Source organism: Homo sapiens, chromosome 5 (assembly GCF_000001405.40).
Source record: "Homo sapiens chromosome 5, GRCh38.p14 Primary Assembly".
Taxonomy (NCBI): domain Eukaryota; kingdom Metazoa; phylum Chordata; class Mammalia; order Primates; family Hominidae; genus Homo; species Homo sapiens.
In genome coordinates, this window is record NC_000005.10 from 32,862,600 (window position 1) to 32,998,026 (window position 135,427).

Below are 135,427 nucleotides of genomic sequence, written 5' to 3' on the forward strand. Positions count from 1 at the left end.
GGGGTAAAACATATTATCCTTACTTATTTACAATGAGAAACTGAGCTGAGAGAGGTTAAGTAGCTTAAGTTTACACAACTAGTCAGAGATGACAACTTCAGTTTCACTGCAAAGCCTATACCCCTAACCATTATGATATGTTGACTTTACAATTTACAGAGCTGTATTGTGGTCAAATGAGACAATATATGGGAAAACACTGTAAGACTGTAAAAATGTAGGACACTAAGAAGGGACCATAAAAAAAAAGTTGGCCAGGTGCAGTGGCTCATGCCTGTAATCCCAGCACTTTGGGAGGCTGAGGTGGGATGATCACCTGAGGTCAGGAGTTCAAGACCAGCCTGGCCAATGTGGTGAAACCCTGTCTCTACAAAAATACAAAATTAGCTGGGCATGACAGCGGTTGCCTGTAATTCCAGCTACCTGGGAGGCTGAGGTGGGAGAATTGCTTGAACCCGAGAGGCAGAGGTTGCAGTGAGCCGAGATCATGCCACTGCGCTCCAGCCTGGGCAACAGAGTGAGACTCCATCTCAAAAAAAAAAAAAAAAAAAGGTTGAATCTGTGAGTGAGAATAAAGGAAGTCATTGTACCATTTGAGAAAGTATTTTAACATATTTTTTTCATTGCCTTGTTAAAAATGTGACTCTTTCTAGGTTAAATAATATTTGGGCATTGGGAGCCAACTTAGCACAGTTTTATTTTGGCATTGATATGTGAGATAAGCAGAGGTTAGAATTTTCCTGAAAGATGCAATTACAGTAAGTCTTCACTTAATATCATCCATAGGTTCTTGCCAAACTGTGACTTTAAGTGAAACAACTTAGAACAAACCAATTTCATTTTTCTCTTCTACATGGAATAAAACAAGCTTATTTGAGGATCCTTTTTAGGTCATTTACTTGAAGTTGCAGTTTCCAAGAGCCTATGAATGAGGTTAAATGTGGACTTACTGTAGATGTAGAAGAGAACAGAGCCTGAGGACCAGCATTTGGAATCTGAATCCTTCCCAAAGTAGGGCAATTCTGTTTCTTATTGGTATTAAAATCTCCCTAAGAGATGTGGAGAATATTGAAATAAAAAGCAATTTTGAAAATACTGTATATGCCCCAGAGAAAAGAAATGCATTGGATGCCAATAGCTGAAGGTAGAAGAGAGTGGTAGAAGCATATTTTATTGAATGATTAAAGAGTTTGACTCATACTATAGGATAATTTATTGACGATACTGATAGAGGAATCGATCACAAAATGTGATATTAATAATCTTTCTTTGTATTTTTAAAATTTACTGATCTGGAATTTTGAAATGTAAAAGAATGGACAGATGTAAAAAACTAATTTCTTTGTGATTTCTGTTAACCATTCACTTAGACTTCCAAATGGAACAAAAATGTAAACATACTATTGAACATTTGTGAAGTTCTTACATCTCTTTACCGATCTGCATAAACTTTTCAGAAAAGAAAACTACAATTTCTGTTTTGCCCATGAGAAAATATATTAGACCAACTAAAACAAAATATTACATAGTGATTCATAAATATTGAAGAAAAATTTCTAATCTTAGGAATTACAGAAATGATAATTGGGGGGTATAATCCAGTTAATACATTTGATTAATATATAATTACTGAATAGTAATATTAATTTAGAGACATTCCCTAGGAATAATATAGAAATTTATGTTAGTGTTCTTGTGATTTCCCTACTTTTCTCTCATTCATATAAATCTAAATTTTGAATTTTAAGGATGAATAATCATAACACATATGTTTCTGGTATTCACCCATTTCATTTAGTCATTTATTCACTCATTCATTTAATCCACACCCAAGAGACTAATCCAGCACAGATAATGTGCCAGGCACTGTTCTAGATGTTGAGGATACAGTGGCAAAAAGGTAGAAGAGGACTCTGACCTCACCTAGCTCAGAGTTGATGACACTGGACAATTAAATCATAATGAGCAAAGGTTGTGATGGGACCAGTCTGTGAAACATACAAGTGTGTCATAGAGCTTATTAGAAATACTTGTGAAGAAGACTTAACTTTTGAAATCACACAGGAAGAGGGTTTATACTGTTGCTGGTCATTTATAGGGCGGCCATTTCTCCTGAAGCTAGAACTTGGAAACATCCATAATATTTATATTAGAAGGAAAATTAATCATTTCCCCTAATTCAGGTTGTCTTTTATTTTAAAGGAAGAGAGTTGAGATGGCTGCAGACTTGTGCCATGCTGGCCCAAACTTGTGACACTAACCCAAAATCGAAGAATTTAACATGCTGAAATTAAAATATCCCTGCCCAACACCAAGACTAAAATATCCCTGCCCAATATATGAATTGTTACGTGTGTTTAACACCAGGCAATTGGCATTTAAAAATGAGTTATAAAGGAATCTGGAAAATCCTGTTAAAATTTAACTATCAGTTATGTATCTTTTTTTAAAAAGCTTGTGACTTTACAATTATATTTAACTTGGAGCAAATAGACTCCTTACTTTCTCATCTTAAAAGAAGATAAATGTCTTAACTCTTTTGTGACCAAGTGCAGTGACAAAATACCACATAAATAACTACTGGCTGTCAAAAAAATCAAGTTATACCAATTGCAAAATACTGATAAATAGAAATTGGGTAATGATGAAGGGTTCATTGATTTAATCCTCCAAACTAATTTTGCATAAAATTTAGAACTTCTTTAAATTCAAAATTGGGGAAGAAAACATTAAGACATGGAAAACCATGCAAAGATAAAGATTGTTATACCCTTTCCTTTAAACATGATTATTCTTTTTTATACATGTGTTGGAAATAAATCAGTGTTGTATCTAGGCAGAAGAAAGTAAGACATTGCAGTATTTATGTTCTTCATGTTTTTATCCTCCTATAATAGTCACATTAATCCAAATTTAAAAGATGCCAATAGCTGGGCTTAAGAGACATCATCACACTGAAAAGGTGGACTCTGTTGTAACCACTTATTAAAAACAAACCAAGCCAAACTTGTGGTTTAAAAATTGAGAACAGATGATGCTTAATAAGCATGAAATGCTTTTGGTGTTGCAAACGAGAACCAGGTGTGGAGATAAGCAGCTTGGAGCTGAGCACGGCCACCTACAAGCAGGACTCATCCTCCTCCCAGGGGGTGATGGTTGGTCATCAACTATGTAGCTCATTAACTACACAGCTCGGCCACCGTGTTGTCTTCCTGGGGTGAGATGTACAACCGCAAAGGAAAATAAAACACTGAAAAGTAGAGAATGTGAAGGCTGTCTTTCAAAAAATACATATGTGTTCTGAAATCAAACTACCTAAGAGAAGACAGGGAGGAAATGTATGAATTGTTCAATGGCAAAGCAATTAATAGAACTTCTGGACAAGTGGCTGCTTCTCCCTTATCCAATACCTAACTGCTTTGTCATGACAGAAGTCAAATTATCAGCAAGGTGATTCTGACTTTTACCTTAATAAACCTCCTTGGTGAATCCTGGGGGGAAACTGGGTGACCTCAGGCAAGTAAGTTCATCTCTATGGGTCTCAGTTTTCTCATTTATAAAATGCTGGAGTGGAAACTTATTATGTAAGGTCACTCTCAGCAATAGGACTCTATGGCATTATCTCCGAAATGTGTATATGCAGGGAAACAATTAAAATATTTTTCTATTTCACTCAGATGTTCAGCTTTAGCCAGCAAAACATTCTACATTACTGGCTCTGACTTCAAAGGAGCAAGATAAACAAATATGTTGCCCAAGAAAAAAACCAGTCCTGCTCCTTTCCCCTCTATTCATATAAACTCATTAAAGAAGAGTTCTCTGAGCATGACTATTTCCCAGTTGTTCCACAATGGGTCAATATTAAATTGTCTACACCTGGTTGAGAAACAGTAGAAGGTAGACAGTCTGTGGAGACATGGACTCTGCTCTCAAGGGGCGACAATGCCATGGCCTAGTTGTTGCCAGTTTTCACCAGATGCCAGAGTCATCAGAAGGGCTTATTCAAACATAGATAACTGGGAACCACCTTTAGAGTTTCTAATTCATTGAGTCTGGGGTGGGGACCAGGGATTTGCATTTCTAACAAGTTCCCAGGTGATGCTGATGCTGCTGGTCCAGGACTCTCACTTTAAGAATCATTGCACACTGAATCTAAAGAATCCAGTAATCCAGGTGAACAAACATGACATCGTTATCTCAGCATCATCATCATCATTATTATTTTTTTGTGGCTTAGAACATAGTATTCTGTCAGGCACAATGGAATACGAACAACTTCAAATATGGAGATATCTTTTAAACTATATCCCTACTGTTTTTCTGCATTTGAATAGGACTAAAGGCATTCTGAAGAGGAGCCTATTGACAAGTGATAGTGTTGACATTAAAGATGTATCAGCTGCCACCACCAACTCTGTTCTCAGAATGGACTACACAAGTGGTGGGGCTCCTTGACTACAATCATTAAGAATTTCAAGACAGTAACAATAGAGCATCAAACCAAACATAGGGCCCTGTGTGACTATCTAGGTCACATGTCCCTTAAACTGACCTAACATGTTCTTATCCTATAATTCTAAGGACAAGAGTATAGTTCTGTAAGAACCAGCTGCTAGGAGTCAGAGAGTGGCTTTGAAGGACAGCAGAGAAGACAGGGACAAGCGCGGCTTCCACCTGGGAGTAACTGAGAACATTTGTCATCAATAGCAACAATGAAGTACCTACTGAATTCAGTCCATTGTATCATTCAAAGAGAGTTAATATGCAGCTCTTACCCTATAGGAATTCTTAATTTGTTTAAAAAATATAATATATATTTAAGGAATAATATATTTTAAGCCTCATGAGAACAAGGAAATATCAGTTTTATTTACCATTTTATTCCTAGGATCTAGCATGATGCTTAAACAAAGTTGATGTTCATTATTAAGTAAAGGAGAGAATTTATCTCTAGTGGCTATCCTCTGTCAACGGGCAGGGTATCCAGTTGAAGAATGAGAATTCTCAATACCTAGAATGAGAATGTTTACTGATCCAGGACAGAAAGCAGTGAGTTCCTGTAACATTTTCAGTACTTAACAAATATTTGCTGAATTAAGTTGGATTGAATTGCAGAAGACAACAGCACAGACCAGTGAAGAAAGAACTCATCATCAAAATAAAGAATACAGTCTGAAGCCATAAGACCTGGATTTGAATACCAGTTCTATCAACCTCCATTTGTAAAAGTTAATACCACTGGCCACTTTCCTGGAATCTCACTTTCAATCTTTTGACCTAAAGAAATGAGAAAAGTGAGAGAGTATAATGGTAGCATACCCCAATTTCCTGGACACTTAGTTAATCCTGTTGTTCTACAGAAATACAAAGAGGTGAGGAGAGTCAATTTCAGGCTTTGGTAGTTGGTGAATTCTTCCTGGTATGAGAAGGGCAAAATTAGAGATGCAGAATTTAGCTATGGAGCTGTGAGAGAGTGGAAAAAGATGGAGAATATGGCTCTCGAATTCAAATACTTATACAAGGGCCACTGAAAGTCACATTAACTATTTGGAGCTGTGGCTTGAACAGTACAAGCCCCATCTATAAGTGGTAGTCAGTTGTCACTGAGGGTCCACCATGGCCCAAATCCATACATTTACATGAAATCTCCCAATTTTTAAATGCTGGCAACTAACTTGAAATTAGAAAAACACTATGGTGTTGAGAAAAATGGTGATTGTAGGCAATATCTAGACTCTGGGCTGCCATTTAACCATCTCTGGCTTAGAAGTAGGGATAAGCTTGCAGTGGTTGGGCTAAGATGAAGCCGGGGCAGGGGTGTGGCCAGAGCAGTGAAGAAGAGTCAGAATCCTTGAGTGGCAGGCTCTGTTGGACATCAGAGATCAAAGACAATTTTTTGACACATATTCCACTCATATATTCATTCATTTATTTGACAAAGATTTAGGAGTGTTAAGCAATGTGTACATATAATGAGTGTCTTAGTTGTCTTGGGCTACCACAACAACAGAAATTTATTTCTTAGGGTGCCAGTATGGTCAGGTTCTCAGGAGGGCTCTTTTTCTGGCTTTGTGCTCACTTTACCTTTTCTTTGTGTATGCTGAGAAGAGAGATAAAGAAAGAGGAGAAAGATCTCTGGTGTCTCTTCTTATAAGGGCACTAATCTCATCTGAGGGCCTCATCCTGATGACCTCATCCAACCCTAATTATCTCCCAAAGGTCCCAATTCAAAATACCATCACATTGCACGTTAGTGTTTCAACATGGATGTAACTGGGGGCACAAACATTCAGTCCACTGCAATGGGTAAGATGTGACCCTACTCTAAGGCAATGTTTAGTCTAGATAGGAAGATTATATTATATTTTTATTTGTTTTTGAATCTTTGGTAGAACATGCTATACAAAGCTACAGATAAACCATTGAGAATCCAGGTAAATAATTTCTCTGATGTACTGGGCTAGGAGAAGAAGATATCTGAAAAATCTTTAAGGAGAAGGTGGTTTTTATGACATGTTTCAAGTCTTTAAATTTGAACACAAAGAGATGGGTGGGGATTCTAGACAAGGGGACAATATGAATAAAGACATAAATGTTGAAGGGAAATACTTAATAGGAAACACTGGGAAGTTACATTTGGCTGAACGCAGGATGGCCATTGGCCAGATCCTGGAGTGATTTTAATTTTAGGCTAAAGTGTTTGGATTTTATTGTATGGGTAGTGGGGCCATTGATTTTTGGGTGAGGAGTAATATAATAAAAACCATGTTGTGGGATGATTCATCTGAGTGTAATGCATTGGATGGTGTGGAAGAAAGGGTAAAGAGAGCCATGAAATTCTTAGAGATCCTAGTAATATTCTTGGTGAGAATAATAGATGCTTGACCGGTGTAGTGGCAGAGGTAATGGAGAAGGAAAAAATTACACCAGACATTTAGGTTTCCAGCTGGATTCACTAACAGTCTCATGAAGGGGCAAGGGGAAAAAATAAAGACGACTCTGGGGTTTTGAGACTGGGTAATTAGATGATGCTGGTGACCTAAACACAAACTAGGAATGTAAGATCATGAACAGGCCTGGAAGGGGGCCTGGGGGAGAGTAAGGGTCACATGTGGAATTCTACTGTGTGCATGCTGAGTTTGAGGTACCAGTATGACGGTTAGATTGAACAGAGAAAGAGATAATATTAGATAGGAGAGGCAGGGCCACTGATGTACATTTTGGAGTCATTTACATAGTGGCAATCTATGATATCCTGGTAGGGAATAGAGTGTCCCAAGTGAGACTGGAGGAAGAAGAGAAGATGGCTGATGACCCGATCATACTGATGGGGGAATTCAGTCATTTAGGGACCAAAAGAGGTTGAAGACCAGCAAAAGGGTGGTAGTCAGGGAGATCAGAAAGAATCACGGTGGTGCAGGGTCTCATATGCTTTTGCAAAGAAAGAGTTTCCAGAAAGAGCGCAGGTGATCAATGGTATTGAGTGTTACCAGGACGTCAAGGAGCTTGAGGACTGAGAATTGGCCACTGGGTTTGGCAATGAGAAACTCACTGGTGACTTTTGAGAATAGCATCAGAAGCAGCTGAGTTGCAACATTTTCCCTAAGCTATAAAGAGGTCCTGCTTTGACCGCCTTTCACCCTCACAGGTATGTATATGTGCATTTACATAACAAATCCAATGCACACACACACAATAAATTCAACTCAGTGCAGAAGGAGAATAGACATTCACAAATGCTTTATACAATTTTTCTTGTCATCTTAGGCACAAGGGGCACAAAATGCTCTTGTATTCAGTCTAAAAACTGAATGCTTATATTTAAAACTAGCCAATAAATAGTTAAAAAATTCTTTCAGTTCCATTCCAATTCAGAAGATCTATGCATCTCAAAGGACACAAACTACAGGGCCGAAGCTGCCCTGTAAGTAGGACCCCCTGATTGAACAATCGCTCAGTGAGGAGCCTCTTTTCTGTGAGCTATCTGGCAGCCAGACATGTTTATGAGCTTTTTAAAAAGCCCTGCAAAGGCCTAAAGGCTGAAGGCATACAGAGAAGACATGTATTTACCTTGTAATGCCAATATGGAGATCTCACTCACATCCCAGGCCTTACTTCTATGGGACAGGAAAATTGCAACTGATGATGGTTGCAAATGCCAACAATTGCTGGGATTTTCTGCACCAGGTTTTGTTTTCAAATAGTGCTGAAAGTGTTAATGTACCCAAAAGCTGCCAATTGCAGCCTCAACCTGGATGAACCCTGGGCTGGGAGAGAGGCATTGGAGAGCCTTTTATTCATTTGGTAATTATACAGCAATGGATATTTCACGCATTTTTAGAAATGGAGAGTGGAATGAGGAGAGAAATGCAGGCACTTAGTGCAGGGAAAGCTCTGGTCGCGTGGCTTGGCATCATGGGCACCACGGCAGTCTCTTTGGGGGCAGCCTGTCCAGCCCTGGCCCCGGCTGGCACAGGGTATGAGAAAAAACGAGAGGGCAACCTGGCATTTTCTTATTTGTTTATTTTAACCTCTCAGGCCTGCTGAAAACAACTGGAATCTTCTGAGTTGCTGAAAGCACATAGGCTTCTTTGATGGAGCTCTTGGCCCCTGCCACCCTAAAGCCAAAGGGGCTCATTGATTAAGTTGTCGGGTGACCATGCCCTCTGTGAATTCAGGTCAGGCCAGAGGCAATGAGGCAATGGTTAATAGCTGGCAGGTAACTGTCCCTAATGTAATCTTTACTATAATCTCCAAAGCTGAACATGAAAGAGTATTCCACTGAAATCCAGACTGCAAGTGGGGAAAGATTTTGAGTCTGGGCATTTGCCTGTGTTACTTAAAAAAGGAAATGCTGGGAAAGCAGAGATAGAAAGGTAGAAAGGCATGATTCAACACAGCTGGAGAGAATCCATGCAGATAGCCAAGACAAGGGTCAAAGGGAAATCCAGGGCCTTTTTTGTTTTTCTAATGATGAAGAGGGGCTCAGGCTGGGGGTTGGTGGACTGTGCAGACTAGTTCATACCAGATGCAGGCTACTGATCAGCTTATCTTTGGTGATGGCCCCATGGAATGAGCTGGTGGGCCAGGGACCTCCACTGGACTACCTTTTGTGCTTCTGTTTTTCTTCCAGAAGGAAAGGAGAAGGGGCTTAGAGAATAGGCTGTTAACTTGTGGGCTCAGTAGTTTAGCCTGGCTTTGACTGAGTCCAAGGCATGTGAGGGGTCTACACACTTTAGCTCCCCATGTGTTTTGTGGTTCCTGTTGACAAATTAAACCAAATGTTATAGAAGCTCATCAGGCTCCCAACAAGTTTATTCTAAATTAGATCAGGTTTATTGCTGTTGGGAAAACTCACTGGGCTTGGATTTGGCGGAAATCTGAGAGTTTCAATACCCCCAAGCATTATTGGAAGGTTAGATTTACCGATAATTAGCAATGAGACCCAGACCAAGCTATTTGCCCTTTCTCAATGATAAAGAGCTACTGTATACTGAGCACTTGCTACCTACTGAGGATTGTGCTAAGCACTCTACTGGAATTACCTATGTTTTTCTTTGCAATACTCCAATGACAAAGGTACTTGGTAATCTGCCAGTCCTCTATTTTACAGAAATGGCTAATTGTATGAACTTGAGACTCAATTTCTCTTCCATAATATAAGGGGTTGGAGTAGAATGATTTAAAAAATACCTTCCAATTCTGATATTTATCTGGGGTTTAAGTTGCAGAAGAATATCAACGATTACTTTCTGGAAATTAGAAAGAATCAATTGGGGTGGAGGGAAAAGTGACCTAAACAACTTGAAATCACTTGTAGTAATAAAATCTACCCTGCTATCAAAAGCAATTTCTTACACATCTTTAGTAATTAATGGATTTAACAGTAGACTTTGCCATTGTCTTAGTTTTGTAGGGCTACCACAACAACATATCACAGACTGGGGAGCTTAAAAAACAGAAGTTTATTTTCTCACAGTTTTAGAGGCTGGAAGTGCAAGATCAAAGTGTTGGCAGGTTTGGTTTCTCCTGAGGCCTCTCTCCTTGGATTGAAGACAGCTGCCTTCTCACAAGTCCTCATGTGGGCTTTCCTCTGTGTGCACGCATCCATGTCTTTTCATGTGTCTAGATTTCCTCTTTGATATGGTTTGGCTGTGTCCCTACCCAAAATCTCATCTTAAATAGTAATCGTAACTGTAATCTCCACATGTGGGGGCAGGGGCCTTGTGGGAGGTGATAGAAGTAGTTCCCCCATGCTGTTCTTGTAAGAGTAAGTGAGTTCTCATGAGATCTGATGGTTTTATAAGGGGCTTTTCCCCCACTTCGCTCTGTACTTCTCTCTCCTGCTGCCATGTGAAGAAGGATATGTTTGCTTCCCCTTCCAGCATGACTGTAAGTTTCCTGAGGCCTCCCCAGACATGTGGAACAGTGAGTCAATTAAACCTCTTTTCTTTATAAATTACCCAGTCTTGGATATTTCTTCATAGCAGTGTGAGAATGGACTAATACACTCTTCTTATTAGGACACCAGTCAGATTGGATTAAGGCTCACCCTAATGGCCTCATTTTAACTTAATTACCTCTTTAAAGTCCCTATGCCCAAATATGGTCATATTCTGAGGTACTTGGGGTTAGAGTCCAATGTATAAATTTGGAGGTTGGGACACAATTCAACCCATAACAGACATATCAATCAAAACTGAGTATCAGCAAGTCAGATAGTGTTTTTGTGGTTATTTTACAGGTGAGAAAATTGAAACACAGAAATGTTAAGTAATAAGCTTAAAGTTTCATAGCTAGTAAGTGGCAAGGCTGAGAATGGGACAAAGTTTCCAGACCCAAACCTAGTGGTCCTTGTATAAGACCACACTGCTTCTTGAATATCATTTAGAGAGTCTTCCTTACTCCCTGAATGGCCAAAAAATTTCTTCTCCTAAGTATGAAGTGACAAACTTCTGGCTGTTTAGTGGTCACTTGCAGCTTGGACATTAAGGAAGAAGTTGAATCACATCTGCTTTTCATGAAAAGAATTACCGTTAACACAAAATCCTGATATAACCAGATCAAGAGAATGATACAATTGCAAATTTTCCTCTGAGGTTTATGATACCCTATGTTTTTTGCAAGCATAAAAATATTGTTCCAAAATCATTAAAATTGTATGAATTTTATATGCTAAATATGGCCAAATATATAGCCCAATTCACATCTTGGTTTTTTTGGGGGCTTCTATAAAGGAGAATAACTCAAGGAAAAATTTGTGTGACAATAAGTGGTAGAAGGAGAGGAGACAAAATGCTCAGCAGGAAATATTAGATACTCCCCCCATCCCACCAATATAAGTAGCTTGCAGTATGTTTTAACATTTACAGGAGCCCCTTTGAGAATGTTTTTGCAGAAAAATATGCATACATGTACTAAATTGTGCTGAAAAATGTTGGAGGTTCACAGAGCTCCTAAAGCTCATCCATATGCTTTTGCATTAGGGGAATTTGATGATTTTTTTTTGATTTGCACATAAAATAACTCTGGGAGTAGAAAAAGTATGGTGTGGTGGAAAGATAAGAAAACTTGTTCTACCATTATATTGTATGACCCTCAATGTTTCAGTGTTCAGTTTTCTCACCCATATAAGGAGAAGGGATGACCTCTAAGCCTATACCAATTAAATCTGGCATGAATCTAGATTTCATATATATCAGAGTTGAATATTGCCATTTCTCTAGTAGATGATTGAAGGAGTGTAATAAACTGCTAAATTTTTGTTTTACCACATGTTCCTAGAAGTGAGAGAAGATAAATATTTATAATAAAATACTAAATTAAGTATATTACACTGACAGCTATTTAGGCCTGATTGCTATAAAATTCTAAGCAGACAGCTTTGAGCACCAAGTGGTAACCCTACCCCAGTCCTTCTCATACCACGTAGTTATCCCTTTGAAACAGCTTGAGATTATTACTCTGTATTTCCAATAAGAGAGAAGAGTTTTGCTAGATCCCTTTTGAGGAAAGATAGATCTAGGAACCCTGTATATTTTAGGCCAAGTTTTATCCCGACAAGACTAGGGCACCTGGGTGCAGATCTCTGACGTTGAACCTACTGAGGCCATGGAAGGATTTCTTAGATCTTCTCTTCTTGAACTACTGAATTGTCCTCTTTTCAAGTTCCCCAGAAAACAGCCTTTGAAGTCCACCAAGTACCCAGTATTCTCTACTGAGTCTCAGTTTGACTCACCAAATTGATTCCTGCTGCCTCTCCCAAGCTACAAAATATAGCCTTCTGCCCCTCAGCTATAAAGCCTGCCTACTTTTCTCAGGTGACATGTCTCTCCATCTCCCAAACCCTAGTCTGTTTGTTCTTTAGCATCCCCCAAAGAAATGCCGAAGACTACTGACTCCCATGAATACTTCTCATGTCCTAGATGCTCTGAATCATGTTATGCCAGGTTGCCAAATCACATCAGTTTACACTGCTACCACTGTGATTTGGAAGTAAACCAAATTTACTTAAGATTTAAGAAATGTAAAATTATCTAATCAAAATTTTCAAATAATTAGATAATTTTAAACCTCTGAAAATATTCATCAGCAAGTAAAAGATGTATGAATGTGTGTATATATACATACCTAGGACAAGCTCTGTTAACCAATCCATGTGTCTGTATCACTGTATTAACCTCTGCCTCTTCCCATTGCCTTGGTGAGTCATATTGTCTAAGGCCATAGCTCGTGAATGCCCAAGACTGGCAGGCTGCTTTCTAGTACGCAAGTAACTCCTCTCACTGGCTGAGCTGGTGCCTGCCAAGCAGTCTTCTTAGGTTGATTGTAAATGTTATTGAACTTACACAAGATAAATATTCTATAAATTGATGAAATAGGAGGGTGAAAAGAGAATTACACTATGCAATACTTTAAAAAAATTAAATGAAAATGAACTTGTAAGACAAATGCTATTAAGTCAGTATAGGGAAGACAACTTGGAAAAGATTGGAAAGACTATAAAAATATAGAAGAAATCTGCACTTGTATTTCCACTTTAAAGAAGTTGAAACTAGAAATTACAGATGATGTATTGGGAGGATGGTATGTGCAAGAAAACTGTAGAACTCTAGTTAGAGAATTTATATTTTATGCTTGTATTCTGGATACTACACCTTTATCAAGTAGATGCTTTGCAATGTTTTTGCATCCTGCGGATTGTCTTTTTCTTTTTAAATATTTATTTTGTTTTCTAAATTGATGCACAACGATTGTATATATTTATGGTGTATGTAGTGATGTTTCAATATATAATATGTAGTGATCAGAGCACGTAATTGGCATATCCATCATCTCAAACATTTATCATCTCTTTTTTTGAGACAGAACCTTGTGTTTCCCAGGCTGGAGTGCACTCTGCCTCCTGGTTCAAGCAATTTTCCTGCCTCAGCCTCCCAAGTAGCTGGGATTACAGGCGCCCACCACCACATCCGGCTAATTTTTTGTATTTTTAGTAGAGATGGGGTTTTGCCATGTTGGCCAGGCTGGTCTTGAACTCCTGACCTCAGGTGATCTACCTGCCTCCATCTCCCAAAGTGCTGGGATTACAGGCATGAGCCACTGCACCTGGCCCAAACATTTATCATTTCTTTGTGTTGGGAATATTCAGTATCCTCCTTCTAGCTATTTGAAACTTGATAATATATTATTGTTTACTATAGTCATCTTACAGTGTTATAGAACACCAGAACTTGTTTCTCCTATCTAGCTGTAATTTTGTAAGCTTTAACAAATCTCTTCCCTTCCCTGTACCCTTCCCATCCTCTAGAACAGGTGTCCCCAGCTCCCGGGCTGCAGACTGGTATGGGTCCATGGTCTGCTAGGAACTGGACTGCACAGCAGGAGGTGAGCGGCAGGCCAGTGAGCATTACTGCCTGAGCTCCACCTCCTGCCAGAGCAGCAGAGGCATTAGATTCTCATAGGAGCCACAGACCTCATTACCGCCTGAGCTCTGCCTCCCGTCAGAATAGCAGAGGCATTAAATTCTCATAGGAGCCACAAACCTCTCTGTGAACTGCACATGCGAGGGATCTAGGTTGCGCTCTCCTTATGATAATCGAATGTCTGATGATCTGAGGTGGAACAGTTTCATCCCGAAACCATCCCGCAACCCTTACTCCCATCCCCATCCGCGGAAAAATTGTCTTCCATGAAACTGGTCCCTGGTGCCAAAAAGGTTGAGAACTGCTGCTCTAGAACTCTCTGTTTTGCATTTTACTTCTGTGAGAACTTTCTTTTAGCTTCCACTTATGAGTGAGAACGTGGTGTTTAGCTTTCTGTTTCTGGCTTATTTTACTGAACATAATGTCCTCCAGTTACATCCAGTTGCATCCATGTCTTTTTCATGGCTGTATAGTATTCCATTGTGTGTATATACCACATTTTCTTTAACCATTCATCTGTTCCTGCACACCTAGGTTGATTCTATATCTTGGCTATTGTGAATAGTGCTGCAATAAACATAAGGGTGCAGTAGTCTCTTCAATATACTGATTTTTCTTTTCTTTGGATAAATGCCCAGCAATGGGATTAGTGGATCATATGATAATTGTATTTTTAGTTTTGTTCAGGAACCTCCATACTGTTCTCCATAGTGCTTGTACTAGTTTACACTTCTACCAACAGTGTATAAGAGCTTGCTTTTCTCTGGATCCTCACTAGGCATTTGCCATTTTTTGTCTTTTGGATAATAGTCATCCTAAGTGTGGTGAGATGATATCTCACTGTTGTTTTAATTTACATTTTCCTGATGATTAGTGATGTTGAGCATTTTTTCATATATTTGTTGGCCATAGGTATGTCTTCTTTTGAGAAATGTATGTTGAGATCATTTGCCCATTTTTAAATGGGGTTATTTTGTTTTTTTGTGGTTGTTGCTGAATGGTTGAGTGCCTTGTGTATTTTGGATATCAATTTCCTGTTGGATAAATAATTTGAAAATATTTAATTCCATTCCATAGGTTGTCTTTCACTCTGTTGGTTGTTTCCTTTGCTGTGCAGAATGTTTTTAGTTTGATATGATTCCATTTGTTTATTTTTGCTTTTATTACCTGTGCTTTTGAAGTCTTATTTATAAAATCTTTCCCCAGACAAATGTCCTGAAGAATCTCCCCTATGTTTTCTTATAGCAGTTCCATAGTTTTGGGTCTTACATTTAGATTTTTGATCTATGTTGAGTTGATTTTTGAATAGGGTGAGAGGTGAGGGTCTAGTTTCATTCTTCTGCATATAGATATCCATTTTTCCCAACATCATTTATTGAAGAAGCTGCCTTCTCCCAATTAGTGTTCTTGGCACCTTTGTCAAAAATCACTTGGCTGTAGATACCTGGATCAATTTCTGGGATCTCTATTCTGTTCCACTGGTCTACGTGTCTGTTTTTTATGCCTGTACCATGATGTTTTGGTTACTATAATTTTGTAGTGTATTTTGAAGTTTGGTAGTGTGATGGTGTCTCCAGCTTTATTCGTTTTCCTTAGGATTGCTTTGGCTATTAGGGGTCTTTTGTGGTTCCATACAAATTTCAGGATTTAAAAAAATTTCTGTGAAGAATGTCATTGACATCTATCTATCTATCTATCTATCTATCTATCTATCTATCATCTATCTCTATGTCTATGTCTGTATCTCAGACATAGATATATGTCTCATGTATTAATTGATAGATGAGATACAGACATAGACATATCAAATAGACATCCATTGATAGACAGATATTCTTTAAGAGACAGGGTCTGGCTCCAATCCTAAGCAAAAAGAACAAAGCTGGAGGCATCACGCTACCTGACTTCAAACTATGCTACAAGGCTACAGTAACCAAAACAGCATGGTACTGGTACCAAAACAGATATATAGACCAATGGAACAGAACAGAGGCCTCAGAAATAACATGACACATCTACAACCATCTGATCTTTAACAAACCTGACAAAAGCATTGGGGAAAGGATTCCCTGTTTAATAAATGGTGCTGGGAAAACTGGCTAGCAATATGCAGAAAGGTGAAACTGGATCTCTTCCTTACACCTTATACAAAAATTAACTCAAGATGGATTAAAGACTTAAGTGTAAGAACTAAAACCATAAAAACCCTAGAAGAAAACCTAGGCAATACCATTCAGGACTTAGGCTTGGGCAAAGACTTCATGACTAAAACACCAAAAGCAACGGCAACAAAAGCCAAAATTGACAAATGGGATCTAATTAAAACTAAAGAGCTTCTGCACAGCAAAAGAAACTATCATCAGAGTGAACAGGCAGCCTACAGAATGGGAGAAAATCTTTGCAATCTACCCATCTGACAAAGGGCTAATATCCATAATCTACAAATAACTTAAATAAATTTACAAGAAAAAAACAAACAATCCCATCAAAAAGTGGGCAAAGGATATGAACAGACACTTCTCAAAAGAAGACATTTATGCAGCCAACAGACATAAGAAAAAATGCTCATCATCACTGGTCACTAGAGAAATGTAAATCAAAACCACAATGAGATACCATCTCACGCCAGTTAGAATGGCAATCATTAAAAAGTCAGGAAAAAACAGATGCTGGAGAGGATAAGGAGAAATAGGAAGGCTTTTACACTGTTGGTGGGAGTGTAAATTAGTTCAACCATTGTGGAAGACAGTGTGGCGATTCCTCAAGGATCTAAAACTAGAAATACCATCTGACCCAGCAATCCCAATGCTAGGTATATACCCAAAGGATTATAAATCATGCTACTAAAAGGACACATGCACATGTATGTTTATTGCAGCACTATTCACGATAGCAAAGACTTGGAATCAACCCAAATGTCCATCAATGATAGACTGGATAAACAAAATGTGGCACATATACACCATGGAATATTATGCAGCCATAAAAAAGGATGAGTTCATGTCCTTTGCAGGGATGTGGATGAAGCTGGAAACCATCATTCTCAGCAAAATATCACAAGGACAGAAAACCAAACACCACATGTTCTCACTCATAAGTGGGAGTTGAACAATGAGAACACATGGACATAAGGAGGGGAACATCACACACTGGGGCCTGTTGAGGGGTGGCGGACTGGGGGAAGGATAGCATTAGGAGAAATACCTAATATAAATGACGAGTTGATGGGTGCAGCAAACCAATATGGCACATGTATACCTATGTAACAAACCTGCACGTTGTGCACATGTACCCTAGAACTTAAAGTATAATAATAATAATAATAATAATAATAATAATAATAAAAAGAATTTCTTAAAAAAAAAGAGACGGAGTCTGGCTCTGCTGCTTAGGCTGGACTGCAGTGGCACAATCATAGCTCACTGCAGCCTTGACTCCTGAGCTCAAGCAATCCTCCTGCTTCAGTCTCTCGAGAAGCTAGCACACCACCACACCTACCTAATTAAAAAAATTTTTTTTTAGAGATGAAGTATTGCTATGTTGCTCAGGCTGGTCTTGAATTCTTGGCTTCAAGTGATCCTCCTGCCTCAGCCTCCTGAGTAGCCAGGATTATAGGTGTTAGCTACTGCACCTGATTATTATTGGTGTCTTGATAGTGATTGCAATGAATCTATCACTTGCTTTGGGTAGCATGGTCACTTTAACAATATTGATTCTTCTGTTCCAGGGGCATGAGATGTTTTTCTATTTGTTTCTATCCTCTTCAATCTCTTTCATCAGTGTTTTGTAGTTTTCCTTATAGAGAGGTCTTTTACCTCTTTGCTTAAATTTATTCCTAGGTATTTTATTATTTTGTAGCTATTGTAAATGTGATTGCCTTCTTGATAACTTTTACAGCTACTTTGTTGTTCGTTCATGTGTAGAAACACTACTGATTTTTGTATATCAATTTTTGTATCCTGCAACTTTATTGAATTCAGTTATTGATTCTAGAGGTTTTTTTTTTTTTGGTAGAGTCATTAGGTTTTTCTGTATATAAGATCATGTTATCTGCAAACAGGGACAATTTAACTTCTTCTTTTCCAGTTTGGAAGCTCTTTATTTGTTTCTCTTGCCTAATTGCTCTGGCTCAGACTTCCCATACTATGTTGAATAAGAGTGGTGAGGGTGGGCATCCTTGTGTTGTTCTAGTTGTTAGAGGAAAAGCTTTCAGGCTTTCCCCATTCAGTGTAAGGTTAGTTGTGGATTTGTCATAGATGGCCTTTATTATGTTGAGGTATTTTCCTTCTATACCTAATGTATTGAGAGTTTTTATTCTGAAGGGATGTTGGATTTTAACAAATGCCTTTTTTCTGCGTCTATTGAGACTATTATATGATCTCGCCCTTCATTCTATTGATGTGATGCATGATGTGAATTGATTTGCATATGTTGAATCATCCTTGCATTCTTGAGATAAATCCTACTTGATTATGATGTATCATCTTTTTAATGTGTTGTTGGATTCCTTTTACTAGTATTTAGTTGAAAATTTTTGCATGTATATTCATTAGGAATACCGGACTATAGTTTCATTTTTTTGTTGTGTCCTTGTTTGGTCTTGATATCAGGGTTATCCTGGCCTCATAGAATAAGTTAGAAAGAATGCTCTCTGCTTCAGTTTTTTTTGTTTTGTTTTTTGGAATAGTTTGAGGAAAATTCTTCTCTAAAGTTTTCAGTAGAATTTGATGGTGAAGCCATGTGTTCCTGGACTTTTATTTGTTGGGAGGGCTTTTATTACTGATTCAATCTTGTTACTGGTCTGTTCAGGTTTCCTATTTCTTCTTGGCTCAATCTCGGCAGGTTGTATGTGCCCAGGAATTTATCCGTTTCCTCCAGGTTTTGGAATTTATTGGCACATAGTTACTCGTAGTAGTCTCTAATGATCCTTTGTATTTCTGTGGTATTCACTGTGGTGTCTCATTTTTCACTTCTGATTTTATTTATTTATATCTTCTTTCTCTTTTTTTAAGTCTAGCTAATGACTTGTCAATTTTGTTTCTTTTCAAAAAGCCAACCTTGTTGTTTTGTTGATCTTTTGTATTTTTGTAGTCTCAATTTTATTTCTGCTCGAATCTTTATTGTTTCTTTTATTCTAGTAATTTTGGATTTTGCTTGTTATTGCTTTTCTAGTTTCTTGGATATATCATTAGGTTGTTTATTTAAAATATTTCTAGTTTTTTGATGTAGGCACTTATTGCTATAAACTTTCCTGTTAGTACCGCTTTTGCTGTATCCCATAGGTGTCAGTATGGTATGTTCTGTTTCTATTTCCATTTGTTTCGAGGAATTTTAAAATTTTATTCTTAATTTCTTCTTTTACCCATTGGTCATTCAGGAGCATGTTGTTTAATTTCCACCTATTTGTGTAGTTTCCAATGTTCCTCTTGTTATTAATGTCTAGTTTTATTCCATTGAGGTCAGATAAAATATTTAATATAATTTCAATTAAAAAATTTTAAGACTTGTTTTGTGTCCTAGTATATGGTCAGTCCTGCAGAATGTTTTATATGCTGATGGAAAAAGTGTATTCTTCAGCTGTTGTGTGAAATGTTCTGTAAATGTCTCTTAGGCCCATTTGTTATATGATACAATTTAAATCCAAATTTTTTGGTTGATTTTCTGTCTAAATGATCTGTCCAGTGCTGAGAGTGGAGTGTTGAAGTTCCCAACTGTCTTGTACTGGGGACTATCTCTTCCTTTAGATCCAATAATACTTGCCTTATATCTCTGGGTGTTCTAGTGTTGGATGCATATATACTTAAAATTGCTATAGTCTCTTGCTGAATCAATCCCTTTATTATTATATAATTTCCTTCTTTGTCTATTTTTACAGCCTTTGTCTTAAAATCTGTCTGATATAAATACAGTTACTCCCATTTATTTTTGGTTTCCATGGAATATCTTCTTCCAATCCTTCACTTTCTGTCTATGTGTGTCTTTACAGATGAGGCGAGTTTCTTAAAGGCAGTGTAGAGTTGGGTCTTGTTTTTTAAATTCATTCAGGCAGTCTATATCTTTTTTTTCCTTTTTAAACAATTTATTCTTTTATTTTTAAAATAGAGACAAGGTCTTACTATATTGCCCAGGCTGGTCTGGAACTCTTGGGCTCAAGCAATCCTTCCACTTTGGCCTCTGAGAATGCTAGGATTACAGGCATGGGCCACCATGCCAGACCATCTGTATATCTTTTAAATGGGAAATTTAATCTGTTTACATTCAAGGTTATTGTTGATACGTAAGGACTTACTCCTATCATTTTATTGATTATTTTCTGGTTGTTTTGTGTATCCCTTGTTCCTTATTTCCCCTCTTCTTGTTTATCTTTGTAGTTGGGCAGTTTTCTGTATTTATAAGGTTTGATTCCATTCTCTTTCTCTTTTGTGTATCTGTTTAAACAGTGAGTTTTATAGTTTTGCATGTTTTCATGATGGTAGTTACTGTCTTTTCACTTCCAGACATAAGACTTCCTTGAGCATTTATTGTAAGGCTGATCTAGTGGTAATGAATTCACGTAGTTTTTGCTTGTCTGTGGAATCTTTTGTTTCTGAAGAATAGCTTTGCTGGGTGTTATATTCTTGGTTAGCAGTTTTGTTTTATTACTTTGATTATATCATGTCACTCTAGTGTATTATACCATGCTCTATTCTGCCGCAGACTTTAGCAGAGGCTTAATTCTTTTTTTTTTAATTGAGAAAGTACCACTGTATCTCTGGGGTCTTTATCTGTAAGCACTAGTGAGTTATGAATGTTAAAATGAAATTAGAGTTACAGCCTTCATTTTCTTCTGAGAAGTCCATTATTAGTCAAATGTAGATTTTCTTATATGTGACTTGGCATCTTTTTCTTGCTGTTTTTAAAATTCTTTCCTGTTTTTGACGTTTGACAACTTGACTATAATGTTCTATGGTGAGGACCTTTTGGATTGAATATATTTTGGCTTCTTTGAGCTTCTTGAATCTGGATGCCCATCTGTCCCAACACCTGGGAAGCTTTTAGCTATTATTTCATTAAATATGTTTTCCTCACCTTTTCCCTTTGCCTTGCCATCAGGAATGCCCATAATATGAATATTTGTTTGCTTATTGATGTCCCGTAAATCCTGTAGGCTTTTAAAATTATTATTTTTTATTTTTTGTCTGCCAGTGTTATTCCAAAACACCTTTATTCAAGTTTAGAAATTATTTCTTCTGCTTGGTTTAGTCTGTTGTTGAAGCTCTCAGTTATATTTTTTATTTCACTCACAGAATTTTTCTGCTCTAGGATTTCTGTTTGGTTCTTTTTTATGATATCTATCTCTTTTCTGAACTTCTCATTCAAACATAAATTGTTTTGTGATTTCATTGAATTGTCTATCTGTATTCTATTTTATTTCACTCAATTTCTTTAAGATCATTATTTTGAATGCTTTTTTCTGGCATTTCATATATTTCCTTATGATTGGGGACTATTATTGGAGAATCATTGTTTTCCTTTGGAGGTGTCATATTTCTTTACTTTTCTATGCTTGATGTGTCCCTACGTTAATTTCTACACATCTGGTGGAAAAGTTGTTTCTTCACATTTTATGGAGTAAGTTTCATAGGAAAAGACTTATTCATGTGAATGGGTCTTGGGATGTCAGTTTGGTGAAGGGTGCATTGACCTTGGTTCTAGGTGGACACAGTAGTGTAGTGTTAGTGAAGTTTCTTTATCTGTAATCCACATTAGTGACATTTGTGAGTGTCTCAGTGGCTTAGGCTGAGAGAGTTTGTGGTGGCAGTGATGTGGCTTTGCTGGGTGTGTGCTTCCCAGGTTGCTTCTCAGGTTGGGGTGCATGTGTGCACATGGTGGGTCAATGAACTTGGGGTCTGGCTCATAGGGCTGTTATTCTGGCTTGGAGTATGCTATCCTTTGATGCACAAAAATTTTTAATTTTGATAGAGTCTAATTTACTTTTTTTTCTTTGCTTATACTTTTGTTGTCCTAGGAAATCAAATCCAAGGTCATAAAGATTTATTCCTATCCTTTCTTCTAAGAAATTTATAGTTTTAGCTCTTACATTTAGATCATTGATCCATTTTGAGTTAATGTTTATGTTAGTCTGTTCAGGCTGCATGAGAAAATACCATAGACTGGGTGACAAGCACCAGAACTTTATTTCTCACATTTGTGAAATCTGGGACATCTAAAATCAAGGGGCTAGCATGGTCAGTTTCTAGCTGGGACTCTCTTCTTGGCCTTCAGACAACTGTCTTCTCACTGTGTCCTCATAGTGAAGAGAGAGCTCTTTTGTATCCCCTCCAGTAAAGGCACTAATCCTATCAAAGGCCTTATCCTCATGAGTTCATCTAACTCTAATTGTCTCCCCCAAACCTCATCTCCAAATACCATTACATTGGTGTTATAACTTCAATATTTGAATTTTGAGGAGGACAGAAACATTCGTACTATGACGATTCTTGTGTCCTATTTGAGGTAACGGTCTGACTTCACTGTTATGTCATGTGGATTTCCAGTTGCCCCAGCACCATTTATGGAAGAGACTATTCTTTCCTTATTGAATGGTCTTGGCATCCTTGTTGAAAATAAATTTGATCATAGATGTTTGGATTTATTTCTGGATTCAAGATTTTATTCCATTGATCTATATGTCCATCTTTATGCTGGTATCATACCATTTTATTTACTGTAGCTTTATAGTAAGTTTTTAAACTTGGAAGTGTGAACACTTCAAACTTTGTCTTCAAGCTAATTTTGGTGATTTGGGTTCCATTATAATTTCATATGAATTTTAGGAACAGCTTTTCCATTTCTGCAAAAAATGGCTATTGGGATTTTTATATAGATTGTGTTGAATCTGTATGTTGCTTTGAGAAGTATTGCCATTCTAACAATATGAAGTCTTCCCGTCCATGAATATTGGGGTATTTTTCCATTTATTTAAATATTCTTTAATTTCTTTTGGCAATGTTTTGTAGTTTCATTGTACAAGTCTTGCATCATCTTTGTTAAATATATTCCTAACTATTTTATTCTTTTTGCTGCTACTATAAATGGAATTGTTTTCTTTTCTTTTTTTTTTTTTTTGAGATGGAGTCTTGCTCTGTCGCCCAGGCTGGAGTGCAGTGGCATGATCTTGGCTCACTGCAAGCTCCACCTCTTGGGTTCATGCCATTCTCCTGCCTCAGCCTCCCTAGTAGCTAGGACTACAGGTGCCTGCCACCATGCCCAGCTAATTTTTTTTTTTTTTTGTATTTTTAGTAGAGATGGTGTTTCACCATGTTAGCCAGGATGGTCTTGATCTCCTGACCTCATGATCTGCCCACCTCGGCCTCCCAAAGTTCTGGGATTACAGGTGTGAGCCACCACGCCCGGCCTGCTTTCTTAATTTCTTTTTTGGATTGTTCATTGCCAGTGTACAAAAACTTGTACTTTAAAGAAGGTTTTGGATGCACAAGAAAAGATGTGTGAATGAACATTTGTTAATATATTTTAGTTAAAATAAAAGTTTAAGTAAATATAATGTTTAATGAGTATCTTCTCTAAATCTAATGAGTATCTGATTCTCAATTAGCCAATCAACTACCCTAGTTGATCACATTTGAGAAGTCTATTATATATTTTAATAATTATGAGTATCTGATTCTCTATTAACCAATCAACTACCCTAATTGATCACATTTGAGAAGTCTATATTTTAATAATTTGCAGTTTCATAATACATTTATATATTTCAAAAATATAACCAACATATTAGTTAGAAATATTATATTTGTTACTATTGATATGATTTGACAATCAAAACTTTACTGGGTTAAATAATATTTACTTAGCTAAGAACTCACAAAGATGAATGACGGGAAACAACCTTTACCTGGAATTTACTGCTTTTGGTATTCAAATAAGATATGTTTCAAGTATTAACTGTGGTCTTCTCTTCCCTCGCAGGCTTGGAAAAGCACCAGATAGGAAGGGAAGAAGCTCAGGATCTGGGTTTAGGTTCTAACTCTGAACTTACCATCTATATGATGTCAGCTAAGTAGACCATTTTGTGATTCTGAGCTTCAGTTTTTCTCATCCACTAAATGGGGAAAAAAAACTGCTTTACAGAGTTCTAAGGATTAAATGGGACATCTTCTATGAAAATGCCTGGTACAAGGGAGGCCCTCAAGAAGGTAAGGGTGATTTTGAAAGATTTACCAAATTATGGTTATTTATTATTTCACCTATTTATTCCCTTAAGTTCAACTTTGGGACCAAAAATAAGTGTGCAAAATGCCTATGCTGTACATAAAGTATGTGCTGAACAAATACTGCTTTTTACATGATTAATGAGGGGTCAGTGTTCCTATTTTTGGCCATGTAACTTAGGAAAGTTAACTGGCCTAGAATAGAGACCAGGCCTCTGTCTTGGCTCCATTATTACTGCCCTCATAAATGGAGAAGATTAATGAAGTTTGTTCTGTGAAGGAAGAGGAGACTCTCTAGGATTTTGAGATATTTTCCTGTAGGCACTTGGCTTGTGTACATCAAAAGCCCTTCATAAACTTGCTACTTGTGAATGATTCTCAGATAATTCTAGGTTGGCTTTACCTGAAACATTTAATAACTTGTATATTTCTTTGTTACCCACCATCTTTTCAATACTACCCAGTCTTAGAACATAAAACCCAAACTGAAAGGGGAGCTCTTATTTTAATGTCTTCTTCATGGGTGAATTTTTGAACAGTTCTGCTATAATATGAAATATTATTTGAGCTTTTAGGATAAGAAAATATCTTTGGAAAGATCATGTGTGATTGAGGTAAGTTGTTCCAGTAAGATGTCTAGGACACAGTTCAGAAGGTGAAAATGTATACCATATGACATGTGAGTCTTACTAAATAGAAGGAATCCAGGAGCTTCAACAGATGGTTTGGTAAAGCAGGTTTCTTGGATGGAGCCAAAACCCCCAGGTAGTAGTCCAGCCTGTTTGATCAGAGAAATTGGAAATGGCTTAAAGAATGCCGTGCCTGGATGAATTGGTATGAGCCAAGAAGGACGTTTGAAAGAAATTAAATCTTGTTTGCATTGCTTGGAATTCCCATAAAAAATATACTGCTGGCAGAAGCATCAAGCTGCCATGTAACACAGATGAAGAAGATTTTCTTTACTGATAGTGCTTTTTAAACAAATATAATGAATGAAATGAACCTTGAGGAACTTAGCAAAAATTAAATGTGTGTCATTATGAATGGCTCTGACAGGGAAAATATAAACGATAAGCAATTCTATTTTCCCTGTTGGGTGCTATGTATCATCTCAAGTATAGAACAGAGTTGGCTTCTCTATGTCTTACTTCCCCTTCTGAAATTTTTCCCAACATCTGGATGGCAGCAGTTTGTGAACAAGATATCTCTTCTTTTTTTTTCCTTTTAATTACATTTATTTTAATGCTGAATTTACTCCCGTGCCATAAGTTTTTGTTTCTTCGGTTTCTTCTGGGATATCTTTTTCTTCTGGGCAACCTCCTCTTCTGGTTTAGGAACAATCTGTTCCTTTTCAGTAAGGATCATCTCAATGTGGCAGGGAAGGCTCATGTATGGGTTAATCGGAGCTCATGGTCGGATTAACCCATACAAGATATCTCTTCTTTTCCCCAGACTTAAGTAATGAACCCCATTCCCTCCTCTGAATAAGAAAACATGGACTTTATAAATGTTCGTTTTGTGATTTACTAATAAGTGGTGACAACACTGCATCTTCTAGTGACTAAAGGTGGGAACAGAACTGGAGAATAAATTGAATTGTCCAAGAAACTGAAGGTCAGAAACAATTATGAATTAATTTATATTATGGGATCAACCAGCAGTGGCTATAAAAGAAAGATTTGGGTTGACTGCCAACAATTCAGTTTAGAACTTATTTTTCATGGAAGAACACTTTGAAAATCAGAATAGTCTAGGCTACATTCTGTTAACTAACAACTCCAAAATCTCAGCAGTTTAAGACACACATAAAAGTTTTGTTTCTTGCATCCGTTACATAGTCACTCAAGGACCCAGTCTGATGAAGGCTTTACCACCTTACTAGCTGTGTACCATTTGAAGTATGTGACCTCCATTGCTGCAATAGAAGAGAGAATTGCAGATCTTTCACAGACAAAGGCTTTGGTGTTACTTCTACTCATAATCAGTTGGCCATTAGTACTCAGATGTCCCCATCTGCCTGCATGGGAGTAGAGAAATGTAATTCTTCTGTGTGTCTGGAAGGAGAAAGGAACCCATTTTAGAGAAGCTGTACTGTAGGAAAGAAGAAAATAAGAAAGAAGTGAAGACAAGAAAATGAGCATTTATTTTAAGATAAAGGACCTTTCAATGTCTTGCAGTTACCCTTGAGATTAGACCTAAACCAGTTACCCTGGTCTATATATCTGCACAAGACATGACCACTACCCACTCATCTCATTCTTCTCTTACCCTTGCCCACTCTGCTCCAGCCTTTGAACCTTATTTTTTTTCCTCACACACATCAAGCTTGTTCTTCCCTCGGGGACCTTGTGTTGACTTTCTTCTGCCTGAAATGTTCTCCCCTCAAATATTTGCATCTTTGTTATCTAGGACTCTGCTTCCTCAGAGAAGCCTTTTTCATCACGTAGCCTAAATGAAACACCTTTGCTAGCCTTTCCTTATCTATCCAGCTATTTTATTTTCATTCTAGTATTTACCATTGTCTGTTATCTTCATATTTGTTTGTCTCTTTTTTATTGTTTGTTTTCCTTCACTAGAATATGTTCCATGAGACTAGGGAGCTTGTTTATTTTGTTCAACATTGTATCCCTAGTACACAGTAGGCATTTAATAAATGTTTGTTAACTGAACAAATTTACAAATGGTTGAGCAGAATCCTATGGAGGCTAGAACCACCAGATGGTGTTCTAGGGTCTGTAAAAATAGGCATTTTCAACATGAACCTGATAAGTCATACCTGAAACCAAGAAAGAGAAGACATGGTGCCCCTAAGACCAAGAAGAAAAAAGGAGTTACCAAGCTTGGGTATGAAACAATAATAACAAATTCAATTATCTCAGGTGGCTAAGGAAAACTTTGGATTCAATGAATGACTTACATATTCACAAGTGTCTTATCAGCATATTGCTTCTACTTGATTGTGGTAGCCAGCTACTGAGATGAGCTCTAATAATCTTAGCCTTCTGTAATTCTTGTAGGTCTGTCATCCCTTACACTGAATCAGGACTGGCGTAGTGTGACCTGTGGAATACAGTAGAAGTAAAGATGTGTGACTCCCAAAGCTTGGTCATATAAGGCATTGCAGCTTCAGCCTTGCTCTCTTGGATCACTTACCCTGGAGAAAGTCATCTCCCATGCTCTGAGGATACTCAAGCAACTCTGTGGAGTGTTCCACATGGAGAGGAAGTGCCGAAGACCCGCACCAACTGGCCAAAAAAGTGAGTGGGTGACCTTGGAAGCAGATCTTCCAGCCCTACTAAAGCCTTCGGTTAACTGCAACCTCAAGAGAGACCCTGAGCCTGGATGGCTCAACTGATCAGCTTCTGAATTCCTGATTTACAGAAGCTATGAGAAATAAAAAGTGATTACTATTGTTTTAAGCTACAAAATTTGGGGATAATTTGTTACATAGCTATACTAACTGGAACACAGAGATTTCTTCAAATTTTCAAAAATTTTTTTACTCTCAGTGATGTTCATTGTCTTGGAATGAGAATGGGAAACATAGAGGTGGGAGATAGAAATTTAATGGCTTAGCCAGCCAAATGAACCACATCAACTCTGCCCATTGGTGGGGAGACAGATATTTCAGTCATATTGTCCATCATATATCCCTACTTTTTGTGGCCTTGCAAAATAACTAATAACCGTAAAGCTGTATCATCACAATGCAATAATAATAGGTTATTTCAGTAAAAAGTATGTCAAATTAAATGTTAGAAGTATGTCAACACAAGTGGCTGATTGAATGAATTTTTTACTTTAGAACTGATTATTTGGCCAAAACGTAGAAGGTTCTTGGGATCAAATTTTAAAGCTAAAAATACTAAACTACATTTTTTAGTCTGGGGAAGGGATCCCAGATTTATAATTTTATTTGGGTTTTCCTAAGTATAGTTTAAAACAAGTTTTGCTGCCTTTAATGGAACATGAAATTATGGATCAGGTGACAGGAACACAGTATGTTCCTTTTGGATTATAAACTGGAACTTCAGATGTCTTCCTTGAAGATTTTGAAAAACTGATCTATTATATATGTACATAAATACCTGGCCTTTGGCCTTCCTATGAAGTGATCTGCAAGTTCATAAAGTATTGTTCTGTTTCCAGGCTTCAGGGTATTAAAAATGTATATGTTCATTTGTTTGAAATTATCTGAAGCTCTGGGCTTCCCCATGCTCACCCTTGACTCTTTCCTTTTTGATATGTTCTGCATATCTTGGTGTATTTATGAACGACTTTTTAGATGTAAGTTTGAAGGAGGAGATTCTTTAATCTCTGTAGTTTTCATCAACAGAGTGCCATTTTCCCGGGAATTACTATTTTTCCCTATGGCCTTGAACATGGCTTGTTATTGAGTGGTCTAGTCTCCTGACCTGTTAGGCCATAGAATTAGAAAAACCCTTGTTTCCACTTTCATATTCCTTATATATAACATCTTAATGAAACCATTGTGGTTTATTTGCACAGAAGCTCCCTTGACTTCTCTTGGGAACCTGCTCTAATACTTTGTGGCTCTTGTTCATGAGAACATTCTTTTTCCTAATATCTGCTCTAAATGTTACCTTCCTTAGCTGAAGGCTTTCTGTCCCCCATTTTTTGAAACTACAAGTGATTCCCTTTCCTCACTGAAGACTAAACTTTATACCTAATGGCTAGAATGTCAAACAAACATTAATCTTGTCTCCTGCCTCTTTTCAGATGGAGGAATGCCCAAAAGCAATTTAGCTTTAGACAGCAGATGTATTTGTGTAGTGTTCTTTAACCTCTGATTCATTTTCTCAAATCATTTTGGGTTAAGCTTCACTTCTCAAAGATTCCAACAGCCTAAGGATCTACCTTGAAATTTCATAATCATTCCATACACCTACCTTTCGTTTTAAATTATGTCTCTCCCTTACATAAGCTACCTACTGTAAAAAGGATACTTATACATTTGCAAAAGACCATTTATTTGCCACAACAATACATGTATCAGGTTTGAAATTTTCTCTTCGTAGATAGGGCCTACTCTAAGACCACTTAATACGCAAAAAATTCATACTTTCCAAAGAGCTATGTAAGGGGCAATTGTTCACATCCAGGCAAACCTCCCCACTTTCCTCCACTCCAAACACATACACATGGGCCAGTCACACGGAAATTCCACCTTTAGGAATGTAGCCCTTAGGGATAAGTAGTTCAAGATTTTAATGTAGATCTTCTGGGAGGACACTGGAAATTCTTGATACTCTTGCTTCACACTTTTATTACCAAACTAAGTGGGGTGGGGGGTGGAATTTCAATATGAAGACCTGAAATTAGAATAAGCTAGTACTTTGAGCCAGCAATTATTTATTCTTTTTAATATGAATTAGTGTGATCTCTTCTTTATTGTTAAGATAGTTCATTGAAATATTATTTTTGAGCTAGTGAGGATTTCAATGAAAAGATGATAATTGGTCTTCTTCTGGGAAGAGGGCGGTGATGACTAGCACAAGACAATTTTCAAGTGAATGGGAAGGCTGACCAGTGAAAGACACTTTAACAAGGGGTTGGGGAGTGTTAGAAGGCAGAAGAATTGTATAGAAGAGCATCTGCCCTCCATCCCAACTTAAATCTGTTGCACTCTCTTTTATTCATGCACTAGAAAAATTCTTAAAGCTATGTTGAAGTTACTGAGTTGCTTGTCTGTTACCCCCAGTCAACTCTTTGAGGATAGAAAGAAGGATGCTGTGCTGTGGGGGGGGAATATGAATGAGATAACAGGAGCATAGAGGTCTGGAGGAATAAAAATATAAATAATTTCATACTACCAGCTACAGAAAGTAAAGCCAAATGACATTAGAATGAAATACCCCAATATCTAAGAAGATTTTCAATGATGCTGAAGGTAGCGTGTCAAAATATGGAGTACACTACACGAAGTTTTAAGCTCATTGAAATGGAGTGAAAAGGGTTGAGAAACATCGCTCCAGATGCTGGGATGCAAACCTCATGGAAGTGGAAAAAAAAGGAGTTAGATGGTCCAGAGAAGACCAAGTAAGTTCAAATGGTCTGTTGAAAGAAATGATAACAATGACAATGATTATGATGATGATCAATTTTTTAAATATACTTTAAGTTCTGGGATACATGTGCTGAACGTGTAGGTTTGTTACATAGATATACACGTGACATGATGGTTTGCTGTACCCATCAACCCGTCATCTACATTAGGTATTTTTCCTAATGCTATCCCTCCACTAGCACCCCCCGACCCCTGTCAGGCCCCTGTGTGTGATGTTCCCCTCCCTGTCTCCCTGTGTTCTCATTGTTCAGCTCCCACTTATGAGTGACAACATGTGGTGTTTGGTTTTCTGTTCCTGTGTTAGTTTGCTGAGAATAATGGTTTCAGGCTAATCCATGTCCCTGCAAAGGACATGAACTCATCCTTTTTTTATGGCTGCATAGTGTTTTACGGTGTATATGTGCCACATTTTCTTTATCCAATCTATCATTGATGGGCATTTGGGTTGGTTCCAAGTCTTTGCTATTGTGAGCAGTGCCGCAGTAAACATAGGTGTGCATGTGTCTTTGTAGCAGAATAATTTATAATCCTTTGGGTATATACCAAGTAATGGAATTGCTGGGTCAAATGGTATTTCTGGTTCTACATCCTTGAGGAATCTCCACACTGTCTTTCACAATGGATGAACTACAGTGTAAAGGCGTAACAGTATAAAAGTGTAACCAATAGTGTAAAAGTGTTCCATTTCTCCACATCCTCTCCAGTATCTGTTGTTTCCTAACTTTTTAATGATTGCCATTTTAACTGCCATGAGGTGGCATCTCATTGTGGTTTTGATTTGCGTTTCTCTAATGACAAGTGATGATGATGACCTTTTTTCATATGCTTGTTGGCTGCATAAATGTTTTCTTTTGAGAAATATCTGTTCATATCCTTTGCCCACTTTTTGATGGGAGTGTTTGCTTTTTTCTTGTAAATTTGTTTAAGCTCCTTGTAGATTCTGGATATTAGCCCTTTGTCAGATGGATAGATTGCAAAATTTTTCTTCCATTCTGTAGGTTGCCTGCTGACTCTGATGATAGTTTCTTTTCTGTGCAGAAGATCTTTAGTTTAATTATATAGCATTTATCAATTTTGGCTTTTGTTGCCATTGCTTTTGGTGTTTTAGTCATGAAGGCTTTGCCCATGCCTATGTCCTGAATGGTATTGCCTAGGTTTTCTTTTAGAGTTTTTACAGTTTTGGATCTTATGTTTAAGTCTGTAATCCGTGTTGAGTTAATTTTTGTATAAGGTGTAAGGAAGGGGTCCAGTTTCAGTTTTCTGCATATGGCTAGCCAGTTTTCCCAACACCATTTATTAAATAGGGAATTCTTTCCCCATTGCTTGTTTTTGTCAGGTTTGTCAAAGATCAGATGGTTATAGATTTGTGGCATTATTTCTGAGGCCTCTGTTCTGTTCCGTTGGTCTATATATCTGTTTTGGTATCAGCACCATGCTGTTTTGATTACTGTAGCCTTGTAGTATAGTTTGAAGTCTGGTACTGTGATGTCTCCAGCTTTCATATTGTTGCTTAGGATTGTCTTGGCTATACGAGCTCTTCTTTGGTTTCATATGAAATTTAAAGTAGATTTTTCTAATTCTGTGAAGAAAGTCAATGGTAGCTTGATGGGGATAGTATTGAATCTATAAATTACTTTGGGCAGTATGGCCATTTTCACAGTATTGATACTTCCTATCTATGAACATGGAATGTTTTTCCATTTGTTTCTGTCCTCTCTTATTTCCTTGAGCAGTGGTTTGTAGTTGTCCTTGAAGAGGTCATTCACATCCCTTGTAAGTTGGATTCCTAGGTATTTTATTCTCTTTGTAGCAATTGTGAATGGGAGTTCACCCATGATTTGGCTCTCTGGTTGTCTATTATTGGTGTATAGGAATGCTTGTGATTTTTGCACATTGATTTGTATCCTGAGACTTTGCTGAAGTTGCTTTTCAGCTTAAGGAGATTTTGGGCTGAGACGATGGGGTTTTCTAAATATACAATCATGTCATCTGCAAACAGGGACAATTTGACTTCCTCTCTTCCTATCTGAGTTCCCTTTATTTCTTTCTCTTGCCTGATTGTCCTGGCGAGAACTTCCAATACTGTGTTGAATAGGAGTGGTGAGAGAGGGCATCCTTGTCTTGTGCCAGTTTTCAAAGGGAGTGCTTCCAGTTTTTGCCCATTCAGTATGATATTGGCTGTGGTTTTGTCATAAATAGCTCTTATTATGTTGAGATACATTCAATTGATACCTAGTTTATTGAAAGTTTTTAGCATGAAAGGCTGTTGAAATTTATCAAAGGCCTTTTCTGCATCTATTGAGATAATCATGTGGTTTTTGTCTTTGGTTCTGTTTATATGATGGATGATGTTTATTGATTTGCATATGTTGAACCAGCCTTGCATCCCAGGGTTGAAGCCAGCTTGATTGTGGTGGATAAGCTTTTTGATGTGCTACTGGATTTGGATTGCCAGTATTTTACTGAGGATTTTCACATTGATGTTCATCAGGGATATTGGCCTAAAATTCTCTTTTTTGTGTGTGTGTCTCTGCCAGGCTTTTGTATCAGGGTGATGCTGGCCTCATAAAAATGAGTTAGGGAGGATTCCCTCTTTTTCTATTGATTGGAATAGTTTCAGAAGGAATGGTACCAGCTCCTCTTTATTCCTCTGGTAGAATTTGGCTGTGAATCTATCTGGTCCTGGACTTTTCTTTGTTGGTAGGATATTAATTATTGCCTCAATTTCAGAACCTGTTATTAGTCTATTCAGAGATTGAACTTCTTCCTGGTTTAGTCTTGGGAGGTTGTATGTGTCCAGGAATGTATCCATTTCTTGTAGATTTCCTAGTTTATTTTACATAGAGGTATTTATAGTATTCTTTGATGGTAGTTTGTATTTCTGTTGGATCAGTGGTGATATCCCCTATATCATTTTTTATTGTGTCTATTTGATTCTTCTCTCTTTTCTTCTTTATTAGTCTTGCTAGTGGTCTATCAATTTTGTTGATCTTTTCAAGAAACCAGCTCCTGGATTCATTGATTTTTTGAAGGGATTTTCGTGTCTCTATCTCCTTCAGTTCTGCTGTGATCTTAGTTATTTCTCATCTTCTGCTAGCTTTTGAATTTGTTTGCTCTTGCTTCTCTAGTTCTTTTAATTGTGATGTTAGGGTGTCAGTTTTACAAAGGGTGCTTTCTCTTGTGGGCATTTAGTGCTATAAATTTCCCTCTACAGACTGCTTTGGCTGTATCCCAGAGATTCTGGTACATTGTAACTTTGTTCTCATTGGTTTCAAAGAACTTATTTGTTTCTGCCTTAATTTCATTATTTACCCAGTAGTCATTCAGGACCAGGTTGTTCTGTTTCCATGTAGTTGTGTGGTTTTGAGTGAGTTTCTTAATCCTGAGTTCTAATTTGATTGCACTGTGGTCTGAAAGACTGTTATGATTTCCATTTTTTTGCATTTGCTGAAGAGTGTTTTACTTCCAATTATGTGGTCAATTTTAGAATAAGTGTGATGTGGTGCTCAGAGGAATGTGTATTCTGTTGATTTGGGGTGGAGAGTTCTGTAGGTGTCTATTAGGTCCACTTGGTCCAGAGCTGAGTTCAAGTCCTGAATATCCTTGTTAATTTCCTCTCTGGGTGATCTGTCTAATATTGACAGTGAGGGGTTAAAGTCTCCTACTATTATTGTGTGGGAGTCTAAGTCTCTTTGTAGGTCTCTTAGAACTTTCTTTATGAGTCTGGGTGCTCCTGTATTGGGTGCATATATATTTAGGATAGTTAGCTCTTCCTGTTGAATTGATCCCTTTACCATTATGTAATGGCCTTCTTTGTCTCTTTTGATCTTTGTTGGTTTAAAGTCTGTTTTATCAGAGACCATGATTGCAACCCTTGATTTTTTTTAACTTTCCATTTGCTTGGTAGGTCTTCCTCCATCCCTTTATTTTGAGGATATGTGTGTCTTTGCATGTGAGATGGGTCTCCTGAATACAGCACACTGATGGGTCTTGACTCTTTATCCAATTCGCCAGTCTGTGTCTTTCAACTGGGGCATTTAGCCCATTTACATTTAAGGTTAATATTGTTATGTGTGAATTTGATCCTGTAATTATGTTGCTAGCTGGTTATTTCACCCATTAATTGATGCAGTTACTTCATAGCATCAATTGTCTTTATGATTTGGCATGTTTTTACAGTGGCTGGTACCAGTTGGTCCTATTTATGTTTAGTGCTTCCTTCAGGAGCTCTTGTAAGGCAGGCCTGGTGGTGACAAAGTCTCTCAGCATTTGCTTGTCTTTAAAGGATTTTATTTCTCCTTTACTTATGAAGCTTAGTTTGGCTGGATATGAAATTCTGGGTTGAAAATTCTTTTCTTTAATAATGTTGATTATTGGTCCCCACCCTTTTCTGGCTTGTAGGTTTTCTGCAGAGAGATCTGCAGTTAGTCTGATGGGCTTCCCTTTGTGAGTAACCAGACCTTTCTCTCTGACTGCCCTTAACATTTTTCCCTTTATTTCAATCTTGGTGAATCTGGTGATTATGTGTCTCGGGGTTACTCTTCTCAAGGAGTATCTTTGTGGTGTTTTCTGTATTTCCTGAATTTGAATGTTGGCCTGTCTTGCTAGGTTGGGGAAGTTCTCCTGGATGATATCCTGAAGAGTGTTTTTCAGCTTGGTTCCATTCTCCCCATCACTTTCAGGTACACCAATCAAATGGAGGTTTGGTCTTTTCACATAGTCCCATATTACTTGGAGGCTTTGTTCATTCCTCTCCATTCTTTTTTCTCTAATCTTGTCTTCATGCTTTATTTCATTAAGTTGATCTTCAATCTCTGATATCCTTTCTTCTGCTTGATTGATTTGGCTATTGATACTTGTGTATGCTTCATGAAGTTCTTGTGCTGTGTTTTTCAGCTCCATCAGGTCATTTATGTTCTTCTCTAAACTGGTTATTCTAGTTAGCAATTCCTGTAACCTTTTTTCAAGGTTCTTAGCTTCCTTGCATTGGGTTAGAACATCCTCCTTTAGCTCAGAGTAATTCGTTATTATTGACCTTCTGAGGCCTACTTCTGTCAATTTGTCAAACTCATCCTCCATCCAGTTTTGCTCCCTTGCTGGTGAGGAGTTTTGATGCTTTGGAGGTGAAGAGGCATTCCAGTTTTTGGAATTTTCAGCGTTTTTGCACTGGTTTTTCCTCATTTTTGTGGATTTATCTACCTTTGATCTTTGATGCTGGTGACCTTCAGATGAGGTTTTTGTGTGGATGTCCTTTTTATTGATGTTGATGCTATTCCTTTATGTTTGTTAGTTTTCCTTCTAACAGTCAGGCCCCTCCTGCTGCATTTCTGCTGGGGTTTGTTGGAGGTCCACTACAGGCCCTGTTTACCTGGGTATCACCAGTGGAGGCTGCCAAACAGCAAAGTTTGCTGCCTGTTCCTTCCTCTGGAAGCTTTGTCCCAGAGGGGCACCTGCCAGATGCCAGCTGGAGCTCTCCAGTATGAGGTGTCTCTTCCTGCCTCCTGGGAGGTGTTTCCCAGTCAGGTATCCACTTGAGGAGGCAGTCTGTCCCTTAGCAGAACTTGAACACTGTCCTGGGAGATTCGCTGCTCTCTTCAGAGCCAGCAGGCAGGAAAATTTAAGTCTGCTGAAGCTGCGCCCACATCCGCCCCTTTCCCCAGGTGCTCTGTCGCAGGGAGATGGGAGTTTTATCTATAAGCCCCTGACTGGGGCTGTTGCCTTTCTTTCAGAGATGCTGTGCCCAGAGAGGAGGAATATAGAGAGGCAGTCAGGCTACAGCGGCTTTGCTGAGCTATGGTGGGCTCTGCCCAGTTCGAACTTCCTTGCAGCTTTGTTTACACTGTGAGGGGAAAACCACCTACTCCAGCCTCAGTAACAGTGGTGCCCCTCCCACCACCAGCTCAATCATCCCAGGTTGACTTCAGACTGCTGTGCTGGCAGTGAGAATTTCAAGCCAGTGAATCTTAGCTTTCTGGGCTCTGTGGGGCTGAGATCCTTTGAGCTAGACCACTTGGCTCCCTGGCTTCAGTCCTCTTTCCAGGGGAGTGAGCGGTTTTGTCTCACTGGCATCCATGGTGCCACTGGGGTATGATGAAATACTCCTGCAGCAGGCTCGGGGTCTGCCCAAATGGCTGCCCAGTTTGGTGCTTGAAACCCAGGGCCCTGTTTGTGTAGGCACCTGAGAGAATCTCCTGGTCTGCGGGTTGCGAAGACTGTGGGAAAAGTATAGTATCTGGGCTGGAATGCACCGTTCCTCATGGCACAGTCCCTCCCGGCTTCCCTTGGCTAGAGGAGAGAGTTTCCTGACCCCTTGCACTTTCCAGGTAAGGCAATGCTGGATCCTGATTTGGTTCGCCCTCCATGGGCTGCACCCACTATCTAATCAGTCCCTGTGAGATGAGCCGGGTACCTCAGTTGGAAATGCGGAAATCACTCACCTTCTGTGTTGATCTCACTGGGAGGTGCAGACCAGAGCTGCTCCTATTTGGCCATCTTGCTAGCCACCCCAACACAAAAAATTTTGAGGAAAATTTTGACAACCCTGTATGTTGCTGAAAAATCTAATACCTGATTCTGAAACCTATGTTGCCACATGAAAACTTTAATTAAAAGAAAGACAGAAAGAAAAGGCTCAATAGCAAGAAACCTAACATTCCCCAATCATGTCTTCAACTGCCATTAAAATGGCTTGGCATTTCCTCACAGGTGTCTGTCAGAATTACTTCACTAAATATTCTAATACATGGAATAAAATTAAGGGAGGAATCACAAAAATAAGCCTTGTGTATAGTTTGACCTTTTAACTTATATTAAATAAAATTTTATGCTTTGTTTACTGTTTTGGCCAATTTCAAATGTTCATTTGAAATACTTTCTATGAACAATGGGCACACAGCCTTTGAAACAGAAGAGCTAGCATTGCATTTTCTTAGAAAAATCAGATTTCATGTACCTAATTTTTACTAATGGTATATTTTTCAGTAAAATGGCCTATTATGAGATCAAGGATGTGTTAGTGCATTTTCATATTGCTATAAAGAACTGCTTGAGAGTGGGTAATTTATAAAGGCAAAGGGTTTGATTGACTCATAGTTCAGCATGGCTAGGGTGGCCTCAGGAAACTTGCAATTGTGGCTGAAGGGGAAGGGGAAGCAAGGCACCTTCTTCACAAGGCAGCAGGAAGGAGAAATGCTGAGTGAAGCAGGAAGAGCCCCTTATAAAACCATCATATCTCATGAGAACTCACTCACTATCATGAGAAAGGCATGGCAGAAACTGCCCCCATGATTTAATTACTTTCACCTGGTCTCTCTCTTGACATATGGGGATTATGGGGATTACAATTCAAGATGAGATTTGGGTGGGGACACAAAGCCTAACCATATCATACCACCCCTGGCCCCTCCAAAATCTCATGTACCTTTCACATTTCAAAACCAAGCATGCCTTGCTAAGAGTCCCCCAAAGTCTTAATTCATTCCAGCATCAACCCAAAAGTCCAAGTGTAAAGTCTTATCTGAGACAAGGCAAGTCCCTTCTGCCTATGAGCCTGTAAAACAAAAAAAAAAACAAGTTATTTACCTCAAAGACACAATGCAGGCACAGGCATTGGGTAAATTTTTCAATTCCAAATTGGAGAAATTGGCCAAAACAAAGGGGCTACAGACCCCATGGAAGTCTGAAACCAGGTGGGGCAGTCATTAAATCTAAAAGTTCTAAAATGATCTCCTTTGACTCCATGTCTCACATCCAGGTCATGCTGATGCAAGAGGTGGGCTCCTATGGCCTTGAGCAGCTTCACCCCTGTGACTTTGCAGGGTACAGCCCCTGTCCTGGCTGCTGCTTTCATGAGCTGGCATTGTCTGTGGCTTTTCCAGATGCACAGTGCAAGCTGTCAGTGGCTCTTCCATTCTGGGGTCTGGAGGACAGTGACCCTCTTCTCACAGCTCCACTAGGCTCAGTGCGGAATCTGCATGGGGGCTCCAACCCCACATTTCCCTTCCTTTCCATGGTGCTTGGGTCTAGCACCCTCTGAAGCGATAGCCTGAGCTGTACATTGGCATGTTTTAGCCACAGCTGAAGCTGGAGTGGCAGCAGCTGGGATGCAGGGTGCCAAGTTATGAGGTTGCACAGAGCAGCTGGGGGTGGGAGGGTGGGCCTGCGCTGGGCCCAGGAAACCATTTTTCTCTCCTAGTCCTCTGGGCCTGTGATGGGAGGAGCTGCTCTGAAGGTCTCTGACATGCCCTGGAGAGATTTTCTTTATTGTCTTGGTGACTAACATTTGGCTCCTCGTTACTTAAGCAAATTACTGTAGCCAGCTTGAATTTCTCCCTAGAAAATGTTTTTTTTCTTTTCTACTACATAATCAGGCTGCAAATTTTTCTAACTTTTATGCTCTGCTTCCCCTTTAAACATAAGTTCCAATTTCAGATTATCTCTCTCAAATTTGAAGTTCCACAGATCTCTAGGACAGGGGCAAAATGCCACCAGTCTCTTTGCTAAGACATAGCAAGAGTGACCTTTGCCCCATTTCCCAGTGAGTTCCTCATTTCCACCTGAGACCATCTCGGCCTGGACTTCATTGTCCATGTCTCTATCAGCATTTTGGTCAAACCATTCAACATGTCTTTAAGAAGTTCCAAACTTTCCCACATTTTCCTGTCTTCTTCTGAGCTCTCTGGATTGTTCTGCCTTCTGCCTGTTATCCAGTTCCAAAGTTGCTTCCAAATTTTTGGGTATCTTTATAGCAGCACCTCACTCTACTGGTACCAATTTAGTGCATTAGTCCATTTTTATACTGTTATAAAGAACTGCCTGAGATTGGGTAATTTATGAAGGAAAGAGGTTTAATTGGCTCACAGTTCAGCATGGCTGGGAGGCCTCAGGAAACTTACAGTCATGGTGGAAGGCAAAGAGGAAGCAAGGCACCTTCTTCACAAGGTGGCAGGAAAAAAAAGTACTAAGAGAAGGGGCAAGAGTCCCTTATAAAACCATCAGATCTCGTGAGGACTCACTCACTATCATGAGAACAGCATGGGGGAAATTGCCCCCATGATTCAATTACCTCCACCTGGTCTCTCCCTTGACACGTGGTGATTATGGGGTTTATGGAGATTACAATTCAAGATGAAATTTGGGTGGGGACATAAAGCCTTAACCATATAAGGAGTTAGGGACTCCTTATATAAGTTAGGGACTCTTTACATATAAGAGTAAAAGGACTGCTTTTACTCACTACTAGGAATTAAATAGTATTTGGCCTATAATAAAAATGCACTCATGTTTTTGAGGATGGAAGTGTACCCCAGGTTCCTCTGAAAGCAAAGCCAGAGATTAAGCCTTGTAGTTTGGAAGTGATTCTGGGGAAGGATGGGGGAGTGAAGCAGAGAGGGGAAAAGCCAACACAAAAGTGTGCAATTGATTTGAAAACCACTGTAGGAAACTGGGACTTGATTTTGCTGGGAACTTCTGAGGAGCCTTTTGAAATGTGTCTTAGACTGTTGTCTAGAGGAGGGATAAGCAAACTATATCCTTTGTGGCAAATCTGTCTAGCAGCCTATTTTTGTAAATAGAGTTTTATTGGAACATAGCCTCAAAATTAATTTCTGTATTTTCTATATCTGTTTTTAGGCTATGATGGCAGAGTTGAATAGTTGTGAAAGAGACAGTATGGCCCACAAAGCATAAAGTATTCTCAATTTTGCCCTTTACAGAAAAAGTTTGCTGACCTCTGCTCTAAAGGATGAGAGTAGAAAGCATTTATCCATTAGCTTTCCTTCCTAGTGGTTAAGGGTTGTCTTAATGGAGTTAAATGTCCCACCCTCTGTGTTGCTCTCATGTAGTAAGCAGATTCCCACACTGTGGCATAAGAGAAGCCACAGTGCAAGAGTGAATGTTCCAAGGTTAACCACCGTCACATTAAGACAGGACAATCTTGTCAAAATTTGTGTGGAACTGGCAGTTGTAAGACGGTTGGTGTAAGATGCTGGCTGCTAGAATATAAAGTGTGTTAAAAAATGTCTGATATTTAGTGAAAATGGTATGATGATGGTTTGCTTATTCATTAGAAATATTTATTGAGCACTTATTATATGACAGGCTCTCTTCTAGATACTAGAAACATAGTGGTGAACAAAACTGGCAAAAATCTCTGCCCTCATAAAGCTTACAATCAAGTCTAGAAGACTGATGCTAAATAATGGCACACTAGATAGCAATGAGTGCAAAGAGCTTTCCAGGTAAGAACAATGGCCTGAGACAGAAGTGTGCTTGGAGTATTTAGAAATAGCGAGGTGGAGTGTGATTTGAACTCAGTGTGGGGGAGCTGGAGGAGATCATGTCAGCCATGAAGGACACAGTAAATAGTAAGGACTTAGGCTTTTACTAGGAGTGATAGGAAGCCGTTGGAAAGTTTAAATAGAGACGTCATGTGATCGGAGTTGTGTAATTTTTCTAAACAATTTTTAAAATTGAGATATAACTTATACATAGTAAAGTGCACAAATCTTACATGTATATCTCAATAAATTTTTATATATGTATCCACTCATGTAACCAACACTTGGTTCAATATATAGAATATTGAACTCGAAGGTTTCTTGCTCCTTTCAGTCCATAACCCATCTCCTTAATGAGATAATCACTCTTCTGTCTTCTACCTCTACTGATTGACTCTATTTATTAGTTTTTAAGCTTTATTTTAATGAAATCATGCAATATGTACTTTTGTATCTGTTTTTTTTGCTCAATTTTTTTGAGCTTCATTCCTGTTGTTGCATGTATAAGGCTCTCTCTGTCTCTCTTTCTCTCTCTCATAGAGTACTGTTTGTGTGAATATGCCATAATTTATTCATTCTCCTATTGATGGGAGTTTTGATTGCTTGTGTCTTTTGGGTGCTATGAATAAAGATACCATGAACGTTCTTGAATGTATTCTTCATTAACTATACGCACTAGTTTTTCTTGGGTATACCTAGGAGGAGAAATGCTGAGTCATAGGTTGGGCTTTTATTTAGTTTTAGTACTGTGAAAACATTTTACAAAATGGTTGAATAATTTACCTAACATTAGCAATTTATGTTCATTCCAGTTGCTAGATATCCTTACCAAATGTTGATATTGTGAGTCTTTTATTTCAGCCATATTGGTAGTTATTTAATGGTACCACCTTGTTGTTTTATTTTTTATTTTCCTGATAGGCAATAATGTTAAGTGCATTTTTATGTGCTTCTTGGCCATCTGTTTATGAAGTATCTGTTTACATTTTGCCCATCTGTTTACATCTGTTTACATTTTGCCCATTTTGTTTTTTTCTTTGTTGATTTATTTTTTCCCTTACTGATTTGAAATTCTTTATATATTCCATATATAAGCCTTTTTAAGCTATATATATTACAAGTATTGTTTTTAAGCTATATATATTACAAGTATTGTTTTCCAGTCTGGAGCTTGCCTATTTACTTTCCTAATGATTAATTTTGATGAACAGAAGTTCTTAATTTTCATGAAATCCAATTTATCATTTAAAAAATGGTTACTGTTTTCTGTTTTCCATTAAGAAAATCTTTGCATAACTCAGAAAAGATGTATGTTTTCTTCTAGAACTTGAGTATTTTCATTTTTATATTTAGGCCTATAATCCATCTTGAATTAATTTGAGGTATGGTTTGAGGTGAGTGATATGGATTTTTTTGATAGTTTATTTCTCTAGCAATAGTTATAAAATATACTCTTCTTCCCTGCATTAAATTACAATGGTGCTTTTGGTTTATATCAAGTGACAATGTATATGTGAGTTTATTTTGGATTCTATTGTGTTACATTGTTCTATTTAGTCTTATCTTTCACCAATATAATAGTCTCTTAATTATTTGTAGATTTAAATGAAACCTTGAAGTGGTAATAAAAGTTTTCTTTATTTTTCTTCTAAATAGTCTTAATTATTTTTGGTATTTTGCATTTCCATATATACATTAGAATAAATTAGTATTGTCCTTTCAGTGGTTATTCTAGAAACACAAAATATATCTTTGGCTTACTACAGCCTACTTATGCTTTCAACACATTCCAAACCTTGTAACAGTTTAAATCCATTTACCCACTTCACTATTTTAAAATTTCTTTTTAAGTCTTCCAATTTATAAACCTCACAAACATCATTATTAATTTGCCTTTTTTTTACACTTATAAATTATCCATAGACTTTACACTACAGTTGATTCTTTCTTGTACTTTTGTCTTTCTATCTGTGATTATTTTCCTTCAGCCTGAAGAACTTCTTATAGTACTTCTTGTAGTAAGTCCGTTGATTTAAAATTTTCTCAGCTTTTGTCTTGGAACGTGTATAATTCATTCAAACTTGAAGGATATTTTCAATGAGTGTAGAATACTAGATTGAGAGCATTTTCATCACTTAAAAGGTGTTATTCTGTTGTCTCCTGGTTTCATTGTTTCAGTTAAGGAATCAACTACAACCCTTATATTTGTTCCTCTCAAGAAGATAATGTGTTTCTTCTAAGCTTTTTTCTCTTTTAAAATAAACTTTATTGAAGTTTAAATTCTATACAATGAAATGTACTTTCCTGCTTCTTTACCTATCCAGGAATTTTTGCTTATATGCTAGACATTACAGATATTTTAATTTGATGATAATGTTCTCTTCCTCATTCAAAATTACTAATGTATCACCTTGATTCTGCGAAAGATGGGTTCCAGGTTTTGTTCTGACAGGTCAGTTTCAATGTTTTGCCTAGTACTTGATCATAATGCTATTCCTATGGCATGGTTCTTATTTCTAAGTCATGATATTTTTAAGGTCTCAACACAGTATTCACAAAATACTCTCCTCTCTGGTTGAGCCAGATATCTACCTTCTCCCAAGCATTGCATGACTTCTGAAATATTTGTTCAACTCTCAGCATCCCAGAAGCTGTTCTTTCATAGGCCTCCTGGAATCTTTTCCTGCACACATGTAGTTCAACACAGCCAAAATCCCAAGAGTTTCTACATAACCCTTTGGGGTTCCTTTGTGATTATCTTATATCTCGTGCCCTGCCCTCTACCTCCAAATCCTAGCCACTTTAGCAATCCTGAACTCTCATGCCTAGAAAACTGCCACTTTTTGAAAAGTGCTCTCAGAGAAAAGGTGGGGCTCACCTTATGCGGTTTTCTTCTTTCAAGGTTTGTACCCCTGTATTGATTTCTGTCTAATTTCTGACTGCAAACTATCATTCTATATATTTTATCCAGTTTTATGGTTGCTTACAGAAGGAGGGTAAGTCTAATGCCAGTGACTCTAACATGGCTAGAGCAAGAAGTTCTGAGACATGGGTAGTGAAGAGATTTCCTTGGTTTCTTTCTTGAAAAAAGATTGGAGGGGTGTCAAGGAAGAATCAATGAGATCAGTTAGGTGATAATTGCAGTAAGCCAGGTAAGAGATGACAGTGGTTTGTCCAGAGTGTTAGGATTAATGTGGTAGGACATGGTCAAATTCTGAATCTATTTTGAAGATAAAGATGGAAGGATTTTTCTGATGGACCTGATGAGGGGTGTGAGAGAAACAATGGGGTCCATAACGGCCTAAAAGATTTTAACCTATGCCGCTGGAAGAATGAAGTTGCTATTTATTGAGAGGTAAAGACTGCAGAAGCTGGTGCTTTGGAAGGAAATACTAGGAGCTTAATTTGGACCTATTAAATTTGAGACACCTATTAGACATCCAAGTGGATAGGCCAAATAGATAGTAAATATGGTTCAGGAGTTCAGGAGAGAAGGTGGGCGGGTGACACAAATTTGAGGCTCATCAGCATATAGATTCCATTTAAAGCCATGAGGCTAGGCACAGTCTCCAGAGAAATAAGTAGATATATAAAAACAAGAAGTTGAGGTGTTAAGCCTTGGTAAGACATTTATTAATAACTTAATTATATGTTTTATAAAGGTGAATTTAACTTAATAAAAGTCATCTTATAGGCAGCCTAATGGGGAATGGTGGTGGGGAGAATCCCTATTTACCCAGAATCCATTAATTTTTATGTAAATTTAGATACTGCATACTGACCAGTTTTCTGAACACTGAAACACCAAGTTCCCATCCTTGCGTGAGACTATAATTATAATTTAATCCTAACATTCCAAAATAATGAAAACCAACCTAGATCAATGTAACAAATTTTGAAGACATTTTGTCTAAAACTATTTTGTGTGTCATGAGGATACACACATAAAAAAAGAGTAAAAATCATTTATGGTTACTGATGACATTGGAGCTTATAAAATAGCACAAACTCAATTTTTTTTGCCTTTAAGTTTTTTTTTATTATTTTACTTTAAGTTCTAGGGTACATGTGCACAACGTGCAGGTTTGTTACATAGGTACACATGTGCCATGTTGGTTTGCTGCACCCATCAACTCATCATTCACATTAGGCATTTCTCCTAATGCTATCCCTCCCCCAGTACCCCATCTCCCAACAAGCCCCTGTGTGTGATGATCCCTGCCCTGTGTCCAAGTGTTCTCATTGTTCAATTCCCATCTATGAATGAGAACATACAGTGTTTGGTTTTCTGTCCTTGTGATAGTTTGCTGAGAATGATGTTTTCCAGCTTCATCCATGTCCCTGCCAAGTACATGAACTCATCCTTTTTTATGGCTGCATAGTATTCCATGGTGTATATGTGCCACATTTTCTTAATCCAGTCTATCACTGATGGACATTTGGGTTGGTTCCAAGTCTTGGCTATTGTGAATAGTGCCACAATAAACATATGTGTGCATGTGTCTTTATAGCAGCATGATTTATAAATCTTTTTGTATATACCCAGTAATGGGATTGCTGGGTCAAATGGTATTTCTAGTTGTAGATCTTTGAGGAATCGCCACACTGTCTTCCACAGTGGTTGAACTAATTTACACTCCCACCTACAGTGTAAAAGCCTTCCTGTTTCTCCATATCCTCTCCACCATCTGTTGTTTCCTGACTTTTTAATGATCGCCATTCTAACTGGTGTGAGATGGTATCTCATTGTGGTTTTGATTTGCATTTCTCTGATGACCAGTGATGATGAACATTTTTTCATGTTTGTTGGCTGCACAAATGTCTTCTTTTGAGAAGTGTCCGTTCATATCCTTTGCCCACTTTTTGATGGGATTGTTTGATTTTTTCTTGTAAATTTGTTTGAGTTCTTTGTAGATTCTGGATATTAGCCCTTTGTCAGATGAGTAGATTGCAAAAATGTTCTCCCATTATGTAGGTTGCAAAAATATTCTCCCATTCTGTAGGTTGCCTGTTCACTCTGATGGCAGTTTCTTTTGCCATGCAGAAGCTCTTTAGTTTAGTTAGATCCCATTTGTCGATTTTGGCTTTTGTTGCCATTGCTTTTGGTGTTTTAGTCATGAAGTCTTTGCCCATGCCTATGTTCCGAATGATATTGCCTAGATTTTCTTCTAGGGTTTTTATGGCACAAACTCAATTTTTAAAGAGATGCCCTACTAATCATATGAGTAATTGACCCTTCTTAGTGTTATACATTTTCTGTTTTGGAAGAGCACATTATGGCTCAGCTCAATTATATTTTTAAAAACAATACATAAGGTGAGAAATGCTATTTTCATAGCTTGAAAAGGCTAAGCTTTAGAATTTCCACTTATGAAATCAATCCAATTGCTTGCATATTGCAGTGTGACTTCCATTCTTGGTTCTGTTCTTCATCTTTCGAACTTGTTAAGGGATGATAATCTGAAACTGCAGCCAAAAGCCTGAGACAGCTCATAATAAAAATGGTTGATTTTTTTTGCCTCAAATATATTATCTGATTTTTCTCTAAGGATAATGGAATAGATTTCAGACCAAATGCTTCAGCTGGTCCCATGAAGTAAAACCTTTTCGTGGCCACCACAAGGCTCTGCATTACCACAGCCCAGTTTTTAGAGGTGGTCTGGTAGAGGGATCATGGGAACACAGCAGAGCCAAGAGCTTGTAGGAAAAACTTTGTGTAATATTGAAGTTTTTACTCACAACTGTAAATCACAGTGAAAAATGTGTAAAGGTCAGAACATGAGAAGAATTCAAGATATTAATCAAATACGAAGTGGTCATCTTAATGGTGAAACAGTGCAAAGAGGAATGCAGTCATCATGAGAAAGCTGTGGAAATTAGGACATTTAAAGCTATAGCCATTTTGTTATGTAAGAGAATGTCTATATTCTAAGAAATATACATTAAACTACATAGGGGATAAGGGACATGATGTATGCAACTTACTCTCAAATGACTGAAAAATAATTATATAGATATTTAGATACAGACAGACATAGAGACAGACAGTGACAGAGGAGAAAGGGAGAGAGAGAGAGAAAGGGGATAAGGAATGGAGAGAAAGAACCACAAAATTGGTAAAGTGGACAGGGACAATATGTTAACAATAGGTGACATTCTTGCAGCTTTCTTGAATGTTTGAAATTATTTCCACATTCAAAGTAGGAAAAAAGCACACACACTTGCGCGCACACACACACGTGCACACACACAGAGCAATTAATCTTGAGCGTTGCTGCCTAAGTCACATTGCTCTAGCATCATTCCTCCCCGAGGCCTAACCACCTCAAGAATGTCTTTGGTATTTGTCCAATGACCAAGCTCCTCATGATTCTTCCAGGGCATTAAAGAATGTCAGTATCAGCCTTCCTTTTTCACCCCCTGATCCTTTCTCTGAAGGCCATGACTCCTATAACTTCAGACAAATATATCACTTAATACAAACCTGGAGGACAGAGGCTGCCCCTCTGAGGCCGCAGAACTCAGCTGCCGAATGTGCCATTTGTCAAAGTTCTGCTGGGGGACTCGGCCTCTCAGCACTCGTACCCCCAAACTTTCAGGGTCCTATTGTGGACCTTCCTTGCTTAGCCAGGTATCTCTGCTAGTGGACCGGAGAGTAGAAGTGGCCCTCCGCCCCCTCTCTTGGAGGGGCAGTTCTGAATGCCATGTGATGTGTCCTCTTCCATGTTTTCCAGAAGGAGAAAATTTGTGTCAGATTTTACATTCACAGAAATTGATGTCCTGGAATCTAGAAGGTCAAGTTATAGCTGTTAATTGGCTCACAGATTTACTTTGAAAGAGGCCAAAGAATCGTAATATGTTTACGTAAACTATAATGGCATGTTCAAAAATTGAACTATTCAATGCAATAACATAAGAGAATAATTAAGGCAATGTAGAAGAGTGAGAGGAGGCTCAGAACAGGATGACACTGGGGCCTCTCAAACATTAAGGTGCATGCCATCGCCTTAGGGATCTTGCTAAAATGCAGCTTCCAACTGGTGGTGTTGGAAACTTCTGCATTCAGCTTCCAACTGGTGGTGCTGGTAGTCTGAGGTGGTGCCTGAGCTTCTACATTTATGACCAGCTCCCAGGTGATGCCAGTGATGCTGGTCCCTGGATCAGTCAACTCAATAAATGTATGGAACTTCTTCCATAAACAAGATACTGTGCTGGGCATAGAGGGTGATGGGTGTGTAGGATAAGAAGAAACATAAGACATAGATTTGTTTTTAAAAAGGTGTCATTCCAGTGAGGGACACAAGCATTTTAATATGAATATCTTCTTAAAGAGCTAATAATATGTTGCCATATTTACTCACTTCATTTATTCAGCTACCCATTTAATAAATATTTAATGAGTACCAACTTGAGTGCCCATCACTGTTCTAGATGCTGTGTATATGGTAGTGAATAAACAAGGGGACCCTACTCTTGTTTATGGATATATGTAATTTACAAGCTGATGATAAGTGTTTTGGGAAAAATATAAAGCAGATTAAGGGTACAGAGGAGAGAAAGGGTGAAGGTGGTAGTATTTGAGGTAGGATGGTGAGTGAGGGCCTCTCTAATTAGGTGGCATTTGATTAGAGGCAAGTGGATATATGGGAACATTGAACATTGTGTTCTAAGTTCTGTGTAGGATCAGGAGATCCAAGGAAGAATCCAGTCAATGGGGAAACAAACATTAAATGGGAAATTCCAACATAATTAGATAACTGTTATAACCAGGCCATCCATAACTAAGTGCCAGGTATTCATAGTGGATACTCAATATATATTTACTGGATGAGTGAATAAATGAAATAATGTTAGAAACAGTGGGGAAAAAAAAGAAAAAAGGAATCCAGAGGAAGGAAGACAGTAATTTTGAGTGGGATAGTCATTTTCCAACTGGGCTCTGCTTTCTCTGGGGGTTCTGTGAGGCCACACTCCTGGGAAGCTGTGGGGTAATGGGGAGAAGTGAAGAGGATGGATTAAGTGGGGCTGTGGGCCTTCTACTTACAGTTTAACAGAGGTTTTATCAGCTTTATCTATTGGGTGTCCAGAGAGGATTACAGAGCAAAGGAATCTGCAACTTGTAAACATTGAAAAAGCACTGAACTGGGAGTCAGGAAATGTTTTTTCAGAGCACTGAAGAGGGATAAAATTGGAAGTAGATCCCATTTGTCAATTTTGTCTTTTGTTGCCATTGCTTTTGGTGTTTTGGACATGAAGTCCTTGCCCATGCCTATGTCCTGAATGGTAATGCCTAGGTTTTCTTCTAGGGTTTTTATGGTTTTAGGTCTAACGTTTAAATCTTTAATCCATCTTGAATTGATTTTTGTATAAGGTGTAAGGAAGGGATCCAGTTTCAGCTTTCTACATATGGCTAGCCAGTTTTCCCAGCACCATTTATTAAATAGGGAATCCTTTCCCCATTTCTTGTTTTTCTCAGGTTTGTCAAAATTGACAAATGGGATCTAATTAAACTCAAGAGCTTCTGCACAGCAAAAGAAACTACCATCAGAGTGAACAGGCAACCTACAAAATGGGAGAAAATTTTCGCAACCTACTCATCTGACAAAGGGCTAATATCCAGAATCTACAATGAACTCAAACAAATTTACAAGAAAAAAACAAACAACCCCATCAAAAAGTGGGCGAAGGACATGAACAGACACTTCTCAAAAGAAGACATTTATGCAGCCAAAAAACACATGAAAAAATGCTCATCATCACTGGCCATCAGAGAAATGCAAATCAAAACCACAATGAGATACCATCTCACACCAGTTAGAATGGCAATCATTAAAAAGTCAGGAAACAACAGGTGCTGGAGAGGATGTGGAGAAATAGGAACACTTTTACATTGTTGGTGGGACTGTAAACTAGTTCAACCATTGTGGAAGTCAGTGTGGCGATTCCTCAGGGATCTAGAACTAGAAATACCATTTGACCCAGCCATCCCATTACTGGGTATATACCCAAATGACTATAAATCATGCTATTATAAAGACACATGCACACGTATGTTTATTGTGGCATTATTCACAATAGCAAAGACTTGGAACCAACTCAAATGTCCAACAATGATAGACTGGATTAAGAAAATGTGGCACATATACACCATGGAATACTATGCAGCCATAAAAAATGATGAGTTCATGTCCTTTGTAGGGACATGGATGAAATTGGAAATCATCATTCTCAGTAAACTATCACAAGAACAAAAAACCAAACACCGCATATTCTCACTCATAGGTGGGAATTGAACAATGAGATCACATGGACACAGGAAGGGGAACATCACACTCTGGGGACTGTGGTGGGGTGGGGGGAGGGGGGAGGGATAGCATTGGGAGATATACCTAGTGCTGGATGACGAGTTAGTGGGTGCAGCGCACCAGCATGGCACATGTATACATATGTAACTAACCTGCACAATGTGCACATGTACCCTAAAACTTAAAGTATAATAAAAAAAAAAAAAAAAGAAAAAAAAAAGAAAAAAAAAAATTGGAAGTAGAAATCAAGGGCCGGGGAAGAGAATAGCATTCTGATGCTGTGATACAAAGTGGGGGCCATCCACATCACGTGTTTCACCATTTTAACCAAAGCTGAACCTGAAAAAGACTATGGTTTCAGGAAGGGTGGTGATACAGGAGCTAAAAAGAAATTATTTAGGCAGTTAGTGAGGGTAAGAGAGTCTTTGGTAAGGCTTCCATTTTAACGAAAAGCAGCCCAAAATTATTTCTTTTCTGACAAAGAGCACCCTGTAAAATCAAGCTGCAGATATAGATAAGCAAGCTGGAAGCTTTCGCGGGTGAATGCCGGCAGCTGTGCCAATCGGAAAAGGCTACCTGCGGGCCAGGCATGTTCAACACGGCAGCTCCATCTCCCCTTTTCCTTGTCAACCATGTGTATGGTAAGTAACAGACAACATGGCACCAGCCACGAAGAGAATCCATTTGCATAATAAAAAGATTAGGGTGGGGTGGCCAGCTTCTTATGCGTGCTATGCAAATGGCACACCTAGTCCGACCAATCTCCCGGGCCCTATGTAAATCAGACACTGCCTCCTCAAGCACCTCTATAAAACCCCATGCATTTCACCACGAAACCAGAAGACCCACTCCGGAGCCTGCCTCTCTGCAGGGGAGAAAGCTTTTGTCTTCTTTTTTCTCTCACCTATTACACCTCTGCTCTTAAACTCACTTCTTGTGTGTCCGTGTCCTCAAATTCCTTGGCATGAGCTGACGAACCTTGGGTATTACCCCAGAAGAATGATGCCACTTCAGTGGGAATGGAAAAGGGTTAAAGATTAGGGTAGGGTGGCCAGCTTCTTTGCATGCTATGCAAATGGCACACCTGGTCCGACCAATCTCTCGGGCCCTACGTAAATCAGACACTGCCTCCTCAAGCTCATCTATAAAACCCCATGCATTTCACCACAAAACCGGAAGACCCACTCAGGAGCCTCTCTCTCTGCATGGGAGAAAACTTTTCTGTTCTTTTTTCTCTCGCCTATTATTACACTTCTGCTCTTAAACTCACTTCTTGTGTGTCTGTGTCCTCGATTTCCTTGGCACGAGCTGATGAACTTGGGTATTACCCCAGAAGAATGATGCCACTTCAGTGGGAATGGAAAAGGGTTAAATGCACTTTGCTTACTTGTCTAAAACCACACCAAACCAACAGCTCTTGACCCCAGTTTAGGGTTAGAAAAGCCAAGTGAGCTTAAGGCACTTGCTTTGCTTCCCTGCCATTGCCATGAACACGTCTATGAGGGTTGCAGAGAATGACAATTATCAAAGGCCTGTAAACATTCCTTCCATAACTTTTTATCTTAAAGGAAAATGGCTTGTTTTGGGAAATAGTGAAAAGGGCCAAAAGGGAAGTTGAATGTGGACAGTGTAAGTTTATGCATTCCAAGAAACCTGAAATGAACCCACTATTCAAGCAACACAGCTCTCTGTATTCCTTCAGCTTTATCAGGGCATTTTTAAGATTCTGTCAAATGTCTTTTTACTACAATGTCTGTAAGGGAGAAGACACAATAAAGCCCTCAACAGAGACTGTTGAGGAATCTCCAGTCACTTGTGCTTTTGTGATTTGCCTGATATCCACATAATTATCTAATTATATTTGAATATCTTTTGGCTAAATGTGGACTTTCAGAAGTCACAGCAAAATATGTTTTATCTGCCTAATTTATCATTAAATCAGAAGAGTTAGGTAGGATGAACATTACCCAACACCAAAGAGTAAACTTGTGGTTCCAGAGATTACTAAGTCATACAGCAGGAGGAAATTCAATTGTTCAGGACAGAACTGCTCTTTGAACTCTGAAGCAGGTATGTTCCTATAGTCAGAATGAATACTGTTTGGTGATCAACCCAAATCCTTTACAGACACAAACATTTTCTCCTATAAAGAGAACACAACTACACAGTACAGCTTATGTTAACTTAGCCTGATATTATCCAAGACCAATAAACATCTGGCCAAAAAAGAAGTCACTTTTGCTACCAAATTTGTACCTTCACTTTCCATGTGAGTTCTGGTCATACTGTTACAGTAGGTAGCTAGGCAGAGATGAGCAGGGCAGGAGAGGGCTCCCCCAACCCCACCAGGATTGTTAGGCAACCATCAGGTGATGGTCAGGCCATTGTTAACTGTCTCTCTAAAATAACTGGTCACAGCCAGCACCAGGGAGGAAAGGCAGTCTCCTAATAGATAGAACAAATCTGAAACTGGTGATTAGCAGCTTCCTGATAAGATCTCAGGAGCTGGGCAGGTGGGCTTAAGCATGAACATTAAAAGGCAAAATGGCGGTGTTGAACTGGTAAATGGCCTTCTAGGGACATTCGACTGGTAAGGGAAGAATGTCTCAAGTGAGCATGCGTACAAGTCTAGTAAACACACTGCACATGCTCACCAGCTAAATGCAGCAGACCACTGTGCATGTGGACAGCCCACCCCAAGGGAAGAATCAGGGGAGAAGGGATGCAAGAACCCAGAAGTATGCCCACACATAAAACCCCAAGTCAAATGTCAAATGGTGCACTTGTCTTTCAAGTCGCCCACTTGGTCCTCTTCCAAGTGTACTTTTATTCCTTTCACTCCTGCTCTAAAGCTTTTTTAATAGACTTTCACTCCTGCTCTAAAACTTGCCTGTCTCTCCATCTACCTTCTGCCCCTCAGCTGAATTCTTTCTTCTGAGTAGGCGAGAACTGAGGTTGCTGCAGACCCATATGGATTTGCTGCCAGTGACAACACTTACCTCAGATTGGGTGGTATAATCTCATATGACAGTCAGTCCTGGAACTGACATTCATTCCTAGACTAGTCTAATTCTTGTTATCTCTTATCTGCAAAAATGGCGAGTTGACAATAGAGTTTGAGATAAACATGTAAATGTTTGTATTTAAACAAGATACACAGTTAAATATACCAGCCCCATGGACACTGCTGGTCAAATTTTAGGTTTAGTATACTGCAGCAATGAGTTTTGAGATATATACTGGCTTTGAGATACTGTGGGAAAAAAGCCACGTAGAAAGTCAAAGGCAGCAGGCACTTCCAACGCATCTGGATTTTTTTTTTTCATATAAACTTTAGTCTTAGAATGAATTTTCCTGGGGAAGCGACTAGCCAGAAGCAATTTCAGGTGGAAAAACATTTGCTTACAAGGAAAGTTTCAGCAGAATCATGCTGGTTGAATGGAGAAGGATGAGATTTAAAGATTAATCCAGTTGAGTTTATTTATTTTTTTTTTACAGACGAGGAAGTTAGAGATGCAGGACAATTAAGTGCCTTACTCCAGATCACATGATCTGATAGGGACTAGGAAAGAACTAGAAACCAATATATCCTCAATACCAATTATTTTTGTATATGTCACAAGTGTCCATTTGTAATCATTTCTCTGTAGCCTTATTGAGGAATCTAAAAACAGAAGGATTAAAAATGCTACTTATCTTATTTGCAGGTCATGATGCAGATACATTTGCTTGGTGGACAAGACTAGTGATCATTCTTTCAGGACCACTTGAAAGCCCGAGATGGTTTCTTTGCAACTTAGATCCATTTATGTGTTTGAGTCTTGAGTTTTAGATACATGTAGAAAAATGCTTATTTGCAAAGGATGTGTCCAAAAGCACCTGTACTATAGTTAGAGGATTCCTTAGCTTAACCAAAGGCTTCGGAGAACTTTATCACTAACATTCTAGGTGACCTTGCCTAAGTTAGCAGACCTCTCTATGCTTTCTTTCTACCTGTAAAATCAGGCACCATGTAGATTAACAGAATGAGGATGGTCATAAAGTTTCTGAGGCTATACAAGTTGTTGAGAATGATAGAAACTGACCTATGTGTTTGTGGCAACAATGTGCATAATTTAGGACATAAATTGTTTAATGCAACCATCTTTAAGATTGCCTTAAAAAACTGGAAAGGCTCTTCCTGCTCAATCCCTGAATGTTCCACCCATAGGCTACATTCCATTAGGGTCCCATTTCCTTTCCTTCCCTTGCTTATAGCTTACTACATCTTTGTTAGGGTAATTTGTTGAAAGGAGATGGTCCTTCAGGAGCTTTGCTTCAAGGGACCCAACACTGGGTAGCCAAGTGCCCTCATCTCCTTATCCCTTAGAGTTCCTCCTATTTTAGGGAGACTAAGTGAATGCCACCCACAGGGCAAGGCAGAAAGAGCACCAGTGCCACCACCTGGATGCAGGGAGAATGAGGCAACACATAAAAGAAAAGTCTACCTGTCCAAGGGGGAGCAAGCTATCTTGCTTGATTCTTTGCCCTTCTGTTTTCATTTTCTTATCGTAATTTTTTTTGTCTTTGTATTTGTAATCACTTCTTTTAACATTTCCTACACATATGTGCTAATGATTTCTCAGTATCATCTACAACTCCCCTGCTTATGAAAGGGTCCAGAGAATGGTGAAGCACCCCACCCTAAGCCGGGAGATGAAGGAAACTAGAATTAGGTCATCCTTTGGAGAATGCATCCAACAGGCTTGATGCCTAGATGCAGGTCTACGTGTCCTCCTGAATATACAGGAAAAGCCTCTTTGTGAAGGTCTTTTTCATGCTGCCTGAGGTTCTGTTAAGTTCTATCAAATCATTAGCTACGAAATCAAGAAGACAGGGTCAGCGATTTTCTTGTTCTATGAAGAAAGACAGACAATATGGAGCATAGTAGTTGCCTGCCTCGTGACATGTGAGCCATGTAATTAATGATCCATGATACAAGGTTCTATACCATGTGATATAATTCGTAGACTAATCAGGGATTTAGGGTAATTGACTACAAATGTTCCTTAGAGTAAGAAATAGTCAGAGAGACCAAAAAATCCTTCCCAAGTGGACTTTATTTCCTTAGAGACTTTCCCCTAGACGCTTACTTCTAAAGATCCCTAGGTTATACAGATAGTTATGCAAGTCATTATAGATTACCCACCAGGAGTCAGGCACTGCTCTTGGCACCAAAAATGAGAAAAGGAACCAACTAAGTTTTCTAAATTAAGGTTAGTTTTTGTTTTAGTGGTTTAGTTACCTATTTCTGATGCAAAGTACTCATTTTTAGTGAACCATTTCAGGTCTCCCTGGATCCCAAGGGTTCCCTGGAGATAACTCAAGGGCAATGGGTTGTGGTGGAGGGATGGTGGAACAGTTTTTTTTGAAGGCCCCATGTATCAATTAGAGGAGCTTTACTTCTTTTTTTTCTATTTAGCAATTTTCTTTTTTAACTTTTAAGTTCAGCGGTACAGTGCAGGATGTGCAGTTTTGTTACCGAGGTAAACGTGTGTCATGAGGGTTTGTTGTACAGATTATTTCATCACCCAGGTATTAAGCCTAGTAACCATTAGTTATTTTGCCCAACCGTCTCCCTCCTGCCACCCTCCACTCTCTAATACACCCCAGTATTTTGCTCCTCTCTATGTGTCCGTGTGTTGTCATCGTTTAGCTCCCACTTAGAAGTGAGAACATGCAGTATTTGGTTTCCTGTTCCTGCATTAGTTTGCTAAGTAAGGGTAATGGCCTCCAGCTCCATCCATGTCCCTGCAAAAGACATGATCTTGTTCTTTTTTATGGCTTTATACTATTCCATGGTGTATATGTACCACATTTTCTTTATCCAGTCTATCACTGATGGGCATTTATGTTGATTACATGTTTTTGATATTGTGAATAATGCTGCAACGAACATATGAGTGCATGTGTCTTTATAATAGAATGATTTACATTCCTTGGGGTATATACCCAGTAATAGGACTGCTGAGTCAAATGATATTTCTGTCTTTAGATCTTTGAGGAATCACCACGCTCTTGCACAATGGCTGAACTAATTTACACTCCCACCAACAGTGTAAAAGGGTTCCTTTTTCTCCACAACCACATCAGCATCTGTTTTTTTTATTGTTTACTAATAACCATTCTGACAAGTGTGAGATGGTATCTCATTGTGGTTTTGATTTGCATTTCTCTAATGATCAGTGATGTTGAGCTTTTTTTTCATATGATTGTTGGCTGCATGTATGTCTTCTTTTGAAAAGTGTCTGTTCATGTCCTTTGCCCACTTTTTAATGGTGTAGTTTTATATTTCTTGTAAATTTAAGTTCCTTCTAGACGCTGGATATTAGACCTTTGTTAGAGGCATAGTTTGCAAAATTTTTCTCCCATTCTGTAGGTTGTCTGTTTACTCTGTTGATAGTTTCTTTTGCTGTGAAGAGCTCTTTAGTTTAATTAGATCCCATTTGTTAATTTTTAGTTTTGTTGCAATTGCTTTTGGTGTCTTCATCGTCAAATCTTTGTCCATGTCTGTGTCCTAAATGGTATTGCCTAGGTTTTCTTCTAAGGTTTTTATAGTTTTGGGTTTTACATTTAAGTCTTTAATTCATCTTGAGTTGACTTTTGTATATGGTGTAAAGAAAGGGTCCAGTTTCGATTTTCTGCATATGGCTAGCCAGTTCTTCCAGCACCATTTGTTAAATAGGGAATCCTTTCCCCATTGTGTGTCTTTGTCAGGTTTGTCAAAGATTTAAAAATTCATATGGAACCAAAAAAGAGCCCAAATAGCCAAGGCAATCCTAGGCAAAAAGAACAAAGCTGGAGGCATCATGCTAACGTACTTCAAACTACACTACAGGGTCACAGTAACCAAAACAGCATGGTACTGGTACTGGTAGAAGGACAGACACATGGAACAGAATAGAGAACCCAGGAATAAGATTGCACACCTACAACGATCACAGCTTTACTTCTGTCTGTTTTTGCATTGATATTCTGAGATATACTTGAAGAAAAATTTCTGAGAATTTTATACAATTAGGTATAGATGATTATGCTGAGCAGACTCAATCCTAAGAATGATCAAGATACCCCCAAATTATTGTGAGATCAGTCTAACAATTCAGTCTTTGGCGAACCACAGTGACCCATTCTTAGTGTCAGTCAGTGAATGAGTCCTGGATGACCTAAATATTTAAAATGGCTTATTGAGTATGTTATGGCTCAGTTTTATTTTTAAAATTCTGGGTTGGATTAAGGATTAACTTCTGTTAGGCTAAATGTTTTCAGGAGAAATTTAGTTGTCTCTTTTCTGGAGGAATAATAATAAAATCTGAAATAGAGTAATTCTAATATATCTCAAAGCATAAATACAGAAATTTAACAAGTAAGTTCTAAATAGTTTTATTCTGACTTAGACCATCTCTTCTGCATCCATCATAACACCTACTACAAGGCTGGAAAAATAGTAGGTGTTTAACATATACTATTGAATTGAGCTGAATTTTTCAGATTCTAGCATTGAAGAGCTAGATTGAAGAGCACTGAATATTTCAGATATAGTAAATACTATGTAAGCAAATAATTCCCACCTTTGTAAATCTGTTTAGAGCACTCCTCATTAAGGGAAGGAGATGGCTGAGCTTGGGGTATCCCTCCCTTCTTCCCTTGTCCTCCTCCTTTTTTCTCTTTCTTTCATCACCAAAGAACAGATGTGGTCTTTTCTGAAATTTTTGCTGGGGAGCTAATAATTTAAAAATTTTATTCTTTGTATAACCATTGTATCAGTTTTTATAAAAATAATAGAAGTAACATGTTTGCTAAAATAAATATCAAACAATTTTGAAGTATTGGTAAAAGCCATCCTTTGTATTCTTTTGAGAAAGTATCTTTCTTTATTTCCCCCCATGTTTATTAAGGAATAACTTACAAATAACAAAGTTTACCCATTTTAGGTACAGAGTTGATGAATGTTGGCAATTACATACAATCATGTAAGCTACCACAATCAAAATATAGTTTTGTTTTTTTTTTTTTGAGACAGAGTCTCACTCTGTTGCCTAGACTGGAGTGCAGTAGTGCGGTCTTGGCTCGCTGCAACTTCTGCCTCCCTGGTTCAAGCAATTCTCCTGCCTTAGCCTCCAGAGTAGTTGAGATTACAGGTGTGTGCTACCATGCCTGGTTAATTATTTTGTATTTTTTGTAGAGATGGGATTTCACCATGTTGGCCAGGCTGGTCTCAAACTCCTGACCTCAGGTGATCCGCCTGCCTTCACCTCCCAAAGTGTTGAGATTACAGGCATGAGCCAACGTACCCTGCCAAAATACAGAATATTTCTATCACCACAAAAAGTTCCCTCTGTCCCTTGAAATCATTCCCCCCAAATACCTATCCCCAGACAATCAATGTTTTGTTTTATACCATTACAGTTTTGTCTATTCTAGAGTTTCACATACATGGAGTTATATAATCAGGAGTCTCTTATATTTGTCTTATTTCACATAGATAATGTTTTGAGATTCATCTGCACTGTTGCATATATTAATAAGTCATTTTAAAATTGCAGGGTAATAAACAAATATCCAACATTTATTTATTCATTCACTAGTTGATGGACAATTGAGTATTTTTCAGTTTTTCAGCTATTATGAATAATGCTTCTGCGAACATTCACATACAGGCCTTTTTGGGGACATATGTTTTCATTTCTCCTGGAAAAAACATTTTGATGTGGGATTGGTGAACTATTTTCCAAAGTGGATGTACCACTTTGCATTTCCACCAGCAATGTATGAGAGTTGGAATTGCTCCATATCCCTGTTAACACTTGATATTGCCAGTGTTTCTAATTTTAGCCATTCTCATGGGTTTCTGCAGTATTTCATTGTGGTTTTAATTTGCATTTCCTTAGTGACTTATCATGTTAATAATCTTTATGTTTTATTGGCCACTTGTATACTTCTTTTGATGTATCTGTTCAAAACGTTTTCATATTTTTTATTGAGTTGACTTATTATTGAATTGTTGAGTTCTTTATGTAATTGGAATACACGTCCTTTGTCAGATATATGTTTTGCAAATATTTTTCCAGTTTGTGGTTTGCCTTTTCATTTTCTTAATTATTTCAAAAAGCAAAAGATCTTAATTTTGCTAAAAGTTCATTTTATAATTCTGAAATTTTAGGTCTTATGTATCATACATGCTTTACGTAGCACGCTGAATTCATGTTTAAATGGTTTAAGAAATCTTCGTCTAACCAAATATTTTCTCCTAGAAGTTTTATAGCTTTGTGGTTTGTTTTATATTTGTGCTTCATTTTGAGTTGATTTTTGTATTTGGCAAAAGGTATGAATAAAAGTTCTTTTTTTTTTCGTTGCTTATGGATGGATATCCACTTGTTCCAACATGATTTTTTGATCATTTTGACCCTGCATTGCCTTTGCACCTTTTTAAAAAATTAATTGACCGTATATGTGTGGCTGTATATCCAGGCCCTCCATCCTACGTAATTGATCTATTTTTCTATCTTGATGCCAATGCCACACTGTCTTACCATTGTAGCTTTAAAACAAGTCTTGAAGTTAGGCAGTGTAAGTCTCCCAAGCTTGTTGTTCTTTTTCAAAATAATTTTTGCTAGATTCTTTTTAAAAAATTTTTTTATTTGCATAGGTTATTGGGGAACAGGTAGTGTTTGGTTACATGATTAAGTTCTTTAGTGGTGATTTGTGAGATTTTGGTGCATCCATCACCCTTAACATCACCTTGTCAATTTCCACACAAAAGACTGCTCAGACTTTGATTGAGATTATATTTAAATATCTATAAATATTGAGGAGAAGTGAAATTTTAATTTGATTCTTCTTATCCACAAAACAGTATATCTCATCATTTCTACCAGAGGTACAAGGAGGAGCTGGTACCATTCCTTCTGAAACTATTTCAATCAATAGAAAAAGAGGGAATGCTCCCTAACTCATTTTATGAGATCAGCATCATCCTGATACCAAAGCCTGGCAGAGACACAACAAAAAAAGAGAATTTTAGACCAATATCCCTGATGAACATCAATGCAAAAATCCTCAATAAAATACTGGCAAACCGAATCCAGCAGCACCTCAAAAAGCTTATCCACCGTGATCAAGTGGGCTTCATCCCCGGGATGCAAGGCTGGTTCAACATACGCAAATCAATAAACATAATCCAGCATATAAACAGAACCAACGACAAAAACCACGTGATTATCTCAATAGATTTATTTAGGTCTTTCTAAATTTCTCTCGACATTTTTTTAAATGAGCCCAGATGAAAAGAGAAAATTTTCTTAATTTAAAATTTTAGTAGAGACAGGGTCTCACTATTTTGCCAAGGCTGTTCTCAAACTCTTAGCCTCAAGTGATCCACCTGCCTCGGCCTCCCAAAGTGCTGGGATTACAGGCATGAGCCATCATGACTTGCCTAATTTCTTTCAATGTTACTTGTAGTTTTCAGTATACAGGTCCTGCATTCCTTTAGTCAGGTTAATTCCTAAGAGTTTTGTGTTTTTAATGCTCTTGTAAATATTTTTTTAAACTTTCAATTTCTAATTTAAAGCTAGAACTTCAATTTAAATTTACAGTTTAATTTGAAATTATGTATACAAATGCAGTGTACTTTTTTTGTAGCCTGCAACTTTGTTATGAATTAGTAGACCAATTACTCTTTTTGTATATTCCAAAGGATTTTCTACATAAGATCATGCCGTGACTAAAGATTGTTTTACATCTTCCCCCCTGAGTTGTATACATTTCATTTCTTTTTCTCTCCTTATTGCATTGGCTAGATCCTCCAGTACAATGCCAACCAGAGTAGACATTCTTGCTTTGTTCCTGCTATGAGAGGGAAAGTATTCAGTTTTTACCATTATGTATATGTTAGCTATAGAATTTTTATATTTTAATAGATGCCATTTTGTTCTTTGTCTCATTTGTTATTATTTACCTTTTTTCTGCTTTCTGTTGGATTAATTGAATAGTTTTTTATTTTATTTCCTTTTCTAATATATTAATCAACCAATAAATCTAATCCCTGATGCTGCATTATGGCCAGAAAACCAATGAACTTGCGGAGAAGAAAAAAGAAAGACTTGTTCTACCATATATAAGGATGTGCTATAAAGCTTTAATACCTTTTATGGCATTGTCAGAAGAGAGGATGAGATCATTTGAGCAAAAAGAGCTACAGAAGAGACCCATATGAAGGGACTTATGAAAGAAGTTGCACTGTAGAGGGTTACAAAAAGCACAGTCTTTTCAATAGTGATGCAGAGACCAATGAGCATTCCTATGGAAAAAAGGAAATTTAACCCTATATAACATCATTCACAAAAATCAAATTTTTAGATCTAACTGTGATAGATAAATTTTAGATCTAACTGTGATCGATAAAACAATAAAGTTTTAGAAATTAATTCCAAAGAATATTTTCATTGCATTCGAGTAAGAGATTTCTTAAATAGGATGCAAGAAAGTACTAACCTTGAAGGGAAAAATGACTAAATCTGACTACATTAAAATTAAAAACTTCTGTTTACCAAGAAAACTATTCAGGGCTGAAAAGGCAAGCCAAAGAGTGGCAGAAAAAAATTTCAATATTTTCATTGCATATAATCAGTAAATATCATACCAGGATATATAAAGAATGCTAGAAAAACTGATTGAAAAATAGACAAAAGTTTTGAGCAGGTACATCATAAGAGGAAAGAAAAATAGCTAATAAATCTATGAAAAGTTATTCAACCCCACTAGTAACCAGATAGATACAAATAGAAACTGCAAGATACATGCAAACCAGACTGACAATAATTTAAAAACCCCAACAATACCACATTTTAGTAAAGATATAGATCAATGAAAGCTCATATGTAACTAGTGGTAGTACAAATTGGTGCAACCACTTTGGAAAACTCTGAGATTTACCTGTTAAAGTTGGAGATGCAGATACATTATAATACAACAGTTCTGCTCCTAAGTATATACCCAGCAGAAATGGGTACATATGTATGCTAGGATGCATGGAAAAAAGCCCCAGTCATTATTTATAATAGACCAAGTTCAGAAATAACCCAAATATCACTTAATAGTAAAATGAATACAGAAAATGAATTTAAAAATATTGTGGAATTCTCAAGTAATGGAATTTTATAAAGGAAATAAACTGTAGATATAGCCATGGTCTTAGATAGATCTTGAATATAATGTTGAACAAAATATACCAGATATAAAATTATACACACTTTTTCATTCCATTTAAATCAATTTTGAAAACAGACAAAAGTAATCTATAATGTTTAGGGATAAGTCCCTAACATTACAAAGAAAAGCAAGAAATATGTTGGGATAATGGTTATATTTAGAGGGGAGAATGAGATTTGTGTTTATGGATGAGCACCTAGGGGGTAGGTTTCTAGGGCATTGACAATGTTTTATTCCTTGATCTGGTTGGTGATAACACTTCTGTTAGTCTTATAATAAATCATTAAGCTATACATTTATGCTTTTTGCATATTTATTGTCTGTCATTTTTCACAAGGCCAAAAAGTAAAATGAATCACTAAAAACACAATAATAATTATCCCAGCATCTAGCTTATATTACTCCTATGTAAGCACAAAGATATAAAATACCTTGTCAAATGTCCTGCTTAAGCACATCTCCCTGATGTTTGGAGTAATCTTGTCAAAAATGAAAATGATATTTGCTAGACATGAATTGTTTCTAATAAATCTTAGACCCACGGGAGGCAGTATGTTGTCACATAAAAAATATAAAATGGAACTGACAATACTGCTACATCACTCCTGCCTAGCCCAATGCCTTGGAAAATCAATTGGCTACCTCCCTCTTCTTTAAAAATGACCTCGAAATCGATGATTACTTAGGCTTTCTATGATTTTAAACTTTTTAGAATTCATTAATTCTATGAATAAAAAAATTCTCTAAAATATCCTGAATTTCTGTTGTATAAGGCCTCTCTGATATTCAAGTGAATGTTAAAAAGAGGCATCACAAAACATGCAATTCCAAATTATATTCAGTGATAATCAGTTAAAAAAAACTAGAACATCTATGGCTAGGGCATCTAAAAGTTTTAACTAGAGCTTGCTGAGCAGTGTCTATATATATATGGTCCATGCTGTTGTTAAAGGGTGGCTTACAAATCCAGAGTAGGAGAGAAGTAGTCTAAAAGTTATTTTATTTTTGCTTGAGTTCTCAGCACAATCCATGTTAATTCCAGAAGATAAGTAATAGGCACCGAGCTCTACCCACTTACCTCTCAAGTCCTGATGTGTGGAAATACTATCCAAGTGGGAGCTGCTTGTTTATTCATTCAAGCTACGAGTGCTTATTTAGTTCCCGTTCTGGGCTGACACTGTGGAGAATGCAAAGATGGAGGGAGTATTATCCCTGCCCTCAAGTTGCTTACAGTCGACCTGTTACTTTTGAAAAATGTTATATAATTTTGATTAACATGAAACTTCAAAAAATTCTATTGACAGACTGATTTATTAACTTCTATAACAAGAAAATAATTATCAATGGAAAGTTGATCATTTGAAAATAAAAGGCCAATAATTAGCAAGCCAATCCCATGTTAGAAAGTAATTCCAACAGTATCAGAAAATTCTTATACCATGATGTTTTGTTCTAAAAGGTGAAAAAAAATTGAGTATGCAGCATGATCTCAACTATGGAACATGACAAAAGAGAAAATTACAGTAGTCCCGCTGCATTCATAGATTGACTTTCCATAATTTCAGTTACCTGCAGTCAACCGTGGTCTGACAATACTAGGATACCTTGAGAGAGTGAGAGAGCACATTGACATAACTTTTATTACAGTATACTATAATTGTTCTATTTTATTATTAGTAATTATATTAATCTGTTACTGTGCTTAACTTATAAATCAAACTTTATCACAGCTATCTATGTATAGGAAAAATCATAGCATATATAGGGTTTCAGCACTATCAGCGGTACTATCAGTGATTTCAGCCACCTACTGGGGATCTTTAAACATATCCCTCACGGATAAGGGGGAGCTACCATACACTAAAATGTGAATAGTGGCTATCTTTGGGATATTTATATTTATTTATTTATATCAAGGGTATATTTTCTTTAGAATCAGAAAAATATATACATTTATTTAAAAATATATCAAAAAGGTAGTTAGTATAAAAGTTTTCAAAAATAAAGTAAAAGAAACCAAGTTTGTATTTACTTGGAATTAACCCTGTTTAGCCAGAGCACTGAAGAACAGAGACATGTGGCACCTAGAATTACAAGGTCATACTAGAGTTTGTTTGTAAAAATCCACAGCGGAACCAACCCAAATGTCCAACAATGATAGACTGGATTAAGAAAATGTGGCACATATACACCATGGAATACTACGCAGTCATAAAAAATGATGAGTTCATGTCCTTGGTAGGGACATGGATGAAATTGGAAATCATCATTCTCAGTAAACTATCGCAAGAACAAAAAACCAAACACCGCATATTCTCACTCATAGGTGGGAATTGAACAATTAGATCACATGGACACAGGAAGGGGAACATCACACTCTGGGGACTGTGGTGGGGTGGGGGGAGGGGGGAGGGATAGCATTGGGAGATATACCTAGTGCTGGATGACGAGTTAGTGGGTGCAGCGCACCAGCATGGCACATGTATACATATGTAACTAACCTGCACAATGTGCACATGTACCCTAAAACTTAAAGTATAATAAAAAAAAAGAAAAAAAAAGGGGATTCAAAAAAAAAAATAAAAAAAAAAATAAAAATCCACAGCAAAAACACTGGAAGATTAGAGAAGATAGAGAGAAAGGAAATTCAACCCCATAATTGGGAAAAGATTTTGCTGAAAACATTTGCCAGTTTTTCTAGTAATAATATTGTTTTGCTTGATAATCATTTTGTGTCTGCCAATGGCATTGTTCTCTATGTTCTCTAGTGACAGTGAGAGATAAAAGCGAGACAGATATGTGACACGTAGTAACGTGGGGAAACATTTTCCCTTGCGACAGGAAGAACAGAAAATCTTACCTCCTTGAATCTTGAGAGTCTTTACCCATGCCACTGCAGAGTAACAGAGTTTAAATTTAATATAATTTTTTATTTTTATGGGTGTTTTTGTTAGTCTTAATTTATTTTTATATTTGTATTAAAGTTTAATTAAGTATAATGAAAGGCACAGTTCCTAGGTATTCAGTTTGAGGAGGTTTGACAGTAATAAGATCTAGAACAACTAAGTTCCCTTGTGCCCCTTTTCCCATCAACTCCCCTGTCCCCTCCTCAATTACTTTCTGATTTCTGTCACCACAGATTAGTTTTCTCCCCTTTTGGAATTCTTATAAATGGAACCAGAGAGCGACACATAGTAACAGAGCTTTGACTACAAAGTCTAGTTTGAAATTTGTTGAAATTTCCTGGGCTAACCTCCCAAGAATTCTGGGGTATTATCAATCACTTCATGTAAACAGGTAGATATGTCACTACAACAGCAACAAAAATGAGTTTAAAGTTGCTCTTTTCCCCTTTTGCTCAATTTTCCTAGATAGGAACGTATAACCTTATAACCTGAAAGGTACCAGTTTCAGGATGACTGAAACTGACCATGAAATCAGGGAGACTTGGGCTCTATTCCTGTTAATTCTGATAGCTAGCTTAATAGTCTTGTTCAGGTTGTTTGCTCCGTCTCTGTTCTCTTTAGTTCTTCTAATCTCTAAAATGAATATGACTCGAGATGGCCACACATAAATAGTGGTGTTAAGGATCTTCTTTCAAGGTTTCCTTGCCTTTAATATATATGGAGGTTGTGGTGAGCATGCTCGTTCTAGGCATGCTCCTGCATTGGCCCACACTTTTTCTTGTACTGCCACAGTCTTCTGACTCCTAACAGTCATTCCAGACCTCTGTTCCACTCTTTGCTAGTCAACTTACTTCATTTCATAACCAGCTTCTCCAGGATATTGCCATAACCCAGCACCATTTCATGCAAAGTGTACACCCAGTCCCCTTCAATTCCTCCAAAGAACAGGTGAGATAAGGCCACAATATTTAGCAGAACGGTTTCAAAGGCTTGGAGATAACAAAAGTATAACATCAATTACGTTAGAACAAAAACAGATCCAGATTCTGTGGGGAATAATGTTTATATAATTTGGGGGCTTTCTGTAAGAAAAAGAATACAAACATATCTTACCTTGCAAATTTAAAAACACATGACCATGTACACACATTGTTAAGCCCCCTCCCAAGATCTTTGAAAGGGGCCTACAAAGTAAAGAATGCTGGAAATTAAACTTCATTAGTTTTATGGTGAACCCACCTTCACTTGTATTTGCTCCCAGAAGTTTCCAGACCCAAACCCTGATTATTTATACAGCTCCTATCAAGCTTCCATGAGAAGTGAAGCCAGCTCAGCTCCTAAAAATGGGCATATTCAAGACTCATCACCTCATGCTTCATTTCCTTCCCCAGGATGAATCATGATAGGGACATCTATGTTCTTCAAGAAAATGCCAACCCCCATCTTCAAGATGCGTCCTGGCTCACATGCCATAGACACGGATATCACAGTAGTTCACAGTATATATCCCAAAGTCTGATGTCTGGGTTATTAAGCCCTTACTGACACCATATTTGAGAAATCATTGGTTTAGCCAACACTCCTCACACCTAGGAATAGTACATTTCATAGTACATCATAGATGATGTGAAAGAGAAGGTGAACTTTGTCCATTCCTTTTGACCATCAGTCAATCACCCCTTTCCTATGAGCTAGTGTTGAGGCAAGACCATAGACAGTCTCTCCAACAATAAATACGATTTTTCAGCATAAGGAAACTTAAAACAAATTTTAAAAGTTGTCTAAATCTTTGGATTCATGGTCTTGCTAATAGACTTGCTTTACATTATGAAACCAAATTCTTAACATTTCAGTCCAAAAAGCTTTCTAAAGAACTGTCTATAATGTACTGCCCTCCATCAGCTCCATAGCGATCTCTCCCTGGACAAAAGAAGGCTATATCTGAAGATAAATCCATTTTCTCCTGAAATACACCAGCTGCTTTCAAATGTCCTAAAAGACAATTCTCTAACTGTAAAAACTCTTAATTACAATCTTCCTAGGGTTCCCTCATACATTGTATAACCACACTCTTCACAAGGTCGTGTGAAGATTACATTAAACAGTATCTGTGAAAGTGCTTTGCAACATTTAAAGACTACATAGATATAAACCATGTTACTGTTGGAGAATTGTAGCCCAAATTCTGTCAGTTTTTTAACTGATCAAACTATTGGAAATCCTCTATTACCTCTGTTAGTGGCCTCAGGAAGGGTAAACTAACATTCCCACAAATAATCCCAAATCAAAACTTCAACCGCCCCCTCACTTATTTTATTCACCTAAAAGCTGGTGAAATAGTCCAAAAGTAAGAGGTAAAGAAGTAAAGTGCACAGGTTTAACCAGAAATCAACAATCGAAACATAGTGGTTTTGGAAGAGCAATACATTAAATACACCTAGATAACACTTGAAATTGTTTCAACAAAAAAGCAGGGTATAAATAACTCAGAACCCTTAAAAACCATTATTAGTATATAATGCCAGCATTAGTCCCAACTCCTATTGTAGCATTATAAAGAAACATCACTCTAGTTACTGTCTGCCCACAGGGTGCACAGCAATTTAAATACATGCTTCTTGTTGTGTAAGAGGTTTTCTTTAATTTATTACCTAGTTCAAGGTCTCTTAAATCTTAGTCTTTTGTGAACTACATTCACATAATGTAGTATAATCTGTTAACTTTATTCATGAATTACTTTCCTTTAAGTTGACTCTCTTTTAAGAACTTAAATAGCTAATTTTAGTTTCATTTCAAGCAATAAACCCATGACATCTTCAACTTGTTTTCTATTTTTTAATTTTAATTTTATTTTTTAATTTTTTAAAGACAGGGCCTTGTTCTGTCTCCCAGGCTGGAGTACAGTGGTGCGATCACGGTTCATTGCAAACCTCTGCCTCACAGGCTCAAGCGACCCTCCCACTTCAGCCTCCTGAGTAGCTGGGAATACAGGGGTATGCCACCAGGCCCTGTTAATTTTTGTATTTTTTCGTAGAGATGGGGTTTTGCTGTGTGCCCAGGCTGGCTATTTTTTAAAGATACACATGAAATAAGTGAATAGCTTATCAGGTTTTTTTAAAAAAAGTTTAACCATCTTAAAAAAATTGATACTATCATAGTTCATGTACCACGATGGAGGCAAAACTGAACCACATAATGTATAAGGAGATAGTAGTAGACTTTGCCTGTATTAGAACTGTGAGGATAATTGGAAATCATTTAGTACAGCCTCCACTGAAACTGACAAAACAAACAAGGAGAAATTGAAGAATCAACAACTCTTTTTTTTTTTCTCAGCTGGCCTTAGGCTTAATTTTTTTTTTATTTTTTTTTTTATTTTAAGTTTTAGGGTACATGTGCACAACATGCAGGTTTGTTACGTATGTATACATGTGCCATGCTGGTGTGCTGCACCCGTCAACTCATCGTTTACATTAGGTATCTCTCCTAATGCTATCCCTCCCCCCTCCCCCCACCCCACAACAGGCCCTGGTGTGTGATGTTCCCCTTCCTGTGTCCATGTGCTCCCATTGTTCAATTCCCACCTATGAGTGAGAACATGTGGTGTTTGGTTTTTTGTCCTCGTGATAGTTTGCTGAGAATGATGGTTTCCAGCTTCATCCATGTCCCTACAAAGGACATGAACTCATCATTTTTTATGGCTGCATAGTATTCCAGGGTGTATATGTGCCACATTTTCCTAATCCAGTCTATCATTGTTGGACATTTGGGTTGGTTCCAAGTCTTTGCTATTGTGAATAGTGCTGCAGTAAACATACATGTGCATGTGTCTTTATAGCAGCATGATTTATAATCCTTTGGGTATATACCCAGTAATGGGATTGCTGGGTCAAATGGTATTTCTAGTTCTAGATCCCTGAGGAATCGCCACACTGACTTCCACAATGGCTGAACTAGTTTACAGTCCCATCAACAGTGTAAAAGTGTTCCTATTTCTCCACATCCTCTCCAGCACCTGTTGTTTCCTGACTTTTTAATGATTGCCATTCTAACTGGTGTGAGATGGCATCTCATTGTGGTTTTGATTTGCAGTTCTCTGATGGCCAGTGATGATGTGCATTTTTTCATGTGTCTTTTGGCTGCATAAATATCTTCTTTTGAGAAGTGTCTGTTCATATCCTTTGCCCACTTGTTGATGGGGTTGTTTGTTTTTTTTCTTGTAAATTTGTTTGAGTTCATTGTAGATTCTGGATATTAGCCCTTTGTCAGATGAGTAGATTGCAAAAATATTCTCCCATTCTGTAGGTTGCCTGTTCACTCTGATGGTAGTTTCTTTTGCTGAGCAGAAGCTCTTTAGTTTAATTAGATCCCACTTGTCAATTCTGGCTTTTGTTGCCATTGCTTTTGGTGGTTTAGACATGAAGTCCTTGCCCATGCCTATGTCCTGAATGGTATTGCCTAGATTTTCTTCTAGGGTTTTTATGGTTTTAGGTCTAACATTTAAGTCTTTAATCCATCTTGAATTAATTTTATATGAGGTGTAAGGAAGGGATCCAGTTTCAGCTTTCTACACATGGCTAGCCAGTTTTCCCAGCACCATTTATTAAATAGGGAATCCTTTCCCCATTTCTTGTTTTTGTCTGGTTTGTCAAAGATCAGATAGTTGTAGATATGTGGCATTATTTCTGAGGGCTCTGTTCCATTGGTCTAGAATCAACAATTCCAATGACGCATTTCTAATATACTGCTTTCCATAATCAACAGAACAAACAACAAAACCTAGTGGAGTCGCGGAAATTTGGAAAACACAGTTTAAAACACTTGATTTTATGCCATATAAAAACATGGATTCAACAATTGCAGAATGTGCATTCTTTCAAAATACACATGGAACATTTTCAAAAAATTTGACACTGTACTGGACCAAGAATAATTCTGAACCAACTCCAAAGGATAGAAGTCATATAGAGCATGTTTTTTGACACAAAGCCATTAAGCAAGAAATCAAGTATATATAAGCATGTTTTTAAAAAATACTATTGAAATGATGGAATGTTCTAAAGAAATTAAAGAGGTGATTAAAATAAAAGAGAATAAGGCGGCTGTCTAGACATTGCTGATATTCAGTGGTACCCATCTGCTAATTTTGCTTGGCATCTGTTCAAATTATTCAGTGCATTCTTACTGCCTGCTCAGGATCTGGGTCAGGCTGGTTGCTAATACTCTGAATATTACACCATCTTTACAAACTAACATGGGGGAAAATCCTTTTGGGCATGGCAGAAGGTTGGATAAAAAATAGCCACTTTGCAAAACCCATGCCTGGAATGATTCTATTTTGTCAAAAAAAGGAGTATATGTATTCTTAAAACTAATGGTGAACATTATTTAATTGTACAAAGTGAGTATCTTATTTAATCTTCAAAATATCCCTGAGAAGTAGGTTTTATAATTATTTCCATTTTATAGATGAGAAAACTGAAGCTTAGAGAGGCTTAAAGAACTTGGCCAAATTACGTAGCTAGAAAATAATGGAGTTGCCAGTCACACTGTGCTTTCTGCCCTTCCAAATATTAATTTTAATTGTGCTATTGCTTGGAAGGACGAAGAAGAAGCTGGAGAGTGTTTGGCACTGGTAAGTCTAATTGGAAGCCCCTGGGGGTGGGTATAGGATAAATGTTGAGGAAGCATTGTTCTTTCCACTGTCACTCTGGATTCGATGTACTTTTTGATTATTTAAAGTTTATTTTTTCAAGGAGTACGTTGTGATTTTTTTCAGAGGAAAATTGACAAACCAAACTAAGTAGCAGTAATTCATCCTACTACCAACAGCCTGTACTTGTGACGTCTCCAGTGGAGAGCAGATGCCCAGGAAGGAGCTCTACCCAGCAAGCTGAGGGTTCAAGAATGCTTGTGTGGCTTTGAGAAAATAAACCCCCATCTGTATTAGAAATGCTTTGTATTTCTCCAACACCGTTGTCCCAAAGGCTGAATAAACACTCCTGTATCCTCAGAGCACCCTGTGAAGTCCCTGGTGTGGTCTAGGAGGGTGTGGAATTGAGTGGTGATAGCCCAAGATTAGCTCTCACCAGCATTTAGGGATTCTGGCCCTTGGCAGGAAACGACTTAAACTCTGTGTACCATCAACTAAAGGCATCATGATCTTTATAATAATGATTTCCAGCCTCAAATGGATGCTATTAATTAGTCTAAAGTTTTCAGGGGCTTGAGAATGCCGGATGCTAAGGACTGAATGAATGTGAAGTTTTAGCCAAATCATAGAGCTGGGAGCTTGGAGAAGGGAGGAGGTGAGGTGACTCGCAGCCCGTCAGTCACACGAGGAGGCTCAGGGCAGAAAGAACAGGATGGCCACTGTCCTGGGGCTGAGCTCCCTCTTCTAACCACACCAGACCACGTAATTAGAAATTACTTCAGCACATAAACAGGTACTTTACAATGTTTTTTTGACAACGGGCAGCACGCTTCTCCTTTCCACTGCCAGAGGGGAACCAGCGTTGGCTTCCCATGGGCCCACCTCCTCTTCAGCCCAGCCCCGTCTTCCCCTACAGAGAAAGCAGCAGACACAGTCACACGGGAACATCTGCTCTAAATGTGGGCCCCTTCCAGGGGCCCTGGCTCAAGAGGAGCGGGTAAAATGGCCTCCTTTAACCTAAATCACCGCGGCCACGGTGCCCTCCCCCTCCGCCCTCCCGTTCTCCCATCAACAAGTTTAAGAAAGTTCTCTTCATAGAAAGCCTCATTATTGACATGGACACCCTCACTCAGAACACCCTCACCATACACCACTCCATCCCGCGGTGAGTGATAACAACTCTGTTTGTGTTTAATTAGCTCTTGGTTTATGGGGCAGTTTGAGTTTAGGGTGTGGCTGTTTTAGTTGGTTATGCAGTTGACAGAAATACATGTGTATTGATGTGGGTCCTCTCTGTATGCCCTCCCCCAGGCTCTGGTCTGAAAGCTCAACAGGCCCTCACTGCACTCCCAATGGAGGCAAATTGTTGCAACTTCTATGGTTCAATTTTATTCCATAAAGCTGGAATGGTAACGCGTGTTCTCGGTCTCTCCATATCTGGCCAGGTGAGGGCCCATCTTGCTTATCACGAAGTAGAACTATTGATTGAAGCATAGTGGCTGCTCGGTTTCACAGGGCTGGAGGACAGCACAGCTTTAGAAACTACTCCCCAGGCAGCTGGCTGTGTGCCCTGACCCTAAGTGTCATCTGTTTATTTCTCTTATTTTTAAAATCATGTCCCTCATAGGATCCATGTCATGACTTATATTCACAAAAACATCTAAAATAGAAGCATGATTATAAAGCGGTGGATTATTTTTTGAAACAAACATTACAGAATGTACTCATCTAAATGTGTGTTGTCCCTTTCAAAGTAATCACTTTTGAAAGTTGTACACATATTCCCCAAATGGCAAGATTATGTAACATATTTCAGAAATTCTTTGAAATTATTAAATATGTATGAGGCATCATATGTAAAGACAAAGCAAAATCACAATTTTTTAAATTTAAAAATAATACATGTTCATACTGAAATTTTAATTTTTGTCTTGTTCTTATTGTTTTCTGAATTCATAATTAGAATCCTAAAACCCAGAGACAGGCATTTTTAATGTGTTTTATATATATGGGGATATATATTTATAATTTCCAGTCTTTTTTCCTGAGTTTCGTCCTACTGAATAGACTCAGAAGTGAGAAATCTTTGTCCTCTGAATGTAATTTCAAGCTTTGGAAACTAATTCCATTTTGTTGAGTTCAGCAAATATTTATTGACTGTCTCTACATGCAAGGAGCTGACTAAGTGGAATAAAAAGATTAACAAGATGTATTCATATTGACTTTTTAAAGAGGCCATTAACTGGTTCAGAAGGAGATGCCAAATAGAATTATAGAAAATATTCTGAACAATTGCAACATCATTGGAATAGGTGTGTAGTCTCCCAAGAGGACAAATTGAGGGGACAAATTACACAGTACACATAGTTGTGCAATTCCTGGAATGTTACAAAATGAACGTGGTCCACATCATGTGCTGAATAAAACTATTGCAGCCACCACAGCTCGGAACTAAAACTAGCCTAATGCAATGGTAAAAAATAGGTAAGGTGACGCTGCTCCCAGTTTGTCTGGGACAGTCCTGCTTTATGCCTGTCATCTTGATAAAATTAGTAACATTGCCCCCTTTCCTCTCCGAAGAGGACTGGCCAGGAGGACCAATTCATGATCTCCTTAATAACAGAGACAATTGATGTTGGTACCTTCCCCCATGCCTCCGAGTCTGTAAGAGCAACACTTTAGTTAGTCACATGCTCTAGTTTCCTAAAAATACAATGAGCCAATAAACAATGAGATGATGTCTAATCTTAGCTTTTTATCAAGAAGACACAGGTTGAAACAAGTTGTTACCAATAATTAAAGTCAGTAAGAGTGTAGTAGGTGGATTCTACTACACTCTTGAGTGTGAGAAGAAGAATTTGTTAAGATCCCTAATGGTAATTTTATTATAGATTTCATATTATCTGAAGGTGAAGATTGTGGATTTTGAGCCAGGCTGCCCAAGAATGAATCCTAGCTGCACCACTTACCAGCAGTATGATCCTGGGAAATTATCTACCCTCTTGGTGCCCCAGCTTTCTCATCAGTAAAATGGAGATAATAATCATATTTATCTCATGGGATGGCTTTAAAGATTAAATGATGTTTACATCCTATTACATCCAACATACATACAACTGAGCTCACTCCTGATGAATGGAATGATCTAGGAAGCGAAACTGAAACGCAGCGAAATTATCCATGTATTCAATCCTTTGACAAATGAGTTGGAGGACAAATAACAAATCAAGCACTATTCTAGACATGGTGATATCATAACAAGAGAATGACAGATAGGTTTCCTGTCCTCTTCTTGCCTGGAGGGCAGGAAAAATATTAAACACCTAATTATAGCTAAAGTATGATGAGTGGTAAGGTAGCACCATGCATGAGGGAGCCCCAGCTGAGCACAGGAGGTGGGGAAAGCCCCCTGTTGAAGTGACACATGGGTTTTAATGGGAAGGTGTAAGGAAAGCGCAGTCTGATGAAAATATCTTATACCTCAGCCAATCCTAGTTTGTTAAATAAAGTCAAGTTACTGTGAAGATTATTTATTTATTTATTTTATTATACTTTAAGTTTTAGGGTACATGTGCACAACGTACAGGTTTTTTACATATATATACATGCGCCATGTTGGTGTGCTGCACCCATTAACTCGCCATTTACATTAGGTATATCTCCTAATGCTATCCCTCCCCCCTCCCCACTCCCCCACACCACGACATGCCCCGGTGTGTGATGTTCCCCTTCCTGTGTCCAAGTGTTCTCATCATTGTTCAATTCCCACCTATGAGTGAGAACATGCGGTGTTTGGTTTTTCATCCTTGCGATAGTTTGCTGAGAATGATGGTTTCCAGCTTCATCCATGTCCCTACAAAGGACATGAACTTATCCTTTTTTATGGCTGCATAGTATTCCATGGTGTATATGTGCTACATTTTCTTAATCCAGTCTATCATTGATGGACATTTGGGTTGGTTCCAAGTCTTTGCTATTGTGAACAGTGCCGCCATTAACATACGTATGAGACAGAGACTTGCTTTGTCGCCCAGGCTGGAGTGCAGTGGCATGACCTTGGCTCACTTCAAGCCCCACCTCCCAGGTTCACGCCATTCTCCTGCCTCAGCTTCCCAAGTAGCTGGGACTACAGGTGCCTGCCACCATGCCCAGCTAAATTTTTTTTTTGTATTTTTAGTAGAGACGGAGTTTCACCATGTTAGCCAGGATGGTCTCGATCTCCTGACCTTGTGATCCGCCCGCCTCGGCCTCCCAAAGTGCTGGGATTACAGCCGTGAGCCATCACGTCCAGCCTGTGAAGATTCTTAATACAATGCTCCTATACACTAATACACAGTATGGTCATCAGTTCAGGCTGGAGCATGAGATAGGCGCCTAACACATTGGTGCTTGCTCATTTGATTTTCAAAGTTTAAGGATTTTTCCTAGTGCAGAAGCCCAGACTGCTAAACCTTTGTCTAAAAGTGTGATCTCTTACATGGTCTTTCAGCAGTTGAGTTGTAAGAAGTGGCATTCTTGGAGGGTTATCCAAGACATTGAGTCTGTTCCCTTCTCTAAGCACCCTACATTTTCCCCTGGGACTAACTGCATTTCCAGACACTTTCAGAACTGGTCTGAACACTTTGAAATATCACACATTTTCAAAGTTGTTCTTTAGTTCTATACCATCGAAAATTGCCATCTGAAACCCACTTCTTAATTTGTTGTGACTATACTGATGGTTCAGTCGTTAAATAGTTCTGTGTCTCCTATGTGAAGTCCATGTATAATTTTATTTAGAATTTAGGGTATAGTTTTATCTCACTTCTAGATACTGGTGTACTTCTGCCTCCCTGATGAGGTCTTGGCTGCCAGGTCTTGGCTGGTCTTGGCTGCCAGGGAGGTCATAATTAAATGAGAGGCCCAGTCACAACAACCACATTGACTAGCAGGCACCTTTTCTCTTTGGCCCTGATTTTCTGTCTTATAAATTTATCATATATTTTGATAAAAGCTACCCCAATTTTTTGTGACAAAATGATGGGTATAAATAAACTAAGTATATAATATGTCATTTCCATAAATCATTACATATAAATAGACTAAGTATTAATATATTATTGAACAGTTTTAGTTACCATTAAAAATCTGGTAAAGCATAAATCAATGACAGAGAATGGAACTCAATAATTTTAGCTATAGTTGAGGTATAGGGAATGTTAGAAGCCCATTAAATCTGCCAGTTTGTACCCCAAACCCAGAGGTCCTAATAGCAAATTTTGTAGGTGCCCCGCAGAGAATGTTGACCTCTACCTATAGCTTGGAAACTCTGCTGTCCTAGAAGGAGATGGGAAAGGTCCCAAACCGAGGAAAGCTGAACAAGCATTATTACTCACTTCCATACACAGTATGTTCTCAGAGCTCAAAACTTAAAAATAGACCCTGGTAAAAGGCAGAATCCTTAAAGCATGCTGCATCTTGACTCCTCATGTCTTGTGCCTTTCATCTAATCTATTTAGACACAAGTAGAAATAAAATGAACAGCGTAAGAGTATGTGAAGCATAGAGATATTGTTAGGCTTTAGCAAAAGGGCAGAGCCAAAGTGAATGACAGAGTGGGGAGGACTTAGAACTCTCAGGATTCAGGATCATCTTGAGGGTTGTTTAGGAATCCATCTGTAGAAAGGAGAAAGGAAAGAAGGAGAATTACATTTGCCAAACATCTGCTGTCTTCCAGGCACTGTACTAAGTGCTTTTACATATGCCTTTCTTTTAATTATCACAAGATTTTTCTCTTTAAGATAAGCAATGGTATTCACATGCTTTCTCTTTAAGGAATGGGAAGGCTTACCCTATCCTTTTTTTTTCCCTGTTGGAAAATAATAATATGAATCATAGGTTTCAAGCATTTTTGTTTCTTAATCTATTTTTAATTAGTATTTTTCAATAAAGTTAAGAAATTAATTCTTCTCAATGTTAATTAAGATTATGTGCTTCTGGGGATAATATTGACAGTTTAGTTAAAAATAAAAGCTCTTCAATCAATCTTAGAGATGTTGACTCTAGCAAATCAAGTTCTAAGGATTGGGTGCAATTTCAAAAGCATGAAAAATAAAATAAGGGCAAGGATTGGATCAATTGAGACCACATTTTATCAAATACAAAACATGGCTTATGGTGTGACACTGGCAATCACATTAAGTCACATAGGCATATTAGTTACTACTCCTTTTTCTAGTCCCTCTATTATACATTATCTATCTATCTGATCATGAATAACAAAATGATATGTTTTTTCCTCCTGAAATTTACCATATGGAAAAGCATGTATTAAGGTGAAAAGGATTTTATACCTCTTTCACCAAAATTCCAAGTGTCATTCTGTAGTTGTTTGTTTTTAAAGATGTGAAAACTTGTAACTTGTTTATAGTACATGCCAGGCAAATAGACCCTTTTTTTTAGAGACTGGTCCGTGCTCTGTTGCCCAGGCTGGACTGTAGTGGTGCGATCATAGCTCACTGCAACCTCGAACTCCTGGGCTCAAGTGATCCTCCTGCCTCCATCTCCCAAGTAGCTGAGACAACAGGCATGTGCCACCACGCCTGGCTAATTTTTAATTTTTTTTTTTTGATATGGAGTTTCACTCTTGTTGCTCAGGCTGGAGGGCAGTGGTGCAATCTCGGCTCACTGCAACCTCCACCTCCTGGGTTTAAGCGATTCTCCTGTCTCAGCCTCCCCAGTACCTGGGATTACAGGCACATGTCACCATGCCTGGCTAATTTTTGTATTTTTAGTACAGATGGCGTTTCATCATATTGGTCAGGCTGGTCTCGAACTCCTGACCTCAGGTGATCCACCCACCTCGGCCTCTCAAAGTGCTGGGATTACAGGCATGAGCCACCACATCTGGACAATTTATAATTTTTCAAATTTTTTTTGTAGAGATGGGGGGTCTCGCTATGTTGCCCAGACTTGGTCTCAAACTCCTGGGCTCAACTAATCCTTCTGCCTTAGCCTCCCAAAGTGTTGGGATTGCAGGCATGAGCCACAGTGCCTGGCCATACTTTTTATAGTCACAGAAATGCAGAAATTATAAAACCTCAGAAAAAGAAAGGTGGCTGAAGATGATCTTGCTCAAACTCTTTATTTTATAGGTGAAGAAATGGAAGCCAAAAAAAGCTGAAGGAGACTGTTAAAAAAAAAAAAAGCACTGAGATTCCAGAGTTCCTCTCACCACATCATAGTCAAGATGTTGTTTTGAGTGTCATTTTGGCAAAAACCATACATACACCAGCAAATTTTGTAGGTGCCCCGTAGAGAATGCGCTTACTTATTTTCTTGGTTACATGGGATTGTAAAGCTTGAAATTCTTTCAGAGATCATCGAAGTCCAAACTGTTTATATAGAAATGAGAACAGGAAGGTCCTAAGAGGTGAAATGTCCAGTCACATAGCTAATGAGTGGTAGGCTTGAAACTGGAATCCAACTTTCTTAACTCCCAGGCCAAATATTCTCCATTCCACCACTGCTATCTAAGTAAGACAGGGAGGTCAGTGAGGCTGTTCCAAAGCACAAAATACTGTTATGTAAGGAATTGAAAAGGTGTTACTTCAACATTATGAACTTAGCACAGAAGCCTGCAGCAACTAGGGATTAGCAGGACTAATTCTACTTATTATTTATCAGCCCAGCATTGGAGCTCCTCTGGCAATGTGCAGCTCTGCATTAGCTTTCTGCTTTATAGCATAGTTACCTTGGGGAAAGCTGGACTTCAAGGTCAAATAACTTTCCTCAAGGTTATATATTCAGTCATCAGCTCAAACAAGTCGAAACTCAAGGTGCTCTTGGTTAAGTCCAACCCAGGACAAAATAGTAGAGCAGAAAATGTTCCATTTTCAGTATATCCTATTTTTTCCTCTATGTCTTCTCTTTCTGTTATTTTAACATGTGAGTGCTGGGACACATGGAACATGGATATACATAAGAAAAGAGAACCAGGAACTGGGAGTCTAAGGTGTCAGTAGCAGTTAGGTCAATAGTGAGAAGCCAAGACATACACGTGAGTTTGTAGCTAGTTTAAAAGATGGAGTCAGAGGCTAGCTAGGTATTCATGCAAATACATGAGCAAGGAATAGAAGAAAAGGTCCAGGTAGATATTCAGAAAGCAAAAACCAATAAGGATTAAAGAGGCAAAATCAAGGCCAGGTGCAGTGGCTCACACCTGTAATCCCAGCATTGTGGGAGGCTGAGGCAGATGGATCAGTTGAGGTCAGGAGTTCGAGACCAGCCTGGCCAACATGGTAAAACCCTGCCTCTACTAAAAATACAAAAATTAGCTGTAGTCCCAGCTACTCGGGAGGCTGAGGCATGAGAATTGCTTTAACCCGGGAGGCAGAAGTTGCAGTGAGCCAAGATTGCACCACTACACTCCAGCCTGGGCAACAGAGTAAGATTCTTTCTTAAAAAAAAAAAAAAAAAAGAAGAGACAAAACAAGATAAACTCAGATAAGTAAACAGCGAAGTATCACATTGTATATCATAAACATATACAATTTTTATTTGCCAATTATATCTTAATAAAGCTGGGGGGATACAAGAAAATATATGTCCACACAAAAACTTGTGTACAAATTTTCATAGCAGCATTATTCATGATGGCCAAAAAATGGAAACAACCCAGATTTCCAGCAACTGATGAAAGGAAGAATAGGGTATATCCATACAGTAAAGTATTTGGCAATAAAAAGGGAAGAAATGCTGGTACCTGCAGTAACATGGACAGATCTTGAAAATATTATGCTGAGCGCAAGAACACAGTCACAAAAGGTTACATAATATACTATTCCATTTGTATGAAATGTGAAGAATAGGCACATTTATAGACACAGAAAGTAGATTAGTGGTTTCTAGGTACTGGGGTAGGAGTGGGGGAGTGACTGCTAATGGCTATGCAGTTTCTTCTTGGGATGACGAAAATCTTCTGAATTAGATAATGGTGATAGTTGCACAACTCTGCTAATATCTAAAAACTGATGAATTGTGTACTTTAAAAGGGTGAATTTCATGGTATATGCAGTATATCTCAATAAGGCTATAAGAAGAAGAAGAAGGAGGAGGACGAGGGGGAGAAGAAGAAGAAGGAGAAGGAGAAGGGAGGAGGAGGAAGAGGAAGAGGAGGAGGAAAAGGAAGAGGCAGAAGAAAAGAAGACGAAGAGGAAGAAGAAGGAAGAAGAAGAAAGAAGAAGGAGAAGAAGGAGAAGGAGAAAAAGAAAGAAGAAGAAGAAGAAGAAAAGAAGAAGAAGAAGGAGAAGGAGAAGGAGAAGAAGAAGAAGAAAAAGAGATTCTCAGAAGTGACAATAACCCATTGCTTGAAACCAGGTGATTGCATGCTTTCTGTTAAGGCATAGAAGGGCCTCCTGGTGGTTAATTTGGGATTTGCAGGTAGAAGTTGGTAATACCTTTGCCTGAGATAGGGCATGTGTAGCCTGGAGAAGGCACGTCCATACACAAGGCACCCTGTCACATTCAGTCATTCACTCAGTACATATTTTCTGAGTGTCTACTGCGAGTGTCAGATACAGTGCTAAGTTCTTGACTTTTAGTGACAAATTATAAATAAAGCTCTTGACCTCCTGAGGCTTCCATTGCTAGAGAAGGCAACAAATGATAAAGGAATAAATGTAGATATTCACAAGTGCTTTGAAGTGACAGAAAAGAGATTAGCAATGGTGATGATGGTACTACTCTAGACGGGGTGGTCAGGCTTCTCTGAGGTGTCACTTGTGCGGACATCTGAGTGAAGTGAATAAAAGGTCCCTCAAGTGGTTTCTCCCAAGGCACTAATACTGCCCATCTTGTCCACCTACTTTGCACATCAGAACACTTCTAGCCCATTGTTAGTTATTTTACCTGCTGGAAAGCCCTGCTTTCTAATCTTTAGGATGATGAACAACTAAACTAACTGGCTCTTCTATTTGAAGAGACCCATGGTACCCTTCAAACCACTCACTTTGGTAGTGGTATATGCTTCTTGGTACTTTCCTTCTCTATAGATCATTGGATCATATTGATCACTTAGAGGGAGCAAGTGATGTTTAAGTCAAAGCTAAGACCGGAAGACCGAAGAGCTAAAGAATAGGGAGGTAACTACAGCAAAGTCTGCTGGGATTCAGTAAATCTGAGGCAGGCTGTTTCCCAATCTTTATATTGCTCCCTCTGCTCTCACTGCCAAGGAAAGAGGAAAAGAACTGTATTAGTTGGGATCTAACCAGAAAACCAGAAACACCAAAACTACCTTCAGCATCTAAAACAGGGATTCTGATGAAGGGAACTAGTTACACAAGTGATGGAGAAGTAGAGAGCCAAACCAGGCTGCATAAGCTTCAGTGAGTGAACCCCGAGGCCAGGCATTATCATCCGTCAGCTGGAAGGAAGTGGCACTCACCATGCCTAAGGGACTGAGACCACTTGACCAAAGCTGGAATTGTCGTGGGTCTGTCTGCTAGAAGGGACGTAAAGAAAATGTAGCTGCTACCAGAGCAACCACTAAAGGCTGGGGGCAGGAAAAGGGGAATAAAATACCTTGGGTTGTCCCTATAACCCCTGCCTTCTAATTCCCACAAATATTTCCCATGGGTGAAACCCAGCCAGAAGCCAGGCAATATGGGAGTATGGGGAAAGTAGCCTGCAGGAGGCTATGCCCTTTGTGATAGAAAGAAAAAACAGGGTAGGGGTGAGGAATAGATTTGAGGGCACATATGCCCAGGCCTATCGGACGAGCTGTGTGTGTGTACTGAAATGTTCCTAAGTACTTCTCATGAGGCAAGTTCTAGGTTAGGACCTTTCACAAACATACTCTCATTTAGTCATCATAGAAGTCTTCTTTTGAAAGTAGGAATGATTATCACCCTCTTAAAGATGAAAAATCCCAGGTTCACAGGGTTTGTGGAATTTGTTCATGGTATGATACTAAGTTAAGTACAGTGAAGTCAGGATTCAAATCCATCCCTGCCTGATTAGTAACCCTCTTCTCTTTCTATTGTTTTATATATATAGATATATATGAAGAAAAATATATATTTATATTTAATCTTTTTGGACAGTTTAAAAACATTTTTAAAAATTTTTTTAATTTTTGAGATGAAGTCTCACTCTGTTGCTCAGGCTGAGTGAGTATAGTGGTGCCATCACTGCTCACTGCAGCCTTAACCTCCTGGGCTCAAGTGATCCTCCCACCTCAGCCTTCTGGGTAGCTGGGACCACAGGCATGTGTCTCTATGCTCTGCTGTGTTTTTTTGTTTTTTTTTTTTTTTAATTTTTGTAGAGACAGGGTTTCAGCATAGTGCCCAGGCTGGTCTCGAACTCCTGGGCTCAAGTGCTCATTGCAGCCTCAATTTCCTGGGCTCAAGTGAGCCTCCCACCTCAGCCTCCTGGGTAGCTGGGACCACAGGTGTGCGCCTCCATGCCCTGCTGTGTTTTGTTTTTGTTTTTGTATTTTTGTAGAGACGGGGTTTCAACATAGTGCCCAGGCTGGTCTTGAACTCCTGGGCTCAAGTGATCCACCTGCTTCGGCCTCCCAAAGTGCTGGGATTGCAGACGTGAACCACTGCATCTGGCCTTCATTGTATTCTTGACCCCTCAGGATATTCTTGACCCCTCAGAAGGGGGCACATCTCCTTCCTAACCACAGATTTTTCCTTTTCACCTCTCCTGTGGTGCCCAGGCAACTTTTGAATAACAGGTAGAGTCTCTGTACTCTATCCTAAGACTAGAGTACAGGAAGATATGATCTTTGATTCAAGAGAAACCTCATTTCAGATATAATTGTTGATGTTACAAAACTATATTGAAACCATCTCTCTTGAGGAGATTTACATATTAACTGCTTTTGTTTTATCTACTGCAAAGCTAAGCAGAGATGCCTATGCCTACATTTTCAGAGACCAAGACTGAGTTTTATGCGTGGGGGGTGTTTGCTCCCGGGCAATGAGGTAAGAGACTAAAAGAGCGAGGGTGGGGCTTTCTTTCCCCAGATCTCAGGTGAAACTTCTAGGTTGACAGCAAAATCCTCCTTTCATTTATAAATGGACTATGTTTGCTCTGGAAGCATCTGAGAGGATAAATATGGGATCCCACAGAAGCCACAATGTTATTTTTACAGTGTCTTTTCTCATTATAACTTCAGTTCAAGTCTTGTTTTTTCTTCCTCAACCTCTGTTTTTTTCTGGGGGAAAGGGTGGTTGTGTTCCTCATGTGTGAATGCGTGCACATGTATGATTGTGTGTATGCATACACACATAGTAGAAGTTCTTTCTTTCTTTTTTTTTTTAGACGGAGTTTCGCTCTTGTCACCCAGGCTGGAGTGCAATGGCACAATCTCGGCTCACCACAACCTCTGCCTCCCAGGTTCAAGTGATTCTCCTGCCTCAGCCTCCCAAGTAGCTGGGACTACAGGCGTGTGCCACCACGCCTGGCTAATTTTTGTATTTTTAGTAGAGACGGGGTTTCACCATCTTGGCCAGGCTGGTCTCGAACTCCTGACCTAATGATCCACCCACCTTGGCCTCCCAAAGTGCTGGGATTACAGGCGTGAGCCACCACACCCGGCCCTACACATAGTAGAAGTTCTTTCTTCTTTTTTTTTTTGATTTATTTTATTTTAATTTAATTTTATTATGATTATGCTTTAAGATTTAGGATACATGTGCACAATGTGCAGGTTTGTTACATATGTATACATGTGCCATGTTGGTGTGCTGCACCCATCAACTCGTCATTTAGCATTAGGTATATCTCCCAGTGCTATCCCTCCCCCCTCCCCCCACCCCACAACAGTCCCCGAAGTGTGATGTTCCCCTTCCTGTATCCATGTGTTCTCATTGTTCAATTCCCACCTATGAGTCAGAACATGCGGTGTTTGGTCTCTTGTCCTTGCGATAGTTTGCTGAGAATGATGGTTTCCAGTTTCATCCGTGTCCCTACAAAGGACATGAACTCTAGTAGAAGTTCTTTCTAATTGAGGATCCTAAAAAGATGCAAAGACTGACTCTCTGAATAATGTTTACCTGACAAAAAAAATGTTTGCACCATTACTTTTCCTAATTTTTCCCACCTGGTGAGATTATCCTGAATTGTGGTATAAATTTGGTCATGTTCTACCCTGGAAAAATATGAACTCTAAAGAATGTACAAATTAAATAATGATTATGTGATGTTAGGTATATATACTCTTAATTATTTAAAGAGCCATTTGGTAGCAAGTATCATTTTAGTATTTCTAACAGGCACACTAATTTTATCCTGAGAGATATCAAAATATAATGAAGATCTGGGTGAACATGTTCATCCTCAGTTTAAGTTTAAGGTTAGATTCCACCTTTATGTTGTATCTTAAAGCAACATTTTAGGTACCCTTGGAGAGTAGCCAGAATAAAGGACCCCCAAAGCTGTCTGGTCTGTGTCTTAATCCCCCGAATCTGTGATTATGTTAGGATACATGGCAAATAAGCATTAAGCTTGCAGATGGTATTAAGATCTCTAATTAAGATGACCTTTAAGACCGGGAGATTATGCTAGATCAGCCCGATGAGCCCCGTGTAATCACAAGACCATTCACGTGGCCAAGGAAAGTGGAAGAGTCAGTGTCAGAGTGATGTGATATAAAAAAGATGTGACTGGCCATCGATGGCTTTGAAGATGGGAAGAGGCAACGAGCCAAGAAATGTGGGCAGCCTCTAGGAAGGCTGGGAAAGGGAGGAAAACAGATTCTCCTCTAGAGCCTCCAGAAAGGACATCTGAATTTTAGCTTAGTGAGAGCCATGTTGGACTTCTGACTTGCAGAACTGCAAGATAATAAATTTGTGTGATTTTAAGCCACCAAGTTTGTGGCAATTCGTTACAGCATCCACAAAAAAGTAACATATCTTCTAACTCAGGCTATGCCTACAGAATACTAACAAAAAGCCACTTAAAAATAACAATGTCGGCCAGGCGCAGTGGCTCACGCCTGTAATCCCAGCACTTTGGGAGGCCGAGGAGGGTGGATCATGAGATTAGGAGATCGAGACCATCCTGGCTAACACAGTGAAACCCTGTCTCTACTGAAAATACAAAAAATTTAGCCGGGCATGGTGGCAGGCGCCTATAGTCCCAGCAACTCAGGAGGCTGAGGCAGGAGAATGGCGTGAACCCGGGAGGTAGAGCTTGCAGTGAGCCGAGACTGTGCCACTGCACTCCAGCCTGGGCGACAAAGCGAGACTCCATCTGAATAAACAAAAAAAAACCCCAAAAAACAAAAAAACAATGTCATGGTATTAGTTAAGGCAAGTGATATTCGCTACCATAACAAAAATCTCTAAAAATCTTATGGCTTAATATAATTAGAATGTACTATTTGCCCCGGAGAATTCAGACAGATGTTTGTTTCTGCTCTAGTCACTTTCCATATAGTCATTCCAAGTCCAGTCTTCTTCCATCCTGTGGCTCCGACTTCTTCCAAGACCTTAAAATCCTTTCTCCTTCCAGCAGATGCAGAAGGAGAGAATGTGTGGAGGATTATGTAGAAGGATTTCACGAGCCTGGCCTGGAGAGGACACATCACTTCCAACTCCATTCCATTACCAGAGCTTAGGTGAATGCATGTGCCTCATTTTAAAGCAACATTTTAGGTACCCTTGGAGAGTAGCCAGAATAAAGGACCCCCAAAGCTGTCTGGTCTATGTCTTAATCCCCCGAATCTGTGATTATGTTAGGATACATGGCAAATAAGAATTAAGCTTGCAGATGGTATTAAGATTTCTAATTAAGATGACCTTTAAGACCAGGAGATTATGCTAGATCAGCCCGATGAGCCCCGTGTAATCGCAAGACCATTCACGTGGCCAAGGAAAGTGGAAGAGTCAGTGTCAGAGTGATGTGATATAAAAAAGATGTGACTGGCCATCGATGGCTTTGAAGATGGGAAGAGGCAACCATTACCAGAGCTTAGGTGAATGCATGTGCCTCATTGCAAGGGAGGCTGTGAAATGTAGTCTAGCTGTGTCCTCGAGGAAAAGGAAATTTGGAACTTGACTAACACATAGCAGTCTCAGCCACAACTGGGCAAGGCCATCTTTTGACAAAATATAAAAAAACAGGGACAGGGAAAAACAACAAATTTCATTGTGAAGTAGAGTCAATTAAATAATGAGACGCATAATAGATAAGCAGCTATTAGCGCTAGTTTAAAATACTTGCAACATCACTGAGGGATTCCTGAAAAGTCACTTAAGGTCTCTGGGTCTCAGTTTTCTCATCCCGGATACAGCAATAAAAATCTGCCCTGCCTCAAACTTGTTCTCTGTCCCAGCTTTTGCCAGTTTTCAGGTTTTTAGAAAAAACAGAAAGACACTAAACATGTTTATTTGTTTGCATGTGCATGTCTAGAGAATGTGAGTTACGCTATTTTTTATAAATGAATTTTTCCAAATTGACTAGTTAAATATAAATGCATAGTTTCTTTTTGTTAGGTTGCCCATCGAAATTGCCATTTTTTAGCTTAAATATGGCCAAATGACGGCAATTTCATGTAGTTGAATTTAATATATTACATTAAAATAACATGTTGGCTCCTTTTGTATAACCAAGAAATGACTTAGGAGACTGTTTCTGATTACTGTAAATCTTCACTGTAATTCTCTATCATGATGTCTTGTTTATTATCTTCCCGTATTTTGCAATTTGTAATTTATCTGTTTGTTTGCTTCTTTAAAGTCTATTTCCAGAAGATTATAAGCTTCATGGGGGTAGATGCTTTACTTCATTCATCACTGCATCTCCAACGCCTAGCACAGAGTCCTGAATTACAGGCTCAATAACTATTTACTGAATGTGAAAACAGAGCTGCTTGAAGATATATGAGGCTAATTGAGGTGACAATATCACATAACTTTTATCTGAGATTGCAAATAAATTGTTATACATATTCCAGATAATATTTTTCACCTGTTTTACTTCAATTTTTATAAAATCCAGAATTCCTTTCAATGCCAACCAAAACCACTACGCCATTTGTGTACTACGAAAAAGCAGTGCCTACACTGTTGTAAATGCTTTTCCATGAATTACTTTGGATAGCTAAAGACTGTGACTTTGAAGCTCGTAGTGATTCATTATTATTGTGAATTGCACAGGTGAGAAGGGACATAGAGGTTGCTGAACCTCTCTTTACCCAAACCCTCCTAGACTGGTGCAAATTTGTTCAATTTCTAACATCTTCCTAGAAGAACGTTTCACACTCAGCTTTTGGAACCACTTCCAATGTATACCATATGTCAGCGTTGTTGGGATTTTCTTCCTTTTAATTTAAATGCTTGTACTTAGGTCTGTTTCTTCTTGTTGTTAAGTGAAAATAGTAAAAGACTGTCATCTTTTGGGTGGTGAAAATTCATCAAAGCCAAGAAAACCATCTTTTAATAATCACCAGTTCTCATTGTTCTATGTTCATGTGGTTTTGAGATGTTTTAGACCCATCTCCAAAAATACCTGCACCCCAGGCAAAACTGGTAGCAAAACAGCAACCCGGACGTTGGTGTGCATGTTAAAACGTTGTTCTGACTCACAGAATTGGAATGTAATTTACTACTGGGGATAAACTCTGTGAAAACACCTCCATGATCAAAATAAAAGATGAAAAAGAAGAGCATCCTTGGGCCCCAGGGAGAGAACCAGATCTGATGGTGTCTGGTGCAGCTTGCAAATGTGAACATTTCTTAAGGCCACTACAGGACAGGAATATAGGAGCCCAGAAATAATTGAACTTGAAAATGTTCCTGCCCATTTGGCTGAAATCAATGGTGAAAACCCCTATGATATTGAATATGTTTTTAAATTTATATTAAATACCTCCGTTTTTTGGAAATTCATTTTGCTTTTCTTTTTACTTAGCTTGTGCATTTGTTGGCTATTGCTGCTACAGTGGATGCTGTTGTTCAGTATTCAGATATCAAGAAACAACTAGCCAAAGTAAGGAGGAACGAGGGGCCCATGAAGCTCAGTAGAGCTTGTGATAATATTTGCAAGAGAAGACTACCTGCCAAACTAACTTCAGAAAAGGTGATGATGATGTTCCCTACTATCAAATACAATGTCATGGAAATAGAGTGTTAGGTACAAAGATAAAATCAGAAACACACAAGTCCCCTGGGAGATGCAGCAGCAACAGGAGTGGTGTGTGGGGCAGCCCTAGTAATGTGAAGGAGGACGGATAAGATTGAATTTGCTCATGAAGAGGCAGTTTCTTGTTGCATCTTTCTCAAAGCACTTCTTTTTATCTTCTGTGACACTATGTTTTCCTAGGTAGTAGGTCTTCCTACCTGCTCTGTTTTAATCTCTGGGTAATCTTCAACCTTGAGTCTCCTAATGGAGAGCCTTCCCTAAGACTCCTTTCTCACTCCCCTCCTATGACCTGTTTAGCAAGCAAACCCTTCTCTATTCTCTGGCTATGATCTCAACTCTGGACCTTGTATTTCCAAATGCCATTGATAATTTTTCATAGGCATATGCATTGTAATGCACTGTAAAGTTGAATGGAATTCATAGGAATGAGACACTTCCCTCATCAACCAGAGAAGAACAAACAGAATATATTGGTAACTATATATGCCTCAGGACACATGTTCATGTATCCTTTATAGAATCTAAATATAAGCACAGTATTCTGTCTACATGGAATCCTCAATGCAAGTTATTGACTGACTGACATAAATCTGAGTAAAGCATTCATATAAATCTGAGTAAAACTTTATGTAATAGATTATAGGGGATTTTTTAAAATGAGCTATGTAGGGTCATTAGTGTTGGGCTGATAAGTGACAAAGAGAAATTAGCATTCCTTGGCTCCCATTTTGTGCCTATCTTCTCAGAGTTTGTCTTGACCCCAGGGCAAGAAAGCTGTGCCTCATATTTCTGCACCAGTCAGTCACTTGTTGAGAGTTGCCTGGGGACTTTCAGGTCTGTCCTTGTGTGGGCTGAGGCCCAGGAGCACTTTGGTAGCCCTCCAAGAAAATTGGTGTGAGCTTTGGAAGCAAGAGCACACAGAAGCCAGGGGAGGGTCACACAGCAATAGCAGGCAGAACACTGGCAGTCTCCTCTACACCAAGAAAAAATTTAATATCTCATGAAGCATAGTATTAATATAAATGTAATTCTGTCTTCTTGGAAATTCCAGTAACATGGAATGTTAAATGGATGCTTCCAGAGAGACATCATCAACTATTCGAGATTTAACTCTCACCACTGCTTCTTAAAATGCACCAGGTGGACCCCTCTCCCAAGCTGTGTAGCTTGAACACTTCACTTGGTGACAAGGCTGGCATTAGGATGACATGCTGAGGGCAGCTGGGGCAAAGGACATGACACTTGATGGCTATCTGACAAGCTGAGGCCAGGAGAGTTATACTGTCCCTTCCTGCATACAGAACTCTGAATTTTAATGAGGACTAAGTTCTGATTTTTTTTATCTTGCCCAAATTCCTAGCTAAGGGGTCTGGGAAGTCATGCCCTACAAACCATAAATTCTCATTAGGTGGGTTTTATTTAACCTGATATATCATGACTTACTTTCCTACCTGACTCTGGCATAATGAAGTGACATTGTTGTCTGGGGTTGAATACCTGGGGTTTGTTGTCTCATGCCAAGAAAATTAAGGACATGGACACACACACACAGAGTGGGTTAAGGAGCAGAGTTTAATAGGCAGAAGAAAGGAGACAGCAGAGCAGCTCTCTCTCTTGAGAGAGAGGTTTCTGACAAAAAAGGGAAAAGTGGCCAACACAGCAGATTTTATAGGCAGGCTTGAGGAGGTGGTGTCTGATTTACATAGGGTCCACAGATTGGTTTGGCCAGGTGTGCCATTTACATGCTGCACGGGGAAGGCTGGTCATCCCACCCTAATCATATTATGCAAAAGGCCCCTTGGCCAGTGCCATCTTGTCTGCTCCTTACTATACACCTGGCTGGCAGAGAAGGGAAGATGGAACTGCCATTTTGAACATGATTGGCACAACTACCGGCATCTAGTTCTGCAGCTCAATTTTACAGGCTGCCCTTTGTTAGAAAGGAAAATGATTTGGGGCTGCTTTTCATTAAAAGGAAAACCTTACTGAGGACTTCTGTACCCTCGTTATCTGCCTAAGTAATTTCTAACTCCTGTATCAATAACATTACAAGGAAGAAAATAAAAATATTTTACTCCAAAACATATTTCTTTGCCATATCTTGAAATGGCCCTGCAAAGCTGCCCTTTGTGGGGGAAAATTTGCATCTGTAAAGAATCCCTATTAACATAGCTAGATCTTTTTCTTTCAGGCCCTCCCAATCCTAAAGAGATTAACTGAAAGTCTAGCACCTTTTAAAGACCTGAATAGGAAACATCTGTCATCTATTGTCTCTAACGGCAGCCACTATAAGACCTCAAAAAAACCTTGTGTCCACAATCTTCTTAACCTGAATATTTCCTTTCTACGGATCCCAGGTTTTTAGACAAACTCCATCAATTGTCAGAAAAGGTTTAAATTTACCTATAGCCTGGAAGCCCCCCTCCCACCCCCTACACCCTTTGAGTTGTCTTGCTTTTCTGGACCAAACTAATGTATTTCTTAAATGTATTTGATTGATGTCTCTTGCCTCTCCAAAATGCATAAAACCAAGCTGCACCCCGACCACCTTGGGCACAAGTTCTCAGGACCTTCTGAAGGCTGTGTCACGGGCCATAGTCACTCTTTGGCTCAGAATAAATCTCTTCAAATGTTTTGCAGGGTTTGACTCTTTTGTTGACACTAGTGGCTTTGGCTTTGTGACACTACAAGAGGCTTGAGAGACTGCAAGAGATGCTAGAGAAATTCTTTTAAAAAAAGGGAACTACTTTTAAGAAGAGGTATGACTGAGAAGAAGGGAAATAAAACTTTTTTTATTCTAAAACAAAACCTAAACATATCAATAGTATTGCCCTTCAAAATAGCACCCTCATTCCAGCAACCCGTATTCCAGCAGAAGAGCAGCCATCACTCAACTGCCCCCCAGGGACTGCTATGAGCCAGCTAAGACAATCAACATTTTTAGTTTAATGTTACACCTTGATTCAGTCTCAGAAATGTGAAATAAAATGTGATAAGCTGTTTTACTTATTAGATATCACTCCAAATGATTTCAGTTATTTACAATTTTTTAAAAATCACCTTCATGATTAAAAAATTTGGTGAAAAATGTCCTCCACTGAAGACATCATTCAGATCCAGAAGGCATTAAGCAGAAGTACCATCATCTAGATATTAAAGGCCCCAAAGTACTAAATTAGAATTACTAAGCTATTTCATGTAAATATGGATTTTTTTTCTTTTTTTGCCCAAATTATCCAGGCAATTTACTGGTTTTCTTCTGTAGCACATAGTGTGTTATAGCTCTGTCATGGTTAGTGCATCTTACCAGGTATGCAGTTTTTTCTGCATTGTAGTTTAAAAAGTAATCACATAAATTATATAGCAAAAAGGCTCACATCTGCTAGGAGCATGACAGAAGCACAAACTTAAATTGGAGTTCCTGTCAAAGTCTATGCTGTCGTGTTCATGGACATAACATTGATCCTGGATTCCTGTGGCCACTAACTAAGGCTGGGAGCAGAAGAATTAAAGGTCAAATGCACTCTTTGCATTCATGACCATTGAACAGTAAAATCCATTGTGAGTTGAAGGTTTCCTCTGTGTGGTAATTAATACCATTTCATGGTATTTGCCAGTTACACAAGAATGCACAAAGTTGTAAAAATGTTAAAAATAGTTAAACCTGGATGGCTTCTGTCACTTTGTCTCATAAAAGAGAAGGAATAGAAACAAAAGAGGCAAAATTCCTTGTGGTTGTGTGAGGAGAATTCCATTCACAGAAGGACCTGCTCAGGTGAGCAGACAAAGGACACGGAGAGCTGGAAGTCGTTTAATTCCATTTTTGCTGCAGGTAGAGCATGCTTTATCTGAAATGCTTGGGATCAGAAATATTTCAGATTTTGGATTTTTCTTGAATTTTGGAATACTTGAATATATATACTTGGGAATGGGACCCAAATCTAAACACAAAATTCATGTATGCTTCATATACACCCTATACATATAGCCTAAAGGTGATTTTATGTAATATTTTAAATAATTTTGTGTATGAAACAAAGTTTGAGCACACTGACCCATTGGAAAGCAAAGGCGTCACTACCTCGGCATTTTGGATTTCAAATGTTTGGATTAGAAATGTTAATGTACCTGCTTCTTGAGAGTTCATCACAGCTTGGGGAACAGAAAAAACTCATTTGACTGAAGGAAAAATAACTCCGATATGGTAGCACAAAACATTTCAGAATCATAGAGGTAAAAGAGTCTCGGAGAGAGAATCTGTTACCTTCCTCTGACTTCAAGAACAGCCATTCTAATGAGGCAGTTATGTTTTATATGAAAATATCTACTCTAAGGCAGAGAATGCTAAAACTTATTGGGTAATGCATTTCAATCCCTAAAAATTAAGATATGTACTAATGCTCCAGGTTCTATTAACACCCATTTTTTCTTCATTACTAATGGAATTGATAATCAGTTAATCATTGTCATATGAATAATTCTACTCAAAAAAGGACATTCTTAAGTCATTCTTCAGCTTTAAAAAAATCTCCAGGCTTACTAAGCCTGGAGATAAATATAGGTGTAATTTTCTTACCATTTAAACAATCTTTTTGATTTTTTTCCAAGATTCACTCGTCTTAAAATAAATCTGGTTTTAGCTAATACGCTTCAAATTGTTGTTAATAAATGGAGAATTGACACTACTTATCCTTCCTCATCTTCTGGTAGCATTTTCTAGAAAGCTGGCCAATTTTTAGAAAGAGTGTTGTATCCACAAGCCAATGAGAAAATAATTAGCCAAAACGAGGACTAAATTCACAATTATGTCTTTCTTTGTACCGTGCCTAATAAAATAAAATAGCATATGTGAGGCAAGAAGGCTTTAAGGAGGAAAGAAGAGGAAAGGGGGTTACAGAGTTTGTGGAAAAATCTAAATATTTAGGAAATAGACATTATACTCTTATTCTTACCAGTGGGGCTGGGGTTCTGAAAAGTTAATGGGAAATATCAGTGTTTCTGTGCTAATGAGAGTGCTCATCAGAGAAAGGATAATACAAGAAACGAAACAACTGAGCAGGTGAGAGGGTATGGGATCCAGGTAGAGGGGGACTAGATTTTGGTAAAGCAATGATAGTAAATTCAACGTGGCTGAAGAATTGCAGTTTGGGAACTGAATGCAGGTATGAATTGTTAGATATGATGGTGGAAAGCTGATGGTGACTGCTTCTGTGATGTCTGTAAATGTTACAAATGAGAATAATAGGAAAGGTGAGGGAGTAGGAAATTTTGGGGGGTAGAAAAAAAGATGTGAACTAGTAACTTAGGAAAACAGAAAGGTGAATAAACTAGGCATGTGTGGTAGGATTGCCCATTTGAGGTTAGTGGTCTGGATATAATGTGAGATCAGTCAGCACAGTTCTTGGGTGGCCAGGGCAGTCTCAATTTTAGTTGTTGATTTTTTTTGTATTACCATTTGAGAGATACTTCTCTTTGCCCATTGGCTGTTTGGATAACCTCTTGACTTGCTAAAAGTGTGGAGGGAATGTCCAAGCCCACTGCTGTCTGGAATCACAACCTTGGACTGTGTCACAGCTGATAAGAGATAATGAAACAGAAGGAGGTGCCTAGGGAAGAGAGAAGCAGTTTTTCTCTGAGCTGGAGTATACTCCCTACAAGTTGAAGATAAGAGAGCTTCAGGGAGGCCAGCTTATAGGTCAAGACGCAGGAAGGAAGGGCCTTAGGATGAATAGCCAGCACCATCTTATCCTAGACAGCAAGGCTCCATCCTATTGTTGATTCTGGGAGTAAAATGGTTTCCCTGATTACTAAAGCCTGTTTATTCATTCAGGCCACAGAAGCAAGTATGTTCACACCATGGCAAGCATACAACAAGCTTTTTTTTTTTTTCCTATGCAGCATAATTTTATTTTTTAACTTTTATTTTAAGTTCAGGGGTACATGTGCAGGTGTGTTACACAGGTAAACTTGTGTCATGGGGGTTTGTTGTACAGATTATTTCATCACCCAGGTATTAAACCCACTACCTATTTGTTTTTCCTGATCTTCTCCCTCCTACCACCCTCCACCCTCTGAAAGGCCCCAGGGTGTGTTGTTTCCCCTCCATGTGTCCATGTGTTCTCATCATTTAGCTCTCACTTGTAAGTGAGAACATGTGGTGTTTGGTTTTCTGTTTCTGTGTTAGTTTGCTAAGGATAATGGCCTCCAGCTTCAACCATGTTCCTGCAAAAGACATGATCTAATTCTTTTTTATGGTTGTATACTATTCCATGGTGTATAGGTACCACATTTTCTTTATCCACTCTTATTATTGATGGGCATTTAGGTTGACTCCATGTCTCTGCTGTTGTAAATAGTGCTGTAATGAACATACATGTGTGTGTATCTTTATGTATGTATTTATTTATTTACATTTTTTTGAGATGGAGTCTTCCCCTGTCACCCAGGCTGGAGTGCAGTGGCACAGTCTTGGCTCACTGCAACTTCTGCCTACCAGGTTCAAACGATTCTCCTGCCTCAGTCTCCTGAGTAGCTGGGACTACAGGCGTGTGCCACCACACCAGGCTTATTTTTGTATTTTTAGTAGAGATAGGGTTTTACCATGTTGGCCAGGCTGGTCTCAAACTCCTGACCTCAGGTGATCCGCCAACCTCAGGCTCCCAAAGTGCTGGGATTACAGGCGTGAGCCACCACGCTCAGCAAGCATATGTCTTTATAATAGGACAATTTATATTCCTTTGGGTATATAACTTATAATGGGATTGCTGGGTCAAATGGTATTTCTGTCTTTAGGTCTTTGAGGACTCGCCACACTGTCTTCCACAATGGTTGAACTAATTTACACTCCCACCAACAGTGTATAAATGTTCCTTTTGTCTACAACCATGTCAGCATCTGTTATTTTTTGACTTTTAAGTAATAGCCATTCTGACAGGTGTGAGATGGTATCTCACTGTGATTTTGATTTGTATTGCTCTAATGATCAGCGATGTTGAGCTTTTTTTCATATGATTGTTGGCTGCATATATGTCTTCTTTGAAAAGTGTCTGTTCATGTCCTTTGCCCACTTTTTAATGGGGTTGTTTTTTTCTTGTAAGTTAAATAAGCTTTTCTTAACACTTTCTGTGTCATCACATTGTCTCAGACCTTTGTTTCCATCTAGCTGTGTTATTTCTGCTCTTTCTCCCCAGTGGCTGCTTGTTTTCTTCCACATCCAGCCCTCTAAGTGTGGTCTTCTCTGAGGCCCATCCTTGGTTTTCTCTTATGATCAGTTTATACGCCCACTCTTAGAAAGGTGAATCATTCTTTTGGTTCTAGTGCTCTCCTTGTCTCTCACTTTGTGTTTCCATAGAGATAAACATCAGAACTTCAATGTGTCTAAAATCAAAACATTTGCTGTCTCTTCTCCTGGGTTTACTACATGGGATCACGAAGTTACCATTCTCACCATCTTATAAGCTGGAAACCTTGCAATGTCATTACTTTATACTTTTCCTTCTCCATTACTTCCAATCTACCTCCACATCCTCTCCATTCTACTTACATAATGTCATTTTTTTATCCATGCTTTCTTCTCCATCCACTCTGCCATTTTCTTCAGGAACTACAGCTACTCTCTCAAGGATTACTTTGTAGCATCCTAAGCTGTCTCTCCAGCACTACTGTCTCTCTGCTCAAAGCCTGTACACCACTGTGCTATCATCTATGGTGTGCTAATACCATGGTGTTCTAATTGATCCTGCCCAATAAAGTCCAAAGTACTTAACGTGGCCCTCGTGGCCTTCAATGATGTCTCTAGTCTTTCCAGCCTTATTTTCCGTAATACATGTATCCTCACCACATCAGTGGCACAATAAAACTCTCCCCAAGTATGCCCTATTCCCTTTCCTCCGTATCTCCTCTCACGTCATTTCTTCAATAATCACTTTCTTCTTTTCTCATAATCCATCCCCAATTAAACATTCCAGCCTCCTCAGTTTAACTGTAGCTGGCATGACAACATTGTTTCTACATATATTTATAATAAAAACATATAAAATGTATAAAACATAAAAAAGTAATTGGCTTAAAATGTTATGTATTTAATTACATAGACACACATATATAAAGTTTTCAAGCCAATTATGTTTTAGTTTTCCATTATAAAAGATATGCCAGCACACTGAAGAAAATCTGGGAGATGCAGATAGGAAAGAGAAAGATATAGCTCATGGAATGATCAACATAACACAACCACAATGAGGACACTAGTACATTTCCTTCTTTAGGTGTTTCTGGTTGAAATCGTCGTGCCCAACATTCCACCAGGTTCCTCACATGTTGAATACATCAAAGCCTACTCCACCCATCTGGTGAGTCTTGATTTTAACTCTTAGAGAACTCAAAGTTGTACTCTTCTATTGCTGCTCTGATACTATTTTTATAAAAGGACTACATTATTTTTGTTCAAAGCAACCAAATTAAATCCATAGAATCCACAAAAGATAAATTTAACCAACAGCTCAAAGGCTTGACTTTCTCACCTTTTCCCAAGAAGGCATTTTTGACAATTTTATCAGTTATCTAGGACTGCCATAACAACATACCACAGGCCGGGTGGCTTAAACAACAGAAATTTATTTCTCACAGTTCTAGAAGCTGGAAGGCCAAGATCAAGCTGTCAGCTGGGTAGGAATTTCTCCTGAGGCCTCTCTCTTCAGCTTGCAGATGGTTCCCTGGTCACTGTGCCCTCACATGGTCTTTTCTCTGTGCATGTGTGCCTCTCTGCTGTCTCTCTTCTTTCTTACAAGGACGTCAGTCATACTGGACTAGGGTCCCATCCTTATGAACTCATTTAACTTTAATTACCTCCCGAAAGGTCTTATCTCCAAGTACAGTCATATTGGGTGTTAAAGCTTCAACATATGAATTTCAGGGGGACGCAATTCAGTCCACAACTGTGATGGAAACTTCTATGGTCCCTTCAACATAGGACAAATGTACTAATAGGGATCTCATTTTTTCCCCTTTGCTTTGCTAATAATATGCAATTTGGAATAAGAAAATGTAAAGTGCCACCATAGATTTACATTAGCATCAAATTGGAAAGTTCACTTCTGAATCATTTCACATGGCTGAACATTCACATTGAAATTTTGCCTCAGGTGTAATTGTAAAAACTGCCCCCCATCACTTTCTACTAAAGGGGAATCAAAGAATACCAGTTTCATTAACTGAATTTGGTTACAAATCACACTGATACCAAAGGGAGGATAAGTGTTAGGTCTAGCGATGAGGCAGCTGCTGTCACAGCTTTTCCCATTGAGTTTCCAGTCCATCCAGAAGAGCAGTATCTCCCTTCCAAGAGATAAGTTTATGTTGGATTTGGCACAGAAGGCAAATTCTGATCTGATATATGTAAGACGTTGACATTTCCAAAAGAAAGTCACAATGTGTTCTCTCCCAGGGTCACCAATAAGTTCTGAATATGAAACACAACAGGGCATCTGTTCACCTCTCCCCCAACTTCTAGAAAGTAAAGTAAGTTGCTCTACACAAGAGGCTTAGTGGATGTGCTTCATCATCACAAACAGAGGTGTCGATTATGGAAATTATGGAGAAACAAAGCCATGTGCTGCTTGTCACTGGGAGGGGTAAAATAACCAAGAATCCAGAAAACAAAGGCTCTCAAAGGCAAGCCAGAAAACAAATCAAACACCAAGTGATCACACTGAAAAGAATAAATGTTACAGTATAGCATTTGATTCTTGTACTTGTCAGTTGGCTTTGTGGATGCCCTCAAATTGGAAGCTTGATGTTGGAAGAGCCCCACAGGGATGAAATCAGAAAGGAACAAATAAGGGCTGGAGAAGTGATCAACTGTTTATCACAGGCCAGTCCCCAGCACTTAGAAAAGGTCTATATGTCAGAGGCCCTGATATAGTTTGTGGCATTATGGGATTTGCTTTGGGAATCTAATAAAGGTGCTTACAATAAAGGCAGTCAAACCGATGCACTTATAATTGCTATGGGGTAAGGACAGGATACATTATTTAACTTGCTAGAGGTCTTCAAACTTCATTTCACAGTTATTTTGGTGCTCTTTTCTTCAAAAATCTTCTATGAATACAAAAAACACAAATGTGTTGAATGATGCAAATTCCATCTCCATTGTTTCATGCCAGCTCTCTTAGCGAGGTGCTAATGAGCAATAAAATGGTCCCTAAACAGGCTTTTGGAAAGAGAAGGAAGAAAATCCAGGAACCAGGACAACCCAAAGCTGGATCATCACTCAGAATGAGCTATAAATTATCTTAACTGTCTTCTACAATGCTGCCTGAAATATTAGGTTTCTCAATCCAATTGTCACATGGCATCAAAATTACACCATTACCACTAGGCATTTCTCAGCAGAGAGTTTTCTAGGCAACAATGCTTCTTTTCTTCCTCTTTCTCTTCATAAACAGAAAAACATGGAATCCATATTTTCCCAGAAGATAAACATGTGATTCACTTACCACGGGACTGTCTGTAAAATAACTCTGGCTCAGGGTGTGGACATCATCTCACCCATTGTCATCACAATATTCTTTAAGTAACCACTTTCTGGGATAGAACTGCCCCAACAAGGTAGCAGCCAGGTCACATGGTGGTTTTAGTTTACTCTCTCAAACATGCAATTCCAATTACAAAAAAATAAATGACTCTTAATGATGGGTTCAATAATAGTGGGTGTGGAAGCACTTACAGTTCTAGGACTAAGCCAGGTTTTGTACCGAAAATTAAATCACTGAAATGATATTTTCTTTTAAATAGGAATGGACAAGCAGAAATGACTCACTGTGTTTTCCAATTGCACTCAAGACCTGTCTCCATATGCCCTCCTCCTCTGCTTGAGCAGAAGGTGAAAGAGGTTGTGTTGACTGTGGAATTTGGTGAGCTTATGAATTTCTCAATGAGTCAATTTTCTGAAAACCAGTAGCTTATATTTCACAAAGTTTCAGTGTGACATAATTAAACTTATTTACTATTGACTTTCATAGGCCATTGAATCTTGAAGACAAATGCTCTTTGACTTCACTACAACATCAGAGGGCACTTGGCCAAGGAAGACTAGTTAGAACCAGCCTTTTTGCAAACACAGCTGAGGTTTTTATCCTGTCTTTTCTTCATCACAAAAGTAGCATGGAGAATAATGGACAATAGAGTTCAAGTGGAGCAAGAACTGTCCAGAATTTGGGGAAGAAGTCACATATCAGTCCTGGCCATGATAACTGGGGCACATGTACTATATCCAAGTTGATATCCTTAATTTGGGGAAAGTTTTCTTGCCTTTCCCACAGCCTCCCAAGCCATTGACAATTCCCACATTCAAAACATTCTCATTCACATTTCTGATTCACTTTGGGCTACAGGAACAACAGATGTTGAGTACTTCTAGGGAGCAAATCCATTATAGATGGAGGTAGGTCTTGCAAACAGAGAGGTAGAGAGCTTTCTCGAGACCTTTGGACCAAGCAGATAACATCACAAGGTGTACCTTATGCTAAGTGCCTGATCTCTAAGACCCTCCACCAGCGTCAGAGAGACAGCATGCTCACAACATGACAGCTGGTCATACAGGTGAAGAAGAACATGAAGACCAGCCCACCCCTGAAAATGACAGATCAAACTCAGCTTCACAATGTCTCTTATTCCATCGCTAATGGTGTTTAAAAACACACTTTGTCTTAAGGAACAAGGGGAACTGACCACGTGTTCATGACGGTTCATTTCTTACCCTCTGCTTTGGCTTGACCAAACTTTAGTCAGGTATCTCTCCTCCACAAAGATTCCTAGACTTTGGCTGTCCCCCAAGTTTAAGCAAGCACTGAAACACTAAGGAGCAGAACATCTGTTAACAGCTCATCCTGAAAATCAACTGACCATAGGAAAAAACACTCCCTATTGAGATATCCTGGTTTTGCCACCTGCTCGCCCACACTCTATGCCCTTCTCCTCCACAAAGGTCTGGCTGGTTCTTCTCCCTCCATACAAAGGAAAAGCTTATTTCTGTTTGATTTTGAGACATTTGCAGATATCTGAGGTTGGCATGTTCTTCCTATTGCAATAGTCTTTTTGAGTAAAGTCTCTCTTTATCTAAGTCTTATTTGTTTTTAATTAATATCATGCAACTGGATACTTTATAGAAATAAGAATAAATGAGACACACATATATGCAACAACATGAGTGAATCTCACAAATATAATGTGAAGCATAAAAAGCAAGAACTAAATGGCTATATGCTGTATACTTTATATGAAGTTCAAAAGAGGAAAAATGAACATAAATTGTTGAAAGTCAGGATAGTGGCTCCCTTCAGGGGGGCAATTGCTGGAGGGGGACAAAGAGGGCTCCTAGGGCACTGATAGTATTCTGTTTCTTGATCTGGAATATATTCAATTTGTGAAGAGTCACCTCATGACAGACTCATAATTTGGAAAACTTTCTATGTGTTCTACTCCAATAAAAAATTAACTTAAAATTGAATCTCTTAGAATTATAATTTATTTTTCTCAAACAAACTTGTATGAAGCAAAAAAAAAGGGCCTCAATGCTTTCTAACTAGCAAATGAATGCATATCATTTACATATGTGACTTAGTGATAGAGTTAGAGAATAAGATAAGTTAGCCCACAGTTAATAATTTAATTATTTAATTTAATTTAATCTCTGGTTTTTGTGTTTCATGGTCACAGGAGTATAAATATCTTTGGAACTTTATTTTCTGGTGTGTTCACTATCACTTAAGGAACTGTCTTAGTCCACCTGCATTGCTATGAAGGAACATCTGAGACTGAACAATTTATAGAGAAAAGAGGTTTATTTTGGCCCACAGTTCTGAAGCTGTATGGGAAGCATGGCGCTAGCATCTGCCCCTGGTGAGGGCCTCAGGAAGCTTCCAGTCACATGAAAGATGAAGGGGGAGCTGGCATGTACATGGAGAGAATAGGAGCAAGAGAAAGAGGGAGGAGGTCCCAGATTCTTTTAAACAACCAGATCTTACATGAACTACCTGAGTGAGAAGTCACTCATCACCGAGGCAATGGCACTAAGCCATTCATGAGGAATCCACCCCATGATCCAATGCCTCCCACTAGGCCCCACCTTCAATGCTGGAGATCACATTTCAACATGAGATTCTGAGGGGACATGCATTCAAACCATATCAGGAACCAAATTCTATTTCCCACCAAACATAGTCTAACTATGTTTGTTAGATGTTTTGATGTTTAATACATCAAAAAAGTAAAAATATCAATTTACAATAATCACAGCTTTTTAATGTTCTGTGGGAGAAAAAAATGTAGTTAGTACAGTAGAAGAATATCAGGGGAAGCTGCTTATCATTATCAAAAAAATTTCATGATGACAGAATATGACAGCACAAAATGTGTATATGTTTAACTTAAATGTGAACTTTATCTTACCTGGCTGGTTCTCTGGTTTTCATGTTTGATGGTCACAGGAGTATAAATATCTTTGGAACTTTTTTCTTATCTTGTATAGTGACAAAGAATAATAACTAGTTCAGTTACATTTTCAAGAGACCTGTCATAACAATGGTATTATTCTTTATTTTCTCATGAAATAATGTTTTGACTTGCAACTTAATGTCCCAGCTATAATTTTAACCAAGGCTTTACAAAATGCATAGAGCTTATAAATCTCCAATTCCCAAACATTCTAGTGGAAAGATCAGCTGTAATTAAATAAGTAGTAATCAAATAAATTTAATTACAAACTAGGATAAATGTTATGAAGGTAAATTACACAGTGCTACAAGAACTATAGCTGGGGATTGAGGTTGTATATTTAAGAAAAATCATGTTGGCTTCAATGTGTTGGAGTGTAAAACAGGGAAATGCATGCAGGAAAACTGCCTGGGAGGCTTCTGTGTAGTTTAGGCAAAATGTGGTAATTTATGAAAGGGTTTGGCGTTGGAGATAGAGTTAGTGAATGAATTTGAGGCATTTGGGAAGTAAAAAGCTCTCACATTGTGCTCAAACCTCCCACTGTAGCTATGTAAAACTATCTGCAGGTCCCAGAAGATACCAGCTGTGTCTTGCTTTGTATCTGATGTTTCTTTCCTGAGTCATCTTTTCTTTAATGCTCCATCTAGCTACATCTCACTTATCTTTCAGCACCCTGCTGTTCCGTGAACTCCCATGGCTCCCTGTTTTTGCCACTGTTGTCACACTTGTAACACAGATTTTTGCCATCTGCTTACTGTTAGTCTTCGTGCTAGACTGTTAGCTATTATACTTGAGGGCACTGTCTTATCTATTTTGTTTCTGTACCACCAGCTCTGGAGCCATGATCCAAACAGAGCAGAAAACACGTATTTCTTAAATTACTACCCAGCCAGGTAGGATTATTGCAAACCCTTTCATAAATTCATTATTCTTTCAAAAAATCAATTTTGATTTCTTAAATTCTCTCATGTGTTTGTTTTGTGTTTCGTTAATTTTGGCTTCTATCTTCATTAGTTCTACCTTCTATTTTTGAGCGTTTTAATTTGTTTTTCTTTTACTAACTTCTTGAGATGGACGTTTAAATTATTGATTTTCGGCCTTTATTCTTCGCTAACGTATACACTTAAGGTTATAGATTTTTTTCCTCTAAAACATGACTTTTATTGCATTCTGCACATATTTTCATTATCACTAAGTTCAAAGTATTTTCTAATTTCTGTTGTGATCTCTTTTTTGACCTAAAGGTTATTTAGAAATATATTTTGTATTTTATAAACATATGGTAATTTTCTAGTTATCTTTTTATTATCAATTAGTCTATGATCATATATAGATCAGATCACATATGATCTGTGTGATTTTACTCCTTTGAAATTTGTTGAGAATTGCTTTACAGTCTAGCAATTTAAAAAAATTTCTGCATGCATTTGAAAAGAATGTATGGTCTGCAGTTGTTGGTTATTTAAATACATAAATTCTAACTGGGTTGTTCGAATATTCTATATCATTTTTTTTGTCTGCTTGTTCCATCAGTTCCATAGAAGTACTTTTAAATCTTCTAGCATGAATGTGCATTTGCCTGTTTCTTCTTGTAATTCCATCAGTTTTTGCTTTATATGTTTTTAGGCTATTTTAGTAGGTGACATAAAGGTAGAATTATTATATGTAACTGTTAAATCCTTTTCCCATAATGTCTCTCATTTTTGCTTTAAAGTATATATATATATATATAGGCACACATTATATATATAAGTGTATATACATGTATATATATAAAGTATATATATATATATACACACACTAATATTTCTCATATTAGTATAGTTCTATCAGCTTTCTTTTGGTTATTTACTGGTGACTAACAAAGTATCCATGAACATAGTCACTTAAAACAACAAATATTTATTATTCCCAACACTTTAAGAGAATCAAGAATCTAGGTGCAGCTTAGTCTTTCATGAAGTTGCAGCCAGGATGTCAAGTGGGTCTGCAGTCTTCCGAAGGCTTGACTGGGGCTGGATGATCCACTTCCACAAGGGCTCACTCACATAGCTGTTCACTGGAGACCTCAGTTTCTCACTGGCTGTTGGCAGGAAGCCTTGGTTCTTCACATGGATCTCTTCATAGGGCTGCCTGAGTATCCTCATGAGATGATGGCTAGCTTCCCACAGAGCAAGCAATCCAGAGAGAGAGAGATCAAGGAGGAAGCCACAATGTATTCTATGGCTTAGTCTCAGAAGTCACACACTTGCACTTCTGCCACATTCTGTTCATTAGAAGTGTCACTAAATACAACCCACTGTCAAGGGAGGGGAAATAGGCTCCACCTTTGAAGACAGAAGTATCAAGAAATTTGTGGTCCTATTTTAAAATGACCACAATTAGTATTTACATGGAATATATTTTTTCATTTCTTTACTTCTAGACTGTTCCTTATATTTTAGGTTTGGCCCATATTAAGAAGAATACACGTATATTGTATGCCAGTCTGTCAATTTTTATCTTTTAATTGTAGCATTTAGCCCATTTTCACCTAATGTACTTATTGATGTACTTGAGTTTAAATCTACTATGTCGTTGCTTGATTTCTCTTCATCTCACCATGTGTGTTCTCTTTTCTAATTTCTTACTTTTGGAGTGAGATGATTTGAAGCTGGGTTTCAGTCTCTGTGAAGGCTAGTCTACTTGGATTGACCATTATTCCCAAGGAGCTGCCATTCAGGATCCCTGCTGAGAACAGACTCTGAACACCATTACGGTGCTGCTGTTCATGTGAGCTGGTTGAAAGTTCTGCTCAGCTTCTGGGCTTCTCAGCATCCGCTTCCAGAACCAGCATACAATAGAGGGGAAAAGAGGTCCCAAGCTGAGCTTACTTCAGTGGGTTTCTGCCCCAGATTTCGGCTCTGTAATTCTCCCCTATCTTGTTGGCTCCCCAAAGCTCTCAAGCAGAATATTTTTAAAAATTATTTTCTAACTGTTTATTTGGGAAGGTTGTTCTGAATGTCTCAGTTTGTCTTCAATGGAAGTGCAGTTGTATCTCATTTAATTTTTCACAAATGGTGGAATAAGGATTACTATTCCTTTGCTAGTGAGGAAATTAGTCACAGATGAGCCAAGTAAATAGCTCAAAGTTACATTTAGAAAGTGACAAACTTAGAATTTGAAACTGTGTATTTCTGTCTGTAAAATTCAGGCTATTTACATTAGCTAAAGCAATTTTGGCTGATATCCTTGAAATGGAACACACCATTAGAAGATTTATTAATAATAATAATGCTTATTGTTATTAATACGATTGCTTATACTTCTCACTAATTATAAATATATGTTTGAAAAACTGAAAATCTTTCTGTTTTATAGTAGTTTTTAATTAATTGCATTAAAACATAGTGATTTTGAGGTTCCTAAGTATTGTGATTTATAGTTTTATAATTCCATATTGATACTGACTAGGAATCAGAGTTTTATAAAATAATAGTACTTTATCATGAAGGCCTAATTGAAACAAATAAGTGCTTATTTTTAAAGTATGCATTAAAAATTGTCTCAATTTTAGAATTTCTTAACTGCCACTTCTTCACTCCTTATCCAGGACTCATTTTAAAGAAACTCAGTCTTGCTTCAAGTCTCATTTATCTCCCATTAAAATTCCATTGTAAAACAATGAATTCCTTTTCATAAAGGCACATAAATATTAAATTCTACCATATGTTATTTGTCTTTCAGGGATCACATTTTTGAAATCTGTATGGATCTTTAAATAGTCAACAAATACATATAACATGTGTTGCTATCCAGTTTGTAAAGCTTTAAAATATTATTAAGAACTGAAGAAAAGTTCTTATTTTCTTATTTAAAAGACACATCTGTATTTGGAGATAGCTTCTCTGCTTATTTTCATTGTTTAGAAACTTTACTTTCTCTAGCAGAGAAATCAGAATATTTCCATCTGCTCTGCAATGATGAGGTTAAATTAAAGTTGAAGTCAGTATTTTAGAAAGGCATTAGGTTGGTGTAAAAGTAATTGCGGTTTTTACAATTACTTTTTTTATCTTTTTTTTTTGAGATGGAGTCTTGCTCTGTTGCCCAGGCTGGAGTGCAATGGTGCGATCTTGGCTCACTGCAACCTACATCTCCCGGGTTCAAGCGATTCTCCTGCCTCAGCCTCCTGAGTAGCTGGGATTACAGGCGCCCACCACCATGCCTGGCTAAGTTTTGTATTTTTAGTAGAGATGGGTTTCACCATGTTGGCCAGGCTGGTTTTGAACTCCTGACCTCAAGTGATCTGCCTGCCTCAGCCTCCCAAAGTGCTGGGATTACAGGCGTGAACCACTGCACCCGGCCTTTTGCAATTACTTTTAATGGCAAAAAAATGCAATTACTTTTGCACCAACATAAAATAGCAAAGGCTAACATGTACACATTTCCTCAACAAAGTGGGGTATGGACCTATGGCCTGAGAACCAGAGTTTCTGAGGTCACTGAAGGGCTTTTGTGTCAAGTGTGCTCTTGAGGGCATCAGCCTCTACATAGACTTGACTTTTTTTCTCAAGTGTTGGTGCCACTCAAGAGAAAAGGAAATAATAGAGTCTTCTCAGGCCAACTGGCATTAGCTTTAAGGGAACAGAATAAATGAAATCTGACTTAGGGTTTTTTTCCTTTAGAAGCCCTGAATTATATTGAACAACTTATCTTTCTGGAGTAGGGAGATAGAGATTTGGAGCACGGTCCCAGAGATGACTAAAGAGTGTGCCTTTTCCTGCACCTTTGTTGTGTCTATTAGAACCAAAACTCTGTGCTGGGCAGCTGCAGAAGAAAGATACAGGATTTGAGGCAGTGGAAAAACCGTCACCCTGAGGACGAGGATATAATATTGCCTGGACGTCCTTGAATTCCATCTAACATGCTCTGGATCTGTTGGTTGGAGACCATAGGTCAGTATGGGTCCTGGGAAGTCAAAATTACAGCCTGTATTTTTTTTTTCTGGTTTTAAATACCAAGTATTTGAAAACAGGAGGAGGAAATCAACCAAAAGAGGAGGAAGAGAGGGAGAAGAGTTTTACAAAAAGTTAACTTCAGTAACTGCAAAGACATTCCTCTTTAGTGGAACTTTTTCCTAAGAGTTGCAATTTTTTATTTTTTTTGATTCTAGAAGCTTAAGATGGCAGAGAAGAGAAAATGTAGGCTGCAATGGGGTAAGCTGCCTTTTTGGAGACTACATAGCCTGGTCATATGAAAGATTACTTTGGATGTGATGGTGACGCTTTGGGAGAGAGTTGGCTTACAGCCAGCTTAAAAGGGACTTAATGAACCCTGTCAGGGAACATCTTTGTATGTTGACTGCTGGATTCCGAGGGCCCAAGGATTGACTCCTTAGCACCCCGTCAGATTGCTGGTGACCTAAGAATTGCCATTTGATGTTCCTACTGGAAGAATCTTGAAGAAACTCCAGAAAAATGCTCACGAAAAAAATCAATATTGGGAATCTGCCATACCCTGAGGGCACGACTATCAGATTATGTATCTTTTAGTCCAGTAAGAACTTTCCCCTAACTCTCCCTACTCCCACCCCCAGTAGTAACTCTGTAGGATTTGGGGAGGGTGGAGAAGGAGAAAAATTCAAGTCTGAGAAATAAAAAGGACCATGTTCCTTTCCCTCACTGTGGGTTTCTTAGCTGGAAGTTGCTCTGAACCAGAGGAAGGAAGGAGCTTTAGCTTTAAATAAAGTATGAAAAGTTGATCAAAATAGTGGACTGGACATTTAATTACTGGAGTGAGACTGACCAGAGGACTTATAATATTCAAAATGAATCAGAAAATTATGGGTGCTGCCTGAGTTACTGAGTTACAATGGGTTACCAGCTACGAACTCATTGAGTTAGTGCCAAGGGCAGGGAGGAAAGTAAAGTTACTTTATGATTGCACCTTTTTACGTTTTGCCCCATTAAGTACTGGTTACAGCTCATCCAAATGTCTCAGCCTCTATCAGTCTGTGAGAGTATACGTAGAGACTGTCTTGGTCCTTCTGGGCTGCTATAACAAAAATACCATAGGCTGGGTGGCTTAGAAATAACAGAAATTTTATTTCTCACAGTTTTGGAGGCTGGGCAGTTCAAGATCAAGGTTCAGGTAGATTCAGTATCTAATAAGGGCTCTTCCTGTTGCATAGTCTTCTCACTGTCTCCTATGTAGTAGAAAGCTGAGGGAGCTCTTGGGTTTCTTTTATAAGGGCATGGATCCCAATTATAAGGGCTCCACCCTCATGACCTAATCATCTCCTAAAGGTCCCATCTCCAAATACAATCACATTGGGGATTAGGTTTCAACATATGAATTGGGGGGCGGGGGAACATAAACATGCAGTCTGTAGTACACATGAAAATGTATTTCCAAATTTCCATGACTCTTAGCTCATACTTGCTCCTGTAGGCAGTCACCCTACCCACCCTACTCCCCTACTCAACTCCCCAACTCAGTCAAGGTTTCCCTGGGTCACAGTCAGGAGTTTTCCAAGGTCAAGGAGATTCCCAGGTTCTCAGTACTCAGTACCGCTCCTCTTCTTCTGTTTGTGAACCCTTTAGGAAGTCCATGGGTTCGTAGGCCTCAAATGAGGCCCCTACCCACTGCCTTGGAAGACAAGGATCCTGGGTGTGATGGGCTGAAAAATGATCCCTGAAGATATATATATTCGAATCCCTGGAATCTGTGAACATTATATTATATGGAAACAGAGTCTTTATGCATAGATTTCATTAAGATGATCAGATTTAATTAAGATGGGGATATTTTCTTGGTTTATCAGAGTAGGACCTAAATACAACCCACTGTCAAGGGAGGGGAAATAGGCTCCACCTTTGAAGACAGAAGTATCAAGAAATTTATCTAAAAATAAATTTCTTAAAACAACAGAAATTTATTCCCTAATGGTTCTGGAAGCCAGAAGTCTAAGATCAGCTTGATCAAGGAGGAAGCCACAATGTATTCTATGGCTTAGTCTCAGAAGTCACACACTTGCACTTCTGCCACATTCTGTTCATTAGAAGTGTCACTAAATACAATTTGGAGTACTTTGTTAAAGTGCTTTAGGAAATGAATATACTAGGAAGATACTGCTCCCTCCTCCTCTGTAGGGCACAAGCAGACATTATAGGGCATGCCTCATTCTGGATTCAGTTGGGTCATCTGAGCCCCTAGTCAACACTACTTATGCCTCGAGTCTCACAAGGACTTTTGTGGAAAAAATATATTTTACCTTCTAATGAAAAGTGACCATTCAAGTTTGAAGTGGAGGTGGGGAGATGAGTGAAAGAAAGTAGGCCAGGCCTTCCCCTCCATTGTCCTGGTTTTTCCTGTTCCCGTAGGCACCTGCCTCCAAGTTCCTCTTAATCTTCAGCAAAATACAAAACAAAGCAAAACAAACAAAACAAAGCACAACTCCATACAACCCCAACAATGCTTCCCATGCAGATCAACTGATACAGGGGGTGAGGCTGTCACTCTTCACTTTTCAGAGAAGCATTTGAGTTTGCTCAAATCCAGCCATACTCCCTGAACCATCTAGACATACTGAACTGCCTACTCCAGAACCAGGTGCCTAGAACATATTCAGAAAATGATGGCTACTGTGGGAGAAAAACTCTATTGGAATTGGTAGGACTGGGTTTGAACTCCCAGGTTTGCCTTTCCCTGGCACTGGCACTTTTTCTCATCTGTAAAAGGTGTGGTTGGGGTGGGGCCGGTGGTAAGCATATGCATCTCAAAGAGTAGTTTTAAGAATTTAGTGAGCATAGGGCCTGGTACGCAGATAATAAATAATTCCCACTCACTAATGCTTTTACATTTTGATTATTTCCTTACTTCTTCATGGCATTTTACGTGCAAATGTTTTACCACATTATTGTAGAATAATAAAAATAATCTTCAAAAGGTGATTATCTAGTCATCTCACTGATTGCATTATGAGTTCATTGAAGACAGAGATTGTCTTTTTACATCTTTTGTCTCTATTGTCTAGCACATAGCCGACTTTACAAATATCTGTTGACTAATTCAACATTTTAGACACCTCTGACAGCAGGAATGCCTTTTATTACTAGTTTTAATCAGAAACACAAATTCAAGTTAGATTGTTGCCTCTACCAGGTAACATGTTCATCTTCTTATGAGAACAGAAAAGAATGATCTGAATGGAAGCCTGGAACAGACTTAGCCAGAAACAAACAAACGAACAAACAAAACTGGTTACCTGAGCCAATGTGTATGCCTCTATAAGGTGAGAACAAAGTGCTTTAGAAACAGTGAGAGTCTTCAGTGACCCAGCTTTGACCTGTGTTCATTTCATGAAGTGACATTCAAGCAAACTTTTAGGACCATTTACTCAATCCTCTATGGGGTGCCTCATTTTTCAAAAAATTCAACCCATTGAAATAAAAACCTACTGATAAATAAGGCAATTGTTCCTATTTCAAAAGGAATTTTTTTCTTCACAATACTATCAGGTTCAAATGAGGGAGGTTCCTTAGAGCATTTAAAATATGACTACATTTCTAGAAGTTCTGCAACTTTGAGGCAAACACACCCATAGTGTGAAAATAAAGTCCACTTTCGATTTACATTAATATTCTGTGTTTTTGCATAGTTTAATTCTCCTAATTTATTCACTTAATCACTTTCTTATTTGTTCAAAAATCAGTTAAACAAATTTTACACTTCTGAGACACTGACCACAAGAAGGATAGTCTAAGTTGGTCTAAATAATGAAGAAGCCTAGTCTCTCAGCCCATGTGACATTACATGCCAGACAGGGAAGTTCACATGATTCTGAGTTAAAAAAAAAAACCCGAGTTCAAACTTCAGCATTATGAGTTGCAATACTAGTTGCATGACTTTGGGTAAATTACCTATCCTGCATGTCAGTTTCTCCATCTAGTATAAAAAGGACTAGCTCATAAGGTTGCCTGAGGATTCCTGAGATAACAAAGCACATGATGCTTGATTTACAGGGGCCAAGTGGCTGATAAAAAAATTGTTAGTTTCTTTTTTACCTCATCCAGATATCCTTCTTGTCTCTGGCCCCTCACCTCCTACAATCACAGGTAGCCCTCTAACTAAAATCAGACATTCTGAAATTTACATTTTATCGGCATTTTCCCCCGAAAGTATTCTATTGGCAAGACATAACAGCAACAATAGCGGCAGTAGCAACAATTGCTAATATTTTATTGAAGCCTCATGAAGTACCTGCATTACCTCATTTAATCATCACTACAACCCTTTGATCTAAGTAATAGTTATTATCTTTATTTTAAAGAGAGGTTAAAGTAACTTGCTCAAGTGAGATGCAAACTTAATACATGCTGTCGATACATACTGATGTGTTTTGTTACCTCCAAGTACAAAGGTAGTAGAATTTTCATTACTTGTAAGTATTAGAAAAGCTGTAAATTCTCTAGCCCCTTACTCAGAGATGCTGAAATAGTCCTAAATGTGAAAAAGAGAGGATGTTTCTACTGTGGAGACCTAGTATCATGACAGCTCATAACCAGAATATAAATGTGACATTTGACCTAGTGATCTTTTCTGAATCAAACTTTCTCTTTCAGCAGCCCCCGGTCTCATGAAACCTGGAACTTTCATTCTGCAGAGAGACTCTTGAGTAGAAGACTACCAATGAGATCCACTCATTTGCATACAAATATGTTAGTTAATTATTCACAGAAATTTTACATTACAAGTGAGAATTATTAAAAATTCCTTTGAATTTCCTAGAAAATAATTTTTAAGAAATTAAAGTAATAGACTTCATATTTTAGAACTGTTTTAGATTTACAGAAAAATGGCAGAGTTCCCTTTTGCCTCCTCTCCCCATTTCCCCTCCCCACTCAGTTTTTGCTTTTATTAACATCTTGCATTAATGTGGTATGTTTGTTACAACTGATGAGCAAATATTGACACATTATTAACTAAAGTCATAGTTTACATTAGGGTGACACATTATTAACTAAAGTCATAGTTTACATTAGGGTTCACCCTGTGTTGTAAAGCTTTATGTGTTTTGACAAATGAATAATGCCATGTATCCACCATTAGAGTATCATACAGAATAGTTTCACTACTCTAAAATTCCCCATGTGCCACCTCTCTTATCTCCCTCCCTCCTTTCAAAACCCCTCCAAACCACTGCTCCTGTTACTGTCTCTACAATTTTGCCATTTCCACAATGTCCTACAGTTGGATCCAAACAGTACACAGCCTTCTTAGGCTGGCTTCTTTCAGCAATATGCCTCCATGCCTTTTTGTGGTTTGATTATTCACTTCTTTTAGTTACGGAATAATATTCCATTGTAAGGGTATACCATAGTTTGTTTATCCATTCACCTATCCAAGGACAGCTGGGTTTCTTCTAAGTTTTGGCAATTATCAGCAAAGCTGCTATAAACATTTATGTACAGGTTTTTATGTAGATATAAGTTTTCAACTCATTTGGGTAAATGCTAAGGAGCTAGATTGCTGGATTATAAGGTAAGAATATGTTTAGTTTAGTAAGAAACTGCCACACAAATGCTTGGGCACAAATTTAACAAAATATGTATAAGATTTATATGAGGAAGAGTACAAAACAAAGAACATATTTTGTTAAATTTGTGCCCAAGCATTTCATTTTTTTTGGTGTTAATATAAATGACATTGTGCTTTAAACTTCAAATTCCAATTGTTCATTGCTGGTATATAGGAAAGCAATTGACTTCCTGTATACCAGCAATGGTATCTGTTAAAGATTAATAAAAAATAAACTAGGCATATTAACTTTGTATCCTGCAACCTTACTATAATTGCTTATTAGTTTCAGGAAGTTTTCTTTGTTGATTCTTTGGAATTTTCTACATAAACAGTTGTGTCATCTGTGAGCAAAGACAGCTTATTTATTTCCAAATCTATATACCTTTTATTTTCCTTCTTGACTTATTGCATCAAGTAGAACTTCCAATATGATGCTGAATATGAATGGTGAAAGTGGACATCTCTGCCTTGTTCCTGAACTTAGCAGGAAAATATCTAGTTTCTCACTACTAAGTATGATGTTAAGTGTAGGTTTCTGTAGATGTTCTTTATTAAGTTGAAGGAAAAATAAATTTTTAATGACAGGATTTCAGCAACCAATGAAGGGTGTTTTCTGGGGACAGGGGTTTCTTTCAAATAATACTTCACAGGGCTTCTGTTACATATGCGAATGGTCAAGCACAGTACAAGAAATGATTCTCTTCTCTCAGATAAACAACAAAAAGCTCCCAATCCTGCTCAAAGATGCTCTTCTACAGCAAAGGCAGATCCACTAATTTCCACAGTGAGTTCTCTCTTGTTAAATGAACTCAAAAGCCCCTACTGAATCCCTCCTAACACTTTTCTGCTGCAGAAATGCAAAGATAAGCAGAAAAAAATCCCAGTACTTTAAAAATTTACAGCGAAGTGGGAGCATTTTGGGGATGGAGCAGGGTTTGTTGAGTAGGATAAGATGTGTCTACATGTATCTAAAACGCAAGGTAAAGTATTCTAGATTTTGGCAGTACTTACAAAGTTAGACTTTGTTTTCTTCTTGCTTACTTCTTAGAGCAACCTAGTGGGTCATTGATATTTTTATTTCCATCAGATTTGGACCACTGTCATAAATTTGCTGAGCAGATTCTCTTGAATCCAGTTTCTTTAGCAGAGTTTCAAGGAAAGACCAGCAGATTCTTGTTATGAAGTCTGTCCTAGAATAAGTTGTTGCTGTCAGAGAGATAAAAGACAGCCACATCCAGGGAAAAGACACAAAATGTGATTGTGGAAGCTAGAGAAAGAGAGTACTCTAAAAGATCCCAGCTTTTAAAATGGAAAAAAATAGCTCCACTCAGGCTAAGTAAGGAGCCTTTTACATACATGCAATCATTTGTTTTCTAAACTATTTTTAAAATGAATTAACCAGAGTCCTGGAGGTCAGCTGCTGATTAAAGAGATCACTACTTGTAAAAAGTGATTTTGTTTTGTTTTTTTGAGCAAAGAACTAAGAGTTCCTTACATCATAAAGACTGTCAGGAGAAAATATCCCAGTGAAGGAAAAAATGCATAAAGAAAATATTGGAACTGAGTGCTTCCATAAATTGAATATGTTTGCATTTGTTGAAGTTCATGAGATTTTGCAGAGTGACAGATAATTTAGAACTGTTTGTTCAAAGAAGAGAGGAGATTGTAAGATGTCCTCAAAATAATTCCATATGTTAACATGTTAGTTCTTGGAAAATTCAGAGTATGTTCTGTCACCTCGAAAACAATCCCACACTGGGCAATGGCCTCCCAGGGCATAAAAGAAACAGATGCCACTGGCAAAGCTGAACTGTTTATTTTTAAACATAGAGACCTAAAGATTGGTAAAAAAATAAACTAGACATTTGAATATTTTTTTCTCACCAAGGACTAGAAGTGTGCATGTTGGGGGGTTGGGGCATGCATAAAAATCAATCTGCATTTTCTAGGAGAAAAATTTCCCAAACCATATTGTAAAGGAAAGATAACTAGAAGTGGATGTTAGAGCCAAGAGAAATAGATCTAGTCCTGACTGCATCAATTAGATCTAGTCCTGACTGTATCAAATATGATCCACATACTTTTTAAAAAAAATAACATTTTTTTGAACAAAATTAGACTTTTAGAAAAGTTGCAAAAGCAATATGATATGATTTATATGTGTGTTCCTTCCAAATCTCACGTTGAAATGGGATTCCCAGTGTTGGAGGTGGGGCCTAGTGGGCGGTGAGTGGATCACAGGAGCGGATCCCTCATGAATGGTTTAACACCATCCCCTTGGTGATAAGTGAGTTATTGCACAGTTAGTTCGTGGGAGCTCTGGTTGTTTAAAAGTCTGAGACTGTACTCCTCACTCTCTTGCTCCCACTCTCGCCATGTGACATGCCTGCTCCTCCTTCACCTTCTGCTGTGATTGTAAGCTTCCCTGAGGCCCTCACCAGAAGCAGAGGCGGGCACCGTACTTTCTGTACAGCCTGCAGAGCCATGAGCCAATTACACCTCTTTTCTTTATAAATTACCCTGTCTCAGGTATTCCTTCTAGTAACAGAAATGGACCAATATACAATATAATTTTCATATACTCTTCACCCAGTTTTCCCAAATGTCATTTTAATACATTTGCTTTAAATCTGATCTGTCTGTCTAGCATCTTTTTTCTGAACTGTTGGAGAGTCAGACATAATGTTTCTTTTCCCCTGAACATTTATGTGTGGATTTCCTAAAAACAAGGACATTCTCTTACATAATCACAATAATAATTACTAAAATTAGGAGATGACTTAAGTTTTTTAAATTGTTTCACTGTTTTTTATAGCAAAAAAAAATCCAATCCTGGATCTAAATAAAAAATACACATTGCATACAGTTATCATACCTATTTAGTTTCTTTCAAAATGTGTATACTTTATACTTGATTTCCCTTGGCTTAATTTCTACAACTATAAAAGGGGTGTGGCAGGACTGGCTTTCTCCCTCTGCCAGTACCACCACACATATTCCATCATCTTCCACCCCTTTCTTGTAGACTGGTATATATCCACCTCCTTATGGGATACAAGGCAATATTATGTTTGTTTCTAATGAATCACATATAATATATAGCAGAGGATGGGGAGAGTAGCAGTGATAGTAAAGAGAAAAGAGGTTCTTAAGAAAGATTTTTCTTAAAAATCCCCTAATGATTATGAAAGAGGTGAATATAAGGAAGAGGGTAGACTTTGAGAGTAGAGAATGAAGGAGAAAGATCACTGAGTAACTCTTCTTGGGGGGCATGGTGGAACTGGATATTGTACAGAAAAGAGGAGCCACTTAAACTTAAACTTCCACTGTTCTGTGGATGTTTCATGGGTTGAAATTCTGAAGCAAATGATATGGACGGGAGACAGGGAAACAGGGAAATACTGGGTAGAAGAGGGCAGGGTCCCTGGCAAGGGCTCCACCCTAAAGCCTGGACCTGGAGCCCAAAGTGAGAACTATCTCTGTTTTCCCCACTGAATGTTGCCTTTTGGCCCATCCTGCCCCCATCTTATGCCCATAAAAACTCCAAACTCCAGACTCAGCAGACACACACGCACACGCACACACACACAAACACACACACACATACACACAGAAGAGAGAAGCTTCTGGACATTGAGAGGAGAAGCAGCAGCTGGATGTTGGAGACTATGGTCACAGAGGAGTTTGGCCCGGGATAGCCAGACTCCAGGGGAAGATTATCTTCCTGCTCCACTTCCTTTCTAGCCCTACCTTTTGCTGAGAGCTACTTCCACCACTAAAAGTCCTCCACATGCACCACCCTTCAATTTGTTCATATAACGTAATTCTTCCTACACACTGGACAAGAACTTGAGTACCATGAGGGGTACTGTACACCCAAGAGAGCAGGGTGTAAAAGGCTGTCACCCTGACCCTCCACTGAGCTGGTTAATACTTAACTGTCTGCGGATGGCAAATGTTAAAAAAGCACTGATTTAAACATACACCCTCTGGGGCTCCGTGGGTCACAGACAACCCCTCCAGGACGGCAAAGCTAAAAGAGCATTGTAACACGCTTGGACGCTGTTGTGGGGCCCACACAGAGCCTGCTTCCATCAGAGAGGAGGACCAGCCTGTTCCAGCATTCGTTTGCTCTGGTTCCTGCACCCGTCCGCTTGTGTACTCCCTCCCATAAGGGATTGAGTGTGGCAGCCGAATAAATGAGCCACCCCTTTCATGAGTCCTACAAAGGGGTCAAAGGAACTCTCCCATCTCACAAATACCTATTTTATATAATATATACAGCTCTGTGGGCTTCATGGCAGCACATAGCTGGCAAATGGTAAGGGTGTTATTACTGATTAACTTTACCAGCTCTCCTTTTCACTAGTGAAGAAGAGGACAATAGTATGGGGATAGTAAACACAAAGTGCTATACAAATGCAAGTGATTAATACTAATCAGTTAGTGAAAACTATTCAGATGCAATTATCTATCCATGGGGAATCATTCTAGACTGCAATGTTGTCCTCATACTTACATTCACTCAGTCACCAGGTTTTGTCAATTCTATCTCCTAAGAGTCACTCAAATTCAGCCAAATAGAACTTCAGCTTCCCACAAAGCTACAGCAACAGGGAGTAGTCTCACCCTTATCACTAAGACAACTAAAAACTCAACAAAATATAAATAATAGTTTTTAGACATTGGTCTGTGATCCCCCAAAGAGAGAAAACAAATAAAGTGAGCCGTGTCAGAGTCCCAGATTACTGCCCGGAGAAAACTTCCAGACCACAGTATAGGACAGGAGAACCTGGGCAGAACCCAGTGATCATCTGAATTGAAGAGACAGCTGGGAGCCTGGGGAGACCAAGGCAGTTAAAGTTCACAGGGCAGAGTGCCACAGAATAGTGAGCTGCACAGTGAAAAAGAGAGAGGAGAGAGAGAGAGAGACAGAGACAGAGAGAGACAGAGACAGAGAGAGAGAGAAGAGCTTTGAATATCTGCAGTAGGTTCTGCTCAAGTTTTCAGCAGAATACTAATCAGCACCTGAGTGTAAGAAAATGACACAAGGCCAAGAAAAAGACTACCTGAAATGAGCAGAGGAAACAATTTCCGGATCTTACACTTGAAATAATGTACAAACCATCCGGAGTACGAAACTTCGTAACTCACAGGGTAATGGATAAAGTGCTCAGAAAGTTATTGATTCAGTAATGGGACAGAATTAGCTCTAGAATGAAGTTTGTTATGTTGCTGCATAACAAAGCTTAAAAGAAAGCCTTGAAGGGATCAAACGATTTCAAGGAAACTTAACTATCATCCAGAACAAATCCCAAGAATCCTTATAAAAAATATCAAGTACAGTACAAAATAAAATTCACTATGTATGAAATCCAAAAAAATTACAAGGTTTGGAAAGAAGCAGAAAAATGCAATTCATTATAAGGAGAAAAACACATAGAGATCTCAAAATGAAACAGATGATAGAATTAATAGACAAGAACAATAAACGAAATAGTTATAATTGGCTGGACGTGGTGGCTCACTCCTGTAATCCCAGCAATTTGGGAGGCTGAGGCAGGCAGATCACCTGAGGTCAGGAGTTCGAGATCAGCTGGGCCAACATGGTGAAACCGCATCTTTATTAAAAATACAAAAATTAGCCGGGCATGTTGTCAGGCGCCTGTAATCCCAGCTGTTCGGGAGGCTGAGGCAGGAGAATCGCTTGAGCCTGGGAAGTGGAGGTTGCAGTTAAGTGAGATGGTGCCACTGCACTCCAGCATGGGTGACAAAAGCAAAATTCAGTCTCAAAAAACAAAAAAAGTTATAACTATAATTCCATGTATTCAACAAGGTAAAGACTTAAGCTTATTAAGTAGAGACATGAAGGACAGAAAACAGACTCAAACTGAGCATGTAAACATAAGAAATACAATATCTGAGATTAAAATATACTAGATAGATTTAACAGCAGATTAGATACTATGATACTACAGCAGAAGTATTAGTAAACTTGAAGATACAAAATAAAAATGATCTATAATGAAAAACAGAGAAAAAAGACTGGAAAAAAGTGAACAGAACACAGATGAGATGTGGGACAATTTCAAATGGCCTGTATGTGTGTATGGAAGAGAGGGAGGGGAGATAAAAGTTATTTGGAAAAACATCAAAAAGTTTTCCAAATTGATGTAAGCTCTAAGAAACTCAACAAACTCCAAGCACAAAAGACAAGAAAATGTACCAAGGTATATCATTAACAAGTTGCTTAAAAGCAATGAAGAAGAAAACATTTTAAAAATAGTCTGAGGAAGCAGACATATTATGTACAGAAAAAAAATGGTAAGAACAACAACACGTTTATCAGAAACAATGAAAGCCAGAAGAAAGTGGAGCATCTTTAAAGTATTAAAAACAAACCAACCAACCAACCTAGAATTCTACAACTGGTGAAGATATCTTTCAAAAAAGAAGGCAAGAAAACATTTTTGGGCATATAAAAGATGAAAGCATTCTTCATCAGCAGCACTGCACTACATAAAACACTCATGGAAATCTTTCAGGTAGAAAAAAAACTACCAAAGGAAAATAGGGATCTATGCGAAGAAATAAAGAGTATCAGAAATGGTAAATATGTGAGTGCATATATATATATTTTTAATTTAAAATCTCTTTGAGAGATAATCCACTAGTTAAAGCAACAATAATGTATTGTGGGGTTTATAACAATTAGAAGTAAAATGAAAGACAATCACAGCACAAAGGCTAGGAAAGGAGGAAACAGAATCATACCATTATAAAACTCTTATACTGAAAATTAGCCAAATTAACTTGCAACAATTTGAGAACTCTTTTTTTCAAGAAAAACAGCTGACTCAACCTTTCAGAATTCTAGAAATTAGTCAATTAGCTCACAACAATTTGAGAACCATTTTTGTTTTCAAAAAAAGCAGCTGAATCTCAGTAAGAATAATGAGGTTTTTGGCATTTTAACTTGCCTTATTCCCATCCTCCTCTCCTCAGCTCTGTGGTAGGCTTGAAAGGCAGCAACCTAGAACCACTGAAAGGGAAAGATTGGGTTTGAAGCTCCTAAATATGGATATTCCCAGAGAATTTGTCACTCTTTGACCTCTCTGGAAGCCCTCTGGAAAAGACACTGGGCTTGTCATTATTTTACCCACTCAGGGCTCTCTCAATGGGGAAAGCCGGATCCCTAGGGCATTTGTTGAAAACAATCAGTGACATTTATGTAATATTGCAGCTGCCTGAGGCTGCAGTACTAGTTGGTGCAAACAATAGACTGGTCAAAACACTGAAAAGGAAGGTCTGGGGAATGCAATGTCCATAGGTGGGTTAGGGGTGGGGTGGATTTTGTAAAGGTGCATTCCTTAGGATTTAGAATGCCATGCACATGTGCAGGACTATGTGAATGCCCAGTAAAGAATCAAAAAGGTCCAGCATCTCTCTACTCTGATGCTGAGGCTGTGTGCTAGCAGAAAGTGAAGGATAAGGCAAATTGCTGGAATGCTGAAGGTGTGCCCCAACAAACACATGGAATTCCTTGGCAAAGAGCTTAAGATTTATTGGTTTAGAGTATTTAAGAAAATATCTTTCTAAGTGCTAGCTGACCACTAAGCCAACCAGGAAAAGACTTCAGCATCTGTACATTGTGAGGAGTACAGACCTAAAGGCTTGGCACACACACACACACAAAAGCCTCTAAACACGCAAGTAGTAACAACAACGACAGCAACAATAAAATCCAGAAATAACACAAAATAACAATAAGAGACAATCCTGGGGGGTGGTGGTCTGGTTTCTAGAGTTGCCACATGATATTATTTAAAATTTCCAGTTTATGACAAAAATTATACAATATGCAAAGAAACATGAAATATGGCTCTTAAATAGGAAAAAAAAGCAGTCAATAGAAGCTGTCTTCAAAGAGGCTCAGATGTTGGACTTAAAGAACAAAGACTTTAAATCAGCTATTATGTTCAAAGAACTAAAGGAAATTATGCTTAAGTAATTAAAGAAAATTATGAGATCAATATCTTACCTAATAGAGAATATCAATAAAGGGATAGAAATAATAAAAAATAATTTGGAATTTTGGAGTTGAAAAGCACAATAACTCATAAAAAATATTCACTAGAGAAGTTTAACAGCAGATTTGAGTTGGCAGAAGCAAGAACCAGCAAACTTGAAGATAGGTCAATTGAGATTATGCTGTCTAATGAGCAGAAAGAAAAACGTAATGAAAAAAATTGAACAGAGCCCCAGATACTTATGGGACACTATCTAGCATATCTACATGGAATCCTAGAAAGAGAATAGAAAGAGAACAGGGTATAAAGAATACATGAAGAAATACATGAACAATAAATGGAGAAAGAATACATGAGGACCCCAAACTTCCTTAATGTGATTTTAAAAACACCATTAATCTATACATCCAAGAAACTCAATGAACTTCAAGTAGGATAAACTCAGTGACAGCCACACCTAAACTCATTAGTAAAACTGTTAAATGACAAGGACAAACACAAATCTTGAAAGCAGCAAGAAAAAACAACTTATTATGTATACTGAGTCTTCAATAAAATTAACAGCTGATTTCTCATTAAAAAAAAAAAATCACGCCCGTAATCCCAGCACTTTGGGAGGCCGAGCTGGGCGGATCACGAGGTCAGGAGATCAAGACCATCCTGGCTAACACGGTGAAACCCCTTCTCTACTAAAAATACAAAAAATTAGCCGGGTGTCATGGCGGGTGCCTGTAGTCCCGGCTACTGGGGAGGCTGAGGCAGGAGAATGGCGTGAATCTGAGAGGCGGAGCTTGCAGTGAGCGCAGATTGCGCCACTGCACTCCAACCTGGGCGACAGAGCGAGACTATGTCTAAAAAAAAAAAAAAAAAAAAAAAAATGGAGTCCAGAAGGCAGTGGGATGACATGTTGAAAGTGATGGGAAAAAAAAAGGCTACCAATAAGAAATTCTGTATATAATAAAACTATCCTTCAACAATGAAGGAAATATTAAGACATTTCTGATAAACAAAGAGTGATAGAATTCATTACTAGCAGACTTGCCCTACTAGAAAAATGATAGGAAATTTTTTCATCTTAAATGAAAGGACACAAAAGCACATGAAAAAATAAGGATCACAAATAATAAAGGTCAATATAAAATACATTATAAATGTACTTTTGTTTGTAGCTCTTCTCCTATCTGATTTCAAAAGACAACTGTATAAAGCAATAGTAATAAAGCTGTGTTGATGGGCTTATAATGTATGAAAATTTAACTGGATTGGCAAGAATGGCACAGAGAAGGGAGGAAGGACTAGAGGTGTATTGGAGCAAAGTTTGTGTATGCTATTGAAATTAAAGCGATATTAATATGAACAGGATTACTTATGTTAAGATGTTAATTTTCGTTTCTTGGGCAACCACTAGTAGAATAACTTAAAAAATAGTAAAAGAAACAATAAGTGAATTAATATGGTACACTAGAAAATATATAGTCAACACAGAAGAGTGCAGTAATAGATTAATTAAGGAACAAAAAATACGTAAGATATATACAAAACAAAGAGCAAAATAGCAGACATAAAAGTACCTTCTCATTATATCAAACTAAAAAGCTTCTGTACAACAACAATAACAACAACAACAACAACAACAAAACACCAACGGAGTAAAGAGACAATCTACAAAATGTGAAAAAATGTTTGCAAACCATACATCTGATAAGGGGTAAATATCCAAAATATACAAGGACTAAAAAATCTCAATAGCAAGAAAAAATATGATTAAAAAATGGGCAAGAGATCTGAATACACATTTTTCAAAAGAAGACATGCAAATAGCCAACAGGTATATAAAAATGCTCAACATCACTAGTCATTAGGGAAATGCAAATCAAAACCAGACAAAAGATAACAAATGTTGGCAAGAACGTGGAGAAAATAGAATCCTTACATACTTTGGTGGGAATGTAAATTAGTACAGCCATTATAGAAAACACTATACAGGGTCCTCAAAATTTAAATATAGAACTACCATATGATCTGACAATTCCAGAACTGGGTATCTTTCCAAAGGGAATAAAATCAGTATGTCGAATTTCCATGTTTATTGGAGCACTATTCACAGTAGCCAGGATATAGAATCAACCTAAGTGTTCACCAATGGATAAATAAAGAAAATATGGTATATAAACACAATGGAATACTATTCAGCCACAAAAAAGAATGAAATATTGTCATTTGCAACAGCATGGATGAACCTGGAAAACATTATGTTAAGTAAAATAATCCAGACACAGAAAGACCAATATCACATGATCTCAATTCATATGTGGAATCTAAAAAAACTGGTTTAGATGTGGAACATCTAAATGATATATCCTTTCTTCTAAGCTATATAACTATCTAAATTATATAATTTCATCTAAATTATATAACCATTACCAGAGGCTTAGGTGGTTAACAGAGGTTTGGGTGGCTCTTTCATTTCATTTCATATCAGAATTTCATTATTTTTTCTCTTAGATCTGTAGGACATATCCATTCCAATTTTCTTGGGCTCATTTTATAGAAGAGAATGTGCTAGTCATGACTAATAAGAAAAATAATTCTATATTTGGAATTAACTCATTTCCCTCTTCCTGCCAACTCATCTTGACTTGCTGGGGAATACTAAAAAGCTGGAGGGAGACACAGGAACCTGCCTTCCAGGGGACAATTAATTCCTGGTCTTTGATTCCTAAGCCTCTACCCATAATCAAAGGCAGGAACAACACTCTTGGGTGCTCCGAGCACCCCACACTTGCTCCACGGGTGAGTTCATGCTTTTCAAGGAGACTTTGTTAAGGCTCTTTGCCACGGTAGACACCATGAAAAATTTATCTCTTCAAATTTTCTCTTCCCTTCTTATGTTTTTCTTAATTACTCTAGCCATCCTCTCGCCAACACTCAGTACTTTTGCATAGCCCAGCTGGGTATCTCAGGCTCTCTGCTGAAGGTCCCTGTCATCTGCTGTTCTTTATGGTATCATATTCCCTGGAGACCTTTCCCTCTTTCATCAAAACTAACTGGTCCCAGCAATAAAAACAAAGATAAATAGCTGAGACTTTAAATTAAACTAAAGAGGTTTTGCACAGCAAAAGGAACAGTCAGCAGAGTAGAGACAACCCACAGAGTGGGAGAAAATCTTCACAATCTATACATCTGACAAATGACTGATATCCGGAATCTACAATGAACTCAAACAAATTAGCAAGAAAAAAATCAAACAATCTCATGAAAAAGTGGGCTAAGGACATGAATAGACAATTCTCGAAAGAAGATATATAAATGGCCAACAAACATAAGAAAAAATACTCAGCATCACTAGTGATCATGGAAATGCAAATCAAAACGATAATGTGATACCATCTTACTCCTGCAAGAATGGTCATAATCAAACAATCAAAAAATAGTAGATGTTGGTGTGGATGCAGTGAACAGGCAACACTTTTACACTGCTGGTGGGAATGTAAACTAGTACGACCACTGTGGAAATTCCTTAAAGAGCTAAAAAGTAAAACTACCATTGATCCAGCAATCCCACTACTGGGTATCTACCCAGAGGAAAAGAAGTCATTACATGAAAAAGGTACTTGCATACGCATGTTTATAGCAGCACAATTGCAGTTGCAAAAACGTGGAACCAACCCAAATGCCTATCAATCAACGAGTGGATAAAGAAACTACGGTATATACATACAATGGAATACTACTCAGCTATAAAAAAGAAAGAATTAATGGCATTTGCGGTAACCTGGATGAGGTTGGAGACTATTATTCCAAGTGAGGTAACTCAAGAATGGAAAACCAAACATCGTATGTTCTCACTCATAAGTGGGAGCTAAGTTATGAGGATGTAAGGACATAAGAATGACACAGTGGACTTTGGGGACTCAAGAGGAAAGGGTGGGAAAGGGGTGAGGGACAAAATACTACAAATTGGGTGCAGTGTTGAGGATGTTTCAGGGGAGGGAGGGGATGCTCGGATGGAAAGTGACTGGCCCCTGATAGACTGTTCATTGGATCTTATCCACTCAGCTGACAGTAAAGCCTCAGACTACCCAAGAGTCAGCTTGATGTCACTGAGTCAGGAGGCCTGGAGCTTGTCCCACTGTAAAAAGCTGATAATGTCTTCCCAATTCCTCTTTACTTCCTCATCTGGTTGAACTACATGATTGTACCATCCCTTCCATCTCTACATGACTATGTTTAAAGTAGCCCCAGATAGAGAACTTCCTCTTCTTGACCTTTCACTGACTGAGCCTTGTGGCTGCCATCACCCCCTGCTTGCAAACTCCATGCTGATTCAGTTTATTTGCTGGAAAAAAGGAATTTTGTTTATGATTAGGTGGATCATTCATGCTAGTTTGCCTGGGTCAGCCCTGGTTTATGCCTGTCATCCCAATATAATTAATAACAACACTCATTTTTTTTTTTGAGTGGAGTCTCGCTCTGTCACCCAGGCTGGAGTGCAGTGGAGTGATTGCAGCTCACTGCAAGCTCCGCCTCCTGGGTTCACGTCATTCTCCTGCCTCAGCCTCCTGAGTAGCTGGGACTACAGGTGCCCGCCACCACACCCAGTTAATTTTTTTTTGTATCTTTAGTAGAGACGGGTTTCACTGTGTTGGCCAGGATGGTCTGGATCTCCTGACCCCGTGATCTGTCCACCTCGGCCTTCCAAAGTGCTGGGATTACAGGTGTGAGCCACTGCACCCGGCCTCATTTTGCTTTCTAAATGTCTAGTTTGGATTATAACTTGTGTGGTCATCTTATCTAGATAAGCAGTGGCTAGGGTGGGTGGAAAAACTTAAGAATTATATACTGGTAGCTAAGTTGTCATTATTTTCATAGTTTAGAGGCTTCCATAATTTCTAAATAAGATGACAAAAGTGTATGTAATTAACTTTCCTTACCAAAGAAGGGCTCTCAGCACATAGTTATTGAAATGTATTTCTTGCATGTTTATGTATAAAGCTCCTGATTTGGAGTTAAGTTCAAGGTAAGTCCAATTACTATGCTCTGATAGAAATCCATTCCATTCTGGAGCCCCCCAAAGCTAGGCTCCTTCCTTGTTAGTGAAGTACAAACACATTCACTGTAGCTCCAGTAACCATCTCTTTCTTGGGACTCATGGTATTTAGTCTACAACTCAGTACGCAATAGGCTTTATTCCTGGAAAGAAGAAAAACAAGTCTCCAAAAAGTAAATAAAGCATTTCATTTGATTTTTGTCTAAAGGATCCAAAATTAAAACGCTAATTCCTGCCTTGGGAAGGAGGAGGTAGATATATCATTTGCTTTCAATACTAAGACTTCTAAGACCACAAGCAGGGAGGGAAAGATTGAAATAAAACCTGAACAGTCTTTTATCTGTCTGTGCATTTCTACCTTAGAGAAGATAGCAGAGCCTGGCTGAGTATTTTGAAAACCTGATTATTATCATGCTTTGCATGTGGTAGAAACTCACTATTCACCCAAACACACCAAGCTTTTTCTCACAGTACATTTTTGTTTAATGGAAGTTCAGCCTTATATTTATCACATTCCCCTACCCCTAGCCCCGGCACTTCTAAACACGAAGCCCAAAGTTGCCATTCTAGTGAATGCCTCACCTTTTTAAACCGATGCTGCTTTGTGAGTCATCAGCCTCTGACAGACCGTTCTAGGGTCTTGCAAGTTAGAATTAAATGCTAGTCTGAGAATCAGAGCACCTTGATTCAATTCTGCCTTGTTGGTGTTGAGCAGGATGTATGGTGGCCAAGAGGATGGACATAGAAGAGTGTACTCCTGGTTCTGCCCTTTATTGATGTGTTACCTCAGACATGGCACTTAACCTGATGTCACTGTGCCTGGGTTTCCTCATTTCTAAAATGGGGGTGACAATAGCCTCTATCTCATAGGGTGAGGCAGGAAGGAGTTCTTAGACATAAGGCATTTGAGGCAGAAATGCCTGGGAGAAAATAGGAGGAGCAAACACCCAGGGTCTATTACCTGACTCTTTACTTTTTATTTTTTTGTGGAGACTGGGTTTTGCCATGTTGCCCAGGCTAGTTTCGAACTCCTGGGCTCAAGTGGTCCTGTTCTCCTGCCTCAGCCTCCCAAACTGCAGGGATTACAAGCATGAGCCACTGCACCTGGCCTAATACCTGACTCTTTTTAGGTCTCTTTTCTACATCAAGTCTCCTGGCTCCCCCCACCTCCCTAGTAGACAGAGACATTTCTTTTGGGCTTTTCTTGAATTGGGATCACACTGGTTGGCATTTATTTATATATTTCCTTCTCTTAAAAGAATGTGACTTTAGATGCTGATCATATATTCCTTGAATAGCTGGATGAATTAATATGTGATAAAAGAGTTGAAATGGATAATTCCCTGGGAGTCCCGCAGAACCACCGTGGGATGAGTCAAATGGCTGGGATTGTGCTCTAGTCCATTTGTTCCAGATACTTGTAGATATGGCTGCAATGTAAGGAAAAAAGAAAGCATTTTATGCAAGGTCCATTCTGTAACAGCGTCCTGGAGCAGGAGCTTTTCAAACTTTTTTTAAACTATAGAATATTTTCTTCAAGGGAAATCTGGTGAGGAATCAATCATACACTCACAGATAAAAGCCAAGAGGCCCTCTCTGAGATAGCCTGGGAGGCAGAACCCCACAGCTTGACCCTCATTCTCCTGGTGAGATTTCACTGAGCAGATCTCTGTGAAATACTATTTACAAATCAATGATCTGAGCAGGGATTTTATCACCATGATTAGTTGAGCTCAGGAGTTCTTGGAAAGGGCATCTCAGTAGCACTGAGGGGGTGAGAAAACAGGAGGCCAGTGGTTGGCAGCAGGTCTGGATCTCTCCTTCACCCACCACCTCAGCTGTGGGTCAATCCTGCCTCTGTTGTGATCTACTGATCGTTTGTAAGGATGTAACTTGAAGAAAAGAGTCAACAGCTTAAAGACATTTGAAAAGCACCAGCCTGGAGAGATGAAACAATCACTTGGAAATTGTCATTGGAAAATTCACTCAAGTACTTATAAACTAGGTTATGTTTTTTCCCACGGGATACTTTGCATTGAGAAGTGGTTCCTTCAGGAGAAATTTGTGGTATCATTGGAAGTTGAGGTCTTAGAAAGAGCACTGGAATGTCTAGTTTCCAGTCCTAGCCTTGGTATGGATTATATTTGCCGAAGTCTCCTGTTGGTTGTATACATATCGTTGAACTTTCCCAGTGGTGGTGTGAAGCACAAGTAAATGAAATACTGGTTGGGAAAGGACTTTGTGTTTGTTCAGGTCTTGGAGCAGCAGCCACCTAGATAGATTCAACTTGTAAGAGATGGGGGAAATGCCTATAAGGGGAAAAAGGGAGAGAGTTGAAGCAGGGGTGGAGAACCGTGAGCCTGAGATTCAGGTCTGACCCTTGTGAAAGAGAGGAGCAGGAAGAGTCTTGGCCTGCAGCTCAGTCCTAGGAAGGTTTTGGCCAGCTGCTGGGGAGCCCTGCAGTCAGCTGCTCATCAGAGGAGTCTTGCATCTTGCCCAGAACGAGCCGGCCTTATTCCTCCTGCTGCGTGCAGTCAGGGGCTAGGGGCAGCCAGTGGGAAGTGCAGCCTGTGCGTGGGTGCAGAGGGGCATGGCTGAACCTGCCAGTCACATTCCTGCAGCAGGAGATGTGAGTGGCACACTTTTATGGCCACCACAGGCTTGCACACTATTTCCTGATAATTTGTCCTAGACATATTATACTCCAAAGCAATAATTCCTGAAAGTTAGGCTAGACAGTGGTGAAATTAAAAAACAAACTAAAAACCAAAACAAACCAAAAAATAAAAAGCAGTCATAATGAGTTTTCCACAGAACTAAACTTACTAAAACAACTATTCTTTATTCTTAGATTATGTCCCTTCCCTACCTTTTAGAGGGACATTAAAATATCCTTTTATTTTTAATGAAATGAAAGTGATGCTAGAGAGTAGTGATATTTTTAATATTCACAACTTGGAAGATTTAAAACTGTGCATTGTCTTGGAGGTCCCAAGACAATCTTATTGGATAGGTCAAAAAGACAAGGACTCACAGCTCTAGGATAATTGTAAAACAAACAGCACAGTTCAAAGGAAAAAGGTTTATTGTTAATAGTTTTTTTTCTTCTCAGAAATAAGAGGAAAATATTCAGTATGAGACATTCCTATTCATTATTGCCTGATGCTGTCTGGGTTCCCAGAACTTCCAGAGGTGTAGAAAATCTGGAGGGGCTGTATTTAGTTTGTCCCAAAGTTCGCTTGACTCGGGCTCTTTGCTTCTGTACTACCCTCTAGCTCATTCCCTCTGGCCAGTCTCTGTTCCTTACAGAATCCTACTCTGGCTCCGCAGAGGACAACCGGCGAGTATAGACAAAGACAGTCTCAGGAAAAATGGAGAGTCCAGTCCCTTCATATTACAGATCAAATTGCTAATTCTCCTTTTGGGAGAAGAGAAAAGGTGGACTTTCTTTGGATTAGGGGCTGAAATGATTCAGACTGACCTCATTTCTCCACTTTGCTTTGCATGCACAGCTATCGACACTGAAACCACCAGGGAGGAGGCAACGCAGAGCAGCGTGTTTGCCACTGGCACAAAACTTGCCAAGGAGATCTAACGAAAGCATGATTTTACAAATAACGACATTCTTTTACTATGCCTGCAGCACTGGATCACAGAAAAGTACAAAAAAAATTATACTCAGGGATATTATTTTATATCTCAAAGGCAGCAAAACAGCAAGTTCTTCTAAGTATGCAGGTACTCAGCAAGCCCGGGCAAATTTCTGCTTGAGCTGGGGGGAAGAAAATCAAACAGCCTCTGCTCTTATAAATCCACGTATCTGTATTTTAACATGACAGCATTACCGAGAACTAGTAATTAGCTGGAAGTATATGGTCAAAATAAAATAGATTCAAGCCAACCAGCTCCCATAAATTCATTTAGTCAATTTCAGATTTTGCGATAATAAATTGCTTATGCAAAGTTGCTCATAATAAATCAAAGTAAAAGATGGCTTGAGGACATCTTGTCAGACTTTAATCATTGTAGATTAATTACGTTTTTCAGAAACAAAACACATTAGTTGCGATGTTTCCAAGCTCGGCAACGCCCGGCTGGTGTGTCAAAAGGAAGATTGGTTTAGGCAGGTAGATGTTTTCAGGTTTCTTGTGGTTGAATGGTTGCCAGGCTCCAGTTCTTAGTAAATAGAAATTCTGATTTGTGAGGCCAACATTGCTCTACCGGGAGGGAGGCACTGACAGATACCGTCAACAGGTAAGTTTATGTAGAGATGCAGAAAGTCGTTAGGGGAATACCTCTAAGTGTTTACCTACAAAATTTTACTTGGCACTGCCAAGCTGCTAGTCTTTGAATATTTCTGGGCTGGGCAGAATACTATGAATTTTTTGGATGGTATAGCTTGGATACCGTGAGTTTTCTCTTTCCTACTAAGTTGGTGGGAAGAAGATGGGACATCAGAGATAAATTTAGAAAGCTGCATCTCAAAGGCACATTTAAGTATCCATGACTGATAAGGTGTAAACTGACCACAGATTAACAGTATTAAACAAGTAAGTTATTTAGGAACATGATTTGAATATGTGCTGTTTTTCACTATTTCTCAAAAAAAATATGTGAAGAGGTTACGAGCAATTTAAAGAAAGTACTCCTATATAAAGCACCTAGCTTACATGTGAAACTTGTTGCCCAGAGAATTAGGAAGGTAAGAGAGTATAAACAAACTAGAGTAAGGTTTAGATTCACATTATGAATAACAAAAAGTTTCTGAACACTCAGATTCATCTCTAACTTTTTAAGGGGTCCAAAAACATCAGACCACGGAGGAGAAGATGGGAAGCAAGGTGAGGCTGTGCAGGGTGAAGGAGAAATGCACGACAGTATGGCATTTCCCCAAACATGTCTTTCTGTGTCCAGACAAAGGCACAAATACAAGACTGGGAAGACCACTGATTTCATGGAACCTCAGTGATTATTATCCTTACAGAGTGGGCAAGTGCAAGCACTTCCTTTAGCCCAGGGATTCTTAACTCTTGGACTGTGGGTTGAATGCAGGAGATGATGGAGGAGAGTGTGGCCTATGAACTTAAATGGGAAAAATTTACAAGTTTTTTTCACAGCTTCTTACTGAAATTTAACTTTTTCTTACATTATGAATGTAGGCAACAAACCACAGTAGAATTAGCAGTAGTTCAGCAATAGAAATAAAAAAATTCATATCATATTTCAGTACTTGCAGGCATTTTGAATTGTCATTTATACTCATCATTCTTCAAAATCACAGTAGGTAATAGGTCTGTCACTAGATCATGTATTTGATGCATTAATGATAACACACATATTAGTATGTGGCAAGTTTGATATTTTACTATTTTGATAACTGTGTTTCAATATACTTCCTGTTTGATCTCAATATTTTGATAACTGTATTCCAATAGCATGTATTCCCTTTGTAATGTTACATCTTTTATGTAGCTATGCTTCACCAGTCTGCCAAAGGCTTCCATGATACAAACCAATTAAAAACTCCTGCCTGTGGGGAAATCATGAGGATTGATTTACCTCTATATTAGTCATTAACTAATTTTGAAAGAATTTGATTGTTTTTAGAATAGTTTTAGATTTACAGAAGAATTGCCAAGGTACAGAGAATTTCCATACACCCAGCATCCAGTTACATCTATAAATAACATCTGATATTAGTATGGTATATTTGTTACAATTAATGAACCAGTTATGACACATTATTGTTAACTAAAGTCCATACTTGATTTAGCTTCTCTTAGTTTTTGTCTAATGTCTTTCTTCTATTCCAGATCTCATCCAGGATGCCACATTACCTTTAGCCATCATGTCTCCTCAGACTCCTCTTGGCTATGAATCAACTCATTTTTGACCTAAGTTGTTTAATGTTTTGGTTCTCATTTTCCAATTCTAATTTCCATCTATGCTACACCAGCAAATAGACATATTTCAGATCTTTCAAGTTAACACCTCCACCATTTTCAGTAGGGGAGTTTTATTTAGTTGACAGTCTTCTGTACCAGGTCCAGGTAAGTGGTAGGTAGATCTGTTTCAAACATGCTCTGCCCTCCTGTAGGTGGTAGAGACACATACCTGTTACAACTTCATGTTGTTACTGACCCTTACAGCCATTCCTTGATTTGGAGCAACTTTCCATCTTAAATACCTTGACATATATATAAACAGTGGCTAATAGGTGAAAATACTGCAAGAAAGAAACTTTTATGATAAGAATCACTCAACTTAATTCTACAATGCATAAAGCTTACATTGGGCAGTCAGCAATGGTTGCCACCATCAGCTTGTAAATATCCTTTGAAGTAAATCCTATTTGATAGATTCAACAGATAATATACTAAGAATTGTGCTATATCATTGTATCCAGATGTCAGGGTCAATTTAGAGAGAAGGTGTTACTCATCAGAGCCACTCCTCTTTCTCCCTCCCTCTCTCAGAAAAATGACTTCTTATCTTCAACATTTTATATTTATCTGATCTTTGGTTCAGCACAGTTATGGAAATATCATTTATGATTGTGAATTTCTGTGAATGTGAAGATTATCTCAAAAGAAAGAGTTGCTTATTGAGGCTATCTATCAATCATATATTAATCTATCATTCATCCATCCATCCCATCCATTTATCCATCCATCCATCCATCCATCCATCCATCCATCCATCCATCCATTCATCTATCCATCCATGCAACATGAGGATATGACAATTTCACCTTTGTAAAGCACCTAAGATGAGTAGAAGACAGGGAGTTAGCTAATAGTGCTATGAAGGTGAAGTCTAAGTTGAGGGATGAGATATCAACTGAAGGAGAATTTATCTGTAATAGTAAGTGGGCCAGTCATTTGCTTATTTTCTCTCAGATCCATTCTTAACCCTTCTCTAGCCTTGCTTAGCATCACAGATAATTACATTTCCCAGGATCCATTGCAAATCGACTTTCTCCTAAGATCAGCCAATGGGAGCTCTGGTGGGAGCTTAGAGGAAGGGAGGTAAGAATAAATCATGATATATCAAATCTTCCTACCTCCCTCTCTACACACACACACATACACACACACACACACACACACACACACCTCTTTGCCACAAGCAGCAAAGCAGCATCTCTGACAGGAGCTTCATCTCTTCTATGACTCTTGCTTCTGCTAGGTAGACTCACCCCTCATGGTCCCAGCTCCTGCAGAGCAGACCCTCCCCTGCAGGTAAAAATTTGCCAGGCAGCCCTGTCTGCTGGGCTCCAGTAATACCGCCTCATCCCCCTCTCCCCCCTTTTTTTTAACGTCTGGTTTTTTTTTTTTTAAAAAAGGTCGAAATAGACTTTTTTGCTGTTGCTAATCATCTCTGGGTTGGTTGCCTCATCTCTGTTTAGCTTCTCAGCTCTTTCATCACCTATGTAACCCTAAAATATCTAAACCCTCTATCTAAATTCCATGTTTAAAATATGTAGAGCAATATACTAAGTATAAACCATTTATTATGGCAGATGGTCCTGGGCATACAGGATAGGACTCCCAACATGGGAGAGGCGCCCAATAGCTGGGAGCTATAGTCCAGGTTTCTGGCTGTCACTGTCATTCATCATGATTGTAACCACTTAAGTGGATGAAAGAGTCAGGTCAGCTGCCCTGAAATGGAGCAGCTCCTCAGAAAACTTTCACCTCTGTTTGGAGTTCCATGAGAAGTATCTCAGCTGCCTGATTCTCCCTTGTCAATAAGCCCACAGCTGGCCGGCCCTATACAACTGTTTGAGAAGATGCCTTTTCAAGTGCAAGCCAGCCAGCACCAGTTCCTTTTCTCCTCCATCTACTTTCTGTTCCCAAAGCCTAGAGTAGTGGGAGGAAGAAGTAATAAAGCAGCTGAAATAAGCTCAAAGTCTCTGTTTTTATATCATGTGGCCTTAAGACAAGGAGAACCTTGACTAGGGGATTAGAATCTTATTCAAATCTAATGTGAATGTGTATCCATTCCCTTTGGTATACAGAAAAAGCATTGTTTGTTGAAGCCAATGCTAAATGATGTTTACTTGAAAGTAGACAGGAGAGGAACAAGCAATGATTCCTCCTGTAAGTCATATGGGCATGGATTTACATTAGCTGCATGCCAGAGATGGGGAGGTGGGTACCCACAGGTACACCAAGCAGCTTTAGTGAGGAATTGAATGGCAACATTTATACTCATTATACTAAATGATTTCCCTTATTTCTATAGCAATTGAATCCCTCTCTCCCTTTTACTCCTCATTCCCAGGCTCCCACTGCATGGTCTGCGTGTTGAGGGGGTTGGGGGAAAGGCAGGCATAGAGGGAGAAGATGACGGGAAAGATGAAAGGAATGTAACTAAAAAAAAATCTACTTTAGGAAGGACACGATAGAGCTTATTTCTTCCCAAATCTGGGTCCTTGTTTTCACTTCCCTCTTACAGTACATTCCATTCTTTTTCCTTCCCTGCCCACCTTGCACCCATTTTCTAATGCTTCTAATGACCTCAGGAGTAACGAAGAATCTTCCTGTGCCTCCTCATTCCTAGTAAACAGCAAACCTATAGAGTTTGCTTCTAGGTCTTGTGGTAGTTGCCAAGATGAGGTATCATGTGGTCAGAGCATTTTCCAAGTGAATTGAGAATTGGAGGCAATTCAATTTTTTCCCATGAAAAAGTCCATTAACTTTCCAGGGAGAAGGCATAGGAGTACTCCTGCTTATTCACTTTTTGGGGCAAGGGTGATCTCCTAGGTAAGATTTTTAGTACTGGGTCCTTCTTGGATGGTTTACTGGATGCTTGGTGAGGAATTAAAAGAAAAAAAAGGACCTGAGGTCTTCTCCCCTGCTTTCCATCTAATTCCTTCCCATTCTTTCCCTGCAGGTTAGCACTGGGCTTTTCCAGCTCTAAACTCACGAGGGCTTGAACTCAAGCACTTATTAGGCCTTAACTTCTTATGTGTTTTATTTGTTCCACTAGTTCTTCCCAAAGCAAGAAAGTGTTCAGTAAATATGTACTGCATAATTGATTGGTGGCCTAGCCTTTAAGGAATGTAGTTTAGGACACAGATCACATCTGGCAAAGATTGACTTTGTTCAGTAGGCATGAGTTTTTTAAAAATTTCTTTTTTTTGTTTAAGTATGATTTGGCTTTTCCTATGAATTTGAGTTCTTTTAGGCAGTATGCATGCTCCAGTTTGACCACAGTTTTCTCTCATTCCACCCACCCCCAAAATTTCCTACTATCCCATAGTAGTATAAAATGCTTTACTCATTTCTGTAACCTGCCTGGCCCCATGCAGTCTTTTGTTTTTGATCCCTTTGGTCATATTCCCTTTAGTAATTCTATGTGTTTTAGAGGTTATTGAATAAAATTCTAAGTTGTGTGTTGCTAATAAATGTCACACACCCAGAGAAGGTCTTGGTGTGGGCCAGGGAAGAGAGAAGGTAAAGCTGGGCTAGCTTTTTGGTCTATTTTTACTGTGTCTTGTCTTCCCAACTAGCATATGAGTGCTTAGGATATATACCATCTATTTGTCATTTTGTATTTATAATTCTTTTACTTCTTTCCCATATAGTAGAGGTTCAATGTAATATGTTTTATAAATTGTCCTTGCTATTTTTTAAAGACGAACTTTATTTTTTGGTGCAGTTTTAGGTTAACAGAAAAATTGAGTAGAAGGTACAGGGATTTTCCATAACTTCCTTACCATAATTACGCATAGCTTCTCGCACTATCAAAATTCCACACTAGAGTGATATTTTTATTATAATCAATGAACCTGCATTGATACCCCATTATCATCCAATGTCCATAGTTTACATTAGAGTTCACTTTGGTGTTGTACATTCTATGGCTATTGACAAATGGATAATGATATGTATCCACCATTGCAGTATCATGCAAAGTAGTTTCACTGCCCTAAAAAGCCATTGTACTCTGCTTATTCTTCCTTCTTTCTGCCCTAACTCCAGGCAATCACTGATCCTTTTACTATCTCCACAGTTTTGCCTTTTCTAGAATGTCATATGGTTGGTATCACACAGTATGTAGCCTTTTCAGATTGGCATTTAGTTTCCTCCATGTCTTTATGGCTCATTTCTTTTACTGCTGAATAATATCCCATATCCCAGATATACTAAAGTTTATTTATTTATTATTTATCCATTCATGTACCAAAGGACATTGTGGTTGTATCTAAGTTTGGGCAATTATGGATAAAACACTATACGCATTTGTGTGCACGTTTTTGTGTGGACTGAAGTTTTCAACTCATTTTGGTAAATACCAAGAAGCACAATGGCTAGTTTGTAACATAAGAGAATGTTTAGGTTTTTTTTTTTTTTTAAGAAACCAACAAACTGTCTTCTAAATTGGCTATACCATTTTGCATTCCTACCAGCAGTTAATGAGAACTCCTGTTACTCTACACCCTGACTAATTTAGTGTTGTCATTGTTCTGGACAGCCAGAACACAAGTCATTTTAATAGGTATGTAGTAGTATCTTCTTGTTTTAATTTTTAATTCCCT

The 135,427-nt window shown here is 38.4% G+C and overlaps 3 long non-coding RNA genes across 3 annotated transcripts, besides 2 other annotated features; 2 read left to right on the forward strand and 1 right to left on the reverse strand.

Annotated features, from left to right (window-relative positions):
- The first annotated feature begins 18,393 nt into the window (after nt 1-18,393).
- Nucleotides 18,394-27,908, forward strand: LOC124900956 (uncharacterized). Its single transcript, XR_007058724.1, has 2 exons — nt 18,394-24,121; nt 27,154-27,908. It is a non-coding gene; the product is annotated as an uncharacterized LOC124900956 (long non-coding RNA).
- LOC124900955 (uncharacterized) lies at nt 25,348-63,227 on the reverse strand. Its single transcript, XR_007058723.1, has 4 exons — nt 63,134-63,227; nt 27,054-27,196; nt 26,913-26,943; nt 25,348-26,190 (listed from the first exon to the last, which is right to left on the reverse strand). It is a non-coding gene; the product is annotated as an uncharacterized LOC124900955 (long non-coding RNA).
- Nucleotides 70,937-71,437: an enhancer, noted in NCBI's record as "H3K27ac hESC enhancer chr5:32933642-32934142 (GRCh37/hg19 assembly coordinates)". NCBI's record gives its function as "activates a minimal SCP1, AML or CMV promoter by ChIP-STARR-seq in primed H9 embryonic stem cells {active_cell/tissue: H9 hESC(primed)}" and the evidence as "EXISTENCE:reporter gene assay evidence [ECO:0000049][PMID:30033119]".
- On the forward strand, nt 84,844-99,868 carry LINC02120 (long intergenic non-protein coding RNA 2120). Its single transcript, NR_033832.1, has 6 exons — nt 84,844-85,222; nt 86,344-86,501; nt 87,517-87,684; nt 96,015-96,098; nt 98,542-98,660; nt 98,769-99,868. It is a non-coding gene; the product is annotated as a long intergenic non-protein coding RNA 2120 (long non-coding RNA).
- Nucleotides 107,633-107,898: a silencer, noted in NCBI's record as "fragment chr5:32970338-32970603 (GRCh37/hg19 assembly coordinates)". NCBI's record gives its function as "represses an EF-1alpha promoter that drives an FKBP-Casp9 reporter gene in an ReSE screen in HepG2 liver carcinoma cells {active_cell/tissue: HepG2}" and the evidence as "EXISTENCE:reporter gene assay evidence [ECO:0000049][PMID:32094911]".